The 142767-nt window shown below is 45.8% G+C and overlaps 5 protein-coding genes and 2 pseudogenes across 16 annotated transcripts; 2 read left to right on the top strand and 5 right to left on the bottom strand.

Annotated features, from left to right (window-relative positions):
* The first annotated feature begins 33933 nt into the window (after positions 1–33933).
* Positions 33934–39351, top strand: PCSK1N (proprotein convertase subtilisin/kexin type 1 inhibitor). 2 transcript variants are annotated; one of them, XM_055122875.1, is made up of 3 exons: positions 33934–34176; positions 38151–38626; positions 38981–39351. In XM_055122875.1, exons 1-3 carry the CDS (start codon positions 34069–34071, stop codon positions 39174–39176), a joined length of 780 nt encoding a protein of 259 aa, XP_054978850.1. In that variant the 5' UTR covers positions 33934–34068; the 3' UTR covers positions 39177–39351. The 2 variants fall into 2 exon arrangements, with proteins under 2 accessions (XP_054978850.1, XP_004612926.1); XM_004612869.2 differs by having other exon boundaries at positions 33935–34182.
* An 893-nt stretch (positions 39352–40244) lies between these two features.
* Positions 40245–45581, bottom strand: ERAS (ES cell expressed Ras). The gene is made up of 3 exons (XM_004612923.2): positions 45551–45581; positions 42846–42901; positions 40245–41096 (listed from the first exon to the last, which is right to left on the bottom strand). Exon 3 carries the CDS (start codon positions 41050–41052, stop codon positions 40339–40341), a length of 714 nt encoding a protein of 237 aa, XP_004612980.1. The 5' UTR covers positions 41053–41096; positions 42846–42901; positions 45551–45581; the 3' UTR covers positions 40245–40338.
* HDAC6 (histone deacetylase 6) lies at positions 45572–74262 on the bottom strand. Of its 11 annotated transcripts, none has more exons than XM_055122805.1 (29): positions 73829–73975; positions 73026–73154; positions 72813–72941; positions 72600–72688; positions 68591–68675; positions 68454–68494; positions 68161–68257; positions 67907–68004; positions 66102–66206; positions 65910–65978; positions 61943–62069; positions 61789–61854; positions 61633–61692; positions 61465–61554; positions 60887–60993; positions 60727–60794; positions 60196–60373; positions 59980–60108; positions 59712–59880; positions 59444–59577; positions 58758–58826; positions 58458–58650; positions 51287–51436; positions 47485–47659; positions 46941–47359; positions 46741–46860; positions 46458–46604; positions 46226–46354; positions 45573–45979 (listed from the first exon to the last, which is right to left on the bottom strand). In XM_055122805.1, the coding sequence occupies exons 1-29, from the start codon at positions 73922–73924 to the stop codon at positions 45911–45913; spliced, it is 3537 nt and encodes a 1178-aa protein (XP_054978780.1). In that variant the 5' UTR covers positions 73925–73975; the 3' UTR covers positions 45573–45910. The 11 variants fall into 11 exon arrangements, 10 of the variants coding, with proteins under 10 accessions (XP_054978783.1, XP_054978780.1, XP_054978781.1 ...); XM_055122806.1 differs by lacking the exon at positions 73829–73975 and adding an exon at positions 73734–73792; XM_004612924.2 differs by lacking the exon at positions 73829–73975 and adding an exon at positions 73640–73765.
* On the bottom strand, positions 66464–66604 carry LOC129400297 (U2 spliceosomal RNA; annotated as a pseudogene).
* Positions 74263–81086: 6824 nt separating the features above from the next.
* Positions 81087–88008, bottom strand: GATA1 (GATA binding protein 1). The gene is made up of 6 exons (XM_004612870.2): positions 87941–88008; positions 84141–84379; positions 83093–83470; positions 82834–82979; positions 82079–82204; positions 81087–81510 (listed from the first exon to the last, which is right to left on the bottom strand). The coding sequence occupies exons 2-6, from the start codon at positions 84358–84360 to the stop codon at positions 81133–81135; spliced, it is 1248 nt and encodes a 415-aa protein (XP_004612927.1). The 5' UTR covers positions 84361–84379; positions 87941–88008; the 3' UTR covers positions 81087–81132.
* A 13660-nt stretch (positions 88009–101668) lies between these two features.
* Positions 101669–134285, bottom strand: GLOD5 (glyoxalase domain containing 5). Its single transcript, XM_004612925.1, has 6 exons — positions 134226–134285; positions 119612–119764; positions 117984–118025; positions 109689–109826; positions 104728–104883; positions 101669–101797 (listed from the first exon to the last, which is right to left on the bottom strand). Exons 1-6 carry the CDS (start codon positions 134283–134285, stop codon positions 101669–101671), a joined length of 678 nt encoding a protein of 225 aa, XP_004612982.1.
* Positions 104374–104654, top strand: LOC129399583 (60S ribosomal protein L37a-like; annotated as a pseudogene).
* Positions 134286–142767: the final 8482 nt, after the last annotated feature.

Raw genomic sequence — 142767 nt, 5'->3', positions numbered from 1 at the left:
GCTCGGTCACGTGCAAGGCAAACACTCTACCCGCTGTGCTATCACTCCAGCCCCTGCCTGTTGTGTCTGGAGACTGAAGTTGTTCATTATTCAGTGCTGAAGATGTCTAAGAGTTCAGAGAGGAGTTTTCTTCCTTTCTAGCTTACACCTCTGGGAAGGGTCCAAAGCACCACTGACTCCCAGACACACCTTCAAGGGAGGATCAGTAGAATTTTTCAGCCTTGGAATTACCTTGATCCTTGGTAAAACCACAAAAAGCTCTCCTACTCCTCAGGCAGGCAGAGCCAATTCTGGAAACCTGAAAACTGTGTTCTCCACCCCTAACAACCGAGTCTAGGGCAGGGCTAGGAGTTTATCTACTTGGGAGCCTGAGAGATCGTATAGAGGTTAGGGCACTTGCCTTGCATGCTGGCAACTCTGCTTCAATCTCTGTATGTTCTCCCAGCATTACTAGGATTGATCCCTGAGCACAAAGCAAGGAGTAAGTCCTGAAGGATGACACAAAAGTACTTAAAGAAAAGAAGTTTGAATAAAGGGTCTGAGATAGTGCCTATGGTAAGGTGCTTGTCTTGCAGAATCCCATATGGTTCAATTCCTGGCATCCAATATAATCCCCTGAGCACCCCCAGGAGTAATTCCTGAGTGTCCTGAGTGCAGAGTCAAGAGTAACCCCTGAGAATTGCTGTTATGTGGTCCAAAAACCAACAAAAAGTGTAGGATTACATAGCCTCAGGTAGTTTAGGGTTATTGTGTTACTCCTGCTACAGTGCTCCCATTCCTCTGTGTTTATTTGTAGCTTCTTTCTTAGTGTTCTGTTGACTTGTAAATATTGTTTTTCTCTTCTCCTTGAGTCCTTTGCATAGTTTATTCAGAGCCATGTTCTTTTTGTATGGACACAGGAAGACTTGGCAAATACTATGCTTTTGTAACCTGAGACTCATTTGACTCTACATGATATTTTCCTCCTGGGCATCTGTTCTCTCGACCTAAGCCTCAGCTTCCCTTACTTCCTAGCACCCCCAAAAGCAGGGTCCTGACGAGGGATGAGACGGACCCAGGACAAGCAGTGAGTTGTGTGCTACCCTGGCATCGAGATGGGCCTGGCCAAAGTGCCTAATGCTTAACTATAAGTTAAGAGCTTGGTCATGGACAAATGCTGTCATGATCCAAACAGTGATAACTAGATTAGGACCCTGCTAGGGTTAGGAATGATTAATCTGCCCTGAGTGCTGTAGTCTGAGCCTGTGGCAAGATGTTGCCAGGAGAGCTGCCTTGCAAGCCTCAATGTATCTCTTGCTATGTCCATGCAAAAATAACTAGTATTAAGATGTTAATAATTGTTTGGACTGAGGAAAGGAGAAAAACACCTTAAGAGTCAGGAAGGGCTTTGAAATGCCCAGCCCTCAGGAAGGGATTTCTTATGATGATTTTGCTACCTGGCTGTGTGTAGCCTAGGGGCAAGGGGGAGAGAGAAAAAGGGAGGAGAGAGACAAGAGTATCCAGAGAAGGCTGCAATAGATCCAGAGAGAGGATGGAGCTATCTGAAGGAGTGCGGGAGATGAGAAAGATGGAAGATTGAATAAACAGTAACTAATCAGAAACCAGCTTGGTCCTCGTTCTTCCCTCGCCGGTCCTTGGCCAATAGCCATCCCGATCCAGCCCATACACAGTGGTTCCAGAGCACCAAACGTGGGCGGTGAGACAGAGCTGTCCAGAGAGCCCGCGAGCGCACACGCCCCTCGGCGTGCCTTAGGTTTTTGAAAAAAAAAAGTTGTTTTTTTTTTTAATTTATCACTGTGAGATGCAGTTACAACACTTTCATATTTGACTTTTGGTCATACAATGATCAAACACCCATCCCTTCACCAGTGCACATTTTCCACCACCAAAGTCCCCAGTATCTCCCCACCCCCATCCCCACCCTTCCCTTGCCTGTGTGGTAGATAATTTCCACAATACTCTCTCTATACTTAGATTACATTCAGTATTTTAACACCAGTCCCACCATTATTATTTGGAACTTTCCCATCACCACTCAAACCTGCCAAAAAGGCAATGCTAGACAATTTATTTTGTATTGCTTGTTATGAATAGCATATAATTTCACGTGGCTGCTCTCACAGCTGTGTGCTCCTGAAATTCTAAAATTTTAATAATTAGGTTCTGGAGAGATCTCTGCAGCGAGCTGCTAATTTCCGAGATTCTTTTGTGTGTCTCTCAATCTTGGCTGTTAACGAGCTTAAGTAGTAGCTGAAAGCAGTTCATGGGCATCATCTCAGAAACCCATCAGGGCAGGGGGACGAGAGGGACCTGATCCTCCCCATCCCTTGAGGCCCGGCGTTTGCTGTTACTGCTCCCAGATACCTGTACTTTTCATTGGGTTTTGGAAGATGGCGGCCGCCAGGATTCCTAGGGGTCAAGCAGAGGGACAGCACTTGCTCCCATCTGGAGTAGCCTGGTAAAATCGACCTATAACAAAGTCCGGAGACATCTCTGTAGTGAGCTGCTAGGTTCCAAGATAGTTTTGTGTGTCTCTGTATCCCAGCCATTAAGGGGCTTAAATAGTTGGTGGGCATCGTTCATCAAAAAAAAGTTTTAACAAAAAGAAACTAGGTATGGAAGCTGCCATTAGAATCTGTGTGACCAGGGGGCTGGAGAAATAGCACAGCGGGTAGGGCGTTTGCCTTGCACGTATCCGACCCAGGTTCAATTCCCAGCATCCCATATGGTCCCCTGAGCACTGCCAGGAGGTAATTCCTGAGTGCAGAGCCAGGAGTAACCCCTGTGCAGTGCCAGGTGTGACCCAAAAAGAAAAAAAAAAATCTGTGTGGCCAGATACAGAAAGTTTTCCACAAATTTTCCTTTCACTTTTATGGGGTGCAGGACAAAAAATACTGTTTGTCGGGGCTGAAGCTATAGTACAGCGGGTAGAGTGTTTGCCTTGCACGCAGCCGACCTGGGTTCGATTCCCAGCATCCCATATGGTCCCCTGAGCACCGCCAGTGGTAATTCCTGAGTGCAGAGCCAGGAGTAACCCCTGTGCATTGCTGGGTGTGACCCAAAAAGCAAAAAGAAAAAAATACTGTTCGTTGTGTGGTGGGCTAAAATTCACCACCTGGTTTACTTATTTGTTTACTTATTTTGTTTCCGGTGGTGTTCAGGGCTAACTCCTGGTTCACACTCCAGGATCACTCCTGGCAGGTCTCAGGGGACAATATAGGGTGCCGGAAATTGAATCATATGGGATTCTGGGGATAAAACCTGAGTCAGTCACATGCAAGGCAAGCATCCTACCTGCTGTATGATCACTCAACCCCCTAGGTCACAGCTAAGAATCCACATTTCTGTGGACACTTTCTCAGTGAGTGACCAGAAATCAGAAAAGACAATCAGCCTGCAAAGGAAAAACTGAATACTCCCTCCAGCTTCTAGAGGCTCCATTAGAAACTATTTTATTTGGCCCAAGTACAGATGAATAGATCAAGAATTTGTGTAATGTACACATACCTTTTTTAGGGAAGTGAAAATATTCAGCACTCTGTACAATGATAGACATATGTTCATTACACATTTGTTCAATCTCACAGGATGTATACTGCCAGGAGTGAACTTTAAGTAAACTATGAATTTTGGACGTATTATGGCTTGTCAATAAATTGAACTGTTAAAAAATATATGACTATAAAAATATATATGACTATAATGCAAGATATAGTGAAGGCTGTCACTCTCCACACTCTCAGGCTGAGCCTCACCCATGAGTAAACCTATCCCTGTACTGTGCATCCATGACATCTCATACCTCACACCACTCATACTCCAAGAATAGCACACCACATTTGATGGGGTTTAAAGTAGAAGGCAACCAATATTAGAGGGAAATATAATTCTACAGATATCTAGATCGATTGATCGATAGATCAATACATCGATAGAACCATAGATAGATAAGCATACAAGGCTCAACCTTTAACAACATATTAGCAATCTCTTATAGAAGGGCTTAATGGCCTCTGGGTGAACTACAACAATTTTCACACACTCCTCTTAGGAAAGTTTTCTTCCTTAGGAAAAAGGAAAGCATTTTCAGTGGTGTATTCATATCAAACATCATCATCATCATCATCATCATCATCATCATCATCATCATCTCGTTGGTCGTCAAATTTCTCCTCTCAGTAATGTCTCCATTCATCCTAGCCCTGAGATTTTAGAAGCCTCTCTTTACTCGTTCTTCCCAACGATGCCGCATTGGAGGCTGTTTCAGGGTCAGGGGAAAGAGCCCCAGCATTGTTACTGGTTTTGGCATACGAATACACCATGGGGAGTTTGCGAGGCTCTCCCATGTAGGCGGGAAACTCTCGGTAGCTTGCCAAGTTCTCCCAGAGGGAAAAGTAGGTTATAAGATGTCACCCAGCCGCAAAGTGGCCACGTGCTTCCAGGAGCTTGGTTTTTAGTCTCTGGATGTTGGCTGTTGGTGGGATTACACAGCACCTGGGGCAGTCCCTGGGTGTGACCGCCTAGCTACTGAAAAATGCGAAATCTGGGTGGAAGAGGCCCAGTCCCGATCTGAGCAGCCTTGGAGGTCTCATTCCCGGGTCCCACACACCTGGGTTCATCTGCCAGTACCTTCATGCATGAGGCTTGTCCGAACATGTGGAGAGAGGCCTTGAGCATGGCTATGTCTAGGCTCTGGAGGTCTTCGGCCATGGGAGCTCTGCTCGGGACAGGGAGGGAAGCTGGAGCCCACCCCCTTCGAGGAACCTCGGGGAAGACAGCCAGGCACGCAGGCATATCAAACAATACAAATTAAATTATTCCAATTATTTTGGGGCGGGTCTCCACGCTAGGCTGTTTTCACCTGGGCACCCCAGAAAGGGACGAGTGAGAACCCTCCCTGCCCCAAGGGACCCAACCCCAGCAGCTGACCTCCACTACCCAACTGCCGCCATGCTCCAGTCCGTTTTCTGGACCGTGCTTCCGATTCTCAGCCATGTGACACATTATAAGACACTTCCTACCCATTTTCCAAAATTACCACACCATATTTGATAGAGTTCAGACATACCTCTCGGAGAGCCTGGCAAGCTACCTATAGTGTCCTGCCTGCACAGGCAGAGCCTGGCAAGCTACCCATGGCATATTCGATATGCCCAAAACAGTAACAATAGGTCTCATTCCCCTGACTATGAAAGAACCTCCAATCATTGGGAAAGACGAGTAAGGAGAGGTTGCTAAAATCTCAGGGCTGGTAGGAATAGAGACATTACTGGTGCCCGCTCAAGTAAATAGACAAACAATGGGATGACAGTGATACGGTGATTTGGGGGCAGGGGTTGGGGTTCAGTATGGAAACATCCAAAATATGGTGGTGGGAAGGTGTAATGGTGATGGGATTGGTGTTCGAATATTAAATTTAATCAAATATTGTGAACTACTTTACAAAAATTAAATTAAATTAAATTAAAATTACAAGTAGGAAGTCTGTGCGTGTGTGAAAACAAGGTGGTATGTGAGAACTTTGTGAATTTTCTTAACGTTACTATGAGCCTAAAACTGCTCAAATTTTTTCAATGTTTTTCACAGCTTTATTGAGACATAATCTACCACTGTAAAAGTTTCCTGTTGGAAGTTCAATATTTTTAGTAGTTTGTAATGTTGAATAGAGGTCAACACAATCTACAAAAATATAATTTGTATAATAGACTTTTAGACAAATGGAATAGAACTGAGAGTCTAAAGAAAGATACTCAAGTATATGGAGAGTCAATCTTTGATAAAGGAGCAAAAAGTATGGAGTGGAGCAGGGAAAGACTCTTTAAGAAAGTGTATTGGGAGGCTGGAGAAACAGTACAGCAGGTAGGCATTTTCCTTGTATGTGGTCCTGGTGTGTTCAATCTGCAGCATTGCATATAGTCCTCTAAGCATGGCCAGGAGTAATTCCTGAGTACAGAGCCAGGAGTAACCCCTGAGCATCGCCAGGTATAGCCCAAAACCCAATAATAAAGTGCATTGGAAAAACTGGTCAGTCACCTGCATAAAAATACACTTGGATCTCTTTCTAAAACCGTGCACAAAGTCAAATCAAAATGGACATGGAGGGTATCATGGTAAATGAAAATTAGTCAGAAAGAGTGGGACAGACATAGAATGCACTCATTTGTGGAACATTACATATCATTATATGAGACTAACACCTAAGGACAGTAGAGATAAGGGCCAGGAGGATTGCTCCACAGTTTGGAAGCCAGCCTCATGTGTTGGGGAAAAAGGCAGTAAAGTTAAGGCAGTTGGAATGGAGAAGGGACCACTAAGTAAATAATGGTTGGAGGAATCGCTCAGGATGGGAGATGTGTGCTGAAATTACACTGAGAGACAAACATGATGGCCTCTTAGTATCTGTATTACAAACCATAACGCCCAAAAGTAGAGAGAGAGTAAGAAGAAATGTACCTACCACAGGGGCCGGGGGTGAAATGGGGTGGGGGTGGTGGGAGGGATACTAGGAACATTGGTGATGGAAAATGTGTACTGGTGGAGGGATGGATGCTCGATCATTGTATGACTAAAACTTATCATGAAAGTTTGTAACTGTATATCACAGGGATTCAATAAAAGATAAATACAAAAATAAAAAATAAAAGTCTCGGGGAAAAATGGATTAAAAGACTTGACATCAGACTGGAATCCATCAATTGCATTGAGAAAAACATTGGCAGAACCCTTCATAAAATTAAATTTAGAGACATCTTCAATGATTCAATTATATTGGCAAAGCAAATGATAGCAAAGAGAAACAAATGGAACGACATCAAGTGAAGAAGAATTTGCATGGCAAAAGAAATGATGACCAGAATAAAATGATACCTTGTAATATAACATTGGGTTGTCCTTTCTCCCTTGAGACAGGGAGCTTAAGTTTATCAGGTTACACCCATTACAGTGCTCCCGAGTCACTCCCATTTCTTTGCTTATCTGTAACCTCTTCTTTGTGCTCTCTTCCCCAACCGGTCTATCACCTTTCCCCCTAATTAGACTCTGATAACTTGTAAGGTTAGATCCTTCTAAGGACACTTGACTTGTATTCATAAGTGAAATATTGCCTTTCTCCTCTCCTTATGTCTTTTGCATAGTTTACTTTAAAGCAATGTCCTTTTGTATAGACACAGGAATACAGTTAATATTATGCTTTTGCAACTTGGAAATAATTGACTCCGAATAATATTCACTCCTGGGCATCTCTTTTCTCGACTTAAGCCTCTGTTTCCCTTAGTTCCTAGCACCCCAAAAGCAGGGTCCCAACGAGGGACTGAATGTACCCAGGGCAAGCTATGAGCTACCCTGGCATTGAAATGGGCCAGGCCAAAGTGTCCCAATACTTAAGTATAAGTTAATAGTATGGTCATGGAAAAATTCTGTCATGATCCAAAAAGTAATGATGAGATTAGGACCCTGCTAGGGTTAGGAAAGACTAATCTGGCCTGAGCACTGTAGTCTGAGATCTATAGCAAGATGGCCCCAGGAGAGCAATCCTATAAGCTTAATGTATCTCTTACCATGTCCATACAAAATGATTAATATTATGAATGTATGTTTTTTGGACTATGGAGAGGAGAAACACCCATAGATGGAATTTCACTCTTGGGTGGGTCATCTTCCTGAATGAGAATCTGTCCTAGAAGAAGCTTCCCTGAGGGAAGAACTTTTCGTCTGTTGATTGTATTTCCACACCTACGTGTAATTATTACCCTAAGCCCTAATGCTTTGGGATTTAACTAAGGCTGTAAGAGTGGGATGGGGGAGACAGAAGCAGGAAGGAGAAGTATGAAGGAGCAGGAACCAAGAGGAGGATGAGGGGGATCAGGAAAGGGGGATCCGGAGGAGGAAGAGAATGGAGATGGGAATGGAATAAACTACGACTGACACCCAACCAATCTGACCCTCGTTCCCAATAAACTGCGACTGACACCAACCAGACAGACCTTCATTCCCTCCTTCGCCCGCCCATTGCCATCGCCGCCCTAGGGTAGGGAAAGTGGTCTGAGACCAGTAAATGCAGGTGGTGAGAGAGAGAGAGCCACAGTGGTACTTTTGTAATCTTTTTTTTCTTTATGAATCACACCCGGCAATGCACAGGGATTACTCCTGGCTCATGCACTCAGGAATTATTCCTGGCAGTGCTCACGGATGGTGGAAATTGAACCTGGGTTGGCCGCATGCAAGGTAAATGCCCTACCTGCTGTGCTATCACTCCAGCCCCTGTAATTTATTTTTTGAATATACAATACCCCTCAGACCAGGGGAAAATATTTGCTCAACACTCAACTGACAAAGGGTTAACATACAAGACATATAAGGCACTGGTAGAATTTTACAATTAAAAAAAACCAATAACCCCATCAAAAATGAGGGGAAGAAATAACATACAAGATATGTAGGCACTGGTATAATTTTACAAAAAAAAAACCAATAACCCCATCAAAAATGGGGGGAAGAGATGAACTTCTTCAAAAAAGAGATACAGAAGACCAAAGGCATAAATAAAGTGCTCAGCCTCACTTAATATCAAGGAAATGTAAATCAAAACAGCAATGAGATATCACCTCACACCAGTGAGTCTGTCACACATCATAAAGAACAAGAACAACTGATGTTCGTGGGACTCATGTCTCCATAAGTCTCCATATATCTTCATATGTCTCCGAGGAACCCTCATTCACTGCTGATGGTACTGTCAATTGGCCCTTCCTTTTTGTCTTGGTTTGTTTTGGAGCCATACCCAGCAATGCTTAGGGGTTGGCTGCATGCAAGGCAAGTATACAACTCAGTGTACTCTCCAGCCCTGTGTCCACCCTTTTTAGAAAACAATGTGGACACTTATCAAAAATCTAGGAATTGAACTTCCCTATTGTAGGATAACATTGGTTTGTCCTTTCTCCCTTACTGCGAGGAGTTTAGGTTTATTTACACCCATCACAGTGCTCCAAAGACACTTCCATTCTTCTGTGTTTAACTTCTCCTCTGTGTTCTGCTTCCCCTTTCTGTTAACTAATTATATCCCCAAATCAGGTCCTGTGACTTGTAAGGTCCTTCTAACAACTCTGGACTTTATATTTGTAAGTGAAATATTGCTGCTCTCTTTCCCTTATGTCCTTCATATAGTTTACTTTAGAGCAATGTTCTTTTTGTATACACACAGGAAGACAGTTAATGCTATGCTTTTGTAACTTGGGAGTTAATTGACTCCAAATAACATTTACTCCAGCGAATCTGTCATATTTACTCAACTGAAACCTTAGTTGCTCTTAGCTCTCACCACCCCAAAAGGAGGGTACTGACAAAGGGATTTGTATGGACCCAGGGAAAGCTGTAGGCATCAAAATAGGACATGCCAAGCGCCATAAAACTTATAAATTAAGAGCACAGTCATGGACAAATTCTGTCATGACCCAAATAGAAATGAATGGACAAGGACCCTGCTAGGTTTAGGAAGGACTAATCTGGCCTGAGGATTGTAGTCTGGGATCTCTGGTGAGATGTTCCCAGGAGAGCCACACTTTAAGCTTAATATATCTCTTACTATATCCATACAAAACAACTAGAAAGATTATAAAGAAGTAAATTTAAGGTGACTGTTTAAATTGTTATGGACTAGGAAAGGAGAAATAAGCTCTTAAATGAAATTCTGCCTTGAGCGGATCTCCTAGCAGGATGAGATCTTTGTCTTAGAAGAGCTTCCTCAGGGACACACACACACACACAAATCATGGAACCAAGCGGCTTGCTGCAGAGATGCCTCCAGGTTTTGCAATAGGCCACTTTTGCCAGGCCACTCCAGACGGGAGCAGGTTCCGTCCCTCTGCCTGCCCTCTAAGAATCCTGGCAGCTGCCATCTTCTAGAACTCAATGAAAGCTCTAGGTACATGGTGGCAGTGATGGGAAACACCAGGCATCATGGGACAGGGGAGGAGCTGGCCCTTCTCCTTCCCCTCGCCCCAATTGGACCCTGAGATGATACTCACAAACTGCACTGGCTACTTAAGCTCCCACACGGCCATGATCCAAAGACACATACACGAATCTTGGAACTAAGCAGCTCCCTGCAAGGCTCTCCGGACCCTAATTATTAAAATTCTGGAATTCCTATTATATTTTATCCATAACAAGCAACACAAAACAAATTGTCTAGCACTGCCTTTTAAACAGGTTTGAGTGGTGGTGGAACTGGTGTCAAAATATTGAATATAACCAAAGTAGAGAGAGTATTGTGCAAATTGTCTGCCACACAGGTGGGGGAAGGGGTGGGGTGGGGAGGGGTGATACTGGAGATTTTGGTGGTGGAAAATGTGCAGTGGTGAAAGTGTTTGATGATTGTATGATTGAAACTCAAACATGAAAGCTTTGTTACTGTATCTCAGGGTGAATCAATAAAAAGCGGGGAAAAAGAGCTTCCTTGGAAGGAAGGGCTTTACTTATGTTGATTGTGCTATCTCATGCTGTGTATTTGCTACCCCGAACTCCGGGGCATTGGGTCCATAACTAAGGCTGCAAGACTGGGGACAGGGAGACTATCATGGGGGGAAGTAGGAAACGGGAATGAGGGGCAGTGTGAGACTGGAATGGGACGTGCAGCGAGACTGGAATTAGTGCCTGGGGAGAATGGAATAAACAGCAGGACAGAGATTGGAATGAACAGTGACTGATTATCAACCAGCTTGGTGAACATGTTCCTTTCTTCATGCGTTTGTTGGTTGCAGCAGCAGCCTGGGGTGGGGAAGCAGCTCATGGCGACCAAACACACGGGCAGGAGAGTGCCCACACATTTTTTGAGAACACACACCCTATGATGCATACAGCAATTCCACTTCTTGGCATTGTTGTACACAGAGCGGGGAAGGAGCAACTCCATCATGCCTGGTTCCTGCTTCCCGTTTTGTTTTACTTAAACCTTTTTGTTTTTCTTAAAACCCCCGCTTCTCCCCCCAGCCATCTGTGAGGGAAGGTCATTTGGACTGAAAACTTGGCCTTGGCAAATAGTTTCAAAACCGCTGTTCATTGTCTATAGAAGCCACCCAGATACAAGCAGGGTGGGTTGCTGCCAGAATGTTCTAAAAACATGTCTAGATTACCTATCTGTAACTGCTTGTTTGTACTATTTGAAAGTATGTTTTCTTGTGAATCATGAAACTTACATTTTTACTCATGCTTTTGTTAAAATTCATACATGTGGGTTAGGATGTAAGCAGATGTAAGCACTAACTATAAAATTTGCGGCTTTTCCCTTGTTCGGGGTCTTGCTTGGGCCTGCGTGCCTAGAAGCTTGACCCCAGCTAGCTGGCTAATAAACTCCGCTTTTTTATTACATTACTGGCTGAGCTGTTTGTGTGGATTCGGAGGGGGAAATTATCGATACCAGAACCTAACAGCATTTACCCCAACTGCCCAAAAACTCTTTAGAAAAGACATTTGCACACCTATGTTCCTTGCAACACTATTCACAATAGGGCAAGGCTGAAACAGCCCCAGTACCCAAGGTGAAATGACTAGATAAAGAAACTGTGGTAGAACTATTCAATGGCATATTCCTTATTTATATAATTATAAAGTGAAACCACACAGTTGGAGACTATCTGGACAGATCTGGAGAGTATCATGCTAAGTTAGTCAGATGGAGAGAAAAACAGAATTCACCTCCCTCATATGTGGTATATGAAGTCACATGTTAAAGAAACAATAAATACTCAAAAGCAAAGGAAACTGAGAACTGGTCTTTAATTGAAGCATATCTCTGGAAGAGGGATGAGTGTGAAAAGGGGGGAGACATTGGAACATGGTGGAAGGAAGCTGATGGAAAGTGTAGTGTTAGAAATTTTTTTGCATGAAACCCTACCATTATCAATACTCTTAACCACAGTGTCTAAAGTAAAATTTTAAAAAGAAAAACTTGTGATATATACACACAATGGAATACTGTGCAGCTCTAATAAAAAAGTACAAAATCATGCAATTTGCCACAAAATGGGTGGAACTGGAAGATATCATGCTGGGTGAAGTCAGTCGATAGAAAGGTATAGATAAAGGAGGCTCTCATTTGTGGGACTTAAAAGACACTGTGCAAAGTAGCAATAAAGGGACAAAAGCAACAGGAAGGGAGAACAAATAATTGAGATGTTGATGGGGAAGGGGTTGAGAGGGAGGGAACCATGTGGTCCTTAGGGGTTGGAGGGCAGGTATTAGAATTATGTATGTGAAACTGGTCATAAACAGTATTGTAAACCACAGAAGAATAGAATCTATTCTATTTGGAACCTGAAGACTGGCCCCATGCCTGAGGCCACATCCAAGGAAACCAAGCTGGTTTGAATTTCCGCTAAAGCTAAGCAGAAGCTGTTGCCCAGAGAACAGGTGGGGCATGCACTTAACACTTAGCTTTTTTTTTCTTTTTGGGTCACACCCATCAATGCACAGGGGTGACTCCTGGCTTTGCACCCATGAATTACTCCTGGCAGTTTCTGGGGGGGTGGGGGATGATATGGAATGTTGGGAATCGAACCACGGTTGGCTATGTGTAAGCCAAACTCCCTACCCGCTGTACTATCACTCCAGCCCTAACACTTAACTTTTTGATGTTCTCTCTCTTATCAGAGCAAATACCCAAGCCAGTACCTTCTTTTGAAATACATATCCTGTATTTCTTTATTTGCTGGTAAACCTAGAAGCAAAATGGATCACCTGAAAAAGGCAAAAAATTCTAGTAAGCAATCTTTCTCCAAGGACAGAGACCCACATAACCATTTCCTTTGCACTAGTGAAGAAGGCAACATTTGTTATTTTCTTTGCAACAGCAACACCTGGAGTTATTATGTTTTGTACTAGAATAGATACCTATGCTGTGCTAAGGACTTCCTATATGACTTACTCCTGGCCATCCTGTTATCTTTTTCAGCCTGCTATCTTCTTGGTGGTATTTTTCCCTGAACATAGAGCCAGGAGTAAGCCCTCAGTACCACCAAACAACAAAAACAATAATGATGATGATGATAAATAAATAATTTATTTAACAACCAATTAAATAAATTAGACTATCTGGAGGCCCTCCCCTTCTTTTCCACCTAACAGGTTACAAAAACAAAAGACTAGATAGTATCAGTTTGAAGCAGGCTGGAATATCAGGGTGAGGGGGGCCCTGTCAATGAGTTCTTGGGAAGTAGTAAAACCAAAACGTGATTGGAAAAAGCTACTTTGTCATTAGTCCTAAATTAGCTAAAAGCCTGTGGCTGGCTACTGAGGTCTGTTTGATAACTCCCTCCAGCACAGACCCAGAGAAGGCTGGGCACCCCCTCTGGAGAGAAGCTATACCAGGAACAAAGTGTTCTGATAAGGACATGCAGTTCCAAGCACTTCCCCTTGACAACAACCATAGAAACAGACTCATCTAGGTAAAGAAGCACCACATGGGGACAATTGGGGAGAAAACCTATAAAATCAACTCTGCAAAGGCTAGCAGGGTGCCTCCCCATTCTGGAAAGAGGGAGTGGCTCATCTCTCCATCTGAGAAGTCCAGAGAACCTTGTGTTATTCTTTCTCCCTCTCCCTCACTCACTCCCTCTCCCTCACTGTCTTCTCTCCCCACCTCCCCTCATAAGCTCTATATAAAGCTATTTTTCTCCACTATTCATCTCCTCCTGAAAATATTTTCTGGTAGGGAAGGTGATGAACCTGGAAAGGCTGGGATTTATGGGGGCTTGAGAGATAGTATAGTGGGTAGGGTGTTTGTCTTTCATGTGACTAACCTGGATTCCATCCTCGACACCTCATATGGTCCCCTGAGTACCCCCAAGAGTGATCTGAGCACAGAGCCAGGAGGAAGCCCTGAGCATTGACCAATGTGGCTCTCGTCTCAGTGCATGTCTGGCATGCATGAGGCCATGAGTTTGAATTTTGTATCCTCATACACACCGTAGCAGTGCCTGGTGTGACCTTAATGGCCCCCAGCACCCAAGGCCCAAGCATCAAGTCCCACTGGGCCTAAACACAGAAATTATAGGACTGTAATTCACATTGAGTATCTCCAGGAATGTCCCTGAGCTCTGCTGTTGAAAACCCCCACCCCACGCCCCAGAAAGTTCTCATCACAAGAAAAAATGCTGCAATTTTATATGGTGGCCAGTGTTAAATTTGGCTTACTATAGTGATCATTCTATTGTATACAAATGAGTCTTTTGGATGCACAGATGAAATAAATATAATATTATATGTCAAATAGACATCTATAAAGAAATTCTAGATGGGACCCAAGAAACAGTACAGCAGATAGAGCTCTTGCCTTGCACCTGGCTGACCTGTGTTCTATCTCCAGTAGCGCATTTGGACCCTCAAAACCCACCAGGAATGATCCTTGAGCACAGAGTCAGGAGTAAGCCCTGAGGACCACCAGGTATGGCCCAAAACACAAAACAAAACAAAACAAAAAACACAAAGAAACCCTTGCAGCAGTAATAAATGACCCATCACCGAGTCACTGTATCACTGTCATCCTGTTGTTTATCCATTTTCTCGAGTAGGCACCAGTAACGTCTCCATTCATCCTAGCCCTGAGATTTTAGCAGTCTCTCTTTAATCGTCCTTCCCAATGGTGCCACGTTGGAGGTTCTTTCAGGGTCAAGGGAATGAAACCCATCACTGTTACTGTTTTCGGCATATTGAATATGCCACGGGGAGCTTGCCAAGCTCTGCCATGTGGGTAGGATACTCTCGATAGCTTGCCAGGTTCTCCGAGAGGGAGAACTAGACCATAAGAAGTTCCACGTCTCCGAATGCAGCTGTGCACTTCTGGGAGCTTTGTTTTATAGTCTCTGGATCTTGGCCACTGATGGGATTACACCGTACTGATGGCAGTTTGTGGGTGTGACTGCCTAGATACTGGAAAAAGGGGGATCTGGGAGGAGGAGGCACAGTCTCAATCCAAGCAGGTTTGGAGATCTCAGCCCTGGGTCCTACATATGACCCATAAAAGTTCTTAAACAATAAATATTAACCAACAAGCCAACATTCCATGTAAGCAAGCATTAGTGACACTATTTTATTTTCTCCACATGTGTCTATATAATGTCATTTACCCAGGCATGTTCTCATCCACTGTTACGTATAATCCTATTTTTTCCTTTCTTTATAAGGGGAGGGGTGATGGGCCATGCCCCACAGTGCTCAGTGCTTCTTCTTCTTCTTTTGTTTTTTTAGGCCTTATTCTTGACAGGGGTTGGGGACCATATGTGGTGCTGGGAACTGAACTCTAGTCGACTACATGCAAGGTAGGCACTTTATCCACTGTACAGTCTATTTCTCTGGCCCCATGATATGTGTAATGTTAAACCAGGTTCAGTTATGGATAGATGGGAGAAAACAAGCACCAAGCTCTCTAGAGCCTGATTTTCAGGTTTATTTTAAATTTTATTTTAATTTGGGGACCACACCCAAAATGAGTGGTGTTCTGTACTCAGATAACCATGTGGTGCCCAGGACCGAGTCTAGGCTTATATAATGTGTAAGCTCAACATGTCAAGCTCTTTCTGTTACCTAGATCATAGCTTTTGGTTTGTTTATTTTGTTTTGTAGCTATATTGTAGCTGTGGTGCTCAGAGATTACTCCTGTCTCTTGCTCAAGAATCAGCTCTGGAGGGCTTGGAGGGACGCTATATGTGCTGTGGATCGAACCAGGATTAGCCACCTACAAGGCTACTGCCCTACACTGTGTTCTGGCTCTCCAGCCCTGAGCTAGCTTTTCCCCCTCGTCAAAAATTTATCCACTGTACTATTTCTCCCACCCGTAACTCAGTGTTTTCCAAAGACCAGACCCCACCCCAATGATGTATTAAATTACTAATGGTCACAAAACTGAACCATTTCACTCCCCTTGACCCCATTTTACTCCTACTATTCCAACCACCTTCTACCACCTCTTGCCTCAACCTGACAAGTGAGATGAATTTTCAAGGGTCTTTTCCCATTGCTAGCACCTAAATAAACATGCTTTTTTCTGACACTGAATCTTGTTTTTTTTTTCATCTTGGTTTTCAAGTGACGAGCACCTCACTTTGATTTGATAACATCACCAGTTGTTAAATTTGTGTTTATTAGATCATGGCTGTGATGAAGACATCACAACATGGAGAGCCAAAGTATGAGTATAAAAGATGGAGTGGGGAGATAGAACCGGGTTTTTTGGCCTGTTTTTGCCTTGAGTGAAGCCAACTCCAGTTCATCCCTGATACTTCATATGGTCTTCCAAGCACTGCCATGAGTTATTCATGAAAACAGGAATAGCTGCTAACCAGGGCCAAACAGAAGGGAGGTGTTAAGGGTTAGGGTTTGTGTTAGATGGGCTGGGGAGAGTTAAAGGAGCAGGGCTCAGCTATGGCTGGAATGACGTCAAAATGCAGGAAAACGTCTCTGAGTGTGTCTTGTGATGATTTCTAAGCAAGGAGAACAAAGAAATAGCAAGTAGAAAAATCCTGACAGTCACTCACAGCAGCTAGGATGCCTTGTCATTTTGTGGTTTGGGCAATGTTTTTGTTCTTTTGTGCCCAGCTTGGATGACAGCAGTATGGTTTCTGTCTTGATCCTTGAAAGTTACAGAATACCTGTCTGTTTTGTTTTGTTTAGAAGGGAATACTCAGCAGTGCTCAGGGCTTACTCTTGGCTCTGTACTCAGGGATCACCCTGGAGGGGCTCGGGGGACCATATTTGGTGCTGAGGCTTGAACCTGGGTTGACCATGTGCAAAGCAAATGCCTTACTCTCTATACTATGGCTCAGGTTTACAGAATGTTTTTCTCTGCTGTTGGCATTGTACAGATTTGTTCACCTTTCATGTGTCTAACTGAGTGAGAAGAGCTCACATGTATCCAGGAGGTTATTTTCTCTTTTTTAATGTTTGTTTTTATTTTTTGGTTTTGGGGTCATACCCGGTGGTGTTCAGGGCTTACTTCTGGCTCTGCTCTCAAGGATCACTCCTGGTGGTGCTCAGAGAACTATAGGGGGTGCTGAGAATAGAACAGAGGTTGACCACATGCAAAGTAAGGGATTTACCTGTTGTATATTGCTCCAGCCCCCCACAAAATTATTTTCTTTTACAGATGACTGAAAACTCCCCAAACATCATCATCTAGGATATCAGAAAAGTTGTGATTTTTCCCAAGAGAAAAACAGAGTCTATGGGTGTGTGCCAGGTTAACCCTTCTTAACACCAAGGCCTTAGCAAGAGCATCAGACAAATCCTGGATTTTAGGAATGTATTTCTCTTTTTCAGTATTTTTCCTCAAGGTGAGTGCTGTGAAGACCTTGCAGAGGTGAGATGGATTTCCCCACATTCCAAATTTAGTTCAGTTGTTGTACACATATCAATGGGTTATGACTCTCTTAAGTCTATTATTCACATAATGAGGCTTTCTAGAGATAGTAAGATTGACTACTAAGCTTATCTGAAAGTGTTGAATAGTGAAAAGAGATTGGTTTGGGATTTTAGTGTGGTAAGTAGGTGGGGATACCCCTCTCACCAACCCCTCAGTTGAGGAATTCTACATAGTGACAAGACTTTAAGTGATAAATTTCTGCCAGAGCCAGAAAGCTTCTAGCCTTGTTACAACTTTTCTAAATATTAGGGAGAAAGGTAAGAACAAGTGGGGCAAGCTTAAAGCTGTTATTCATTAAACAAAGCAGGAAAAAATGAATTAGACTATTACAATCAAGTGAAGTCAGGCCACACAACATGAACCTATGGTCTGATATGTTAAGATACTGCTGATCTGGAGAATATAATAGTGCATTTGCAATTCCAGCAACTAATGAATGGAAGAGAGCAGTATTGATGGGAACACCGGAACACTTAAGAATATTAAGAATTCAATTAAGAATTAAAATGCGTGGATGATGCAACAAAATTTAGAAGAGTTCAGGTTGCATTCTGTTACCAAGGGAGAGATCCCAGTCAAAAACACAAGATTAATGGATATGGTTTATTTCAATATATATAAATTTGACTTACATAAAATAATCTTCCAACATCAAAAGATAATTTATGTACAGACACCAAAGCAATGGCTCAACTTATCGCCATTAGGTGGTCAACATCTAAGAAAACTGCTACGTTTTTGTAGGTATTGCTACATTAATGTAGGTATCATTAAAAATTTGGTCATTGTGGGCCAGAAAGATAGTAGAGTGGGTAAATCTCCTGCCTTTGTAATTGGAAGACTTCAATAAAGTGAAATCCAAGAGATAAACTTAGACATTTTCCTTTTTGAGAAATCAATATCAGTCTAGCATAAATAAATTATTATGGGGACCAGAGAGATAGTACATCAGATAAGGCATTTGCCATGTGTGAACCTAGGTTTGATCCCTGATACCACTTGTGTTCCCTTGTTCCCTGCCAGGAGTGGCCCTTGAGCACAGAGCCAAGAATAAATCCTAAGGACCACATAAGTCCATAAGTCCTAGGTATGGCCCATAAAATAATAACTTAATAAATAAGTTATTATTATTAGCAAATGTTTTTTCAAGACAAATTTTGAGATCATTTTATGAATTTTAGACAAATGCAAAAAGCAAGAACAACTTATGGACCAGCAAGTGTTTAATCATAACACTGATAATAAGGAAAACATATTGAAAATAAATGAGACATATTGTGGCTGGAGAGATAGTACAGGGGTTAAGGTGCTTGCTTGCACACAGATGACCCTGCTTTATCCCCAACACCACTTTTAATCCTCCAAGTAATTCCAGAAGTGGTCCCTGAGCACAGAACTAGGAGTAAGATCTGAGCACTGCCAGGTATGACCCAACTCTCTCCCACAAAGTTAACATATTGAGTATGAAATATATGATGTAAAATTAAAACAAAGTTGTGAACAGTACAAAAATTAGATATGACAGAGATTTCATAGCAACTGGAAGAAGATAAATTATCTCAAATGCAGATAATACAATTACACCCAGCTAAATCTTCAGGTTGTAAAAAAATAAGAGAATGTGGACTCAATATAATTTTATTACCCAGAAGAGAAAAGGTTATGATGTATAGGACAACATCAATACCATATCACCTCAAAGGTTCAAATAGAATCAGTGGTGCTTGATTGTGTTATGCATGAAATCCTTTCATTAACAATATCAAACCACATTACCTCAATTAAAATATTGTTAAAAATCCGAATGCCCTAGAACGGATGACTGGTTGAGGAAACTTTGGTACATCTATACAATGGAATACTATGCAGCTGTTAGAAAAAAGGAGGTCACAAATTTTTTATTTAAGTGGATCGGCATGAAAAGTTTCATGCTGAGTGAAATGAGTCAGAAAGAGAGAGACAGACATAGAAAGATTGCACTCATCTATGACATATAGAATAACAGAGTGGGAGACTAACACCCAAGAATTGTAGAAACAACTACCAGGAGGTTGACTCCATGGCTAGGAGGCTGGCCTCACATTCTGGGGAAAGGGCAACTCAGAGAAGGGATCACCAATTATAATGTAGTCGAAGGCCATGTGGGAGAAGGGAGTTGCGGGCTGAATGAGGGCTAGAGACTGAGCACAGTGGCCACTCAACACCTTTATTGCAAACCACAATAGCTAATTAGAGGGAGAGAACAGAAGGGAATGCCCTGCCACAGTGACAGGGTGGGGTGGGGGGAGATGGGATTGGGGAGGATGGGAGGGATGCTGGGTTTACTGGTGGTGGAGTATGGGCACTGGTGAAGGGATGGGTTCCCGAACTTTGTATGGGGGAAGCATAAGCACAGATGTGTATAAATCCGTAACTGTACCCTCATGGTGATTCATTAATTAAAAATAAATAAATTTATTTAAAAAATATTGTTAAAAATAAAATAAAATTTTACAAACATTCATTCAAAGAGACATGTCTACACCACTATTTATTGCAGTACTAGTACTATAGCTAAGATATCGAATCAATCTAGGTGTACAACTACAGATGAATGGATTATGAAGATGTGGTATATATACTTAATGGAACACTATGTTGCCATAAGGAATGATGGAATCATGCAATTCACTGAAACTTGAATGGAACTGGAACAGATCATCTTGACTGAAGTAAGCCAAAAGAAGAACAAACACAGGATGCAAATACCACTTATCTGTGGTGTTTAGAATTAGAGAAAGGAATGCAAGGTATTAATGCGGGGAATAACTCGATAACCCTTGACCCCAAAATATACGAAAGAGTTTAAAGGGGGGGAATTGAGGCGATAGCATGAAGACGTGAACAGAAAGTAATAGGTGGGCAGGGCTTAAGGGCTTTGGGTACCTCAGTGGTGTAGAGGAGTGGTATAGCTATATAGCCAAACCACAGAGTCAACAACACTGAAAGCAAGATATCCAAACCATAACAACAAAACTTAAAAGATGCCAGTCAAGAAGTCAGGATGGTAGTGGAGGTGAGAGGGAGGGAATCTCAGGACACTTGTGGAGGGAAATTGACACTGGAGGTGGGATTGGTGTTGGAAAATAATATGCCTGAAACTCAACAATGAGTAACTTCGTAGACCACTGTATCTTAAGAAAACAATTAACGGGGCAAGAAAACAATTAACGGGGCTGGAGCGATAGCACAGCAGGTAGGGCGTTTGCCTTGCACGCGGCAGACCCGAGTCCAATTCCCAGCATCCTATATGGTCCTCTGAGCACCGCCAGGGGTAATTCCTGAGTGCAGAGCCAGGAGTGACGCCTGTGCATCGCCGGGTGTGACCCAAAAAAAGAAAACAATCAAAAAAATTAAAACTTATAAAATTAAAGTCTGTAGATCATACTTTGTTGGATAGATGACTAACACTAAAGGACAGTAATTAGTCATGGATACCAAGTAGAAATTATGTTTCATGATTTATAATCATTGAAGCTGGAGGGATAGTACAGTAGGTAGGGCACTTCCTTTGCATATAGCTGACCCAATTGTTATCTATAGCACCTCATTTTGTCCCTTGAGCACTGGCAGGATGATCACTGAGCACAGAGTCAGGAGTATGCCTTGAGCACAGTGTAGCCCAAACTCCCCCCCAAACGGTTATGTATGATTTACAGCCTTCATCACTTCTTACTTAACAAATTGGAATAGTATTATTCATGATGTTGTGGACTTTAGATTATATGTGATAGTAACACTTTGGTATAGTAGTATGTGCATACACAAAAGATGAATATAGAAATCAGAATACAAAGTGAGTGTATAAAGTTAATCAGTGTAATTAAGATTACTTTGCCAGGGAAAAATGGATGAAAATTAAAATAAGGCACAGAAGTATTACTCACCAATTGGCCTAAAACCTGGAAAACCAATATTAAGTCATTTCTTCTTTTCCTTTTGTTGGAGGGGGATTGGGTAACATCCAGGACTTATTCCTGCATAGCTCTGTGGCTCTTTGTTCAAAGATCATTCCTGGCAGTCTTGGGGAAGCATATGGGATGCTGGAGATCATCCATCGTGTGCAATGCAAATACCCTACAGCTGTACTATTGCTCAAGCTCTCAACATTAAACAATTTGTATGGATAGATACTACTGTGATAGAAAAACACAAGATACTAACCACTAAGATCTAAAAGTGATGAGAGGTGGGAAAGATAGTACAGCAAGCATGTAAGGCACTTGTCTTGTGTGCAATGGATCCAGATTCAATGTCCTGCATCCCATATGGTCCCCTGAGCACCCCCAGGACGAGTGCAGAACCAGGAATGACCCCTGAGCACTACTGGGTGGCCCAAAAACAAACAAAAAAAGATCTAAGAAGTTATGAGTAGACTGATAGAAAAATTATTACAAAGACTAAATAATGCAAATATACATATAAAAGATAACATAATATTTCAAAAACAAGCATGCATGCCTTCAAATAAGAAACTAAAAGAAGACACACTTTCTATCTTTTAGCAATTTTTATTTGTTTGTTTTTAGGCCACCTTCAGTGGTGCTCAGGGCTTACTCCTGACTGTGCTCAGGAGTCATTCCTGGTAGGGTTCAGGGAACCATATGGGGTGCTGGAGATGAAACCTGGGTTGGCCATGTGCAAGGCAAGTGCCCTATTGGCTGTATATTTGCTCCAGGCCCCGTTTGGCAATTTTCTAAAATTTTATTAAAGCACCAATATTTCGGAATTTATTCATAGTTGAGTTTTACAATACAATGTTGCAGCACCGATCCTATAACCAGTGTCAACTTCACTCCACCAGCTTTCCCAGTTTCCCTTTCATATCCCTACTCCAGCTTGCCCTCTTGACAAGGCACCTAAGTTCAGTTGTTAAAGTTTGGGTCTCTTAATTTCAGTGTTATTGGCTCTGTGTTTTGAATATTTGGCTCTACCATTCTGTAATATGACCTTTGTACCTGAATCCCCTGACCTGGCCCTCATTGCCTCTCGTCAGTCTCTTCTCCCCCTTCTCTCCACCCTTTCTTTCCTTTTCCTCCCTCTACTGTGGGGCCAACGTTGATCTTGGCCTCCCTGCTTAAAAACATTGCATTCCCTCATCCAGTTATTCTAAGTACTACATAAGAAAGCATTTGTCCCAATAGTATGTAAAATTCCGTAGATAAATTTAAATTCATTTAAAAAACTATTGGAATATAACTAAATGATGTCATCTGCTTCCAAACATGTGGGGTGACCTACAAGCATTTTCAATGTTTGTTGTAACTCTAGTAGTCCATGGCTTTCCTATATGCAAATAATGAGAGAAAAGAAAGTGACATGATAAAAACAATCCCGTTCACAATTGTGCCTCAAAGGATAAAATACCTCAAAATCAACTTAACTAAGGAGGTAAAGGACTTGTATAATGAAAACTACAAAACGCTACTTCAGAAAATAAAATAGGACACGAGGAAATGTAAAGATATCCCCTGCTCGTGGATTGGAAGAATTAATATTGTCAAAATGGCAGTACTCCCCAAAGCATTGTACAAATTCAATGTGATCCCTATAAGGATACCCTTGACATTCTTCAAAGAAATGGAGCAAGCACTCCTGAAATTCATATGGAACAATAAGCCCCCACGAATAGCTAAAGCAATTCTTGGGAAAAAGAAAATGGGAGGATGGGGTTGGAGCAATAGCACAGCGGGTAGGGCGTTTGCCTTGCACACGGCTGACCCGGGTTCGATTCCCAGCATCCCATATGGTCCCCTGAGCACCGCCAGGAGTAATTCCTGAGTGTACAGATAGGAGTAACCCCTGTGCATCGCCAGGTGTGACCCAAAAAGCAAAAAAAAAAAAAAGAAAGAAAGAAAATGGGAGGAATCAACCTCCCTAAATTCAAACTCTACTAAGAAGCGGTAGTAATTAAAAAAGCATGGTACTGGAACAAAGGCAGAGCCTCAGACCAATGGAACAGGGTTGAATATTCTGACACACGCCCCAAATATATGATCATCTAATCTTCGATAAGGGAGCAAGAAATGTAAAGTGGAGCAAGGAAAGCATGTTTAACAAATTCTTGTTAAAACTGGACAGGTAGGGGCTGGAGCGATAGCACAGCAGGTAGGGTGTTTGCCTTGCACACAGCCGACCCAGTTTCGATTCCCAGCATCCCATATGGCCCCTGAGTGCAGAGCCAGGAGTAACCCCTGTGCATCGCCAGGTGTAACCCAAAAGGAAAAAAAACTGGACAGCTATATGCAAAAAAAATGAACTCAGATCTCCACATATCACAATGTACAAAAGTCAGATCAAAATGGATTAAATACTGTAACTGTTTCAACATGATTATAGATGACTAACAAATTTCCTATGAAGAATTTTCTGGAATCACAGGAGGGATTATTATAAATAGGACTGAATTCATGTCAAAGTACTTTATCTTTTATTCATTTTTTAATTCTTTCGCATTTTGGGTCACAGGCGGTGATGCTCGGGGATTATTCCTGACTCTGTAATCAGGAATCACTCCTGGTGGTGCTTGGGGAACCATATGGGATACCAGGGATCGAACCCAGGTCAGACGTGTGCAAGGCAAATGCTTTGTACTATTACTATGTACTATTACTCCAGCCCCTGTCAAGCTACTTTAAAAGGACCTAAACAACCTATATTTGAAATAACTTGTATGGTTGATTTCATGGCAGTGTTCAAGAAAAGAGTGGAAATGAACAAGGAAAGATGAAAACAACTTAGAAAGGACACAATAAATGGTAGTAAACAACAAGAACTCAAAACAAGCTCATAACCATAAGTTCTGGGTTGAGAGGGACATAAAACAGAGGTGATCAACATCAGGGCTTATAACCCTGCTGACATAGAAAGGGCAAGAACACTGGAAAGCCACTACTGAACAGTTGCCTGGACTCCTCCCTGCTCCGAGCCCAGGGAGACTCTGAGAATTCTGACCTTTTTGGTACTCGCTGTCCTAGCCAGGGTGACCATTTTCACTCAGAGTGAATGACTCATACTTCTGTGTACTGATGTTCTGCTACTTCCCATCATCTCTTGGATGGTGACCATGGTTTTCAATCTAACAAAATGGATTATTAATAAAGCTACTCTTGTGGAAAGACACGGCCTAAGTGTTCATTAGGAACACTCAAGGCAGGACCTCAAAGGATTGGGGTCAGAAGAGCTCTAAGTGCTTGTGTGAGACTAACAGTTCAATGTTCAGCCAACCACACAGCGCTGCTGGGACCCAGTGGACCCACAAGGACCACATCCATAGGTGCTTGGAGGACCGTGTACCCAGGGATAAATCATAGAGCCTTGAGTATGCCAAACCTGCACTCCAGCCCTTTGAACTGTTTTTCAGGCCATGTAGTATTTCTCTTTTTGTGAAGGAATTATAACACTTTGCATAATGTCCACAAGGGACATCCAAGTTGTAGCAGTTTGCAGAATTTTCATGCTTTTGAGAGTGAATCATATCTGATTCCGTGTATATAATAGCCATATCCATTTAACTATGGAAAGGAGGCTGACAAGTAACAAATGTGTAAGTACAGATTGCCATAAAGGGAAGAAACAGACCAGAAAGACAATTGGGCCATTAAGGTGATTGCCTTGCACATGGCTGATCTGGATTCAGTCCCTGGCACCAGATAAAGACCTGTCAAGAATGATCCCTGAGCAAAGAGACCGGAGTAAGCCCTGAGCACCACTGGTGTGACCCCAAAGAAACAAAAAGAAAAAGAACCAAAAAGCAAAGGGTTGAAGAACTCAATAGACTGAATATATGTTCATCTTGTGGGAGGCCCGAGTTCCATGTCTGACCCCTCCCAGGAACACCAAGCACTGAGCACTGAACCTGGAGTAGCCCCTGAACACTGCTGAGTATAACCCCCAAACAAACAAAAATAAATAGCTGCCCTTTCCTTCAAATATATTATTCTAAAACATTGCGGGGAATGGGGCATTGGGGCTACACTCTGTGGTGTTCAAGCTCTTCACTCAAGGGTCACTCCTAATGGGACTCAAGGGACCCTATGGACCAACCTGAGTTGGCCACATGCAAGGCAAGCACCTTACCCACAGTACTATGTCTCCAGGCCAGTTCATTTGTTTCCTTACATCCCTGCAACCCTGTTTTGTTTTTTTCCACATCCAGCGTTGCTCAGGAATTACTCCTGGCTCTGCACTCTGGTATCACTCCTGACAGTCTTGGGGAACCATATTGTATGCCTGGTATTGATCTCCGTGTGTGAGCCAACTGCCCTAGCCACTGTAATATCTCTCTGGCGTCACCTCCCTTAGTTGCTGTCACTGTTGCAGTAAGCAGGGGTCACACAGGCTTGGTTTTCAGGCTCAATTGTGTGGTCGTGGTGCTTCCGAGGAGTCACACACTTTAGTTGCAGTGCTTACCTGCAACTGGTTGCCATTAGCCAGTGATCTCAGGTCTTTGTGACACCAAAGGCCCTAAACTTTTTGGGAGCCATTTTAGATTCATTGCAAAATTAAGAAGAAGATACTAACATGTCAGTCTCTATCCCCCCACTCATGGCTTCTACTTTTAAAAAAATTATTTATTTTATTGAGTCACCATGTGGAAAGTTACAAAGTTCTCAGGCTTATGTCTCAGTTATACAATGCTCGAACACCCGTCCCTTCACCAGTGCCCATATTCCACCACCAAAAACCGCAGTATACCCCCCACCCCCGCCTGCGTAGCTGATAAATTTCACTTCATTTTCTCTTTACCTTGATTACATTCCATATTTCAACACAAAACTCACTATTGTTGTTGGAGTTTCCCCCCAAAAAAAACAGCCCTACTGACAAGGAAGCATTTGATAATTAGTTTTCCATTGCTAAGAATGATGAGATATGAAGTCGCGTGGCCGTAATAGCGGCTGCACAGTTTAGCATTTCTGCATTTTAGTATTTTAGTAATTAAGTCCAGGGATATTTATGTTAGAAATTGCATCATTTCCCCTTCCTGGGGAAGCATGAGGCAATGGCTCAGTTCACAGTCTAGAGACATGGCTGCAAGGAGTTGCTGGGACCAAAAGTAGTCTAGCTGGCCTCTGGATTGTGGTCGATCAGCAGCAGAGCGTCCACACAAAAGTGTGGCCACTCGGGTCGAATCTCGGTGTTGCCCCCAGCCCAAGACTCCATGGCTTCTACTTTTGAAAAGTAATTTTTAAATTTTATTTTACAGAAGCCCCATGATATATTGGGGCCAGAGAGATAGTACAGTGGGTAGGGCACTTGCCTTCCATGTGGCCAACCAGGTTTCGATCCCTGACATCCCATTTGGTCCCCTGAGAACTGTCAGGAGTAATTCCTGAGTGCAGAGCCAGGGGAAATCCCTGACCACCACTGGGCGTGGCCCCCAAACCAAAATTAATTAATTAAAAATAAAGTTCCATGATTTACAAAGTTATTCATAGTTGAGTTTTAGACATACAGTGTTCCTGTGCTGATCCCACAACCTGTGTCAACTTCCCTCCACTAGTGTTTCCAGGTTCCCTCCACACCCCTTACCCACCCCCAGCCTGACCTCTTGATAGACACCTTTTCAAGTTTGGTTGTTAAAGTTTGGGTCTCATATTTCAGTGCTGTTGACTCTGGTTTGGACATTTAATTCTATTATTCCTTAACACCACCAATGTACCCGAATATTTATTTCATTATTATTATAGTCGGGTACGTGGTTATAACAATGTTCATGTTTCTGGCTTTTATGTATAGTTACTGCACCTTCTAAAGTACCCACAACCTTCCATTCTACCCTAATGTTACTTCTAATCTGCTTCTTCCTTCCCCCACCCCTTCCTTCCTACTCCATACTCTGTTTTGGAATTCAAAGCCAAGTGTTTGTCATTATTCAAATACTGGATATTCCCTTGTTTTGTTTCTCTCTATATCACAGATTAGTAAGAACAACTGGTATTTGACCTCTCTCTGATTTATTTTGCTTAACATTATATCCTCCATATCTATGCATGTTGTGGAAAATTGCCAGATTTCATCTCTTCTTACAGCTGCATAGTATTCCAGAATGATGGAAATACAGAAATCGAGCAAATCAAATACACCATTCATGGCTCTTACATCTCAGACCTTCATTTCTGTGAATGTGCCACTGAGTGTCTTCCCTTGGACTTGCTCTCCTTACTCGCCTCCATTTGAAGTCTTTGCCCTGGTACCTAACTCTCTGGTTGACTCTTAACTGGTGGGGGCAGGGCACACCCAGCTGTGCTCAGGGCTTACTCCTTGCAAGTGTGGTGCTTAGGATCAAACCATGGTCAGCAAAATGCAAAGCAGGAGCAGTTTAACCCCTGTAAACTTTCTGCAATCCCACCCACTCTTCATTGATTTTTTTCTTTTTTGGGTCATACCTAGCGATGCTCAGGGGTTACTCTTGGCTCTGAACTCAGTAATTACTCCTGGTGGTGCTTGAGGGACCGGCATATGAAATGCTGGGGATTGAACCCAGGTCATTCACGTGCAAGGCAAACACCCTACCTGCTGTACTATGACTCCAGCCCCTCTTCATTGATCTTTAGTTCTCCTCATATACACGTTTCCTTTCCAGAGGTGAATGTTCCCAGACTTTTTCCAGTAGGGGACTGTAGAATCCCCTACCACACCTGACTTAACAACTGTGTAGAAGAATCAGGTAAAATAATGTCCAGAATGTGTACTCTAGAAAAGACTCTGCCAACAGTGCTCAAAAGCGCCTTCACATTCCCTCGATGCCCTTCAATATGTGGCACCATTCAATTTTTCAAATGCTAGCATTGTAATGGCTGTAATATTTCATGGGGTTATTGAGCACTTTTCTATTTTTTTCTTTTACTTTGGGGGCCTCACTTAGTGGTGCTCAAAGTTTTGTGGTTATAGTTTAGATCTCATGTTTGAAGTGTTGAATCATGCTTTAGATATAAAATTCACTGATATAACCAAGCTCCTGACCCCTAATTCTCCATTATTTCCTTTTCTCATCTTCTTCTGTCCCCCCTCAATTTCTTTCCTTCTCTGACCTTTTCCTTCCTATACACTTCACCATTTCCCATTTCCCTTTCTGAACTTATAATATATCGCAGAATCTGGTAGATTGTCGTTCTTTCCTTTCCCTTTTCAGATCAATTTAACTATTTAAAAATCATTTTGGTAGATCAATATTTATTTAGCTGTCATAAGGTTCACCAAGTTGTTCATTGACTTATTTTTGTTTTGTTTGGGAGGCACATCTAAAAGTGCTTAGGGGCTACTCCAGACATGGTGCATAGTGCTTGGGGCCACTCCCTGTGGTGCTTAGGTAACCATGCAGTGCCGGAACCAAGGATAAAAATATTGAATAATCAATATCTTCAGACTAAGAGTTGGAAATAGAAAAGTTTATTGGAATGTAGAATACAAAGGAAAAGAAACTTCCCAGTTGGGGAGAAACAGTGTAAGACTAAGTTAAATGTGACTCAGTTTGTTGATTTTTATAGGAAAACTTGGTCTTTATGTCACTTATCATGTGACAAAAATGTTTACAGAAAACACAAGGATTATACAAGCTGGCTAGCTTCAGGTCTTTTGGATTATCTGTATGGCCATTCATTTTAGGTATTATCTCTTAGTCTTGTAAGCCTAAAGTCTGGGACAGTGTTTATGATCTTAGGAAATTGTTAACTTCCCTTGTATCAGAATGAGCCCAGGAATTCACAGAAGTCTTAAAAATCTAGGATGGGGGCAGAGGTATAGTACAGTGGGTACAGTGCTTGCCTTGCATATAGCCTATCCAGGTTCAATTCATGGCACTCTGTGGTCCCCCAGCACACCAGAATTGATCCTTGAGCACAGAGCCAGGAGTAAGCCCTCAGCACTGTCAGCTATGGCTCCCAAACAAAAAATGAATAAATAGAAATGTAGGATGGGGCCAGTCAAAAATGGGATGCTTATAGCAGCTGGCAAGGGGACACAGAAGCTTCATCTTTCACTTTGCATTTGTATTGGTCTTTTGAGTCATTTCCACAGTTCCATGTTCATGATTTTATTAAGTTTATTTGTGCATGTGACTTTCAAGTAGTGCTCACTCCTGGAAAATACCTGGTCATGCAGGTCACCAGGATACTGGGGTGCTGCTTGGGCCCTGCAATGCAGGAGACACCCAAGCTATATCCAGTTGTGCTCAGTGAGCCTACAGGGATATACCATGGATGCTTGTTCTGCCATTTGGTGACAGAAATGGATGCAGACACATGTAAAATATGTGCCCTAATCCCCTATCTCTCCTGGAATTCCAAATTCATTATTCGAAAATATTTCAGGACTGCAGAGATGGCTCAGTGGTAAAGGACATGACTCTTAGGTGTGAGGACCTGGATTTGATTTCTGAATCTACAAAAATAAATGTTTTTACTATACCCAATTGGTTGGATTTGGGCAGGTTGGGATTACACCCAGAAGTGCTCAGGGGTTACTCCTGGCTCTGCACTCAGGAATTACTTCTGGCGTTACTCAATTACTTCTAGCACTACTCAGGACTGTATAGGATGCTAGGGATAGAACCTTGGTTGGCTGCGTGCAATGCAAGCACCCTACTCAATGTACTATTGCTCTCATGCCCATTATATTCACTCAGTTGTACACCCATCATTATTATCTAATGCCAGAACATTTTCATTGCCTTACAAAGAAACTTAAGGTGTGTTCCCAGTCACTCTCGACTTCATCTCCTTCTCTTCCCAAACCCCTGACAAGTTGGAATCAACTTTGCAACTTTGTGGCTTGACCTCTTCTGGAGGTTCACATCAACGAAATTTCACAATCCAGGACTTTGGGTATGGGTCTCCTTTCTCCTGGCATCATTACTTGCAGATGTCTCCATATTGTAGTGTGTTTCCATCCTTTTTCTATGGATGAGTAGCCATCTATAAATATGAAATAGTCCTAATTTTGCCTATTTGTGAATGATAGAATCTTGGGTTCTTCCTACTTTTTCTTCTTACTTTTTAGCTTATTGGGGGGAAATGCTGCTTGTGGTCAGAAAGGGAGAGATACAGAATGATCTCTCTCTCTTTCTTAAAAATTTTTTTTAATTGTTGTAGTGAGTCTTGGAGGCGCTGAGGACCACATGGGATGCTGAGGACCAAATCTAGGTACGACGCATGCAAAGCAAATGCCCTACCTGCTGAATTACCACTCTGGCCTCAGAGCAACTCTGTATTATCCTGCAATTTTTCTGTATTATACACATATATGTATATGTGTGTAATCTTTAGCCTACTTCTCCCTCTGGGAGAAACTGGCAATCTTCTGAGAATTTCCTGCACACATGGGACAGCCTTGCAAACTTCCCATGGTGTATTCATATGCAAAATCCAGTAACAAGCTGGATCTCATTCCCCTGACCCTGAAGAGCCCCCAGTACAACATCATTAGGAGGGCTGAGTTGAGATAGACTTCTAAGATCCCAGGGAAAGGACAAAATGAGATGTTACTGAGCCCGCCCGAGAAATCGGTGATTAACGGGATTTTGTGATTTCATGATTCGTGAATTGTTGTAGTAGCAAGGTTACAATTGTGTTAAAAATTATAGGATTGCTAGACAAAGTTACTGCACACCACTTCACTGAAATGCCCATGACCGCCCCCTCCACCCTGTGTCAGTTCCATCTTATTTTCCTTCCCTCCCATCCATCCCTGAATTTTGTTGCATAATCATCCCACTTATATGAGGGACTTAAGGAGAAACAGCAAGGTGGCAACATAGAGCTAAACACAACACAATGGGAGAACTATATACACAATTCAGTTGGGGGGAGTTGAAAGGGAGGGGTCTTGGGATTCTTGGGGGAAGGAGGTGGATACACTGTTGACAGGGATGGTGTTGGAATCTTGTGCATGGGAAACCATCACTAACAGTATTGTAAATCATAGAACCTCAATCAATTAAAAACTCTTAAAAGAATACTAATGTAGGGGGTTCAGAGGAATAGTACAGCAAATAGGCATTTGTCTTGCATGCCACAGACCCGGGTTCGATCCCCAGAACTCCATATGGTCTACCGAACCTGCCAGGAGTATTTCCTGTATGCGGAGCCTAGAGCACTGCTGGATGTGGCCCCAAGACTAACAACAACAAGCGAAGACAAAGAGAAAAAAAGACAAAGAAAGAAATTTAAAATGCTGTTCTTAACAAAAGAGTGGCAGGATTGATATTGAAGCTACAGTGTTGCCTGATCCCCCCAGGAGTGATTCCTGAGTTCAGAGCCAGGAATAACTCCTAAGCATTGCCAGGGCTGGTGTCAAAGCCAAGTAAAAGTCACATTCCAACTAACTTTCTATTGGCTGTGTATCTTACCCCAAATTTCTCAGCTTAAATCAACATGCTTACAACATTCTCTCACTGATTCTGTGGGTCAGACATCAAGGTACATCTTAATTGGGTTCTTTGCTAAGAGTTACACAACACTGAACCAAAGGTGCTCATGAGCACTGCAGGATTGCCTGAGGTAGGATCCACTTCTAAACTCGTCCAGATTCCAAGAATTTGATTTCTTTCTTTTTTTTTTCTTTTTGGGTCACACCCGGTGATGCTCAGGGGTTACTCCTGGTTTTGCACTCAGGAATCATTCCTGGCAGTGCTTGGGAGACCATATGGGATGCTGGGAATCGAATCCGGGTCGGCTGCATGCAAGGAAAATGCCCTACTGCTGTGCTATCACCCCAGCCCAAGAATTCGATTTCTTGAAATTACAAGTTTGAAGACTTTCATTTCTTCGTGGCTGACAGCTAAAAGCCACCCTTAGTTCCTCCTAAAGGATGTTCTCTATTCCTTGCTAAGCAAGGCTCTGCCAAGTGGTTGACGATATGATCATTTCAACCTCATCTCATTTAGTTTGTAAGCACGGGGGAAGAGGCCACAACCCAGCAATACTGAAGGCTTATTCTTGGCTTTGTGCTTAGGGATCACTTCTGGAGGGGTTCAGAGGACCCTATGGGGTGCTGAGGATAAAAATTAGTTGACCACATGCAAACACCTTACCCTCTAACCTATCTCCACAGTTTCTCAACCTCATTTGAAGCATAATTACATATATTGAAGCAGCTACATATGATTACCTTTGGTCATATACTCTCTCTCTCTCTCTCTCTCTCTCTCTCACACACACACACACACACACACACACACTTTACTGAACGAAATGGGATAAGACCATGAGAAAACAAGAGTCTTGGAAGTCATTTTAAGGCAATGTCCATAACGCCATCCTCACATATATAATCTTGGGTTCCTATCTGGATTTCATTTTGAATTAACTCATAATACTAAAGAATATGAAGGCAGTGGAATCAGTGGATTCGGTTGACTTGCAACAGCATAAATGGATCTTTCTTTTCTTTCCTTCTTACATTATACTCTGTTGCCACACTTTGTTTTCATTCAAAAATGAAAATAGACTTTTTGTATCTGGTTGTAATAGTAGTACTCATTCACTAGGACATCTTTTTCTCAGGCATCAAAATTGTGTAAAGGAAAAGATGACAGACCAATAGCTCTCTCCCCCCACCCATAAATAACCACTAACATTCTCTTCAACATCCCCCTCTTCACACACACACAATATGGATATACCATATTTTGTTTCTTTTGACATTATCATTTTATGTGACTTAAAACCCTTCCTAGAGGAATGTCTTGGCAAACTAGTTATGGTAAAACCAGTGGGTGCAGACACTAAATAAAGACAAGCAGAGGAGGAAGGTTATAGAAATGAAGGGAAAAAGGCAGGATGGGGGGGGTGGTAAGGACAGATGGAGGCGGAAGACAGAGCTCTGGGTACATATGGACAGAGGAGAACACCAGGGAGATGAGAATTCCTGGCAAAGGCACACAGAGGATGGCAGGAGCTTTGATTGAGGTCTAACTGAATTCCACTCTTGTAGTTAGTTTGGGGCTCATAGCCAGCAGTTCTTGGGGGCTACTCCAGGCTCAGTGATTGGGGAATCACTGCCTTTGGGGGGGCAGTGATTTAGGGATCCTGCCCTTTAAGCCAGGTCCCCAGCCCTCTGATTGCCATTCTTCTTAAACTGCCAAAGCCATTCTGAGGGATTGTTAGGAGTCAGGCCTTTACACAACAGCTATAATAATGATCATCTAGTCTGCTATGGTCATATTATCTGGCTTGCACTCCTGACTGTTACGCCTTGTGTAACTGTTTATTCAACCAAGTTTAGTCTAATACATCTCCTCCCCAGTGAAGGAGACATTAGAACCACCCCCACCATGCTACTCCACTGAGTCCATTTTTCCTGCCCCCTCGTCAGCCAAGGCGACAGCAAAGTCTGTTGCCCCAGCAACTGCCCTCAGACTACCATGGCAACGGTCCTCGCCAGCTGCATCTTGCCCCTTGGGCATCTCCATGGTGACGTGCGCGATGCAGGGGCTGCCAGAAGGCCCAGTCTGCGCTTGCGTCTAGTGACAGGCGCGGGGGCTGGGTGGGCTGGAGGAGGCCGGGTTCTCAGGCGCGCGCAGCCGCAGAGCCCCACAGCCTGGCCCGTTAGCCGGGTTGCTGCGCATTTGCCAGCCAGTTCGCCCGTCCGTCCGGAGCCCGGCTCGCTGGGGCAGCATGGCGGGGTTGCTGCTGCTTCGCGAGCCGCGGGCCGGGGGCGTCGGCCTTTTGGTTGTGCTGCTGTTGGGTTTACTTCGACCACCCGCTGCGTTGTGCGTCCGGCCGGTAAAGGTGCTATGGTTGTCCCGGGCGGGCTGGGGTGTGGAGCGGGGCAGAGTGGGGAGGATGCTTCAGCACAGGTTCGGAGCTGGGCTGCTGTCCAGCGCCCTCCAGTGCTTTAGTTTCCTGGAAGTGTGAAGGCATCAAGCTAGGTAGGGGTGGGGTCGGGGAAGCAGCCGGTGCACCTGGGCTGGGCTGGGACTCGGAGCATGCTGGTGACGGGGTCTGAGGCTTTGCGCAACCAATATCGCCTGGCTCAGGGTACCCTGGGCGCGGGCCAGCTGGACTTGAGACTCGAGGCCACCCGGGAGCACTGGGACCAGTGCGCAGTAAAGAAGGGCGTGCGCACCGCACTCTGTGCTGGCGTGATGAGAGGACCGAGGCGTGAGTCCGCAGTGTCCTTGTGTGTGTGTCCTTTCATCTGAGTGCTTCTGTTGCTGCAGACGATGGGACCTCTCTGAATACGCGTGGGCCGTGTGTGTGTGTGTGTGTGTGTGTGCGCGCGCCCGCGCCCGAGGCTATGTGTGACTTGTCTCCATGACGCTATGTGTATGTATGTGCACGCGCGCGCGTGTGCATCCTCAACAGGGATGGTGTTACTTATGGGCGTGCCTTTGGCACCTCAATGTGTGTCTTATGTCATGGATGTGACTGGGGCAGGAGTGAGCGCTGCCCCCGGTGCCCATTGGGTTCTGATTGAACTGCATTCGGCGATTTTGCGTCAGGGTGTTGCTGCTTTCCCATGTGGCTTGTGGTGTTGTGGCGTCGTGGGGCAGAGGAGCCATGATGCCTCTGTGCTGCATTGTTTTTCAAAATGACTGCGTTGAATGGGGGAGGGAGATGGGTATGGGGAACTTCGGGAATGGTCGCATGCGTACGTGTGAATGGGAGAAATGTCCCCGCTTGGGGAGGTGACAATGCTTGACTGCTGCGTAGGTGACATCTCAAGAGCTGCCAGTCCTTTTGAGAACGGATGGTGCCACCGCGCCCAAGGAGCAAGTGCACCCCTGCACTTTCGAGCCATCTGAACGGAGGATGGCTGGGGTATCAACTGATGAAACTACTTTGATGGATGACGTCATCTAGTTCACATCCACATATAATGTAAAGAATAAGGATAAGGTAGCTGGAGTGATAGGACAGTGGGTAGGGCACTTGCCTTGCACGTGGGCCACGGGGGTTAGATTCCCCCAAGACCCTCTAGGAGTGATTCCTGAGTGCAAAAACCAGGAGTCAGCCCTGAGCACAATGGGGTGTGACCCCCAAATCAAATTAAAACAGGTAATAAGAAGAGGGCTCCGAAGATAGAATAGCTTGTAAGGCACTTGCCTTGCAAGGGGCTGACCCAGGTTCAAACCTGGGTCCCCCATCATTGTCAGCAGTATTCCCGAGCATAGAATCAGAAGTAACCCCTTACTATGGGGAATAGCCTCCAAATAAATGACGCCCATGTGTATCCACCACTCAGTATAGAAAATAGAACATGATCAATCACCAGTTAAATCCACGCATGTCCCTTGCCATGTCAGTCCTCTTTTGCTTATTATTGTTATTCTATATTTTCTGTTCATGAGTCCTTATTTTTGTTCTTCACTTAGCACATATGGATATATCACTAAATGTCAGGCGTTTGGCTCCCAATAGTCACTAGGGGTCACTAGGAAGTCGCTGGGATTTCTGAGAGTCTCAAACTGGTAAATTCTCCAAGCTCCTTTTTGGTAACTGACAGATTCATCTGTGGTTTATGTGTGGTTATCATTCATTCCCCTTTATTTCTTCATAAAACTGTATCCTCTGACTATGTCCGCAGGATCTGAGGAGAGCATGTTCTTTAATGCACTTCACAATATGTCACTAAGCTGTGGCCAGACTCTCTCTCTCTCCCTCCCTCCCTCCACCTTTATGTGACTAGAAATAGCAATTCTCATTTTGTAAGTGAGCTTGTGCCCAGTAGTATTCTCAAGCTATTTGGGGGAGGTAACACCCCAAGGAGCTGTTAATCACAGGACAGCCATATCTTTTACACATTGCCAGATTGTTCCTCAGAGTGATTTTGCCAACTGATTTTCTACCACCAACACATGACAGTTTCCATTTTCTTGAATCCATGTCAACACTGGGTGTATTATGCTGAACAGCAAATCTCACAATGGAGACATTACTGGTGCCCGCTTGAGCAAATCGGTGAACAATGGGATGACAGTGAGACAGTGCGACAGTGTGATCTCATTGCTATTTGACTTTTACTGGCAGGCCAGAGCAATAGTACAATGGATAGGGCACTAACCTTGCACAAGGCTGAGCCAGGCTTAATCCCTGGCATCACATATGGTCCCCTGAGCACTGCCAGGAGTAATTATTGAATGCAGAGCCAGGAGTAACCCCTGAGCATTGTTGGGTGTGGCCCCCAAAGAAAAACAAAACAAATCAATCTTACTAGCAAGGATATGTGTTTTTTTCATGTTTGAGTACTGGTTTAGTTTATACTTTGGGCAACAACTTAATCATTTAATGTTCATTTTTATCTTGCTTTAACTCTCATGTGTGTATGTGTTTTGTTCTTTGCTTACTGGATACTAATGCTTGACTATTGATATTGCAGGTAACTTCTTTTCATTCATTTCTGGTGTCCTGAGATTTAAAAAAAATCATTTTATTGTGGTTAGCTTTGTTTTTCCTTTCCATTGAGCCCCGTTTGGATTACCTGTCCTGGATGCTGTCTCTTCCCATGGACTAAATGTCAGTGTGTGGCTCCGTTTGAAATGCAATTGACTTCCCATCCTTCCTCCCCACCATTAAGTCTGTGCTTTAGGGCATATAACTAAATGTTCTGTTTTGAATGGTCATGGTTAGTCCCAGGATCTTTATTTTTGCTCATATTTTTTATATTCTTTATTTCTTTAAACCCAAAGGGAAAATGTTTTGAAACTTGATTTATTAATTTAGGCAATGGAGTGTGATTTGGGCCACAACAGGCAGTGCTGGGGGCTATTTCTGCCTCTGGGCTGGGATGGGGGCAGGGGAGAACCATGTGGCAGCACTGGAGCTGGAACCAGGGTCAGGTGGATGCAAGGCAAAGTGACTCTATACTAATTTAAATGGTTTCTAACTCTGAGAACTGAACATGAGTAATGGTTAATTCCCGTTACACATAGCATGATTAGCACACATGCTAAATCCTAAAATGAACGTGGTTATTTATTCCAACAAGCTTTCTATGAATACCAAATGACTGGAAACATCCTAAAGGTCTATCCATGGAAGAGCAGTTAATTAAACTCTACAGTACATCCCTACAAATAGGAGCTATGGGAGAAGGAGGAGGGCAAGGAGTAGAAAAGCAAGAATGCTTTCAGTGCTCTGAAGTAGAGATTCCCAAAAGCAAGGTCCAGAATGAAGTGCTGCGACTTTTGAAGTAAACTAATGGAACCTGCATCAAGCAGCCACGGATTCATATTGTGCATCCCACTAACATGAACCAATCTGTACCTGTAATGTCTGTCGAGCATCACCACACCTATAAACAAACCAACGTGGTCTTGGTGCTGGAGACCTAGCAGAGAAGGCATTCGTCTTGCATACAGCCCACCCTAGATCTGTCTCAGGCTCCGAATAGGGTCCCCAAAGCACAGCCTCCCTGCGGATGCCAGGAGGGATCTCCTGGTACAGAGCCAGGAGGAAGCCTTGAGCACCTCCAGGTGTGGCCCCAAAAACCAAAAAAGAAAGAGAAACGTGAACTCCAGCAGTTCTGGAGCAAGTTCTGAGGATCGCCAGAAAATCATGTGCGGGGGGGGGGGGGGCGCGGGGTGTGGGGGGTATCTTTCTGTTCCACTGTATCTCAGGCTAGTCGATGATCTTAGGACGTATTTATATTTGAGGGTCCACAGTGCCTTTGTTGGCATGGGGGATGCTTGGGGCCCACGGAGCCCCTAACCTACGGGATCCTAATGAAATCTTGTCCCCGCCATATCCTTCCCCAGGAGTCCCGCAACCTGGGCGCAGCCTCACCGCCCCAGGCCGAAGCAGGCGCTCCCCGCCGCTTCCGGCGGGCTGTGCTCCGCGGAGAGGCGGCGGGAGCTGTGCAGGAGCTGGCGCGGGCGCTGGCGCACCTGCTGGAGGCCGAGAGGCAGGAGCGGGCGCGGGCTGAAGCGCAGGAGGCCGAGGACCAGCAGGCCCGCATGCTGGCGCAGATGCTGCGCAGCTGGGGTGCGCCCCGCACCACCGATCCCGCTCTAGGTTTGGAGGACGACCCGGACGCGCCCGCCGCGCAGCTCGCCCGCGCCCTGCTCCGCGCCCGCCTGGACCCGGCAGCTTTTGCCGCTCAGCTGGCGCCCGCTCCGGGCCCCGCCGCCCCGCTCCGACCCCGGCCCCCAGTCTATGACGACGGACCCCCTGCGCCCCCCGAGGCTGATGAAGCGGGCGACGAAGCGCCCGATGTGGACCCAGAGTTACTGAGGTAGAGGGCAAGCGGGGGGGGGGGGAGGGGGGCTGGGGCCGTAGGGAGTCTTCATGTGTCATTGGTGTGAGGGATGTGGGTTGGGGAATAGCTGAAACAACCCCGGGTTTCAGAGTAGTGAGAAGAGTCCCTGTAGCCAGTGGGGCGGCGGGGAGGGTGGGGGAGGAGAGGCCAGGTGTGGATCTGTTTCCCAAAAGCAGTGAGCTGGGGACCCCAAGTGGGGAGGGAGTCAGAAGTGGCTAGGTGCCAAGAGGGGGTGGGGATGACTTTGGAGAGGGGTTCCCAACCCCAAAACTGGGCGTTGTCCTCAGATGCTTCCTCACCCCTGCTTTCCTTCTTTCCACCCTCCTGCAGGTATTTGTTGGGGCGGCTCCTCTCGGGAAGCCCAGATCAGGAATCTGCGGCTGCTCCACGCCGCCTCCGCCGCTCTGCTGACCCGGACATGGCCCCGGACGCGCCCCCCGAGGGCATGCTGGGGGCCTTGCTGCGTGTCAAACGCCTGGAGACTCCTGCTCAGCAGGGACCAGGCCGCCGCCTTTTGCCACCCTGAGCATGGCCTGAATCCGCAGTGCCCTCGGGCCCAGGCCCAGCGCCCCCTTCCCCATCTCTCCCCACCCTAGACTGCCCGCCATCACTTGGAGCGGAGCGCACGTTACCAGCACCCCCCTCCCGCCTGCCGCAGTCGCTGCCTTCCAGCCCCACAATAAAGAAGCAGTGAAGCAGCAGCTCTGGGCTTGCACGGCCTTTTCTTGTGGGCTGGGTGGTCACAGCAGCCCTTGGAGGAGCTCCATTGTGCGCTGGAGAGAGGGGGGGGGGCGGTCCTGGACCCTTTGTCCACAGCCTGGGTCCCACTCAGTGGTCTGGCCTCCAGTCTGAGGATACTCGCAGGACCCACTGTGGCTCTCTGAGTTCCAGTCCCCTAAAGCCCAAGGGATGGTCCAAAGGTGCAAAGCAGGAGCCTCTGGAGGGCTGAAGGTTCAGATCAGGGATCAGGATAACCCACATCAGTCTGGCCCAAGACCCCTGGAGCCAGAGGAACCAGAACCTGGGTCTTCCAAGTAGGAGGGTCGGGCTCCCTTTGCTCCTTGTTAGCTTGCTTTGGAACCTTTAACGACTTCATTGTAGAGTACGGGAGGCCTCTCTAAGCTCAAGCTCTACCCCAAGCCCTGAAAATATTTGGGGCTAGTGTGCTGTGCTAGCTGATTTCCCGACACAGCACGTTGTGGTTCAGGTGATTCCCATTCAAGTCTTCCCACCACCTGTCACTGTTTCCTCACCTGTGTTTCTTTACTCTCCAAGGAGCTCGAAGTGTCTCTGCATCCTTCAAGCCCTAAGCTGGGCTCATCAAGTCAGGCTCCCCTCACACCATTTCTTGAATGAAAGCACTCTCACAATTCAAGTTAACATTCTACCCAACCTTACTCCCTCCCACAGCACTTGGCTAGAGACGGCTTTGAAATCTGACACCATTTATTGAAAACTTGTGGCAAATATCTCCGTGTGACAAAAAAAGAACCCAACCCACACTGTGCTGAGGCAGCTGTGCCCCATTACCAAAATGCTTCACCCCATTTCCCAAAAGTATAGCCATCACCATCAATGCAAACCTCCCTGAGAATCCTACTGAGCCCCAGCAGACTAGTAGCACTTAGGGGTGAAGGTACCTGAAGCTAGGCTTGGGGGAGGAGGGCCTAGCTACTGGATGGGGAACATCAGGAGACAGAACAGCCACAGTGGCACTGAATCTTCTGGTGGTCTGACCTAGCCCCCCGACGCCCTTTGGCAGCCTCCTTCGCCATGGCCTCTTTGAACCTTTGGATCTCTTGGATGAGCAGCGCAAAGGCCTCTTCCACGCCCTGCCGTGTCTTGGCTGAGGTCTCCACAAAGGGGGCCCCCCAGCTCTTAGCAAGGGCCACCGCAGCAGCGTGAGCATCTCCTGTGTTGGTCACTAGATCACATTTGTTGCCCACAAGGACTAGGGGCTGGGTGTAGCGGGAACCCCAGGTGGCCCGCATCTGCTGCAGCTGGGTTAGGGATGAGGGGTCATCCAGGGCAAAAACACCCAGTACACCATCCCCAACATCCAGGCACTGGTTAAGCAGGGACTTGTGAGCAGCCTGCCCTGCCGTGTCCAGCACATTCAGAACGCAGCCCCCATCACCCAGAGTCATCTCTTTCCAATAGGAATCCTGGATGGTGGGGTCGTGGTCCTCCACAAAACACTGGTAGTTCAGTTGAATGGTTAGTGCACTCTTGCCCACACCACTCGCACCCACCACCACGGCCTTGTACTCAGGCAACCGCTTGCTAGTGTTCTCGGAGGATGATGGATCATCCTGGCTCGGGCTCTGACTCTCATCCTGGGCAGCAAGATTCCACGAGCCGGCACTCAGGTCAAACATGCTATCCATTTTGGAGAGAGGCATAATCCGAGCAGGCAGCTCAGGGAAGAGATGGCCACAAGCAGGCTCTACAAGTGTGAAGAAAAGAAAGAACAGGTGGAGGGAGGTAGGGGAAAAGAGACCACTGCGTGCAAGATGACAGCTGGGTGTCATTTAATCAACGGAGCCTGTGTGAATTGGCTTCTAATGGGCTAGATCTGTTATTGATGTTATTTGTGCTCTTTTCCTCAAGCCTCTACTTGAGAAACAGTGAAGACACCGAATTTCCCCCTTTTGGAGATTCTTGGGATTGAACTACGCAGAGCCTCCTATCATAGCAAGCACGTGCTCCCCAGTGAAATTCCATCCCCAGACCAAGGCAGAGACTAAAAGCACTTCATTGAGCTAGAAGTTAACCTAGTTCAAGCAAGCAAATTCAATTGCTTTTAGTCACTTCAGAGTTGTTTAACCATCATCATCATTTAAGAACAAAACATCAATACATTAACCTGCAAACACCCTCCACCAGCACCCTGCCACCCATTAGGGTCTCCCCCTTTCCAGAGGGAAGATGGGGGGATGTGCATTTTAATTTGGTCACCAGTAAACCCTTGCCAGTCACAGGACCTGGCATATAGGCTGACATCAGCCACATCCCTGCTTCTCAGGGAATTAGTATGCTAAAAGGTAAAAACAATAAAGCAGATAAATACGCAAATGATGGGGCCCCGGAGTGATAGTACAGCGGGGAGGGCGTTTGCGGTGCACGCGGCCGTCCCGGGTTCGATCCCTATATGGTCCCCCCAGGCACCGCCAGGAGTAATTCCTGAGTGCAAAGCCAGGAGTAACCCCTGAACATCGGTGGGTGTGACCCAAAAAGCAAAAAAAATACGCAAATGATGTAGCTGGGGAGCAACATTATCATTAGGAACTCGTTTTTATGATTTATTCACATACAGGTATTGAGAACCTACTGTTTGGCCAGAACTTACATGTCGGGGTGTGAGTGGTGTGGGGGAGAGGAAAACAGCACAGATCCCAAACCCCCACCCCACCCCCCAGCTTGAAATTCTTATTCTGATCCGGAAGACAGACAACAAGAAAGGTCAATTAGAAGAAAAAAGCATTTCAGCAATAGGTGAAAAGCATGCAGAAGGTGGTCAGGCATTTTTATTGTAATTTAATTTCCATTCATTAACTTGAGAATCCCTGGCTGGAAGGCATTGTGCTGGGTGGGGGGAGGGGGCTGGGGGACTGAACCAAATAAGACTAAAATCCCAGCCCCAGTGAGGATTAGATTCTCGAAGTGAGAAGTGACAATAAACAAGCAAGTAAATTATCATTCAGTTAGAAGAGGATGGGTACACAGCAGGTGCTCAATTAGTGCTAACTATTAATAGCAAATCACCATTAACTCAGTCAATATACATCCCAGTCTGAAGTTTAGTGTGTGGTCTCAGGAAGTGTTTCATAATAGATGCTACAGGTCTCCCAGGAAACCCCAGAGCAGAAGCTATTTGGAGGCAGAATGGTGGGGGGGTGTGGAGAGCAAAGATTTGAGGCCTCCATAGGGGGTTCAGGACCCGCCTGGCAAGACCCCAGGTGGGGATCCAGGTGTAGGGAACTTACAAAGTGGTTTGTGAAAGTGCGTAGCCTCCAAAGAACAACAAGAGAGCAGACAGAGCATGGGGGGGGGTGGAGCGGGAAGCGGAGAGGGGGATCCCGAAAACACTTCGGACAGATAGAATGTAGGAGAAGATCTAGCTGGGAGCATAAACCACAGGGAAGATGGAGAGGTGAGGCCAAAACAGGGAAGCCCACCATTGCTGGCAGCTCACCTGGAGAAGAGAGAAGTCGGATCCTGGTATACTCCGAAGATGGAATGGACAGACTTCTACTGCGAAATTAACAGGAGGGAGAGGGTCAGGTGCGACAAGGATCACAGGAGAAGCTATTTACTGAAAGCTTAGCATGTGTCCGCTAATGACTTGCCCACACTCAGTGCGTACCCTATGTCCCAGGGAGGTATGGCTTTAGAAGCACCAAAGCACGTTTAGTAACATGGGGCAGCAAGTGCAAGAGTAATGATGGCCCGAGGCCACAGGGCCCAGCAGCAATGAACAAAGCCCACCACCCTCCCCAGCCCACGGAAGACAGAACCTGGTCCTGTGATGCATATTGCCAGTGTGAGCCTTCGCTCTGAGACCTGGTAACATCTCCAGACCGTTCGGTGCTGGAGCTGGAGCCATAGCCTTAGCCGCAGCCGCAGCCGCTGGGACTGCAGGGTTGGGATTTACTCACTTTCAGTCCCAGGGGAATGAACTGAAGAGGGGCAGAGAGCTGGGGGTGAACAATAGGGGGTTCAGGTGGATCCCCTCCCCAATCGTGCCCCCTTCTCAGGGCTAGGTACAACAAGCTTACCAGGTCTTACTACCTGCAATTCAGTTAGGATAAGTTAAAAGTTCGGGGCAGAGAGGGATGAACCCCCATTTTCATCGGAAAACTGCCACCACCAGTTGTGCTGTCGGCACAATCCTGCTCAGTTCTTCCAGAGGGTTTGGAGGCAGGGGACAGGGACACCCCACTTCCAAACCTTCTTTCCCTAGCCTCTCTTCCCTCGGGGAGAGCAGCACCTGTACCCAGCGCTGTGTCTACAAAGCCAGGAGGGCTGAGAGGCGCTTCCTAACCCCTGAGAATGGGAGATAATAGGGGAAGGGGTCTCTTCATAAGTGACCTCGGTTGTAGCCCCCACCCTCAACTCTGTGGAAAGGCTTCCTGATCATCCGGGATGGGCAGCTGGACTTACCTCGGTCCTGGGAAAAGCTGAAATGCTTGGACTCGATCCTCCTCTGCAACTCTGACAGAGTGACCTGAGGGGATGCTCCCTCCCCGACCCCAAGGCAGGGAGGGGGGGGAGCCAGTGAGTACGCATGCGCAAAGGCCCCTCCCCCGGGACCCTAATGAGTGCAGGGGGTGGGGGTGGGGAAGTGGGGGGGGAATCTTGCCCCAGCCTACAAAAATGCCCCGTGGGCCTCAGCTCCACAAACTCTCCGGAAGCTCCCAGCCACCTTTATGTGTCTGGGTAGGGATTCACCTCACTCCCGGTTTGCAGTGGTAGGAAGTCAAGAGTTTGAAATGCAGAACTATTGGGAAATGTTTGGGGAAAGCCTCTGGAGGCCTGATGGGGGATGGGGGAATGGGGCTGGGGTGGTGGCAGGGGAGGAGCCTGTGTGGCTTCCTGCAGGTTTGAGAGAGGATTGTCCATTCCTGAACTGAGAGAGCGTGCCAGAGAGGGGTTCTTCTGTCAGTAATGAAAGATGTGATTGGAGTATGTGTCTACTTAAACCATCTCCTACAGCACTCATAGGTTGGCAAACAGAGATACTTATTGAAAGAGGTGATGATGGAGTTTACAGAGCCCCCTGCTCCTTCCCATTATTTCCTGCTTGGGTGTAGCTGGGCGTGGGAGCAGATCATTATGTCCACTGTATTCTCAGAAGAGGGCCTTGACATCTGGGTAATCTCAACCCAGACACCTTGGAGTTGCCCAAGCAATCTTCCTTAGGTGGGAGAATTATGGCCTCTACATCAGCCCTCAATTCCCTACCTCTGCTTAGTAGAAAGCGCCCCTTCTCCTAGGCAGTTACCCATACCATTAAATCCAGCCATTCAACCTCCCACCCACAGCCCCCACACAAACTAGCTACCCTCAGGCCTGGACTCTTCCTTGGAATTCTCTCACTTTCTCAGACCTGAGGATAGCTGGCACTGGCTATGATGTTACTGCTAAGGCAGGCACTCATTTTGTCAGAACTCCCACCATTTCCGCTCCTCAGGGATCAATTGAGTTGCTCACTCTACTTCCAGTTAATCAAGACACCAGATAGACAGGGGTTTGACCTCATAAAAATCGATGTCCTGGGGCCAGAGAGACAGCAGGCTACCGATTCAACCTGGGTTCAATCTCCAGTATAAGTAAGAGTGACCTATCAGGAGTGATCCTGATAGGATCAAGACCTATCAGGAGTGATCCCTGAGCACCCCATTTAGTGTGCTCCCCAAACAAAATCCATGTCCTCATTATCCCCTGGCCAAGGGTCTGGGGTTCTCCTCTCACTCGAGATTAAAAAGGTTTTCTTGGAGAGACATGTATAGTGGGTAGGGTGCTAGTCTTGCATGTGGCTGACCTGAAATCAACTTCCAGCACCCCATATGGTCCCCTGAGGCTGCCAGGAGTGATTCTTGAGTGAAGAGCCAAGAGTAAGCCCTGAGCACAGCTGGGAGCAGTCCCAAAGCCAAATATTTAAAAATATATATTTTTAAAAGTTGTGTAGAGCACTCATGTGGTAGGGCACATGTCTGCCATGTGCAAGGCCCTGAGTGAGATCCCTGCATAACAGGACCCCCAAGCACTGCTGGGGATGATTCTGGTATCCCCTGAGCACATCTGCTGTAAGCACCATTGTCTGAGCCAGGCTGAGCTCTGCTTGGGCACTGCCAGGTGTGCCCCCCAAATAATTTCTCCAGTTATTTTTAACAATACCTTCAACTTTATTATGGACACAGCAACTCCACACCAGGTGGTTGGTGACCCCACCTTTCAAAGTTTACATTATCATGTTATCAGCCTCTCTTAGGGTCACTAAGATGACTCGTGTTTCCTTCAGAACCAGAGAAGATAGTTATCTCTGAGTAGGCAGTGAGGTGAGGCAAGATCTTGAGATGATGGCCGCAGTCTTCTGAAGGGTTTCAACAAAAATCAATATTGGGCAATAGGGTGGGGATCATAACTCTTGGAGAGTTCAGAACAAAATAAAGTTATTAACAGCCTCATTGGGCATGTTATGTGATCTATCTAAGGCTGGTTTTTCATGAGCCTCAGAAGATGAACAAATTTCAGGACTTAATGTGAATGGGGCATGTTCACCCCAAACTTATTCTGGTGAGCGATGTTCTTCACCTCCATAAGATCCTGAAAAAGAGGCAAGAGAGAGGAGGTCAAAGAATGCAGACACCTTTACCTTGGTCTCGAAATGGCCCCCATGGGCATCTTCAGCTACCCTATCTTCTGGGCTACCCCCCGGCCCCCAGACACCGTATCAAATAATCCCAGGAGGCAGTCCTCTAGAAACGTCTCCATTCACCTATCATTGACTGCAGAACACAGAGGGGAGCTGCAGGGACCCTGTATACATTAGGAAGTAGGCCCTGGGTTTACCTGATGATGTACATAAAATTGACAGTTGTAGCACCAGACTGATAGATCAGCATAGCTAAGGACCAGTGGGTGTCCTGAGATTTCGTGGTGTTGCACCATATGGCCATTAACATAGCGGCCACAGTAGACCTAAGATTGGGGAGGGATCATTGTGTGGGGATCAGCAACCACCTGTGCTTTGGCCCAGGGTCAGGGGACACCCACTCCCACATCCCCTTCCTCCACAGCATACCTGGTAGCAAGATAAACAAACCCAGTTCTCCTGGTCTGTGCCACAATCCTGGCACGCCATAGTAACATCCAATCCTTCTTTTGGTACAGGGCAGACCAACTCCAAATGGGGACACCAGGTCATTGGTGTTATGGCATAAAATGAGACCTGGAGAGGATAGTAATGAGAAGTGAGGGACTCCCTTCTCCCTCCCATGGCCTTAATTCACATGCTCCTTCCTTGAGGCACCAAATGGGAAAGGGAGATACTGGAGATGTGGCTGCAGCAGATACCCCAAGCTAACCTGCTCAAGGTCCACTTGGTTTTCAAGCAACTGAAATACCAGAGAGTTATTCTCTTCCTGGCCACCAACAGCCCCTTCCACTGGACTCTCTTCTTCTATGGCCTTCATGTCAGGTATGGCCTGGACACAGAGGAGAAAGAGAAGTAGATGAATGACCCGAATCATGTTCCTCCTCAGGTCTGAGAAGGCTGGGACATTACCTGAGCTGCACTGGCTGGTCCCAAGGCCTTGAGGCGTCCAGCTGGCATATCGGGTGATGTAACTTCTTGCTCAAAAGAAGGTGGTAATGTACTGACAGTACATGAAGCGGAAGGGCTCTTGTCCAGTGTGGCTTGTGCCACAGCTCTGTCCGAAGTGGTGTCATCCCAGGAAGTATCCTGTTCAGCTACCTCTGAGGACTTGTTCTGAGATCCCACCATTAAGGATGTATTGATGTTTGATTTATTCATACTCGAAGTGGCCTCTTCTGCAGATGATGCCAAAGTACATTCACCCGTACTGGCATCTAGAGCACTTGCTCCAGGAATGTCTATTTCTTCTTCTAGGAACCCAGAATGATAAGAGTGGGGTGCTTCCTGATGGTATCTCTTAGGACAAAATCTTTTGATATCACCCCTTCCTGGAATCACAAAAGAGAGAGATTCTGGTGTGTGGGTACTCTTCACTCTCTTACTTCTAAATCCCTGCCCTCCCAAGTCCCCACTGCGAACCATCCCCATCACCCAATTTCCCAGGTCCACTCACTTGTAACGCGCAAACTACGCCAGTATCTACGATGAACCTGGATCGTCTCAGAGATGGAGGCTAGGGCATTTGCTTTTAGAGGGCGATCTAAAGCCAGCAGTGGTGGTGGGTCGCCCAGGAGGGTGCGGGTACAGGCTGCCATAGATTCTGAGATGGATGTCAGGTTATAGCCGCCCTTGGTTAAGGAAAAGAGAGAAAGGTATAAGGGATGTGAGACAAAAGAGATCCATACCTGTGTTGCAGCTTGTCTTGCATGTGGCTGACCTAGTTTCAATCCCTGCCACCTAATATGATCCCATGAGCATTGTCAGGAGTGATCCCTGAGTGTACAACCAGGAGTAAACTCTGAATACTGCCAGGTATGGCCCACCCACTGTAGGATAACATAGCCTTAGGTAGTTTAGGTTTATTGGGTTACTCCCATTACAGTGCTCCCATTCCTCTTTGTTTATTTGTATCTTCTTTCTTAGTGTCCTGTTGACTTGTAAATAATGTTTTTCTCTTCTCCTTGAGTCCTTTGCATACTTTACTCAGAGCCATGTCCTTTTTGTATGGACACAGGAAGACTTAGCAAATGCTATGCTTTTGTAACCTGGGAGTCATTTGACTCTACATGATATTTTCCTCCTGGGCATTTGTTCTCTCGACCTAAGCCTCAGCTGCCCTTACTTCCTAGCACCCCCAAAAGCAAGGTCCCAACCAGGGACGAGACGGACCCAGGGCAAGCGGTGAGTTGTGTGCTACCCTGGCATCGAGATGGGCCTGGCCAAGGTGCCTAATGCTTAACTATAAGTTAAGAGCTTGATCATGGACAAATGTTGTCATGATCCAAACAGTGATAACTAGATTTGGACCCTGCTAGGGAGGAATGATTAATCTGGCCTGAGTGCTATGGTCTGAGCCTGTGGCAAGATGTTGTCAGGAGAGCTGCCTTGCAAACCTCAATGTATCTCTTGCTTTGTCCATACAAAAATGACTAGTATTAAGATGTTAATAAGTGTTTGGACTAAGGAAAAGAAAAAACACCTTAAGAGTCAGGAAGGGCTTTGGAATGCCCTGCCCTCAGGAAGGGCTTTCTTATGTTGATTTTGCTACCTGGCTGGGTGTAGCCTAGAGGGAAGGTGGGAGAGACAAGTAGGAGGAGAGAGAGAAGGGAGAGAGGCTGGAGCAGGGTAGGCAGGATGCAGTTACTTACAATAAAAGAGGAGAAACCACATCTGTAAGATGAGCGGCATTCACTAGAAGTGGGTGTTGGGGAGCGAAATATCATGTAAAACACATGAGAATAGTCCCTGCAGTGACAATACCATTGCTGACCCTGATATAAGCTGTCATTTAGTGCTGGCAGTGTGGTAGACTGTCCTAAGCATGTCAGGCCATGAGCTCTCCACCATGTATGCTCAGTCTATACAGAACCCTGTCTTCATGATATGTGGCTCCACTGGCTGTACCTACCCAGATAACCTTGCTACGACCTGATAAAGGCACAAAATTGGACTTTATGTCTACACAAACCTCTGTCCTGACTTGGCACAGGAATCCCCCTTTCCTTTCACTCAATAGACACCAGTCTCTGCTTTTTTCATCTTAGTATCATTTGGGATTAGGGGCTGTATCCCACAGTGCTCAGGGGTTACTCCCAGCTCTGTGCTGAGTCTCATTCCTGACAGTGCTCAGAGGATCAGGTGGTGCTAGGGATTTAACCAGAGTTCAGCCACATTTGAGGCATCTTACACCCAGTCCCCACTCTCTTTCTCCATCTCTCTCCCTCCCTCTCTCTCTCTCCAGCCCATAATCTCTGTTCTTTATGAAAGTAAACTGAATCTCAGAGCAGTAAGATGACTTGTTAGCCATCAGAGCAGCTGGTAAGAGACAATGCCAGGATTGGAACCTGAGTTATTTGATGTCACAGTCCATGTTCTTCACCCTGGGGCCATTTTGTTGTTCTTAGCTCTGAAGGCCATTACAGTCTCACCCAGCAGTGCTTAGGGACCACCAAGGCCATTCTTGGCAGAACTGGGTGGGACATGCGGTGCCAAGTACTGAACTATAGGGCTCCCATATACAAGGCAGTACTCAACTATTTAAGTCACATCCCCAGCCTACTCTGAGGCCTGGGGAATTTTACCGGCCCACTAATCTCCATGACTTTTTTTTGGTGGGGGGGAGCACATCTGGCAGTGTTCAGGGCATATTCTTGGCTCTGAGATTAAGGATCACTCCTTGTGATCTCCAGAGGAGACAATATGGGTTTCCAGGGATCAAACCCGGGTCATTCTCATTCAAGGCAAGCATCCTTTCCACTGTACTACGGGTCTGGCCCCTACACTCGCTGACACCTTAGCCTCATCTGAAAGGAAAAGCAAGTTTGCTGAGGGCTCAGCTAGTGCATGAACACTGCACAGTCATCTGAGGCTATAGTGTTGAAACAGCAAGGACAAAAGGCCAGGCACCTTGCCAGAATAAGTCAGCTCCTGCTGATAGATGAGGAAACTAAGGCATGGGGATGGGAGTACTGAGTAAGTCATCACAATTTAGTGATTGATGTTAACTCAGAAACTTCTTACAGGCAGTTCAAGTTGGGGGGAGGAGTATGGGGGGGTAAGAACTGACTCCAGAGCCAGGCTACCTGGATCCCGGTTCTGGCTTGGTCATTATTAAATATGTGACCCTTGGTCTAGTCAACATCACATGTCTGGACCTAAGTTTCCCTGGTGCCGAAAAACCATGAGGCCAGCAGAACCTACATCCCAAAGCCACTTTCATTTATTCATAAAGAAATGAATGTATTTGCTGCTACATAGATGGCTTTGGAGAGTATCATGCTGAATGAATTCGGTCAAAAGGAGATGGACAGACACAGAATGACCTTTTAATAGGCAGGATATAAAGAAACAGAGTAGGGGTGACTAAAGATATAATGCAGAGGGTATGGAACTTGCTTTGCATGTGGCCAACCTGAGTTGGACTCCCGGCACCCCATATGGTCCTCTTAGTCCCACCAGGAATGAACCCTGAGAGCACAGCACCAGGATTAAGTCCTGAATAAGTCAAGCATGATCCAAAAACACCCCCCCTCCAAAATACCCCCTCAAAATTAAACATGGTAGCACTGTAGCACTGTCACACTGTCGTCCCGCTGTTCATGGATTTGCTCGAGCGGGCACCAGTAACGTCTCTATTGTGAGACTTGTTGTCATTGTTTTTGGCATATCGAATATGCCACATGTAGCTTGCCAGGCTCTGTCTTGTGGGCAGGATACTCTCAGTAGCTTGCTGAGGGACAGAGGAATCGAACCGGGGTCAGCCATGTGCAAGGCAAACGCCCTACCTGCTGTGCTATCACTCCAGTCCAAAGAAACAAGGTGGGGATTAACAAATACACAAAGGCAATAGAAACTGAGAATTGGTCTTCAGTAGGAAAGTGCCCCAGGAGAGGGGTGTGGGAATTAGGATGAGGGGAGATGCTGAGACTGTAGTGGAGGGAAGTGGACCCTCTGGAGGAGGGTGTGGGGAGGGTGTGGTGAGGGACTGTGCTATTCATGAAATCCTATCATGAACAGATTGTACCTAAAATAAAAATCTGTGAAGAGAGAGAAATAAATAACAAGCCTAAGGTGCCAAGTAGTGTTGTGGGAACAGAAAGCACTTGGAGTTGTTAATGCCCTGATTAGGATTAATGCCCAGAGTAGGGACCTTCAAAGGAAATTGTCTAAATGTCACTGCCAGCTGGCAGAAAGGGCAGGACTCCCAAGTCTCCTCAAGACCTCCCCCTGTGAGAAGAGGGATAAGGGTGCATTACCTCTAGCACGATGATAATTCGACCACCAGCAAGGCCCATCAGCAGGTGGGTGAGATGGGCATAGCCCTCAGGTGTCACAAGGCAGCCTCCAAGGGGGTCACCCCGGGCAGCGTCAAAACCAGCAGATACAAGGATGAGCTCTGGGTTAAACTGAGACAAAGAGAGGAGAGGTGGTGGGTGTGAGTCTGCCCACAGTTGGGGAGAAGATGATGACAACTCTGAGACATAGAGACAAGGACATGGAGGAGGCGTAAAACCAAGCAGATGGGGGTTAGTTGGACCTGGAACCTGCAGACACACCCAGAATCCTGAAAACAGGAAAGGTATGATAGAATCATAAGACAGGATGACTTAGAGAAAGGAAAGGAGACAGATGGACAGAGAGCCTATGACAAACAAACTTTAGAGATAGAAATCAGACACGAAAGTACACGTACACATGCATAAACACATACCAGAAAGACACAAATTAGTAACAAGGCAGGAGTGAAATGGAGAGAGGTAAGACAGAGTCATGAGATACACAGAATCAGCAAGAAATGGTGACAGAAGCACAGACAGGCAGATCATGCCTTACACACAACTGGGGTGACACCAGGAGGGAACCATACCCTCTCCCCAAGTCAAACCTGGGCAACACTCATGTCATACATGGTGTTTGACAGACACACTGCTGGGAAGACACAACTATGTCAAACACAGAAGAGGACAGAGTATGTTCCACACATGAAAAATGGACACAAACATACCACACATACACACACACACACACATGATCACCCCACCCCCACTCCGGAACATATCCAACTGTTTCCTCCCATAGGGGACAGTCACTGATATACACCCCTACACACTCTCCACCATAGATAACCTTTCTCTGTCACACACACAATTTTACACTGTCGCACACACACCACAAACACACAAACACATGTACTAAAAAGGGGCTGATAGGGAACACGGCAAAGGAGTGAGATGGAAAGACCTAAGACAGAGTCGTGAGAAGCAAGAGACCCAGAAAGTGATGGTGAAAAAGACATGGACACTGGGGCTGGAGCGATAGCACAGCAGGTAGGGCATTTGCCTTGCATGCGGCCGACCTGGGTTTGATTCCCAGCATCCCATAAGGTCCCCCAGGCACCGCCAGGAGTGATTCCTGAGTGCAGAGCTAGGAGTAACGCCTGAACATCACCGGGTGTGACCCCGCAAAAGAGCAAAAAAAAATTTAAAAAAAAGACATGGACAACAAATCAAGCCTCAGACACACAACTGGTGAGCCTAGGAGGCACCCACAACTCCTTTCTGAGACAAACCCAGTGACACCAAGATACAGTATTTGACAGACAAGTGAGCGGGTGAAACAAATACTTATGACACAGAAAAGGACAAAGAATTACACGCAAGGTAGGCCATCACACATAGCCACAGGGTTCCCCCTTGCCCAGAAACATATCCAGTAGTTTCCTCCTAGAGGGGACAGTCACTCAAAGACAATCCTACACACAGTCAGCTACAGATACCTCTCTTTGTCACACACAAAATTTTGCACTTCCTTTCTCTCTCTCTCTCTCACACACACACACAAGAAACACATGGAGGAGAAACATAGCAAAGGAGTTAGAAAGAGAGCTAATGCAGAGACTTGGCAAGAGATGGTGACAAAGACATGAACAAACACATCAAGCTCCTGGGGTCACAACTGGGGTGTGACCAGGAGGTGTCCACATCTCTTTCCTGAGTGAAACCCAGGCAATACACATGCAAGAGACAGATTTTGACAGACATGGTAACAGGGAACGCAGCTGCTTCCAACAGTGGGAGGATAGATCATGTGCTACACAAGGAAGACAGTCACACACAGCCACAAATACACACACATGGCCCCTCCCCAGCATATGCAACAACTTCCTCCCAGAGGAAAAAAAAATCTGACATTGAAAATCATCCCTACACAAACTCAGTCATAGAGTCCCTCTCTCTGTCACACACACAATTTTACAGTCTCATACATACATACATACATACATGCACACACACGAACATGCGGATGTAACACACAGCAAAGAGTGAGGGAGAGCAGAAATAGAGTTGTGAAAGGTGGGAACTCAGCAAGAAACAGTGAAGAAACATGGACAGACATCACAACCTTGTACACACAACTGGAATTACACCAGGAGGCGCCCACAACCCTGTACCTCATCAATCCTGGGCAACACATGGGAGAAATATGGATATTGACAAATACGGTGCCTGGGAAAAACACCTGCTTTCAACACAGAAAAGCAAAGATGACTACTGCACAAGGAAGACAGTCACACACGCTCACAACACACTGCACCTCCCCAACATACATAACAGTTTCTTCCCAGAGGTGAAAGTCTGCCACCCATATAGTCATAGAGTCTTTCTCTCTTTCACACACAATTTTACACTATCACAAATACACACACACTATATAATGAGGATGCAGAAAACAGAAAAGGAGTTAGAGAGAGAGAGAGAGCAAAGACACAGTCATAACAAGTGGAAACTCAGTAAGAAACTGTAGGATAACATAGCCTCAGGTAGTTTAGGTTTATTGGGTTACTCCCATTACAGTGCTCCTATTCCTCTTTGTTTATTTGTAGCTTCTTTCTTAGTGTTCTGTTGACTTGCAAATAATGTTTTTCTCTTCTCCTTGAGTCCTTTGCATAGTTTATTCAGAGCCATGTCCTTTTTGTATGGACACAGGAAGACTTAGCAAATGCCATGCTTTTGTAACCTGGGAGTCATTTGACTCTACATGATATTTTCCTCCTGGGCATTTGTTCTCTCGACCTAAGCCTCAGCTGCCCTTACTTCCTAGCACCCCCAAAAGCAGGGTCCCAACCAGGGATGAGACGGACCCAGGGCAAGCGGTGAGTTGTGTGCTACCCTGGCATCGAGATGGGCCTAGCCAAAGTGCCAAATGCTTAACTATAAGTTAAGGGCTTGATCATGGACAAATATTGTCATGATCCAAACAGTGATAACTAGATTTGGACCCTGTTAGGGTTAGGAGTGATTAATCTGGCCTGAGTGCTGTGGTCTGAGCCTGTGGCAAGATGTTGTCAGGAGAGCTGCCTTGCAAACCTCAATGTATCTCTTGCTATGTCCATCAAAAATAACTAGTATTAAGATGTTAATGAATGTTTGGAATGGGGAGAGGAGGAAAAAACCCTTAAGAGGTATTTTGCCTACTGGCAGTCAGGAAGGGCTTTGGAATGCCCCTAGGTTGTGTTCCCATTAAACATGAGAGCCCTCAGGAAGTGCTTTATTATGTTGATTTTGCTACCTGGTGGTGTGTAAACTAGGGGCCAGGGCAAGAGAGGAAAAATGGGAGGAGAGAGATGGAGAGAGGCTGCAGTAGATCCAGAGAGAGAGGCCCAAGCTGGGAGTGCGGGAGATGAGAAAGATGGAAGATTGAATAAACGGTAACTAATCAGCAACCAGCTTGGTCCTCGTTCTTCCTTCGCCTGTCCTTGACCACCGGCCATCCTGATCCAGTCCACACACTGGTTCCAGAGCACCTAACTCGGGTGGTGAGCCAGAGCCGCCCGGAGAGCCCGCGAGTGCACGCGCCCCTTAGCCTGCCTTAATTTTTTTACAAGAAACAGTGAAGACACATGGACAGACGGATAAACATTGCACACACAACTGTGGTGATACCAGGCGCACCCACACAACATCCCTGAGACAAACCTAGGAAACACACATGCAAGACCAAACTTTACAACATATGATCAGGGAACACACCTGTTTCTAACACAGAGGAGGAGAGAGCACGTGGCACACATAAAAAACAGTCACAAAGTCACACACAATACTGCTTCCCAACATATGCAACAGTTTCCTCCAGGTAGTGAAAGCCTAAGACACTCAAAGCCACCATTATAAACATTCATAGAGTTCCTCTCTGTCACAATCACAATTTTACAGTCATACATACATAAACTCAGCAGAAAACAGGAAAAAACATGGATAGATCAATAAATCATACACACACACAGCAGGGGTGACACCGGGAGGTACCAACACATCCTCCTGCGTCAAATTGAATAACATACACGTGAGACACTGACATTAACAGATCCAGTGTCTGGGGAATACACCTGCTTCTGACAGAAGAAAAGACAGCATGTGGCACACATAAAAGATGGTCACACACAGCGACACATACACACACACAAGGTCCCTCTCCAAAAAAAGCAACAGTTTCTTCCAGAGGTGACAGTCTGTGACAATCACAGCCACTCCTACATACAGTGAGTCATAAGGTCCCTCTCTCTTTCAAAAACACCATTTTATATTCACACATACAAACACACACACAGACACACACAAGACAACGGGCAGATATGACATACAGCAAAGGAGTGAGGGAGAAAGCAAAGAAAGAATTATTAGAATCATAAACTCAGCAGGAAACAGTAAAAAACATGGATAGATCAATAAATCTTACACACACACGGCTGAAGTGACACCGGGAGGTACCCACACATCCTCCTGCGTCAAATTGAGTAACATACATGTGAGACACTGACATTAACAGATCCAGTGTCTGGGGAATACAACTGCTTCTGACAGAAGAAAAGACAGCATGTGGCACACATAAATGATGGTCACACACAGCGACACATACACACACACGTTCCCTCTCCAAAATAAGCAACAGTTTCTTCCAGAGGTGACAGTCTGTGACAATCACAGCCACTCCTACATACACTCAGTCATAAAGTCCCTCTCTCTTTCATAAACACCATTTTATATTCACACATACAAACACACACACAGACACACACAAGACAACGGGCAGATATGACATACAGCAAAGGTGGAGGGAGAAAGCAAAGAAATATTATTAGAATCATAAACTCAGCAGGAAACAGTAAAAAACATGGATGGATCAATAAATCTTACACACACACGGCTGGAGTGACACCGGGAGGTACCCACACATCCTGCTGTGTCAAATTCAATAACATACATGTGAGACACTGACATTAACAGATCCAGTGTCTGGGGAATACACCTGCTTCTGACAGAAGAAAAGACAGCATGTGGCACACATAAAAGACGGTCACACACAGTGACACATACACACACACAAGGTCCCTCTCCAAAATAAGCAACAGTTTCTTCCAGAGGTGACAGTCTGTGACAATCACAGCCACTCCTACATACAGTGAGTCATAAAGTCCCTCTCTCTTTCATAAACACCATTTTATATTCACACATACAAACACACACACAGACACACACAAGACAACGGGCAGATATGACATACAGCAAAGGAGTGAGGGAGAAAGCAAAGAAAGGATTATTGGAATCATAAACTCAGCAGGAAACAGTAAAAAATATGGATAGATCAATAAATCTTACACACACACAGCTGGAGTGACACCGGGAGGTACCCACACATCCTCCTGCGTCAAATTGAGTAACATACATGTAAGACACTGACATTAACAGATCCAGTGTCTGGGGAATACACCTGCTTCTGACAGAAGAAAAGACAGCATGTGGCACACATAAAAGATGGTCACACACAGCGACACATATACACACACACAAGGTCCTTCTCCAAAATAAACAACAGTTTCTTCCAGAGGTGACAGTCTGTGACAATCACAACCACTCCTACATACACTCAGTCATAAAGTCCCTCTCTCTTTCATAAACACCATTTTATATTCACACACACACACACACACACACACACATGAATCCTAGGGTGTTGGGGAACAAGGCAAAGTAGTGAGACAGAGAGAGCAAAGAAAGAATCATGAAATGCAGAGCTTCAGCAAGATACCCAATGTACCATGACAGAGATATGGACAGAAAGATCAAAACTTCCACACACAACTCGGGTGACACCAGTAGAGACCCACACCCCATCCTGAGTCAAACTGGGAGACACACACTCAAGACACGGACTTTGACAGACACCATCCCTGGAAAACTCACCTGCTTCCAACACAGAAGAGCACAGATCACTGCCACACAGGAAAAACATATATACAGTCACACATATATACACACCTATGGTCTCCCCAACATATCCAAGTGTCCTCCCAGAGGAGACATGCACTCACAACCACCCCTAAACACACTTAGCCATAGAGTCCCTCTATCTGTCATACATATAATTTGACACTGTCATACATACAAACTCATACATATAAACACTAGTGCGGATGAGGAACATGGCAAAGACGTGAGATAGAGAGTTCAGTGAAGTGGGATGTGGAGACTCAGCAGGAGACGGTGTCCAAAGACATGGCCAGACAGATCAAGCCTTGTACACACAACTGGAGTGATACCACTAGGCACCCTGACCCCTTCCCTGAGTTAAACCTGGGCAATAGCCACGCGATACATGGTATTCGACAGATATGGTGGCGGGTGGAGGTAGACCTGCTTCTAACACAGAAAAAGGACTGAATAATGTCACACAAGGAATATGGTCACACATAGCCACACAGAAACATAGTACCCCCATCATATTCAACAATTTCATCCCAGAGGGGACTGTTACAGCCACTCAGTCATAGATCACCTCTCTCTGTCACACATACAATCTTACACTTTCTCTTTCTCTCTCTCACACACACATGTCACATATACATGGACACACACACAGTCCCTTTACAAGGCACAGGCACATGGACTTAGCCATGAGAACAACTGTGTGCACACAGATGGCATGAAGACAGCACCCACACACTCCTGTTTCAGCCCGAGGTCTGGATAATACCACTATTGCCCTAGACACACACTTTATAAGAAACACAGACACAAGATAAAGTCACATGCCACTTCTACCTGCTGAAAGTCAACCACTAGATGACAGAACAAGAAATGCAGTGACCCATAATACCCAGTCATCATGAAGAAATGAGTGCCACACACTCAAACCTGCCCACCTTGGCCAGAGATGTTGGTGACAAGGAGCTACAGAGAAAGGGGACATACTGGGTATGTACACAGGTCCACACAAAGGCCACAGTCTTACACAGCCACCATGCAAAGACATGGACCAGCCATAAGAGCCTGTCACCCAATAGGAACCCCCCACCTCCCAGGGTTGCTTGCCAGCAATATCATACTCATTGCTTCCCCCCATAGCTGTATCACCTAGCCCAAGTCATACCTCATAGGCAACAGGAAGCACTAAGCGATGCCAAGCAGCCAGGTATTCAGTATCACCCATGCGGGGTCCATTCCATGCTACGTTGATATTGTAGCCTGCACCATCACCTCGTCCCACTTTGCTGCTGCTGCCTTCATCCCCCACGGGAAAGAATGTTCCATGATCATAGCGATGTAAAGAGATGTACAACACACTGTGGGCCATGGAAGGGATGGGAAAAGGAGGGCATCAGCTGGTGAATGGCTGCCTTGACCTAGGGGCATCATCCCAGCCAACCTTATACCAGCCCCGGCTCCTCACCTGGAATCGTCCTCGAATGTGTGCTGGGTTCCATTACCATGATGAACATCCCAGTCTATGATCAATATCCTGGGGAAGGAACAGCACCTCAGGCCCCATAACACTTGCCCCCATCCCAAGAACCAGCACAAATTAGGCCACTGAGGTCTGTTTGGGGGCTTACTCCTTCCCCCACCTTGCTCAGGAATCACTCCTGGGGGGATGAGGGACCATATGGGGTACCAGGGATTGAACCTGTGATGGCCATGTGCAAGGCAAGTACCTGTACTATCTCTCTAGCCCAGTGAGGGGCTGGGTTAGAGGGGGTGGCATGACCCTAGGTTCTAGGGGCAAGTGCCCTGGAGGTTCTGAGTAAGAAGGAAAATCAGAGTCCAGCTTCTGGAACCCTATACCCCAGGGCTCAAGCAAGTACTCAAGGCAGACCCCGGGCCTGGGCCTATGTGGCTAGAGCAGTACCTGGCTTTTTGTTAATGTACTGCCGGCCTAGGACCCAAAATGCTGGGGATAGATCCCTGAAGCCTCTTTTATCAGCACTTGGGAGCCACAACCCTCCAGGGATTGGAGCTGGGGAAGCCCTGAGAGGTCAGATGCTAGGGTTTTTCCTGAAGAGGTCCCAGAGGCTGCACCAACAAGGTGCATGAGGAAGAGGAGGAAGTGGGATGGGGGGGCACACAAAGAACCCTCACCGTAGCACTTTCCTACTGAAAGCCTGGGCATGTCGAGCAGCAATTGAAACCGTGTTGAAAAAACAAAAACCGCATGCAGTGTTCATCTCGGCGTGGTGGCCTGGTGGGCGGACCACAGCAATTCCATTCAAGACCTGGGGAGAAAACAGAGAAGACTGAACCACACCATCTCCTCACCCCCACCCCCGATTTCCTCTGGCTTCCCTCCTATGACTCCATTGGCGGCACCCCTTCAACCATGCCTCCCACTGGCAGCTGCCTTCCTCACCTCTCCAGAGAGAACGGCCTCCACCATACGGCAAGTGGAACCTGCAGCCAGTTGCGCACATGAGAAGGTACTGGGACAGATGTAGATAGAATCAAAGCTGATGCTTTCCCGGTGAAGCTCTCGGCCTTTCATCTTCTCCGTGGCCCGTAGACGACTCAGGTACTCCACACTGAGGGCACAAAATGGGCAGCCGTCCCTTAGGGGCTCTTCCCCCCTCCCCAGCATACCCATCCCCAGCCCAGGCTTGTGGGGGGGAGGTGGGTCCCACCTGTGACATCTGAGTAGCTCATAATCTGTGGCCGGACGTGCAGCCAGGAGATGGCAGCGCTTTACCAGGCCCAGCTCTTCTAGGCGACACATTATGCGCGAGATGCGCTCAGGTCTTTCTGGGTGGTGGCTGGCAGTGGCAAATAGAGACAGAACTGAGCACCACAGGAGGAGGCAGAGAGCAGCCCTGCCCACCACCACACGGTGCCCCCCTTACCTGTCCCAGATGTTATAATGTTGCATCATCCGCTGATCTGAGATGAGCCCTGTCCTGGCCTGTAGCGTGGGCCATGACAGGACTGGAGCACTGGGAGACTCTAGCGATGTGGCCTTTTCCTTTTCTTTGTTGTTCTCCGGGCTCTCCCTTTCCACTGGGTCCCCTTTCAGGGACTCAGCTGAAAGGGAAGACCACATTCACCCACTCTGCCTCTCTGGATCCCCAAGAAATATTCTGAGTCTCAGAAAAATTGACCCAGATAGAAAAATCTGGGGGTGAGAGACAGAAAGTTTGTCTGCTAACCTATCAAGCTGGCTCAGGACAGCTAGACTGAGGTCCAGAATGTGGAATTCAACCGCAATCCCATTGGTCCAGCCTCACCAGGGCCCCCTCCCCCACTGAGGTCATAAAGGGCCCCTTTGCCACAGGCCCTTTCTGCCCCCACTGAACTCAGTAAAACCCTCCTAGCCTGGCCCTTTCCAGCCCAGCCCGGCCTGATGTCACAAAGGTCCCACCACTGCTACCTCCTACCTGACAGTGCAAGGATCTCCCAGAAGGGCTCTAGGGCTTCCAGAGCACAGAATAGGGATGCCTGGGCACTATAAGGAAAGAGAGGAGACCCGTAACCCTTCTGTCCCTGGAAGGGCTGTGAGGGTCCCTACCCCAATACCAGTTCTTCGCTGCAACTTACCTTGGGCACGGGGCCCCAGGGGAGTCCAGCATGGGACACGGGTCTCCCAGAAGGGTGTGGAGAGAGGCAGTAACACCCTCGGCCAGAGAACACAGGTTGTAGCCACCCTGGGAAACAGAGAGGGAAGAAGTCAGGGAGGCGGCAGGGGCCACCAGGGGAATAATGGTCCCCAGGTACTGCCCAAATGCCAAGAAGTGAGTCCAGAAGGTATGCAGGTTTTTGTTTGCTAGCTGGTTTCATTTGGAGGTCACATCCAATGGCACTCAAGGCTTCCTCCTGGTCCTGAGCTCAAGGGTGACTCCTAGAGGGGTGCCTTTCACTGAGGGCATGGTGCAGTAACTGCTGCACTTATAATCTTTGATTTGGGGTGAAGGGGATATGGGGTTGGAGGCCTCACACATCTGAAGATGTTCTGGGTATAGTTCCTATCTAGGTCCTTGGGGGAGCTGCTCCTGAGTACTGAATCCTACATACACAGCCCTTGCTGAAAGTGATGGGATGGTGACATGGTCAGCCTGGTGAGCTGTTTTTCTACCTTATAGGACCTGAAAGCCAAGAGGAAAAAGGAAATCACCCACCTCCAGACAAAGGATCAGCTTGCCATCCGCCAAGCCCATGAGCAGGTGCGTAAGCTGGGCAAACCCTGCGGGAGTGGTGGACATCTCACCCTGTGGGGATGTGGATACTCAGAGGGGCTCCTGGCTGTCCCCTTACACCCACCAGCCACCGCAGGGATCCTGCCTCACCTTAGGGTCCCCTTGGAGTGCATCAAATCCAGTAGCTACAAGTACCAGCTGGGGCTGGAACTGAGAGGGGAAACAGACTCCATAAGACCACCTGCCTTCATGTTCCAGCTCTCAACCTCATCCCTGTCCCTCACCCAGTACCCCAGACCCCAGAACCTCGAGTGCCACGGGCAGAAGGATGCGCAGGAAAATGGCAATGTAGTCAGCATCTCGCATTCCCTCCTGCAGAGAGGCATGATGAGGACATACTGCCATACAGGCAGGGAGCATTCTCTTGGGGAGAGGGGCAAAGCCATCTGCACACACCTACCTGGTTCCAAGGCACATTTATGGTATATCCCTGACCTGGGCCAACTCCTGTTGGAGACCAGTTTGAGGCTTTAAGATGGGGACAGACCTGATTCTGTTCGTAGTGGTGGATGGAGATACACAGGACACTGGGAATAGAGGCAGAGGAGGTGGGAGGAGTTAAAGCAAAGCAATTCCCCAGATACCCCAACCCACAACTACCATGGTTGACTTACTCATTTTCTCATTAGTGCCCCAATCGTTCTTGACTACATTCATTCATGCATTCATTCATTCATTCATTCATCCATTCATCCATTCTTCCATTTATTTCTCCAATACCACAGTCACACATTGATTGGACTCTCCAACCCAAACTTCCCCACCAACACCACGGCCCACCTAAGAGCCCATTCAGTTTCATCTCTGAGACCCTGAGTTCATTTCCAGGAGTGGTCCAGCTGACCCTCCACCCCCATCCAGCATGGATGGATGTGGCTCCTATGAGAACAAATATAAACAAAACAAAAGCCAGACCATGAAAAAACACAACGGTGTCAGTTCTGATAGAAAGCCCAACAGAGGACCACAGGAGGGCTTCATTACTGCTGGGGTAACAAAATGAATCTCTCAGCCAACCTGTATTCAACTACTTCCCACCTTGTTCTGGAAAATCTTAAAGCATTTCTTTCTTTTTCTTTTAGGAAAGGGCAACATAAAAAATAAAGGAAATGATCCTTAAGACTGTAATAGTCACAGCTAAATAAATGTTCTGAAATTGAACACAATATGTCTAAGAGGATTCTTGGAATTGAGGAATAAAACCTTAATGTAAAGTCTGGTCTTGAGTAGATGTTGGGGTGATTGTTTGACTTTGGACTAATAGCTAATATCCATTTTATTGGGTGTTGGGCCACAACAGCAGTACTCATGTCTTACTCCAAGCTCTGTGCTCAGGGATCAGTCCTGATGCAGCTTGGGGTACCATTTGGGGTTCTGGGGATTGAACCTGGAGTGGCTGGACCTTAGCAGGCACCTTACACACTGTACTATCTCTCTGCCCATTACTATCAATTCTGAATTGAATTTTTAGTAAGTTAAATATCAGAAGAAGGGAAATAACAAGGGAACACATGAAGGCTAACATCCTTTTTATTCCTAAGAAAGGAAGAAAGATATGAAGAAAGCTAAACTTCAAGATAGATAACAGAGTTGTCAAACAGGAGAAAACTCAGCCAAGGAAAGCAAGTTGATTTAGCAAATCAAAGGATATTTTAAAAATGAAATGTGGGGGCTGGAGAGATAGGGAAGAATGCAAAGCACTTGCTTTATAGTTACCTGGGTTCAATCCCCGCTACCACATATGGCCTCCCATAACCCCCTGAGGAGTAAGCCCTATGTATTGCTGAGTATTGGGCACACACACACATAAACAGGAAATGAAGGAAGGGGAGTTGGAACATTATATGACTGACACCCAATCATGAACAACTTTGTAACTATGTGTTTCACAGTGAATCCATTAATAAATTTTTTTTAAACACAACCCATTTTTTACTTAATATTAGCACTCAAACATAAACTAAAACATTTGAGATTAGGGTAATGAATACAGAGAATTGGAGAAACTATGCTCATGAATATATAAAGAAACAGGAAGGTTATTAGCTAGAATTGAAAAAAATTTGCATGTACATGCTAAGAAAGTGAATATAGCTGCATTGATACAAAACCATGAGATTTAGAAACAGATACATTACAAGGAATAGAGACAGATATTTCATAATGACAAAGTTTAATTTGCTAAAAGAAATAGCATGCATAAATATATATTATGGGAACCTATGGGATATCTCAGTGACATAAAGCAGCAGCCTATCTGCACAAATCTTCGAGTTGAGTCCCTGATATCACCAGCAGGGTCAAATAGCTCCTCTGCTGATACCTTTTGACCCAGCAATACCACTGCTGGGAATATATCCCAGAGAAGCAAAAAAGTATAGTCGAAATGACATCTGCACTTATATGTTCATCGCAGCACTGTTTACAATAGCCAGAATCTGGAAAAAACCTGAGTGCCCTAGAACAGATGACTGGTTGAAGAAACTTTGGTACATCTATACAATGAAATACTATGCAGCTGTTAGAAAAAATGAGGTCATGAAGTTTGCATATTAATAAATTTTTTAAAGAACAGGAAAAAATGAAGTATGGGGGAGGGGGAAGTGACTCAGTAGTTAGAGGGCTGTCCTTGCAGGCCAGAGGCCACCAAAAAGCAAAAGTAGATGAGGCCACCTCTCATCAATGACAGCCTCTGAATCAAGACGCTAAATTGCACTCAGCCACCACAGTAACATTTAGTGATGAGAAAGTGTAGCTGACCTCTGATATGTGCTATACAGTACCACAAGCACTCATACCCCCACACACAAAATAACAATCCTACCATAGTCAAGCTTTGCCCAGTGGGAGCCCCAGGTTCAATCTTGGACACCACTTGGTCCCCTGAGCACCACTAGGAGCACCCCCAAGCACTAAGCTGGGAGTAGTGTCCCAAATAAAGGAAAAATCACTCTGCCCCAAATAAAGAATATTTCCCTGCCCCAAATAAAAAAAATCTGATCCAGGATCAGATTTGACATAAAGCCTGGTTTGTGTTTTTAACAGTTTGGTGATTTTTGTTTGTTTTGGGGTCTTACCCAACAATGCTCAGGGATCAGTCTTGGCAGGCTGATGATCACCAGAATTGTATGTGGTGCTGGGGATTGAATGTGGGTCAGTCTTATGCAAGGCAAATGCTCTACCCACTATACTACAGCTCCGTCCCCCCGCCCTGTTCTTTTATCAGTAAGGTAGCAAGGGGTATAAAACTTTAAACTTGGAATTTCCAAGAGAATTAAGGGAAATTCATGTCACTAGATGACAGGGGACATTAAGCTAGCAGCACCACAGTTGGAAAGATAGTACAGGGGTTAAGGAGCTCGCCCTGCATGCAGTCAACTCCTGGTTCAATGACCGACACCATATATGGTCCCTCGAACACAGCTAAGAGTGAACCTTGAACATTGCTAGTTGTGGCCCAAACTCCTCCCCACCCACCACCCCCTGCCAAATGGAAAAAGCAAGTTGCCAATGTATATGTAGAGAGAGCTTAAGTGATAGTACAGCAGGCAGGGCATTTGTCTTGTACTCAGCCAACCTGGGTTCAACCCCATGGCATCCCACATGATCCCCCGAGCACCATCAAGAGTAATTCCTGAGCACAGACTCAGGAGTAACCCCTGAGCATCACTGGGTGTGGTCCAAAGACAAAAAGCAAAGTACACGTAGAGAGAACTGGCATACCATTAGATGGTGTCTTCATGATAATCATAAGAATAATTAACATTTATACATGTATGGGGAAAATTCTGTAAAGCTACTTGTAATGGTTCCCTATTAATTTTTACATAAATACTTTGCTGTACTATAACCACCAGGAGAAATACAGGAGTTCTTCAAGGTTCACTTGGCTCTAGGATAATTGTTGAATAAGCATCCCAGATATCCGTGGGCTGACAGACCATAGCTTTCACTTTACTGGGTCATGCCTTCATCTGGCAGCCTTCACTTATAAAAGAGCCATATGCAGGGGCCAGAAATATAGTACAGTGGGTAGGGCACTTGAGTTGCACGAGGCTGACCTGGATTCGATTCCCAGTACCCTATATGGTCTCCTAAGCCCCGCCAGGAATGATCCCTGAGCACAGCTGGTTTCACCCCAAAATGAAACAAAAGAGCCCTATGCTGCAAGTCAGTGGCTCCTGCCAGAGTGAAATGGCAAGAGAGAACAATGGAGAGGGAGAATATAGCCTCAGAGAACAGTAAAGGTATAGGTCCCAAGCATGAGGGGCTTCTCAAACCTCCTGGATCCCTGCTGCTTTGCTGCTTAAGCTTGGAGGGTGGGGGTGGCTGGGAATTAAGTGACTAGGGTGGCAGAGGGAGCATACCTGGGGTCCTCATCAAAGATGAGCTGGGTGCCCTGACCATGGTGTACATTCCAATCCACGATAAGGATCCTGTGAGCAGAAGAGAGAGGGTGTATGTAATCTCGATCAAAGGGTCTGAGGGGGAAGAGCACATATTGAATATTCGCTCCTGCATCATCCCTATCACACGCGCTCTGCAGCTCTGCTGCTGACCTCTGGAGGTTATGTCTCTGCTGTGCATAGCGGGCAGCCACGGCTATGTGGTTGAACATGCAACACTCATCCATACGACTGTGCTGGGGACGGTTTCCAGGAGGCCTGGGCAAGACAGAGAAGACAACTGGGGATCAGCAAGTCCTCTTTTGCCAAGGACTCTCCCCTACTCTCTCATCCTGGACTACCAACTCTCCCCAACCCCTACCAAACCAGTGCCAATTACTACAAATCTTTCAGGAATATTCCTGGCCCATCTTTCCTAGAGTTCCTCCTGCAAGTCCTCAGTTAAATGATCAAAATCCACCATCACACCATGTCATTCTCCTGGGGACTCAGTCAAATAAATAAATAAATAAATAAATAAATATACACACATTTATATATGTATATATAAATTATATATGTGTGTGTCTGTGTGTGCACATACATATGAAATTATTTTTTAAGTGAAGCATGGTAAGTTTTTACACTTGATCTTAGCCAAAAGGCCGAGAAGCAATAGGTATGGCAAGTTTTTATTTAATAAACTTATTTGGAGGGGCCGGAGAAATAGTACAGAGAGTAAGGCGCTTGCCTTTCATATGGCTGACCCAGATTTAATCTCCGTCATCCCATGTGGTCCCCTGAGCACTGCCAGGAGTTACTCCTGAGAGCAGAGCTGGGTGTAAGCTCTGAGCACAGCCAGATGTGGCCCAAAGGACAAAAACGTAAAAACCTTTTTTGGAAAAATGTGAGTGGGAGAGAAGGAAAGCAAATATATGTTCAAGAGAGAACACGAGTTTGCAAGAGCAAGCGAGCAAGCAGAGACATAAAAAGATAATGTGTTCAGGGGAAAACATGGACTTAAAGGACATATAAGAGACACAGTGGGGCTGGAGCAGTGGGTAGGGTGCTTGCCTTACACACAGCTGATCTAGGTTCAATCCCCAGCATTCCTTATGGTCCCCTGAACACTTAGGAATGATTCCTGAGTACAGAGTCAGGAATAACCCCTGAGCATTGCTGGGTGTGGCCCCAAAACAAAACCAAACAAACAAAGACATAGAGGCAAGCAAGCAAGATACATGCCCACTAGAGAACATGGGCCTGAGAGAGCACGCCACAGTCTACAGTTTAAAGGGGAGGCGAAACAACATGTCTGCAAATGGACACTGAAGTCCGCTGTGGCATTTTCTGCAAATCAGCCACTGACTGGGGAGAATCAAGTTTCCAGTTTACCTTGCTGTGCACCTCCGTGATAGTGTGCTTCGTGGGTCTAAGTGCTACACAGAGAGCTGGCTCAGATGCGTAAGTGGGAAACGCCTGGGACAGGAGAGGGCATTCTGGATGCTAGTAACACTTGTGGTTACAGGAGGAGTGGAGAAAGGCTGCTTCACCTGCATTTCATCCATTCTGGTATGCCAATGGCAGAACGCTCCGCCATGATCTGATATGCATCAACCAAGGGGGAAAAAAGGCGGCTGTTGACTGCATTCTTAGATGCCACTATTTGCATGATGCCTCTGGATTGCACAGTATTACAAATACCAAGTCTAGGCCTCTCAGAATCCACAAAAGATTGGCATTTAGTTTGTGACTGACTGGGTACCAACTATTCTGGGGAAGATACATGGGTCATTAGTTAAGCCAACTCCCTCCAAAAGAGGAAGCTGGGATCTGATGAGGGGAGTGGAAACATTTTCTTGTACCCCCTTTGCATCTTTTGAAATCTTGACCAATGACTATACTACCCACAGATTTACATCATACATCTGAGGGAAAAGGGATTCAAATGCAAACCATGAAACACTGCTCGGTCCTACCTGATGATGGCCATGCCATTCCGGATCTCCTCTTCCAATATGGCATCTACCAGTGTGAGGATTGAGCCCGTGGCCAGGCAGGCACAGACATATGGATTCTGCAGAGATAGCCAGGAGCCATACAGGTAGAGTGGGAGAGAACACACATCTCCACTCAGTTGCTCTCCTCCCCACACAGCCCCACCCCCAGGCCCTGCAAGGATGGAGAAGCCCAGAATTTCCACCACCTGCTGCCCTCACAGTTCTCTCCATACCGGATGTAGATAAACTGAGTCATAGCCTTCTGCTATGGCACGAAGCTCCGCCTCATTCGTGTTTTGGGTTGTCTCTATCAGATCAACATATTCTTGGCTGAAGACATAGATGGAGAGTAAGATTCAGGACCTACCTCCTTCCTTGACCTCCATCAGGTCACTGTGGCAGCACTGGGATTCTGAGAGTCCCAGAGGTTCTGGAGCCTAGGCCATTCCTACTCAAAGCCTCCAGTCTAATCCGGTTGGCCCAGAACTACCTCCTCCGCATCACTACAAGGCTTCCCAGCCCTCACCTGTGAACCAGCACCAGCTCCTCCTTCTCGGCAAAGCGGGCCTAGAGAGACATGTGGAGTAAAAGATAAATGCTCTGGCAGAGCTCAGACCCTGATAGCTGCAACCTTCCATCTGTGGTATCTGCTGGGCAGCTCACCTTGAAAGACACACAGCGGTCCAGGAGGCCTCTCTGGATCAGCTGCTCCCTGATGACACGGAGACGCTCCAGGTTTTCCAGGACGCTGTAACAGATAGTCATCACACAGATATTGATGGGGACACAGGTAAGGATGAGAGCTGTTCCTGCTTCATCAGGAGGAGGAGGTGCTGCTGCCAAAACCCCCTACCTGGCCACTGCACTCAGTTCCTATCTGGCCTCCCTGCATCTACTCTCATGACCACATCAGTCCTTTATTCACACAGCAGCCAGGCACTTGTGAAAACTCAAATTAGACTCTACTTAAAATCTCTCACTTGGTGCGTGGGGGAGAGCAATAGTACAGTGGGTAGGGCTCATGCCTTGCACACAGGAAATGTGAGTTCGATCCTGGTAACCCATATAGTCCACTGAGCCCACCAGGAGTGACTCCTGAGTAAGAGGAGAGTCAGAAATAAGCCCTGCGCACTGCTGGATATGGACCCCAAACAGAAACCTTTCGTACGGGCCAGAGAGACAGTAGAGCAGGTAAGTCACTTGTCATGCATGTGACCAATCCAGGTTCAATCCAAAGCATACCATGTGCCCCCCACCCAAACACTGTCAGGAAAAATCCCTGAGGATAAGCCCTTGAGCGTGTCCTGAGCACAACTGGATGTTGCCCCAAAATAAAAAACAACAACAAAAAAACTTGTTGTAAGGGCCAGCAATATTACAGCAAGTAGGGCATGTGGCCAAAAGAGACTTAAACCCTGCCTCTCATGTGGCCCCATGAGTACAGCCAGAAGTGATCCCTGAATACAGAGTCAGAAGTGGGCCCTGAGCACTAATAGATGTAGCCCCAACACAACAAGAATTTTAAAAAATCTCATTTAGAGCCTGGAAAGATAGTACAGTGGATAAGGCACTTGCCTTGCATGTAGAGTGACTTGGGTTTGATCCCCAGCACCACATAAGGTCCCCCCTGAGCACAGAGCAAGGAGTAAGGCCTGAGTATTGCTGGGCAAGGCTCCAAAACAAAAATAAAAACCTCTTGTGGTGCTTTGCATGAATAAGACCTAGATTTAATCTCCAATACTTCAAAAAAAACAACACACACATATACAGGAAACCTCTGATAGCTCCCATATAACTCAAAGCAAAAGCCAGTTAAGTCCTCTCTATGCCCCATAAAGCACTCAACAATTGAACTCTATCAGCTTTCTCCTTCACTCTTGCTGCTTCTTCTACTCTGTTCTCCCAGTTCCTCAATCAAACCAAAATTTCTTCATTCAATCAGCTCTTCTCTCTTTTTCGAACTCACTTCTCTCAGATATCTCCAAAGCTCACCCCTTTACCTCCTTTAGATCTCCGCTCAAATATCAGGCAGCTTTCTCTGAACACATGATGTGAACTGGAAGAGTTGTGCCAGACAGATAGTACAGAGATTAAAGTGCTTGCCTAGCATGTGGCTGAGCCACAACAATGGTTCAAATCCTGACACCATATATGTACCCACCAGCACCACCAAGTGCGGTCCACGAGAACAGAACCAGCAGTGACCCCTGAGCATAGAGCCAGGTATGAGCCCTGGGTACTGCCAGGAGTAGCCCAAACGTCCAAAATAAATAAAAGTAAAACGGAAGAGTTGGGTGCCAACAAGATAACAGTACAGGAGTTTAGATACTTGGTTTGCATGTGGGCAATACCGGTTCAATTCCTGGCATCAGTTAGATGCCTGGCACCAGTTTGATCCCTGGCACTGCATATATTTTCTGAAGCATTGCTGGAAGTGGTTCCTGAGCATGAGTAAGCCCTGAGCACAGCCAGGTGAGTCCCAAACTCCCCCTCAAAATAATTAAAACAGGGGCTGGAGCGATAGCACAGCGGGTAGGGCATTTGCCTTGCACGCGGCCAACCCGGGTTCGATTCCCAGCATCCCATATGGTTTCCTGAGCACCGCCAGGGGTGATTCCTGAGTGCAGAGCCAGGAGTAACCCCTGTGCATTACCAGGTATGACCCAAAAAGAAAAAAAATTAAAACAAAAAAAATAAATTAAGTGGAAGAGTTACCTCCCTTGCACTTCTCCCATTCTCCATTCTGATCTAGCACACTGTGTTTTTGTTTCTATATGGCCTATCTTCCCTTTCTAAAATGTACTTTCCATTATCCACTAAGTCAAGGGCTGAGTTTGTTTTTCAGGAACTGGTGCTTCTCCAGTTTCTCAGTAGAGGGTAGATAATCTGTTCAATAAATACATTTGTGGGGGCCAACGTTATAGCTCAGTGGTATAGCATTTGCCTAGCATGGGTGAGGCCATGGGTTCCATCCCTAGCACTCAAAGTAAATGAGGTCTTTGGGGTTTGGAGGGATATTACAGTAGGTAGGGTACTAGCCTTGCATGTGGCCAATCTAGGTTCGACCCCTGGGATTCCACATGGTCCTCCGAGCACCGTCAGGAATAATTCCTCAGTGTAGAGGCAGAAGTAAGCCCTGATAATCGCCAATTATGACCCCAAATTCTTTTAAAATGAAGTGGTATGGGAGAAGGCAGTTGGGATAGAGAAGGGACCACTATGGCAATGATAGTTGGAAATGATCATTCTGGATAAGAACTGCAATTAGGTAAAGGACCAAACATGATAACCTCTGAGTACCTGTATTGCAAACCATAATGACCAAAAGGAGAGAGAAGAGAAGAGCAGAGCAGAGCAGAGACTGCCATAGAGGCAGGCTGGAGTTAGTGGGGTGGCAGGAGGGATACTGGGGACATTGGTGGTGGAAAATGTACACTGGTGCAGGGATGGATGATGGTACATTGTATGCCTGAAAACTGATCATGGGCAGATTTGTAACTGTGTTTCTAATGGTGACTCAATTAAAACTTTTTAAAAATGAGGTCTTGTGCCTTCATGAATCTTATGTTCAAACAGGGGAATGTAAGTACATTGGTAAACAAGTTTTTACCAATATACTTAATACTGGCAAGCAAGTATAACACCACGAAGGGCTAGGAAAATCTTGGGGCTGGGGCCAGGGGAGTAGCCAGGACAAGCTCTCTCTAGGAAAGTCTCCTTAAGATGCGAATGTGAACCAGGAGAGGAGAACAGGTAAATGAATCTCTGGTAAAAGGCAAAGAGAGGAAAGGCCTATGGAGAGAGTACCTGCACAGGGGAAGAAGAGCAAGGGGAGGGGAGTGTAGGAACTGAAGTGAAAATGAGGGGGCAGACTGGCTGATAGGGTTTCCACAGTGCAGCTCAGTGGAAACTTCAAGGTCCCAAGGAAGCATCTGGGCTTTACCTGGAGGGCACTGGCCTGGCCCTGATGAGGCATGGAAATGATAATTCTGGATAAGAATTGCTCAGAAAGAAGACATGGTAATATGTGCATAGTGGGGGATACTATAGGGGATACTGGGAGGTGCAGGCAGGAAGGGTGAGGGTGGGAGTATGAGACAGTTGGAAAGGCAACTGCGAACCTACATGTGTGATGGTGGTGGTGGGAAAGAGGTGAGATACATCTGGAACAGAAGGCTGAGAAGATTCCCTGGTGTGTGGCAACTCTTGTGAAATGGGGACTGACTGGAAGAGAAAGAATTCTTCCTTTTCACTACAAGCATCCCTTACCTCCTTACTCAAGGAGGCCTTCAGAGACCCCTGGCTGCTGGCCAAGGTACTCAACTGAATGATCTGGAGCACCTCTTCTGCAGTCTGCCTTCACTGAACATGTCCTAATGCTACCGTGTGTTTAATGATCTCTCCGACCCACCTATCAGCTCCTAAAACATCAACAGTCTTATGGGGCATCTCCAAGTCCTGACTCAAGAGGCACTCAACCAACAGTTCTAAGTTAACATTATCTCAACCAACGTTGATTGGCTGCATAAAAATCCTGTCAAGCCTGCATTCTTCTATGTAAATCACCGCATCAAGATTTTTCCTATTCACACCTTTGAACAGGTTCTGACTGGGTTTGTGTGGTTTGGCGGGAGGGTGGCCTAGAAGAGCTGGTGGCGGTTGAATTCATTACCTGTCATCCCAGAGGCGGTGGAATTCATCGGTTTGTTCATCAAACACCAAGCCTGTGCCAGTAAGCACCCTGCTCTCAAGGTTCAGATCCTGGGGGCAGAGGAGGGGAAAAAGAAGACAAATCCACTTAGGGCCCATCTCAGAAGGAAAAAAACAATTTCCCAGGATGCAGAACCTTAGACAAAGTAAGAGACTGGGACCAGGCCCAACTCACCAGCCCTTGCAGCCCAGAGATGATATCCTGCTCGGTGGATAGGCTGAGCTTTCTCATTCTGCCTTTCTTCTTCACCTCTGCTAGATTGGGGCTGGAGTGCCGTGTAGAACCTTTCTTTACACCTCGCTTCTGCAAAACAGAGAGAGGGATCAGAGTACAGGGCACGGTTGGCTGCTGGCCCTTCCCCTCGTCAAAGCGGGTCTGGGATCTCACCGAGGTTGAGGTGCCAGCGGATTCCTGCGGGGGCGAGTGAGGGTGGTGTCGACCCCGCCGATGCCTGGTAGCAGAGGAATCCGGACCAGTGGAGGTCATGATCGGGGAGACTTCGCGCCTGACGCGGCCCTGGGGGGTGAGGTGGAGGTGACAGTGACGGCGCCCGAGAGCCCTGGGGACCCCAACATTCCCAGCCCCTTCCCAGGCCCCGCCCCCTCATCTCCGGCCCTAAGCTCTCCCATTTCCCCACCGCCTTCTAAACCCCGCCTCTCTCTAGGCCCGCCCCCAGCGCCAGGCTATTTTCTTGGCCCCGCCCATCACGCTAAGCCCGTCCCATCGTGCTAGGCCCCGCCCCCTCTGCGGGATTCGTTAGCCTGCCGCAATCTTGCCTTTTCACCGAGCTGTTAAGCCTCAGGGTCAGTCCTTTGAGCTAATCACCGCCCCTTCCCAGACCTTTGCGCCTCTCTTAGACCCCATCCCCTCACAAACAGCCCTCTACAGCAGCCACTAATCTCCGAGGAAAAATCAATCACCCTTTTACAACCCCCAACCCCCGACTCCACCCCCTTATCAGGTTGGGCCCGCAACCTTTGCGCTGGGATCGGGTTCCGCACCTAAGGTCTCTGCAAGCTCTTCGGAAAACTGCTCCTATTCCTCCCAGGCCCCACCCCCTGTCTAGATCGTACCCCTAAGGTGTCACCAACCCACTTCAATCAGTTCGGGAACCGCCTCCCGCCACCTCCCATCTATTGCCATTCCGCCCCCTGCCAGGGACTTCGACCAATCCATTCGGCCTTACGCACCGGGTGCAGCCCTTTCCTCAAACTCCGCCCCTGTTTCGGGCCGCCAACCTCCTGGCGACCTGTATGGCCGCGGTTGCCAGAGCGCTTCTGTTCCATTGGGTAGGATCTCTACACAAACCCACCCATATCCCGCCCACAGAGTTGAGACCGTGCTTGAGGGCCGCGCCCCTCGCTCGGGCTCCACCTCCCTCTCCTCAAGAAAGACAAGTTTGCGCGCAGGCGGGCGGGAGCGCTGGGGCCTCTACTGATGACGTCAGGCGTGTCGCGTGCAGCGCGCTGTCCGGGCCGTCGCGCGCAGGGACTTGAGCGTGCCCCTGCCGTGGGCGCCGCCGCCGGGTGCCGAGCTGCTACGGCCGCCGGCCCTCTGTCCCTGTACGATCCCCTTCAGAGACGTCCCAAACCCGCGTACACCGGGCCGTGCGCCGCTGAAGAGAGCAAACTACATCGCCGCGCAGTTGGGAAGGGGCGACTTCCGCCCTCCCCGCAGCTTCCTGCGCTGCGCACCATGATGACGTAGCGCGGGCGGGCTTGGGGTGGCGCGCGCGCCCGAAGCCGGCTGTGGCTGCGGGGCGGCCCAAATAAAGTAGAATGTGTGTGTCGATCATGCGGATGCGCGGCGATTAGAGTAACTAGTGACTAAGCGGGGACGCAGGAAGGCTTTGCGATTGTGAGCTACGCCCCAAAAGTGGATGGTGAAGGCGGGAGGTTTAGGGGTGACTCATGATTGGAGTGGAGGGCCTTGTTTTTAGCCACAATTTTCTAGTTCCCATTACGGCTGCTCGCGAGAAGGAAATTGAGGTTAGGAGACTCACCCATGTGACCGGGGGCAAGCTACTGAACGTCAGCGCGTCAGTTTCCCTCATCTGGAAAGTTGTCACCGTTGTTCTCCGAGGCCAGAATGAGCTCTTAACGGGGACTTGAACTGGGACCGCAGCTCTCCGGGCTGGCCCGCCCCCATAAGCTCCCAAGCTGTAATACAAAGTGGGTGCCTAGGGATCAGGCGGTGTTTCCCCTTTGCACCCCCACTCCAACTCCCTTCCACCTCTTAAGTCTAAAATGTCAAAATAGCAGCTTCGCTGGAGGTCGGTTTGTCCTCCTAATCTCCCTCTCTCATTCTTCACCATTTCCTACCGGGCTGTAGGCTGGGGTGGGAGAGATAAGAAGTCTGGGCTTCAGTGTCGTCGCTGCCTAACAGATTGACAGCTCCACTGCCCATTACTCGAGGCTTTGACCTTCTGGAAAGCTCCAGATCCAGTTTGCCCTATCCGTCCTCTCTTGACCCATCCGCACATTCTCTTATCCCCCAATGGAAGAGGGTTACCAGACCTAACCCCCTTCAAACTCCAAAAAGGTGTTACACATACAGCAAAGAAAATATATGCATGCAATTATATGCACTGAGGAACTTTTGGGGGTTGTGATACTTTTTAAATTAAGTAATAGAGTCAGGCCCACTCAAGGCTCCCTGCATTATACTTTTATTTTTATGCCGGAAGCTTGGCTACCCTCTGTTGGGGGGAATGAAACCAGCATTCTTGTAGGCAAAGCAGGCCTCCAGCCCTTTGAACATCTCCGTAGTCCCAAAAACCCTTGTTCTGGGCCTTTAGAAGAGTGGGGTTTTTTTTTTATTTTTTTTGCTTTTTTGAGCCACACCCAGCGATGCTTAGGGGTACCCCTAGTTCTGCACTTAGGAATTACTCCTGGTGTTGCTTGGAGGACTATATGGGATGCCAGGGATCAAACCCGGGTCGGCCATGTACAAGGCAAATGCCCTACCCTCTGTACTCTCTCCGCCCCGAAGAGTGTTTTTTAGACTGTAGGATGTTGGCAGGCTTTCTAGAAAGGGACAGATAGTAAATATTTTAGGCTTTGAAGGCCACATAAGATACCTGAGGCAATCCCTCCTCTCCTTTCTTTTCTTTCTTTTCCCCTTTCTTTTCTTTCAAGTAAAAAAGTTAAAAATGAGCCAGAGTGATGGGCTTGCCTTGCAAATGTTCAATCCCTGCTTGAACCCCTGCACCACATAGGGTTCCTTGAGCATTGCCAGGAGTGATCTCTGAGTTCACAGCCAGGAGTATACCCTGAGCACCATTGAGTGTGACACACACACACACAAAAAAAAACAGTGAGGGATGGAGAGCTACTTCAGTAGTTAAGGTACTTGCCTTACACATGCTTGGTCCTGATTTAATCTGCAGTGCTGCATAGGTTCCCTGAGCACAGAGGACAGGAGGAAGCCCTGAGCACTGCCAGCTGTGACCCAATAGAAAAAAAAAAAACTCACAATAAAATAGTGGTTTTCAGCCTTTTAACCTGGATAGGTAAAAACACTGTACTGCAATTAATATAGGAGCACAAATGTCTTTTTCTGGATAGAGTCTTTGGGCCCTTCGCCGATGCCAAGAAGTCGAATTGCTGTTCCCTCATGTGTAATATAAAGAAACATGATAAGGAAATAACAAATGTCCAAAGGCAACAGAAACTGAGAAGTGGTCTTCAGCAGGAAGCTTAGGTGGGGGATACTGGCACAATGGTGGAGGAAAGCTGATGCTCTGGTGGAGAGTGTGATGCTGGAATGTTTTATGCAAGAAACCATGCCATTAACAGTATTATAAACCTTGGCGCCTGGGGAAAAAACCACTGGTCTGTTTCAGTGCCAGCTCCAAGAGTCTATAGAACCCCCCAGAACTGTTCTCTCTGCTGTAGTAACTCTTGAAATGTGGCTAGTCCAATTTAAAATGTACTGTGACCCATCTCACGGAGTGAAGAAAAAATAGCTTGCATTTGTATATTGATGACACTGAAATAGATATAAATCAATTTCTATCGATTTCAGTATAATCAATATAAATATTGGGAATATAATGGATAAGCACAAATCTTTTCTTGAATGGATATCCCATATTTTTGGTTTGGGGGCCATTCCTGGAAATGCTCAGACTTGCTCCTGGCCCTGTACTCAGGAATTACTCCTGGTGGTGCTCTGGAGACCATGTGGGATGCCGGGAATCACATGCAAGGCAAACACTCTTCAGCCCTCTTTGCCCCCTGTCCCGCGACTTCTTTTTTCAAAAATTTATTTTATTTTATTACCCCTCCTTTTTATTGAATTGTTGTTAAGATATTCAGTTACAAAGTTGTTCATGATTGTGTTTCAGTCATACAATATTTCAACACCCAACCCTTTACCAATGTATATTTTGCACCTTCAGTGTCCTCAGTTTCCCTTCTGCTATCCCCTCAGTCTGCCTCTATGGCAGATACTTATTTTCTCTTTCTCTCACTCCCTCCATCCCTTCCTCTCTCTCTGTCTCTCTCTCACACACAACACTCCATCTCTCTCCCCTTTTAGGTATTGTGGTTTGCAATACAGGTACTGAAAAGTTATCACGTATATTACTTTACCTCTGTTAAGCACTCAGTTCTTATACAGAGTGATAATTTCCAACTATCATCCCATGTCTTCTCAATGCAGCTACTTGATAACTTAGAACTATACATGATATTCCCATTGTATTTCCATTGGACAGCAATGCTATAAAAATTTTCTTTAGAGAATCAAAAGGGGGGGGCAAAGAGATAGTACAGCCTTGCATATGAACAACTTGGGGTCTATTCCCCAAACCTGACAGGGTCCCCAGGCCTTTGCCAAGAGAGGTCCCTGAATGCAGAGCACAGAGTAAGTCCTGGGCATGGCCAGGTGTGGCCCCAAAACAAAAAAATGTCTTGACAGCGATGGGGGAGGTGTCTCTTTAAAGTAAAACTACTGTCTCCTGCGTGGGGTCTGGAGAAGAATATTTGGGGGTGGGTTTAAGCCACATCTTGCAAATGCTTAGGGCTTAGTCCTGGCTCTGTGCTCAGGGATCACTCCCAGCAGGTTTAATGGATGCTATGTTTCGCTGGAAAATTCTCTGACAAGCATCCTTACTGCTATACTATCTCTCCAGCCTTCTCAGACACCATTTTTGTTTATTTGGAAGCCACACCAGTGATGCTTGGGGTTACTCCTGGCTCTACAGTCAGGAATTACTCCGGTGGTGCTCTGGAAATTGTATGTGATGCTGGGAATTGATCCAGTTTGGCCACATGCAAGGGCAAGCACTCTATCTATCTTGACACATCTCAGCACTATCTCAATGAAAGAAACAATGTAAATATTATCAGTATTAAAATCTGGCCAGGGAATGAGTTTACCAATAAGGCAGTTTTATAAGATAGTTGGAAGTTATTTATAAGAAAATATGCAGTGAGAGAAGGGCTGAAGGAATTTTTTTTCAGACAAATGTAAATGAGGTTTTTTTCACGAGGCCAAAAATGGGGTTTTCCTAAAGAAGAAAACAGAAAATCACAATATCTTTAGGCCAGGTATTTATATGTGGGATCCCCACTAGATTCCTGGAGACAGACCACATAGGGCACCCCATTAGGAATTAAACTAGGGACTCGGATAGGTGTCAGGTGTATAGGTTTGGATAGGTGTCATGCTGCTTAAGATAGAGTGGTAGGGGTTAATTGAGGCAGTACAGTAGGTAGGGCACTTGCTTTGCATGTGGACGATCCAGGTTCAATCCCTAGCACCACATAGGTTCCCCAAGTACTTCCAGGAGAGATCACTGAGCACAGAGGCAGGAATAATTCTTGAGCACCACTGGGCGCTCCCCCCAATAAAACCCAGAAGGAGGATTGTTTAGTGGTTAGAACAATGTGGTTCATTCCTTGGGTACTTTTCAGGAGTAAAATGTTGCCACTGATTTTAATCAGGTTTTTTATTTAATTTTATTAATATCTTATTATTTATGAGGGGGCACACCTGGCAGTGTCCAGGGCTTACTCCTGACTCTGTGCTCAGACACCACTGATGGCAGGAACCCTAAGCCGTGTACTATCTCTGTGGCTGCTCCTGGCTTACTCCTGGCTCTGTGCTCAAGGATCACTCCTTGTAGTGTCTGGGGGACCCTAGGAGATGACAGGAGTGAAACCACGGTCAGCCATATGCCAGGCAAGCACCCACCCACTTTTCTGTCTCTGTTGCCCTTTCCCATCTGGGGGAGAACAATATCCCTGCTGACCATGGAAGCAAGTCCCCAATGCTGTTGCTCTAGGGAAATGCCTTGGAGAACACCCAGTGATGTATGGACAGGACTTACTTGGAATGAGAGGCTGAACCCTCCCATCCTGACTTCACTGCTTAAACTCTGCATGGTCAAGACAGCTTCCTCAAAGAAGCTTCCGATTACTGAAAGAAGTCTGAGGCTGAGGCTATATTCACAGTCAAGGACACACAATGTTCTTGATTGGTTATCCTACGGCCTGGCTGTGTAACACACTCTGCCTTCTGGGTATCTTACATGGCAGTCCAACCATAGCAAAATCATCCAATGTCATAGCTCTCCCAACATTTCTCCTTTTTTCCAGTTCTTGGGACACACCCAGCAATGCTCATGGGTTACTTCCACCTCTGCACTCAGGAATTACTCCTGGTAGATTTAGGGGATCATATGAGATGTCAGGGATTGAACCTGGATCAGCCACATGCAAGACAAGAGCCTTACCTACAGTTGATCTTTCCAGTCCTTCATAGCTTATTCATTCTGGAGCTACAGCAGCTGACACAGCTCAGCTGTGGCTTGACACACAGTGAATGTGCCAGAATGAAGGCATTGCTGCTAACCAGGGCTTTGAGGTAACTCAGGGATAGAGAACATGCCTGACATGTGATGCTCCAGGTTCAATCCCCACCACCTGCTGGCTAGTAGAGTGGTTAAATGACAGGCCTGGGCACCCCTATACCTCCAGATTTTTGGCCTCAGGTGGCTGAGTGTCTCATCTGCTTTGGCCTATGCTCCTGTGTCCAGGTTTGTTCAATGGAATAGCAGCTTTTATTTTGCAGGGAACCATCATCCAGGTAAGCAGATGTTTCAGGAAGAGAATTGGCACCAAGAATTCCCTACTCCAAGATCTAAATAACCCCCTCTAGAGACTATTTTGTCACTCTAATCTCCCCCCAGTCCTTCTCTACCATTTCCCAAAGGGTTACAGTCTGAGCTGGGCCAAGGGAGATAAGAGCTGAGTGACAGGAAGCCCACAGACTCCCCCACAGACCCACAATGGCCTTCTGACCTCCTTGATGGTTACCAAGTCAGCCTCCCCCTTCCTACCCTCCCCTTTCTTGTCCCAATATGTTTTGGGTCCCTTGGAAGTGGGTCCCTCACTTGGGCTGAAACGACATATGTTAATACCACTACAAACAAGTGAACATGGCTCCTATGGGCCCCTGCCCCATAAAACACTCATATGGACAGAGACTTGCACAGAAATACAGGACTTGACCTCCATTCCCACAAGGCCACTGATGCAAAGACCCCCTTGTGGTCAGAGCTCTCCCTGTGTACACTGACACTTGAATACAATCCTCATCCAACATTCCAAAAATGATTATTCATCTAATTATGTGCAGGGTCAGAGAGCTAGGACAGCAGATGGGGTGCTTACATTGCACCAACCAGGTTAAATCTCTGGTCTTGTGTCCCTTGGACACTTTCAGGAGCGATCCCTGAGCAAAGAGCCAGGAGGAAGCCATGGGTGCTGCTGTGTGTGGCCCCCAAACGAAAATCAAACAATGTGTACCCAGTACGGAAGTGTTAAGGCTACCTCAAAAATCACCCCTAAGAGGGCTTAAGAGCTAGTACAGGGGGTAAAGCACTTCTAAGCACCACCAAGGGTCCTCTGAGCCTCACCAAGACTGATGCCTGAGCACAGAGTCACAAATTAGCCCTGAGCACCACTGCATGTGGCCCAACCCCCCTTCTCCCAAAAGATAACCCTAAGGGGTGCCCAAGTTTCCAGGTACACACTGTTATATGCCCTTGCACTGTCTCTCCTGCCACCTCACACCTCCCAGGCACACGCTGTCCCATGCTGTGTGCTGACACACTCCATCGCTCCCATCTGCATGCTCTCACAACCACCAATTCACAGCCATGGTTACCATGGATATATCACAATCATAAAGCACCTTGTGCTATCTCCCATGGGCCCACAGAACCAGACCCTGTGGCTATCCTTAGTGTCATTGCAGAACCACAGGTGCAGAGCTGCTCCCCACTACCTGCTGGGCTTTCGACAATCTTCCAGAACTCACACATTGGAGGTCAGCCACGCAGCTCTGATTCCTGTGACTCTGTTTTATTTTACAAAAGCCTGAATGGTCCAGACCAGGGAGTGTCTGGGGCCTAGAGGGTTGGCTGGTACAGGCTACTTGAGGAGAGGGACACCACCCCTCGCCCCAAAGCATGCCTGTGCCCTCAGGAGCTGAGCGGTGCGACCACAGTGGTGGCAGTGGTGGTGGGTGGCACGGGGCCCGTGGGGAAAGAGCCTGTGGGGGAGCCCAACAGGGGTGCCGGGAAAGGCATAAGGTGGCTCACAGGCCCAGACAGTACCACAGGACCCAGGCCTTGGTAAAGATGAGCAGTACCGGATGGGCCCAATGTCAAGCCTGAGGCTACCTCCCCACAATTGCCACTCCCGTTGCCCCCAGCCACCACCATGAAGCCACTGGCTGCTCCTTCGGTGGTGGCAGCTGCGCCTCCTAGGCTCGAGCTCCGCTTCTTTTTCCCTTTGCCGGATGCCTTGCGGTTTCGTGTCTGAATACCATCCTTCCGCATGGTCAGGGGCCGGTTCACCTGCCAAAAGGGAGGCCAGAGGCTGCCAACTCCACACTTTTGCATCTGTGACCAGATGTTTGGCACCTACTTGTTTGGGAAGGGAGGGGTGTTCAAGGTCTAGGGGAGCAGAGGAGAGCCTGGAGTAGCTACTGTCCTAAAGAGTCTGAAAGCTCCAAACTTCTGGAGTTTAGGGCAGCTCTAGGGCAGAGGAGTGGAAGGGAAGTGGTAGCTGGAGGGAGGATGAAAGGGAGTGGAGATGGAGGAGGGAAGAATAAGGGGAGAAGGAGTGGAAGAGATGGAGGAGGGCAAAGCAGAGAAGAGGAGGAAAAGGAGGGAGAAGGAGGGAAGAGCGAGGAAGAAGGGAAGAAAGCCTAAGAGAGTGGCTGGAGATGCCCAAGTGATAGCAAAGCCACTTGCTTTGCGTGAGGCCCACCTGTTGTTTGATCCCCAACACCCCAGGAATGGTCCCTGAACACAGGAGTCAGGACTAAGTCCATGGTAAGCTCCTCCCCCAAATAGAGGTGGGCTGGATCGGAGGCAGGTGGACAAACAAGGTGAGGAGAGAGACTCTGAAGTGGTTTTGTACCTGATGGAGCTTGTAGTAGAGGCCGCAGGCATTGCACACAGGATCCCCACTGGCATTTCTCCGCCACAGCGTCGTGGTGGTTGTCTGGCAGTTGGTGCACTGGGTACCTGCCCGTTTGCTGACAATCTGGTGGGAGAGAGAGAGAATGTGAAAGGGTACCCAATATTAGGGCACAGGACCCCTGAAGGTAGGCTCAAGGGCATCCTGTGTGGAGACCAGGACAGGACCTGCCTTCTGGGTGAGAGGAGAAAACCCCTGTCTGGGGGATGGCCCCTGTCCAGCTCAACTTTGGCTGTCCAGGGGAATGACTTGGGGAGTTGAAATAAAAGGCCCCTGGAAGCCTCTCAGACCCATGCAGACAACACTGGGGTTTCAATGTGCCCCAGTGAAGCTGAGGATGGAAAGTGGGCAGCTAACTGGCATCCTGTGAAGAGAGGTGGGGCATAGGCCTTCCCTGTGCAAAGCTGCTTCCTGTGTGTGTGCTTGTTTATTTGGTTGGTTTTGGGCCACACACGGTAATGTTCAGGGCTTACTTCTGGCTCTGCACTCAGGAACTGCTCCTGGCTGTGCTTAGGAGAACATATGGGATGCTGGGGATTGAATTTGGGTCGGCCATGTGCAAGGCAAGCTTCCTAGTCACTATACTTTTGCTCCAGTCCCTTTGTGTTTGTTGTTGGGGGTCAATGGAATGTGGGCTCCTGGAGCTGGCAAGGAAGGCCATTTATGGGGGAGGGGAGACAGGCTTGGGATCTTACCAGGCGCTTCTTGGGTCGGATGAGGGGCCGGTTTTGCCCATTCATCTTGTGATAGAGGCCGCAGGCATTACACAGGTAGTGGCCTGTTCTGTCCCGCCGCCACAGTGGAGTGGCTGTTGCACCACAATTCACACACTCCCTGGCCTCTGGGGGTGGGGGGAAATAGAACATAATGGGGAACCATTGGCTTAGCTCACTTTTGCCTTGGACCCCACTACTGCCACCGCCTCAAGCACCCCTCCCTTTGTGGGAATCTTACCAAATGAGGTCAGGGGCAGGGTTCCACGAAGCTTGGGGGAAGAATAGGTTGCTGGATTGAGGGGACTCCCAGTGGGAGAAAAGAAGGTACTAGAAAAATCAGGGGCCCCATAGGCACTGCTAGGGACAGGGATAGATGAAGGCAGAGCAGGACCCAGGGTCAGGAGGTCTGGACTCAGCCGTTCTGTCTTTAGGGTCTCCAGGAAGCTGCTTCCTCCTTTCCCCTCGGGGTCTTCAGGGGCCTGGGGAGGAGAGTCCTCACGGGCAGGGCACACAGTTGAAGCCGGATAGAGTCCAGTCTTGCTGTAGGCCCAGCTGGCATAGGGCGAGGTCCCTGGGATCCCCTCCATACAATTGAGCAGTGGGTACACCTGAAAGACTGTTGAGAGAGGGGACAAGAGGAATGAGGAGAGAATAGTCTCAAACTAGGGTGCAATATTGTCCCACCACACAAACATGGTGGGCATGACTAATCTTTCCATGGCTGTCCAGAATAGCTAGAAATCCTGAACCCCATGGCTCACTCTGACAACTGCAGGAACATTTTTAGGTGGGGATGGGGGGTTTGGGCCACACCTAGCAGTACTCAGGGTTTACTTCTGATTCTATGCTCAGGGATCAGTCTTAGCAGGCTTGGGGGACCACAAGGGATGCTGGGGGGATCAAATATGGGCTGGTTGCCTGCAAGGCAAGTGCTGTACTTGCTGTGCTATCTTTCCAATCCCTTTAACTACTTCCAAATGGACTCTGAGGCCTGTGGGGATTGGGGTTGTCACGGATCACTTGACAACTAGGCTCACCACAGCCTACTTCCGGTGTTGCTTCCAGTATGGCTCCACCAACAGTGCCTGTCAAGTGCATCAACAGTTCCAGGTCTGGGCTCATGGATGCCAGTGCCCTTTCTTCTAGTTAAGGGAAAGTGATTGGCATAGCCCTGTGAAGGCTTCTGGCCATTTTCAAGATGGTCTCTTGGTAGGATGCTGCTCCAGGAAAGGCTTGCACGGAGGCCCCAGTAGCGTGGAGCTAAGAGAACTGTGTAAAGGGGTTACCTGAGGAATGTCTGTAGGCCTCAGCATCTCTGTAGTAGGCCAGAGCTGCTGCGGCTGCACTGGCGGTGCCTGAAGTCGTGGAGGAAGTAGATGCATCCAAGCCCTCTGGCCCAGAGGGAAAGAAGACCCCTGACTCTGGTGATGAGGGCACCAGGGAGGGATCCACAAACTGGGGCAGGGGCTCTGAGGACCCCAGGGACCCTAGGCCAGGGAACTCCATGGGGCCTCTGGGATTGGACCTGTAAGGACAAGAGGTCTCCTCAGATATGAAACGTTCTTCCATTCTTCCCCCAAGTCCAGACCCCTCTCCCTCTTCTGCATCTCTCTCCCTTCCAGCTCATGGTCTCTTTCTTGTCTTCTATTTCATGCTCTCTAACCTCCTCTCCACCCATTGTTATTTCCTCTCTTCCCCTCTACCTCTTCTTCCTCTTCCTCCCACTCTTCTCCGCATCTCCTTCTCTCCCTCTTTCCCTCACTTCCTGAACATCTCCCATTCAACATCCCTTCTTTCTCCCCCTTTCTACTTCTGACTTATCTCCTCTCTTTCCTCTTCCTTTCCCTTACTTTTCTTTCCCCACCTCCTCTTCCTCTCCCCTTCATCCTTCTCCTTTCTCCCTTCTCATTACTTCCCTTCTCCTCTCCTCCCTCCTTCTCTCTACTTTCTTGTCTTCTCTTCTGTTCTGTTTTATCCTCTTCTTTTTTTCCCTCTCCTGTCCCCTCCTCTTCTCTCTCTTCTCTCCTCTTCTTCCCTCTCTTCTCCCCTTCCTCCCTTCCCCGGCCCTCCTCTCCTCTATTCTCTTCTCTCTTCTCTTTCCTCTCTTCTCTTCTCTCCCTCCTCTCTTCTCTTATCTCTTCTCCTCTCCCACCCCCTCTCTCCTCTCTTCTATTTCTTCTCTTCCATCACCTCTCTTCTCATATTTTACCTTCTTCTTTCCTCTTCTATCTGCTTCAGTTCCCCCCTCCTCTCTCCTTCCTCCTCTGCTCATTTCTCAGCAACCTTCTCTCCCTCTCCCCTTTATACATCACCTCAACTCCTCTTTTCTCCCTCAATTCCCCCTCGTCTCTTCCAATTCCCTTTTTCTTTATCCTCTGCTTTTCTACCCATCTCTCTCTTCATTCTCTCTTTCCCCTTTGCCTCCACTTCATTTTCTTCCCCTGCCCCTTTATCCCCACCTCCTCTAGAAAAGTCTGGATGGAGGGTAGACTGGAGTACAGAACCAGGGTCCTTTTGTAAACCCCTGAGACCTTAGGGTTCACCCTCCTGTGCTCCCCAACTTCATCTCTATCTGTTTCATCTTCCCTTCTGACTTTCTCAGAAACCCCATGGTTTCCGGCTTGACTCCTCCCCCACCCCGTTGTTTGCAGAGGGCTCTGTAAGTTCCTCCCTGCTCCATGGGGGGGTCAGTACCCCTACTTCTTATCTCTGCCATCCCCACCCAACTTTTGAAATCACCCCCAGGCCTCTAGCTTCCTCCAGGAGGGGGCCAGGTGGGAGGTGCTCACTCTCCCCATACCCTCTCCCCTGTGGAGGGCTACCAGAGTTCTGCTTTCTCATTCATCAGTCCCCACGCTCCCCAGCCTCAGTTTCCCTAGCCCCTAATTACCAGAGAAAGAGAAGGTAGCAGGGACAGGTAAGGCCTGTGAAATATATAGTGACAGGGTTTCTGCCCTATTCAAATCTGCCCTTCTCTGAGTGAATCCCTGTCTCCTTATAGCTCTTTCCCTGACACTGTTTCTCAGTCTGGTTCCCTAGTGCTTGCCCAGACTCCTTTGATGCCAAGCTATACCTTATCTTCTGTCTGTCTGTCTGTCTATCTCACTTTCTCCACAAACACACACAGCCTTATTTCCACGTCTCTTTCCCTGTCCCCATATTCCTGGTCATACTTTGTTGAGCCCACCCCAGCTGATAAGCCTGGAAAACTGTCCTTGCACCTAACTTCCTTGTGAGTTGTACCCCCTGCACTCTGTGGTGTGCAATGACAGTAGAAGGCCAGCATCTGTAACCGAACTGACCACCAGGCAAAGAGGCTAGGGCCAGGCCTTGGAAGGGACTAAGAAGGAGATGAGCTAGTCCACTCCAGGAGCACACCCCTATCATGTCCAGGCCCCAGGATCCCGACTGTCCCTCCCTGAGGAGGGGGTTCTCCTCCTCCTACTTAGCCCCCTCTTCCCTCTCTACCTCCCCAATGCTTTCATTGCACCCCATCTCTCTTTCTCCTCTTCTCCGTTCCAGTCTCTCTTATTCAGAGGTTCTTTCTGTTTCTCTTCCCTCTCATCATGCTACCTTCTCATGCTCAATGGTATCTCCTTCCCTTCTCTCGTCTCCCGTGTCTTACTCTTTTAGTCTCTGTCACCTCTGTTCCTTTATCCCCACCTCCCTTCACACTCCCCATCATCTCCCTCTGACATCACAGCTCCCCCCATTTCTGCACCTTGAATCTTGGTGGGTTGAGCTCTCCCCCTCCCCAGTTATCACTCTCTGGACCGAGATAAAGTTTATCTCAAGACTGGGGTATAGGAAAGCTTCTTATCAGCTGCCCCAGTAGAGTAAGTGCTACCTCAACGGTGGCAGACAGCAGCCAGACCCTCAACAATCCCTCACCAAGCCCCTCAGCCCAGGTAATACCCCAATCCCAGTCCTTAAGTGTGTGTGTGTGTGTGTGTGTGTGCGCGCGTGTGTGTGAGAGTGTGTGCGTGGGGGTGGGGGTCCTGAGGAAGCAAAGGGAACAAAGATGGGGGTTGAGCAGATGATTTTAGCAAGGATTTGAGTGTCAGTGATGTCTTTAAAGAGTCAAGGAAGGTTTGGGGTGTTGCTCTGGAGTTGCGGGAAACAGGGCCAGGGTTGAAGGAGCAGTGACAATATTGGACGCTCATTACTAGGGACCAGACATAGGATGGGAAAAGAAAGACCATGTTGGGAAATCAAAGGTGAAGACCAAGAGAAAGTTGAAATGTTGGAGATGTTTGAGGAGTCAGAAATGGCTTCTGAGGGTTTGAGGGGAAGTTTGTGAGTCTCACAGAGTTTTGCTGGTGCAGAGATGGAGTTTCAGAGTGAAAGATGGGTTTAGGCAAGTCGGAAAGGTTGCTGGTGATGAGAGAGCAGGTGCCACAGAGGATTTGAGTAACTGAGAAGGAACTGTAGTAGAGGAAAGTTGGGGTAGCCGAGAGGAAAGATGGGAGGACAGAGAAATGAGAAGCTGAGATGTGGCTAGAAAACACAGGCAGGCAGGGGTCAATTGAGATCTGGGTGCTCTGCAGGACAAAGACATTTTGGTAGACTGTTTGGGAGTCTAAACAGAGAAATCACAGGGAATAAATGTGGGGTTTGAGATGGGGTGAGAGGAAGGAGTTTCTGTTTGGTAGGACAGAATCAGGTTCTGGAGTCTAAGAGAACTTAGGACTGATACAAAGATGTTGGGAGCAGAAATACGTGGAAGGGCAAAGTTAGCTGTAGGGAAAGTTACGGTGACTGGAAATCAGCTTGGGCCAGAAATAGGATTAGGGGGAATGAAGGCATGGCTTAAGGGGCATAGATGGGGAGACATAGTTAAATGATCTGAGTAAAGACATCCTGTAAGAAGTGGATAGGAGTGGAGGTGGGATTTGAGAAATAGATTTGAGGTAAAGATAGTGTTAGAAAGACCGAGGTGGTCTGGGGGAGCTATGAAGGGATTCAGAGTGGTAGACACTTTGGGGACCAGTGGCGAATTGGAGCAGGCTGGGGAAGCAGCCTTCAGGTAAGGGGCAGCAGGCCCAGGGTTTGCCTTCCTTGGGGGGTCTTGGGGGCTGAGACTGACCTGAGCTGGTTGGGTGCAGAGTGTTCGGCCGCTTTGGGGATGTGACGAGCTCAGTGTGCTCCCCAGGGTGTCCTGGCTGGCCTTGGTCTTTGAGGCTCCCTCCCCTCTCCCTCGTCCCTCCACCCCAGGGAGTGGCTGATGCCCCAGTGGGTGGGGCGATCCAGGGGAGGGGGAGGCCCCCTGCTGCTGGGGCACCCTGTGGCCAGTGGGGGCCTTTCTCTGCCTCATTTGCCCACCAATGGGTCCTTGAACCCTGCTCCACTGGAGCTACCGCAGAATTCTCTGCCCGGCTGAACAGAATGAGTGGCCAAGCTCCGATATGAAGAGCAGAGAAGGCCTCCTAAACCCTGAAGGTGGCCAGTATGGGGCCTCACAGGGGCCTGTGCCTTCTGGCTGCAGGGAGGGGAAGAGAGTGACTGTACCCATTTTGCAGGCAAAATGAATGAGATTGAGAGGCCTTCTTTTGTGGTATTTGAGCCAGAGCCTATGGATTGAAGGGAAGTAAATAGTTTCTTTAGGAAAGAGGAAAGAGAAAGAGGAGAGCCCCAGGACATCAAGGGAAAAAAGGACACAGATGTACTCTAAGTTGGAATGTATGGGCAAGTCCAGAATGTAGCGCACCCATGGGAGATCTTGCCAACCCAGGCCCTCTGCCAGCCCAGCCCAGGGGACAGGCCAGGACTGGCAAGAGGCAAGGGCACACTCACTCAGCACCCCACTGGGGCTTACGCCAGCTCTGGCCTGCCCTGGGGCAGCAGATAAGTCTTATCAGATGGAGGCGACAGTGGCTGTTGGCTCCGCGGTAACAGGCTGTGTTGGGATGGGGGGCAGGGCAGGGGGGCACCCTGGGACAGCAGCCTGAACTTCTTGCCCGCCATGCTTCTGGGAAGGCGGGAAACCTGGACTTGGCTACTCTGCTAGACCTTGAGAAGTTGTGAGGAAGCGAAGGAGATGTGAAAGGAGAGAGACCGGGATGGAAGGACATGGCAATGAGAAGAGACTGTGAGCGGCAGAGCAGGGGAGATGTCGAGGAGGGGGAGGAGAGAGAGATTGAGAGAGAATGACAGTTGGAAGAAGGCCAAGGGAGGACATAGAAAGAAAGGATAGACGGCACATGAGACATGCACTCAGAGCCAGACAAAGGGAAAGACAGACCAGACAGGGAAGTCAAGAGAGCAAGAGACAGATCTGGGATGAAGTCCTTAAGATAAATCCTGAAAAATGATGCCCAAGGATGCAGAGAGAGAAACTAAAAAAAATAACAAAAGGTGACAAAGATGAAGTGGGGGAGGCAGGGACAGGGGACAAGGACAGTGCCTTGAGTCAAAGAAAGACCCTGAGGACTCAGGGGCCTGAATGGGGGAGAGGCCCAGGCATGTGGTACAATGGAGGGAAGGACAGGGAATGTGGGTGGCATGGTCTAGGTGGTCTGGAGCTCCCCTCTACATGGGTTGAGAGGGTCCCCGCAGTTGCTGCAACTCTGCACCTCAGTCCTCATATTCCTTCCCAGTCTTACCAAATAACAGAGACAAAGTGAGACAGACCTGGGTCTGGCCTGGCCTGAGAACTACATGTGCACCCAGTAGGTACCCACTTTGGGTACCCAAAGGGCAGACCATAAGAGTACACAGTCCCAGTACTCTTGCCAATCCATTCTACAGATGTGAAGACTGAGACTTACCAATTGCCAAAGGTCAGGAGGAAGCCCTGAGCCAGTAAGTTTTGTTCATGTTTACCCTCTTCCCACCCCCACTCTGAGCCTCAGTGTCGAGAGAAATTGGAAATTTTGCAGGGTATCTTGGAGGTTGAAGGAGGAACAAGAACAAGGCCACCACTTTGAATGTTTTAAGCTCTTGCTGGATGCCATGGCCTTCGCTGAGCCTTGTCAGGAAAAGATTGCTCTGATTTAAGTGGCAAGAGTTTCAGGACATCTTCTCTGGAACTGATGGGTGGCCTTGGATAAATTGATCATTAATAATTTAAAAAATAAAATAAATAGGGACCAGAGATATAGGACAGCAGGCACGATGTTGCCTTGCATGTGGCCAAGCCAAGTTTGATACCCAGCATCCTATATGGTTCCTTGAGCCCTGTCAGGAGTCATCCCTGAGGGAAGAGCCAGCAGTAAGCCTCAAGCACTGCCAGGTATGGTCACCCAAAAATTAAAATAAAAATAAATAATTCGGACTCACTCAAATATAGAATCTCAATAAACATTTGTCTTGTTTTTATACTGAGTATCTACTAAATATAAGGATGAATTGTTGAATGTTTCACCTGAACAAATGGATTTTGAATATTACTACTTACTTATTTATAGGCTGAGACCAATGCTCATGAATTTTAATCTAAGGTACCAGCTCTGAATAATCTCCTATTATTTCTAAAGTTGATAGTAATTCAAAGACTCGTGTTACTAGTAGCACTGACACAAATTGAAGGCCATTATTATTTTTTGGTCAGGAGGGTGCTGTACCTGGTGTTGCTCAGGGTTTACTCCTGGCTCTGTCCTCAGAGATCACTCCTGACAGTCTCAGAAGACCATATGGAATGCCTAGGATCAAATGCCCTACCCACTGTACTATCTCTGTGGCCCCAAGGCTATTATTATTAGTACTTGTTCTCAATTGAATAGTCACCCTACAAACAGCAATAACATGAATGCAAACTCAGACACGAACGCTCTTTCTGGCACTAATGGAACGGCAGCATAGTCAGCCCAGCAAGCTCAGGTCCCTGGCCAAGGGCTGGCCAGACCCATTGTTCCACATGTGTGTGGAGGTGGGCTTGGTGGTGTGAGTAGAAGCCCAGTCTTGGAGTGACCCAGAGCAAGGAGGATGGTCACCCATGGTCCTGGGTCTGTGTTTCAGTAGTGACTCTGATTTCCTGCATTCTTCCTGGGCAAGTCAACTCAACCCATTTCTTTGCCTGAAAAATGGGTCCAATGGTTAGCACCCACGCGGAATTTCATCACTCTTCATAGGGCCTGCCCAGCACACCCTAAATGAGATCGGTGCCCTTCTTCATCATCCTGATGATCAGGAGCAGCATTGGCAATGTGGATGAGGAAAAGAAGTCCCCTCCCACCAATCAAACCCTGAGCCAGTTGGGAAGAGCAGGTAAGACATGTGGATGTGTGTCTTATGGGGCAGTGAACCGGGTGCTTTCCTTGCTCGAGACCTACTTAGGTTCAGTGCCCCACACCCCATAGGGTCCCTCCAAGTCCACCAGGAGTGGTGCCTGAGTGTGGAGCCAGGAGTAAGCCCTGAGCATAGCCAGGTGTGGACCAAAAGACCAAAAACCAAACAAAGAAATAAGACGTGTGTTTCAGGCCACTGTTTGACTCTTGGATACACAGCCCATGTCTTTCTGCCTGAGTTGGGAAAGGGTGCTAAAGGGAAGCCAAGGGTGGGGAATGGGGACCTCTGAATCCTGCATTCATCAAGAGCCCGAAACTCTGAAGCTCTCGGGTCCCGACCTCAACCCATTCCCTCCCCCATCCGCATGGAAGGGGCGCGGGCGCACATGTCTGCGGCGACAGTTCAGCCAGCAGAAACGCAGCTGGGTGTGGGCAGATAAGGGAATCGGCAAGGCCAGGCCAGCTTTTTGGGGGGAACCAATGAAGGCGGGGGTTGGGGTGGGGGTGGCATGTCCAGCCAAGTGTCCTCTCTGTCAGGCTTCCATGTGAAACTCTTTCCAGAAACCTTCTGGATGAGCTCCCTCTCTCCTGGCATCTTTTGAGGTTCTGGATTACATGTCATTTGCCTCTTTCAGACTTGGAGGCCTCCAGGCAGGAAAGAGCTCCCCCCCCTTCTTTGTTCTACAACCCGGAGAGAAACAGCAAGAATGTCAACGCAAAATCCCAAAGACCTGGAAATATTGTCTTTGAACCATTGTGTGTATGAAAATATAAAGATAACTAAGCTTTTGTAAAACATTGTTTTGCCTTATTTATGTTTTATTTTTGTTTTTTGGGTCACGCCACGTGGTGCTCAGTGTTTACTCCTGGCTCTGTGCTCAGAAATCACTCCTGGTGGGCTCTGGGGACCATATGGGATGCCAGGGATTGGATCCAGGTCGACCATATGGAAGGCAAGGGTCTTACCCACTTTACTCTCCAACCCGATTTTTTCTTATTTTTCTGAGTCTTTTATAAAGAAACAATATATTTCAGGGGCCCGGAGATGACTACCAAGGGCTAAATAAATAAGCTTTGTATGTGGGAGGCAAGGTTTTTTCCCTGGCACCACAAGAAAGAACCCAGTGTGCTCTTTCTCTTGAGCACTGCAGAAAATTACCCCTGGCACAGACACAGGAGAAGCCTCTCCCTCCACACACACAGCACTACTAGGTTCGGCGCAAAAGCCAAACAAAAAAAATGTGATATTAAAGATACAGTTGTAATTTTTGTAGCCCTTCCATTTCCCTCATTCCTTCTATGACCTAGAACTTGCTCACCTTCTTTATTCCATGACTTTATTAGTAGATGTCCACAAACAATCTATATTACTTGAATTTGGGGGCCTGTTCTTGAACTTTATCCCAATGAAACCACACAGTATGTCCTTCTTCATACAGCACAATATGGTATCCATCCAGCTTTCTCCCTAATTCAGTAGTTTATTGATTGCTTTTTTTTCATCTTTTGGTTTTGGGGCCACACCTTGTCTCTGGCTCTATAATCAAGAGTCACCCCTGGTGGGCTCAGGAGACCCTACATGATACCACAGATCAAACCAGGGTTAACCACGTGCAAAGCAAGTGCCTTAAGCCCAGTACAGTCTCTCTGGCCCTGATTAATGAACACTTTTTGGCTATCATGAATAGTTGTGCTATAAACATTCATGTAAAATTTTTTCTGTGGGCCTAACTTTTTGTTTCACTTAGACATATATCTAAGAAGAGAATTGCAGGGTGCTATGATGAAACTAGATTTAATTTTTTGTGGGGGATGTGGGGTGGGTCACACCCAATGGCTCTCAGGTACTATTCCTGGCTCTGTGCCTAATGGTTGTTCCTGGAAGTGTTCAGGGGATGTTGTGGTGCTAGGGATTGAACCTGGGTTGGTCATAAGCAAGGCAAGTGCCTTATCCCCTGTACCATCTCGCTGATTCTACATCTAACTTTTTGAGGACCCATGAAGTCTGATACAACTTCACAGAAGTTGTATCAGAGTTCCCATCTATCCCTACCCTTTCCAACACCTAATATTGAATTGCTGTTTTATTCTATCATCCTAGTGGGACTAATGGGGCATCTCCTTTTTCGGATTTGATTTGCATTTCCTTAATGACTAAGAAGGTTATGCATCTTTTCATGTATTACTGTCCATTTGTATATCTTCTTTAGAGAAATATCCATTCGAATCCTTGGCTCATTATTTCTTGAACTGTCTTTATTGTTGGGTAAAAAGTGTTCTTCCAGGGCTAGAGCGATAACACAGCAAGTAGGGCATTTGCCTTGCACGCGGCCGACCCGGGTTCAATTCCCAGCATCACATATGGTCCCCTGAGCACCGCCAGGAGTAATTCCTGAGTGCAAAGCCAGGAGTAATCCCTGTGCCTCGCCGGGTGTGACCCAAAAAGCAAAAACAACAACAACAAAAAGAGTTCTTCTAGATTCTGGATACCAGACTTATAGATATGTGATTTGCTATCATTTTATTTGTGGGTTGTCTTTTCTTTGTTTGGAAAGGGAGCCCTTTGAAGTACAGAAACTGCTCCTTTTTTCCACTTCCTTTGCCTTCCATTTAGTTATGGTGCTCACACATGTAGCTTCAGTCGCTGGAGATTACATCCTTTTTGTTACTGTACCAGGGATGATAAATGGCAGTGCAGCTTGGATTACATTCAGCATATGGAATGGTGCTAGGGATTGAATTTTTGGTCTTGTGCCTTCAAGGTATATGCTCTTCTACTGAACTATTCCTGGGTTCCCCAAACATTTCATTTCAATGAATTACACTTTCTCTATTGTCTTTTAGTTGCTTAGTTATTAGGAGTCATATTTAAGAAACCATTGCTAAATCCAAGAGCATGAAGATATATGCCTATGTTCCCTTATAAAAGTTTTATAGTGGAACTGGAGAGACAGTATAGCATTGGGCTCATGCCTTGCACATGACAGACCGGGTTCTTTCTTCAGCACCTTATGCAGTCACCCAAAGTCCCACCAGGAGTGACCTTTGAGTACAGAGCCAGAAATAAGCTCTGAGCACTGCAGGGTGTGGTCCCCCAACCAAAAACAAATTAAAAATAAGTTTTATAGTTTTAGCTATATTTAGCTATCTTACATTTATGTCTTTGATTCACCTTGGGTTCATTTTTGGTATGATGTGAAATAGGTGTTCCATTTTGGTTTTGAATATTTTGTTTGTTTGGGTTTGCTTTTTGTTTGTTTGGGAGGCCACAGCTAGGAGTGCTCAGAGTTTACTCCTGGTCCTGTACACAGGGAGCACTCCTGTTGGGGCTAAGGGAACTATATGGTGTGCTAGGTCTAGAATTCGGGTTGGCCACATGAAAGGCACACACCTTATGCACTGTACTCTCTTTTCCTTTCCCTATTTTCATTTGTTTGTTTTGGGAGCCACACCCAGCAGTGCTCAGGGCTTACTCCTGTCTGCATTGAAAGATCACTCCTGGCAGGGCTCGGGGGACCCATAAGGGTTACCAAAGATTGAACCTGGGTTAGCCATGTGCAAGGCAAGCACCCGCCCATGGTTCTATCTCGACAGCCTCCATATGTCTTTTTTATTAATTTGTTTGTTTGTTTTAGGACCACAATGGTCTGTACTCGGGGCGTAGTCATGGTTATGTGCTCAGGGATCACTCCTGGAGGTGCTTGGGGGAATATTTAGGGTGCCAGAATCAAACTGGGAGCAGCTGTGTACAAGACAAGTGTCTAAACTCTTGTATTATATATCTTTCTCTTGGTCTTAATTTCTTTCAACGTTTTAAAAATAATTTTTCAGTCTTGAAATTTAATGCAAGCTTTGGTTATTGTTTGTCAAGTTTATTACTATTTGAATCTATTTTCTTTCCTTTTTGTTTTGAGGCAAAACCCAGCGGTGCTTGGGACTTTCTTTGACTCTGTGCTCTGGGGTAACTCCTGGTGTTAAGAGGACCCTATGTTTGCTAGGGTCAAAGGTGCTAAGGGGTGCTTGGGAGATCCTATGTGTTGCTGGGCTCAAACTTGGTTCAGCTGCATTCAAAAAATGCCTTATTCCTGTGCTATCTCTATGGCTCCATTTTTGTTTGTTTGCTTATGGGACACACCTGGCCCTATGACAGGAAGTGACTTCTAATGGTGCTTGGGGGACCATATGGTGTTGGGGATAAAGCTAGGGACCTTCTGAATGTGCTTAGCATATTCAAAATTTTACTCATTTTTATAATATATTGTTAAGAAAATGTCATTGTTATTTAGTGTTGTTAAGAAAATGTATTTATGTTTTTGACATTTATAGTGTAAAGTTACCTCACTCTGCCACAAAAGTGCCCAAGACCATCCTACCCATGGTCCTATGTTACCTTCCATCCACCTACTCCCATGCACTGACCAACCTGGAGTTCTCTCTTTGTATTCCGGTATTTTATTCTTTCAGATACTAGATACTATTGTAAATGAAATTTCTTTCTTTAAAAAGTTTTAAAAGTGCCCAAACTCCAAAAACATTTTGGGGTTACATTTGGTTATGCTCACAGGTCTTCTGTCTCTGAACTCCTGGCTCTGCACTCAGAAATTACTCTTAGTGGTGCTTGGGAGACCATATGGGATGTTGGAGATTGAACCTGGGTGGGCCATCTGCAAGGCAAGCGCCCTACCCTCAGTACTAGCAATTTAGCCCCTGAAATTGCTTTCTTAATTGCATTTTTGGATTGTCCATTGTTAGTGTATAAAATATGATTTAATTTTTGAATGATCTTGTACCCTGGTAGTGCTGAAAAATAGAGAGAGAGAGAGAGAGAGAGAGAGAGAGTAGTTTGTTGTTGGTTTCTTAAGATTGACTGTGTGAGGGATGGCAAGATAGTAGAGGGGTTAAAGCACTTGTCTTTCATACCATTGACTCCAGTTCAATCCCCGGCACTGTATGTGGTCCCCTGAGTGACCCCTGTGCACAAAACCAGAGAAAGCCCTTAAACACCATGAGATGTGGTCCCAACTGCCCTCTCTACACATACACAAGAAAAGGTTGGCTGTGTGGAAGATCATGTCATCTGCAAACAGCTCATTCTACTTCTTTTCTTCAACATTGAATTTCTTTTCCTTGTCTAATTATCTTGGCTAGAGTCTCTGATGCAATGTTGACTGGTAGCAATGAGTGGAGACATCCTTGTCTTGGTCTTGCTCTTTGTGGTAAAGTTTTCAGTACTTTACCAGTAAATATGAAGCGAGGTATTATATAGATGCCCTTTATCAGCTTAAGGAAGTTCTTCTATTCCAGTTTATGAATGATTTTTTAATTATGAAAGAGCATTGAATTTTTTCAAAATATTTTCCTGAATCTATAAAGAAAATGTATGACTTTTGCCCTAAACTTTTATTTCGTATTTTATTTTTGTATGTTCAACCAGTCTTGCATTCATGAGATAAATCCCCCTTAAGATGGTGTATAATACTTTATTTTTTTAAATTTTTGCAAGGGAGGGGGCTGGAGTGATAGCACAGCGGGTAGGGCGTTTGCCTTGCACGCGACCGACCCAGGTTCGAATCCCGGCATCCCATATGGTCCCCTGAGCACCGCCAGGGGTGATTCCTGAGTGCAGAGCCAGTAGTAACCCCTGTGCATCGTGGGTGTGACCCAAAAAGCAAAAAAAAATTTTTTTTTTGCAAGGGTATGGGAAGTACTCACAGGGCAATTCTGGGAATGCATATAGTACCAAGGATTAACACTTGCTATTTACACCATGTCCTTGGCCCTAATCCTTTTATATGTGGCTTAATGTTATTTACTAGTTTTTGGTAATTTTTTGTATCTAGTGGCCAGACAAGACAGTGCAGGGATTAAGGTACTTGCATTGCATGCTATTGACCCAGATTCCATCTCCAGCAGCACATATGGTCACTTCATCACTGGAGTGATCCCTGATCACAAAGCCACAAGTAAACCCGAGCCGTAGCAGGTATGGTCCAAGAAAGGAAAGAAAGAAGAAAAGGAATAAAGGAAGAAAGGGAAAAAGAAATTGAGAGAAAAAAGAAAGAAAGAAAGAAAGAAAGAAAGAAAGAAAGAAAGAAAGAAAGAAAGAAAGAAAGAAAGAAAGAAAGAAAGAAAGAAAGAAAGAAAGAAAGAAAGAAAGAAACATAGGAAGAAAGAAAGATAGATAGGAAGAAAGAAAGATAGATAGGAAGAAAGAAAGATAGATAGGAAGAAATAAAGAAAGATAGGAAGAAGGAAAGATTGATTTTTTATACATCTCTATGAGGTATTGGGATGTTGTTGCTGTTGTTGTTGTTGTTTTGGGCCACACCTGGCAGTGCTCAGAACTTACTCCTGGCTTTTTGCTCAGGGAACATTCCTGGAGGTGCTCAGAGGATCCTATAATGTGCCGGGGATTAAATTCCTATTGGCCACGTTCAAGGCAAGCTATCTATACAACCCCTGAAAAATTATTCTGTAGCTTTCTCTTTTTCCTATGTCTTTGACTGATTTTCATAGCAGATTAATTATGCCTTTTAATTTTTTAAAAATCTCTGCTTTTAAAATCAATTCCCTTCTATCATTGAGAGGCATTCATGGAATGACAATTTGAACATGCATCTCTTGGTGGGTATTTGGGGCTATTTTTAGGGTTTTTTCTATAACAGGAAATCTTCAATTTACAAACATATTCTCTCTATACACACATTTGAAAAACTTCCTCCAGAGGCAGGACTATCAGTCCATCTCCCTGTCCATTCACTACTCATCCATCTCCTCACTTGTCTGCTTCTTTAGTCATACTTCCATTGGCTGCCGCCTGCCTCTCTTTTTTTCTTCCCTTACACCCTCTCTTCCTTCCTGACTCCTTTTCCTTCTTTACACAAATAATCTACCTTTTGGAATATAATTATGGGCACAGGAAAAGTGCTTTTATTTTTATCATCTCCTTGCTTGGAGTTTGGGAGCTACACCCAGCAATGCTCAGTGCTTACTCCTTGCTTTACACTCAAGGATCATTCCTGGTGGGGCTTTAGGGAACTTAAGGTGTGCTAGGGATCAAACCAGTTTGTTGCATGCAAGGCAAATACCTTAATCCTTATATTATCTCTCCAGCCCAAGACAAGTCCTTTTTTTTTTTTTGCTTTTTGGGTCACACCTGCGATGCTCAGGGGTTACTCCTGGCTTTGCACTCAGGAATTACTCCTGGCGGTGCTTGGGGGACCATATGGGATGCCGGGGATCCAACCCGGGTCGGCCGCGTGCAAGGCAAATGCCCTACCCGCTGTGCTATCGCTCTGGCCCCCCAAGACAAGTTCTTTTAAAAATAATTCGTAGTGACATGGATGGAGCTAGAGGGTATCATGCTGAATTAAATCAATAAGAAGGAAAAGGATAGATACATAATGATCTGTCCCATGTGTGGAACTTAAAAATACACAGCAAGGTAGCAACAAAGGTCTAAAGGTAACATAACAGGGGAACTGATCCACACAATTGAGTTGGCCAGGGGGGCGTTGAGAGGGACAGTTGGTAGGGTCCTTGGAGAGGGGAAGGGATACACTCGTGATGGATGTTGAAATTAGGTGACTGAGAAAACATTATTAACAGTATTGTAAACCACAGTAAAAAATTAAATAAAGTAATATAAACCATTTTAAAAAGCATAAAAATAAAACAAGCAGGAAATCTTCTAGAAAACTTGACCAAACCTTTCACTTATAGAAGCTCATATCCTCTTTCCCAAGCATTTTTGGGAATTCCTGGTGGTTTACTCATAGGGCATGGCTGAGAGGCTGCATAGAGTGGATACTGCAGACTAAAGGCTCTCTTATCATCAGAGCTTCTCAGAAAGGCTCCATCGTCCATCACACACTCTTGTTAGGACACCATACTCTTCCCCTCTTGTGTCTAGTTCAAGACTTGTGACTCCTTTGGTTCCAAAACTCTAATTTACTAGGCTCTGACCTCTTCCCTAGTTGAAATTTTCTATCTGGGTCAACTCATCCAGCATGTCTCCAAAATACCTGCAGAAACAATGTACTTTGATCACTTGCCTTGTCAGCTCCAGTGACCCCCTCCCCCGCTACTCCTCTGCTTCTATCTGTCCACAGTAGTTTCCTCAGGAGTGTCTGTCTGATCTTGGCCTTCTTCCACTCAGGACCCTCCTCTTCCATGACTTACTTACAGGGCAAGCCAGAGTCCCCTCCACAGTCTGTACCTGCTGCCTCTCCCATTTTCATCCACTGCATGCCACACATCAGCCTCATTGGTATGGTTTGCCTCTGCCTGATGAGCTTTCCCACCAGATTCCAGTACAACTCTTCCCTTCCTCTCTTCAGGTCTGTGCTCCATGGTCTCCTCTGTGTGGCTTTTTCTTTCTTTTTAAAAAAAAAATTATTAGTGAATCACCGTGAGGTACAGTAGTTACAAACTTACGAACTTTTTAAAAAAAATTATTGAGGGGCTGGAGTGATAGCACAGCGGGTAGGGCGTTTGCCTTGCACGCGGCGGCCGACCCGGGTTCGAATCCCAGCATCCCATATGGTCCCCTGAGCACCGCCAGGAGTAATTCCTGAGTGTAGAACCAGGAGTGACCTCTGTGCATCGCCGGGTGTGACCCAAAAAGCAAAAAAAAAAAATTATTGAATCACTGTGAGATAGTTACAAGCGTTCATGTTTAGGTTACAATCACACAATGATCAAACACCCATCCCTCCACCAGTGCACATTCTCCCCCACCAATATCCCCAGTATACCCCCCTTTCCCACCCTCCCCCTGCATCCATGGCAGGCAATATTCCCCATACTCTCTACTTTTGGGCATTATGGCTCGCAACACAGACACTGAGAGGTCATTATGTTTGGTCCATTATCTACTTTCGGCACGCATCTCCCATCCAGACTGATTCCTCCAGCCATCATTTTCTTAGTGATCCCTTCTCTATTCCATCTGCCTTCTCCCCTCTGCTCATGAAGCAGTCTTACAGCTATGGGGCAATCCTCCTGGCCCTTGTATCTACTGTCCTTGGGTGTCAGCCTCATGTGATGTTATTCTATACTCCACAAATGAGTGCAGTCCTTCTATGTCTGTCCCTCTCTTTCTGACTCATTTCACTTAGCATGATACTCTCCATGAGAAGAAATGAACAGAAGTTTCCTCAAAAAAGAAATACAGATGGCCAAAAGTCACATGAAAAAATGCTCCACATCGCTAGTCATCAGGGAGATGCAAATCAAAACTTACGAACTTTTGTGTTTGTATTTCAGTCATACAATGATCGTTTACCCATCCCTCCACCAGTGCTCATTCTCCTCCACCAATACTCCCTGTATTCCTCCCACCACCCCCACCCCATCCCCCACCATCCCACCCCGCTTCTGCAGCAGAGCATTCCCTTTTGGTCTCTCTCTTTTGGATGTTGTAGTTTGCAATAAGGAAGGTATGTGGCCATTGTGCCGTCATGTTCGGCTTATAGTCTAGTTTCAGCACACATCTTTCAACCCGAATGGGTCCTCCCAACATCCTTTACTTGGTGTTCCCTTCTCTAACTGAGCTGTCTTTTCCCCCAGCATGTGAGGCCGGTTTCCAAAGCGAGGAGCAGACCTCCTGGTCCTCATTTCTACTCTTGGGTGTTAGTCTCTCATTCACTTACTTTATATTCCACGGATAAGTGTGATCTTTCTATGTCTGCCTCACTCTTTCTGACTTATTTCACGTAACATGATACTTTCCATGTTGATTCTGTGTGACTTTTTCTGACTTCCTCATTTCTCTCCATCTCTCCCTCTCTTTCTCTCTCTCACAGACACACAAACACACACAGGGATAGAAAGAGGGGAACTGCCCCAATCATTTTTATCTGCATCCTCTCATCTACTTCATAGCTTCCTTAATTGTATTTATTTTCTATCTATCCTACTAGAATGGCAGGTTCCCAAACATACATATGTTTATTTCTTCTGTTCAACACTGTCTTTCCAATGCCTAGAAGAGGACGAAAGACACAGGAGATGCTCACTATATGTTTCTTAGTTAGCTGAGTGAATGATACAATGGTAGCAGAATAGAGATTGGTCTTTGTCCTGTCTGCTCTGTCAGGAGTTGACAAAGCCAGGCCTACCAGATCCAAAGAGCAGAAATGCCATGTACCCTGTAGGTGAAATCAGCTAAGGTGTGCCAAGCAAAGGCAGTGTTATCTTGGCTGGCCCTAAAAGCTTCTATAAGAACCAGAAAGAGCTTGGGGTTCAGTGAAACTGCATTTGGTCCACAAAAATGTGAAACCCTGGTGCCTGACTCCCAAAGCTCTCTGAGACCTCACACTGTGGTCTCAAAAGCAGATATAAAGTGCAGAGTCAATAATAATAAAGAATGTACTCTTGGTAACCCAGTAATTTATTTTTGGGGCAGCTGGAATAGTGGATGTGGAGATGTCTGAGGGAGAATCAAACACTTTTAGGTGCCCCCACAAGAATGTGTGAAATGCCTACTTAAGTGCCCAGTTCTCAGAGGCCTCTGGTTCTGGGTTAGGGTTTGCAGAAGAGAAGAAAAAGGGTGACATCCCAGGGTACAGAATGGAGGGGCACCAGCTTCAGTCACAGGATATATAGTTGGACACCTCAATCAAATTTCCATCTGGGTCCCGGAAGTAGATGGACATAATGGGCCCTTTTGTCCCTGTTCTAGGGACAGGGCCCTCCTCAATGGGGACATCACAAGCCTGAAGGGGAAAGAGAAAACAGAGATTATTCATCATAGGCTGTGGAGGAGCCTGTAACTAAATTCCTAGAAGATACTGTGTAGCTCTTTTTTTCTCAAATACATGAATTGATTTTATTATCTAGCAGATGCTTAGAAACAAAATTATGTGCTCCTCAAGCCACCATTTGTGATTGACATGGTTCTGTTCTTTGCAGCATTCAGTGGGTAGGGCTTGCTTTATTTTAAAGAGTTTTGTTGTAAACATGCAACAGCTGCTATTCCATTTTCTATGAAAATTTCACTTAAGTATAGCACCCTCCCCCATGTCTTTTGGATCTCATCTACCATTTTCCTCTCCTTGCTAGAGAAAACAGCTTAAACTGGGGCTGGGGAGATAGTACAGTGGATAAGGCACTTGACTTGCATGTAGAATAGACCAAGGTTCTATCCCCAGCACCACAAACATTCCCCTGAGCCCCTGTCAGTGATAAGCCCTGAGCACAGAGCCAAGAGTAAACCCTAAAAACAACCAGGTGTGGCTCCAAAACTAAAACAATAAAACAAATCAGAACCAAGATGAGTGTGAAGGATGATATATGAAATGACTATGACTCATTTGGGGTTTTTTTGTTTGTTTTGGCTTTTGGGTCACATCCACTGATGCTCAGGGCTTACTCCTGGCAATGCTGGGGGACCATGTGCAGTGCTGGAGATCAATCCCAGGTCAGTTACATGCAAGGCAATCTCTTTTTCCTGTGTACTATCTCTGTGGACTTAAATGTCTTCTATTTGGGAAGAGAAAACATCTAAGAAGTCTATAACTGTCGCATAATCACACACTTGTAACTAAGACAAACTTTGGCCTTAGGCAAAAAAAACAATTACTCAGGGCTGGAGCAATAGCACAGCGGGTAGGGCGTTTGCCTTGCACGCGGCCGACCTGGGTTTGATTCCCAGCGTTCCATATGGTCCCCTGAGCACCGTCAGGAGTGACTCCTGAGTGCAGAGCCAGGAGGTAACCCCTGTGCATTGCCGGGTGTGACCCAAAAAACAAAAAAAAAACAATTACTCAATACCCTTGTTTCCACATCTGTAACATGGGCATGATACTTAGTCCTTAGGGCTATCTAGAAAGAGGAAGAGCTAAAATTCAAATCCAAACAGTCTGGACCAAAGTCTTAACTCTTTTTTTTGTTTTGTTTTGTTTTGTTTCGTTTTGTTTTGTTTGGGGGCCATACCTGGTGATGCTCAGGGTTTATCCCTGGCTCTACACTCAGGAGAGTGCCCTCTAGAGCTTGGGGACCCATAAGGGGTGCCTGGGATCCAACCCAGGTCATTGGCATGCAAGGCAAGTGCTCTACCCATTATACTATCACTCCAATCCCCAAAGTGTGAACTTTTAACTCCATTGTTTTACTTTCTCTACTTCCGATCAAACCTTTTTTGATGCTGGGTAAGGAAGGAATCCAGGATATTTATAGAGAATATATTCTTGGCCTCAGCCTATTTCCCACAGGGACAACTGATGCATCTTCACTTGAAATCGTTTGAAGTCTTACAAGCACACCAACTAGAAGCCAATCAGAAATGATTTCCTCTTCAATGTTCCATCAGTCTTCAGGATTATACCAAGAAGAATATCTCTGGTGCATGCTAAGAAACTAGTGGTTAGGAGCTCCTTAATCACGTGACAACTCTTCCTTTGTAATGTCAGGCCCAGAGAGTTCAGCAAACGGAAGTGGGTAGAATCTGATGACAATGCGATACTTTTATAGCTGTTTGTTATTACAGTTATCTTCTCTTTGTGCCAAGATAGAATGGGACTTTCACTTGGTTGAATACCACATAAATGTATTTATGTAAAAAATAATTCAGGTATACATTTTTGTACAAGGATGATGTAAGATTTCCTTTATTTTTTTTTAATTTGGAGAGCACTGTGGCCACACCCAGCAGTGCTCAAGGATTATTCCTGGCTCTGTACTCAGAGCAACCTCTGGCTATGCTTGAGGGACCACATGCAGCATTGGAAATTCAAACCCAGCCAGCCCTATGCAAAGAAATCATCTTAACCCCTTTTACAATCTCTCTGTAACTAAACTTTATTTTTAAATACGTTGGTTTAAGTGTGAGCGATGTGATACACTGGTAAGATGCATGACTCCTCATCTGTGTAAGGCCCTGTGTTTGGTGTCCAGTGCCATGAAAAGCAAATATATTTGCTTACATGAAAAATGATATCAGGGCTGGAGTAATAATGCAGTGGGTGAGGTCTTGCATGTGGCCAATCTGACCTTGATCCTGGCATAACATATTGTCCCCTAACACCAGGAATGATCCCTGAGCCCAGAGCTAGGAGTAAGCCCTGAGTACAGCCAGGTGTGCCCCTAAGTCCCCCACCAAATAAAAAGAAAAATGATACCAGAAAATATCCTGAGTCACAACTGTGTACAGGCAATATCGGGATGTGACAAAACGAGCTCTATGAAGCTTGAGGAAGACATCCATGCACCATGCTTTGTTTTCCCTCTCTGTAGCAGCTTCCTTAAAAGAACATCATAGGCGTCTCTGTGTCCTGAGCTGTTTGAAGACAGGATGGCTAAATATATCTCCAAGAAGGTGGGGATTGTGAGTAAATATGGGACTAATTACAGTGCCTCCTTCCAGAAGATGGCGAAAAAAATTGAAATCAACCAGCATGCCAAGGACATGTGCTCTTTCTGCAGCAAGTCCAAGATGAAGAGACAGGTCATAGGCATCTAACACTGTGGTTCCTGCATGAAACCATGGTGAGGGCTGCCTGGACATACAATATCACTTCTACTGTCACAGTCAAATTTGCCACCAGAAGACTGAAAGAATTGAAAAACCACTAGATCTAGCATCTGAAACATTGCTAGCCTCTAATAAATGTATTTATTTGTGTAAAAAAAACAGCATGGAACTCACCTGGAGATGCTGGATCACTTTCTCCAAAGGTACATCTGTGATCAAACAGATATCTAAGGAGCCAGGAATTGGATTAGCTGCTTTGGGTTCAAATTCCTTTCCCACCTCATGGAGATTAAATTTCTGGTCTCCAAAACATAATGCTTTCCGATCTCCCTATTTGGGAAAAGAAAATAAACTAAAATGGAACCTCCAAGATGAGTGGCAGGCAAAAAAGCACCTCCCCCATGCCCCCACACAAGTTTTTTTAAATGCAGGCAAGGGCTGGAAAGATAGCACAACAGGTAAGAGGCTTGCCTTGCATTCAATTAACCTGGATTCAATTCTGGTCCCTTGATATCATAAGGAGTGATTCTTGAGCACAGACCTAGAAGTAAGCCCTGACCAGCACCTGGTGCTGCCCCCAAACCAAAACAAACAAATAAAAATGTAGATAAATGTTTTTCATGAAAAATAGTACTGCTTCACCCCATCTTGTTTCATTCACTACAAGCAATTGCTTTCAATATCCATATGTGTCTATTTCTGGAAGTTATTATTATTTGTTATTTTGGCCACACCCAAAAACTCCTAGTAGGACTTGGAGGATCTTATGTGGTGATAAGGATCAAACCTGGGGTGGGCAAGGCAAGCACTGTACTATGTGGCCCCGTATTTCTAAAAGTTATTATCATATCACCAAATAATATGTTTATGCCATGGGTGCAGAGACAACAATGTGCCTGCCTACTAAATCTTTTTCCCATTTTTCTTCTGAACTCCACCCTATTTCAAAGGGGTCAATTGTGTGCACAGCTTTAAAAACCCACATTTCCTATCATTCCTTGCTCAGAGGCGCTATGTAAGATGTCTGGCAGGACAATGAACTGGATGTAAGTACAGGTTGTAGGTTGTGAACTGAGTTTCTGAGAACATCCCTGCCTCACTGGGCTGGTGCTTTTTGCCCATTCACTTCCTCCTTTGTGCCAGCCATGACCAGAATTTTGACTTCCGGATGGTTATTCAATGAGAGAAAGAAAACTATCATATTTTCATATTTAATTCACTGATGGTTGAGTTTTCCTTTCTGTATCTATTTTCCTAACTGATGCACCAAATATTTCTTGATTAGACCACTGGAAACGTATTTTCCATACTCTTCCTTCTATGCTAAATGAAACTTCAGCTCATCTACATCACTGCCCCTCTCTATAGAATTCCATAAGCATTTAAAATGTCTTTTTGGTTCCTTTACAATTCTTGAATAACCTACTTGCATCTTGATGCTTGGATAGATTAAATTCAGTTTTTCATCACCTGTAATGCCCTCTTCATCTGTATCCTCCCTTTCCTGTGCCTCTCAAGTTTGATCAATTTTGCATTTCTTTCTTTATATAATCGTAGTTGATACCATATCCCCACATCCATCCCACCCTCCCCCCCTCCTGCCCCCCTGTCCCTGCCCCCACTGACCCCCTGTTGCTCTGGGGCTATTACTGCTCAGGAGAGCATATGCATGAACCAGGCTTGAACCATTTCTACATAAGAAAATGACTATTCCGCTTGACTGGTGATTTGGTTGAGTATAGAATTCAAAGCTGCAGGTTATTGTCCCATAGCCATTAAAAGACTATTTTTAAAAAGAGGCTATTGTCCCATAGCTTTTTAAAGGTCTTTTAAAAGACTTCAGTTGTCTTCCTGAATCTGGAGTTGCTGATAAGAAGTGATGTTAATCTGTTTTTCCTTCTTTTGTAAATGATAAATATACCCTCTGTTCCCGTAGCAGTTTTGGGTGTTTTCTGTATAGTACACAGAAATTTCACGTGTGTGTCCAATGTATCAGATGTATCCAATGTATCCAAATACAGGGGGTTAAGCTTTGGTATTACTTAACATTGGTTCATGTCAGGGCCTTCTCTCACTTGATTTATGTATTTATTTATTCCTTTTATCTTCACTCTATTTCTATCTGCAGTCTTAGGCATCCATTATAATGTGTTTGGTTTGTATCTTCTGGTTTTCATCAGTTATCATGAAAAGTACTTTATTGTTTTATGCATGAATGTCAAACAGATACACTAATATGTAGATTCTGGGCTTTTTTGTTCCTTTTTGAAAGCACAGGGTATTTTTTGTGAAAGGTTAAATCAGTAATACAATAGGCTTTAGACCTTCTAATGGAGGGTATTCTCTGATTCTGTTTTGCATTTTCTCTCCCCTGGCTATTTTTTAGCATTTGCCTGCCTAGCTGTGTATGTATTCAAGATGCTATTATTCTATTTAAATGCTGCATAATTCTATTTATGCCCAGTGCTCTTTGTAAGTGTTTCTTTTCACGTTTACCCTATTTAGAAACTTTATGGATCTTTTCTGGTTAAGGCCTGCTCCAAATCTCTGCATTTCTCACTGTGGTGTGGGGGTAAAGTTGCTCCAAATTCTGTAAATTCAAATTCCATCCGCAGAACCCTGTTTCCCACCTGATATTTCTCTTTCTTGATCCTTTCTTTTTCCTGCTCCAAACAGGATTTACAAGCAAGGTGGGGGAGGTTTTGTGTCCTTTTCTTTTTTCTTTGGGGCTTAAGAATGCTTTGTTCCACAGCACCTTGATTAATAGTTTGATTGAATATATATTCAGTGTTTAAAATTTTTTCCCTCAAAGGAGTCCCTAATGAACTCTGCCCTCACTCTTACCCTTGCTTGCTTTGCATCCACCCCCCACATAAACACATGTACGTTGTAACCACATATAGTTCCCCCACTCCCAGCATGGTCAGGGGTCATTCCTGAGCACAGAGCCAGGAATAGTCCCTAAGAAGCTCTGGGTATGGTCATGAAGCCACAAAAAAAAAATTCCCTTTAGAATCATGAAGATGTTTTATTGTCTTCTGGCCGCTCATGTGAGACTTAGGAAATCTGATATCCATGTATGCCTTTTTCCTTGCAATTGAATTATTACTTTTTCCTTTGGGGTGTGTGTGGGGATTCCCCAGACAGTGCCCAGGGAGCCTAAGGGACACTTAAGCAATACTTGGCTAAGCCAATAGGACTATTCCTTGGGCTAAATGATTAGGTGCTACTCAGGCTCAGTCATTGGGGGTGAGAGTGGAAGCTCCAGGATTACACCTGATGGTACTGAGGGATACGAAATACCGGAACCAAAGTTAGGGTTTTGCACATGCAAAGCATACACCCCTGGTCCCTGAGCTATCTCCCTTGCATCCTGAGTTAGTTTCTTTTCTTAAGCCTCTCTGAAGGTTGTTCTTAACTTGGGTTTTGGGGCCACACTGGACCATGCTCAAGGCTTCCTCTGATTCTGTACTCAGTGATCATGCTTGATATGACTCAGAAGACCCTATGCAATGCTGAGGATTAAACCTGGTCAGTCATGTGAAAGGCAAGCACTTTACTCCCAGTACTAACTCTACAACCCTCTCTGAAAATTCTTTTTCGCTTGTTTGCTTTTTTGGTCATGGAGGTGCTTGGGGAACCATATGGGATGCCCGGGATTGAACCCATGTTGTCCATGTGCCAGGCAAGCACATTACCTATTGTATTTTCTCTCTGGACCCTGTCTGGAAATTCTTATGATCTTTGTTTTCACTCTGATCTTTTATAATTTCACTGTCACTGTATCATTGTCATCCAGTTGTTCATCAATTTACTTGAGCGAGCACCAGTAACGTCTCCATTCGTCCCAGCCCTGAGAGATTTTAGCAGCCTCTCCTTACTCGTTTTTCCCAACGATTAGAGAGGCTCTTTTCAGAGTCATGGAGTGAGACCTGATATTGTTACTGTATTTGGCATATTGAATACACCACAGGGAGCTTGTTAGGCTCTTCCGTAAATGCCATGAATATCTTTAGATATTTTCTTTTTAATACAAATTATTTAAATTTATTAAAAATCATTATTTTTCATTGTAGGGACCATGATTTACCATACTGTTAATAATATGCTTCCAGACGCAGAATATTCCAATGTCACACCCTCTACCAGATTGTCTCCACCCATAACCTAACCTCCACCTCACCTCCCTACACCCCTTGTTCCCCATGACGGTAAATTCAGTTCTAAGACCAGTTCTCAGGTTGTTTCCTTTGGCCATTTGTTGTTCCCTTGGTGTGTTTATTTACATCCCATGTATGATCCTTATTTGTCTGTGTACTTGAAATTAAGTCAGTTCTGGCATATAATTGTAATGACAAATAAGAAGCTATATGTAATGAGAATTATGAAGCTAATGAAAATTAAGAAAATGTAATGGGGACTGGGAAACTGAAACTGATGCCCTAAGTTAAACAAGAGAAGGGAGGAAGAAGGATTCGTTTTATGACCTCAATCAACTGAGTTACGGGTACACCAGCCCATCATATTTATGGGAGTGCACTGGGCCCAACAGATTTATGGGAGAGCACGGAAGATGGTACTTGAAGGGCGCACCAAAAATGTGCAAGATATACTGAAACTGATTGTTTTTCTTGTGAGCACCTGAAGGCTGTACCACGTGGAAACGATGCATTGATTATTTTTCTTTTGCTTATTACCTCTGTATCCCTTGTTTCATTGATAAGAATGTATGTTGATTGTAGCCCGCATTTAGAGGATAAAGAGAGACCTTCTCAGCAAACGGGGCTCCATGTCTCCTTCTCTTCTGACTTGGGGTCCTTAGCAATGAGCCTCTAATAAACTCACTATCCTATTCTGGGTTGTCTCTCTCTGTTTATTCTCGACTTGCGCCAGAACAACATAATGAGGGTGAAATTCTCTGATATGATTTATGCAGTAATTTCCTCCCTTCCTTTTATTCTATTTCCTTTAGATGCCCCAATAATCAGAGTTTGAACTCTCTGCCAAGGACCTTTCCAACAACTCCTCACAGAATTTTCTGAATTGGTTTGTAATTTGGAGTGAAGTTATTTTTCAAAGTAGTCTCATTGAACTGTTCTGCAAATGCACTTTGTCTTGGGGTGGGTGATGGTTACCTTAAAAGTTATAACTTCCATGCCCAGTATCTTGGAATAAAACTTGATGGTTTCATTGATACTCTTCACAGTCATCACGATGTGGTCAAGACTATGGATAAGACATTGAGAAGGGTTCTTGGTGCTGTTCCTCCAGGACTGAAAAAAATGGGGGGAGGGAGGTAAGAAAAGATCACAATACCACTGGTTATTCATGAACTTCTGGCTTCTTCTCCTCACTTGCCTAATGAAGATACTCCCTCCTCATCCCCATTTCCTTGAAGGAAACTTAAAAATATAGTCTTTTAATTATAATTATTTTCTGGTCATTCCTGGTTAGGTTCAGGGCTTAGTCCTGGCTTTGTGCTCAAAGATCACTCCTGGAAGGGCTCAGGGGACTCTAGGCAGTCTCAGGAATTGAACTTGGGTCAGCAGCGTGCAGGACAAGTGCCTTAACTCTTGAACTATCTGGACCTTTAGTAAAGTCTTAATGCCCATGTGTAGATTCTCACAAGAGTTTGTATGTCTGTCATGATCACCCCCCACCGACTTTTTTGGCTTTTGGGCCACATCTAGCAGTACTCAGGGCTTACTCCTGGCTCTGTGTTCAGGGATTGCTTCTGGTGGGGCTCAGTGCACCTTTAGGGGTGCTGGGGATCAAACTTGAGTCAGCTGCATGCGAGGCAAGCACCCTGCTCACTGTACTATTTCTCCAGCCCCATCCACCTTGTTCCCTTTCAACATCCTTCCAGAGGGGAAGAAAATAAGGAGAGTGGAAACCAAACCCCAGCCCCTGCTGATTTGCCCCAAGCTGGAACTCATCTCTTTCACAAGAAATGGAACAACACTGAGGAGAACCAACCCAATGAGTACAAGTTGGGCCATTTAGCTTGGTCAGTGCCCTCTGAGACACTGCACAGCTATTATCATAGAGTACAGAAAAGGAAGGCACATTTCAGATGAAATCAAAGTGCCTAGCTGGGGAGATGGCTCGAAGGGCTGGAGCACCCGTGGGCCTCTGAGCTCCATGCTAGGAATAGTCTCTGAGGCCAAACAATAAGTTTCTGGGCATGTGTATTTACAGATCCACCTAGAGCAGAACAAAATACACTCTCCCTATCTTTCCACCCTTGCATCTTTCCTCCTTATCAACTTTCTCTTGACTTGTGTTCTTTAGTAAACTGTGTCCTTACACGATTATGAACTGCCTCTAGGATCTGGCACTGGAGGATACAGAATCTAGTGCTAAAAGTTTGCTGGGGGCTGGCAGAAATAGTTCAAAATATTGAGTCCATGCTTTGTTTGTGGGAGGTTCACACTTGATCTCGGAATCACCTGGTCCCAGACACAACCCTTGAGTAGAGTCAGAAGTAACCTTTGGACATTTCAGGGTGTGACCCTCAAAACAACAATGACAACAGTCTAGGTTCTGGAGCCAGATGGACATTTAATCTCTCTGCCTCTTGGTTTCTCCATCTTTATTTACTTTTAAATTTTGGGGGGGAGGTTGTTTTTATTTAGCCACAACCTGAAGTGCTCAAGGATTACTGTGGTACTCAGGAACTCTGCACTCAGGAATCACTTTTGGCGGCCTCAGCGGACCATGTGGGGTGCTGGGGATCAAACCCAGGTCAGCTACATGCAAGGCAAGCACCCTATCTGCTCTGGAACCTTGGATTCTACATCTTTAAAAGGACTTTTGTTGGTGGTGTTTTGGGTCACATCGAGCAGTACTCAGGGCTTAGTTGTGGCTGTGTACTCGCATCATTCCTAGGAGGGTTTGGGGGACTCTATGTAATTACTGGGGAGCACCTTAACCCCTATACATCTTCCAGGAGCCTAAAAAGATACCATTTTGTATGTATTGTATGGGATTTCTGTGGAGATTAGAAAAAATCTGTATGGGGGTTGGATGCAATTGGCAATGCTTAGGGCTTACTCCTGGCTCTGGGCATGGGGATCACTCCTGGAGGACTTGGGAGCCCCATATGGGGTTCCAGGGACCAAAACTTGGTCAGTAGCATACAAGGTAAGCACCTTACACCCTGTATCTTAATCACTCTGGCTCAAGAGCTGTATATTTAAAGGCTTAGGCCAGGGCCTGATACAATCCCAGAGCAAATGTTCTGAAAGCACTAATGATGATGATGTTGTCATGAAGACTAGCATAGGGACTGTGTTCAGAGATCCATCCCCACCATTCCCCTTAGACACCAAGTCCACTACTTTGCATTTATCACCTCAAAAGGAATTGTGTGTCCTTAAGCAGCATATCTCTAAGAAAAGCAGAGGGAGAATGTTGCAGGAAAGAACTCAGCACAAGGAACCAGACTGAATCAACCAGTGCCAAGGTAGATGCCAGTGTGGCCCTCCTCCCTGAAATTCTGCTTCATTTTAGTATGAAAAGTCATGCATAGGGGCGGAAACTTAACATACCAATGTGTCAAGGAGCCCATGAAGAAGCATGTGCTGTTCATCAAGACATTAAATTCTTACATGTCCTGAGGCCAGAGAGATAGTACTGTGGGTATGGTGCTTACCTTGCACACAGCCAAGTGGGGTTCCATCCCTGGCACTCCATATGGTCCTTCCAACCCAGCAGGAAACAATCCATAAGCACAGAGCTAGGAGTAAACCCTGAGCACTGCCAGTTGTGGTTCAAAACTTAAAGAATTTCCAGATTCCCTACTATGACCCCCCAATCTTTACAGTCTCACCCATTCCTCTTGTGTTCCAAGCTATTGTCTTTTTGCTTGGCCTTCGTAAAGACCATTAGTAGATCTTCTTCAGCCCCTGTGCTTCTGTACACTAATGTCTAGCCCTAGGATTAGAGCACAATCTTCATAAGGGTAGCTTCTGTTCTGTTTCCCATATTTCCCTAAACAACAAGTCCAGAAATTGGAGAACCAGTACCGCGGTCATGTATGCAGCAGACCTGGGTTCAATCCCTGGTATCCCATAGGGTCACAACGCCAGGTGATTCCTGAGTGCAGAAACAGGTGTGACCCACACCCCCCAAAGTCCAATAATATTTGTTCAAATTATGAATAGTGAAGAATTAAGCCCAGTGCCTAGCATAAATATTAACTTCTAGTCTATTCTATTAAAATTATTACATTATTGGGGGGCAGGGCGGCAAAAGGGAGGGTTACACCACACCTGGTGGTGCTCAAAAGCGACCCCTGACTATGTCCTCAGGGGTCCTTCCTGATAGTGCTTGGCGGACTATATGCAATGCCAGGGATCCAAACTGACTTGCAAGGCAAGCACTTTAAGCCCTGCACTATCCTTTTGGTCTGAAATCGTGACATTTTAAACTCTTGCTGTTATCCAGCTCCAACTTGCTTGCTTTTTCTGTTTCTTTTTTCTCCTCTTTCTTTCTTTTTTGGCTTTTGGACCCTACCCATTGGTGTTTTGGGGCTACTTCTGTCTCCGTGCTCAGGGGACCATCTGGTGCCAGATATCAAACTCAGAGCTCCCATATACAAAGTGTGCACTAGGTCATTGAGCCATCTCAGCAACTCTCAGCTCCAGCTTTCCAGTGTTTTAGTGATTTCTCTTACTTGCATCTCCTGAGAAACGTGCATGCAGTAGAATCAGGAGATGGCTGACATTTGATGTCTATTGAAAATAAGGTAGGGAGGCTGGACTGATAGGGTATTTGCCTTGCATGCAACTGACCTGGGTTCAATCCCCAGCACTCCATATAGTCCCCTGAGCCCAGCCAAGAAGGATCCCTGAGCACAGAGTAATTCTTGGGCACAGCCAGGTGTGCCGCCCCACAAAAGAAAGAAAGCAGAATATTTTTAAACTTTTATTAACCTTCCAGCATGTGTAGGATTTTTGAGAGAACCCCCTTTTAGTTTTTAATAGCAGCAAAGTATTTTTTCCTCTGAATTAAATTTTCTTTCTTCTTTTGTTTTTTGAGCCACGTCCAGTGGTGCTTGGGGATACTCATGCCTCAGTGCTCAGGGGACTATGTGATGCCAGGTATCAAACCCAGAGCTCCCAGATGGAAAATGTGCACTCAGCCATTGAGCTCTCTCAGGAGCTCTCTCAGGGAGTTACTCGGGGCTAACTCCTGGCTCTGCTCTCAGAGATTACTCCTGGTGGAGTTCGGGAGACCCTATGTGGTGCCAGGAAGCAAATTAGGGCCAGGCACATGTAAGGATCCAACTCTCTAAATTTCTTGAGAAGAAAGCAGAAAATCCTAATATTTTAATGTTCTGTTGAAAGAAGCAGCTTTTATTCTGGGCTTCCCATCAGAGCTCAGAGTGTTTGGAATTCACTTTTGGCCATACTATAGCTATGTGTGACATTTGGATCCAGATTCAGACTGGAAAATGGTGCTTCTGGGGGTCCAGTAGAGTCACCCAGTGGTGATGGGGTTGCAGAGTGGTCTCCAGGGCATGGGGAAGGAATTCACGATTCTGCAAATTGAACCCAGGACAGCATGGATGCCAGACATAGTAGCCATTTCCCCAGCCCAAAATATCAACTATTTTTTGGCAGAGCAGAGATCAAACCAGGACTTCCTGCATGCAAGACTGTGCTCCACTACTGATATACAGACCAGGCCTCTAAAAGAACCAACTTACTTGCAGTGCTCAGTGACTGCTCTCTGCTCTGTGCTAGATAGAGGTCACTCCCACTTGATGCTTGAGGGACCACATGGTGCTGGGAATTGAACCAGGGGCTCCTATACGCAAAACATGTGCTCAGACTGGTGATTTAACTGTCTCTTTTTGCACTTGCTAAGCCCGAGTCAGCTTTTAACACTGATTTTTCTTTCATCAGTATCTTCTCTTTTCTTCATAATTTCCTTCCTTATACTTTCTGTTTTATTTTTCAGATTTTTGAGTCGTATCCAGCAGTGCTCAGAAATTACTCGTGGCTCTGTACTCAGGGATCTCCCCTGGCAGTGCTCAGGGATCATAAGCAGGCACCTTATACACTGCACTATTATCTCTCTGATCCCCTCTCTACTTTCTTAGGGTTTAATTTGCTATTCTGATTCCAGTTTTTTTCCTTTTGTTTTGGGGGCCACATCCAGTGGTGCTCAGAGATTACTCCTGGCCCTGTGCTCAGGGATCACTCCTGGAGAGCTTGAGGGACCTTAGAGGGTACCAGGGATCAAATCCAGGTGGGCCATGTGCAAATCAAATGCCTTGCCCTGCTCTACTGCTGATCTTATTACCAGTTTCTTAAAATGAATGCTCAGAGTGACAGTACAGTAGGTGGGGCACTAACCTTGCACACTGGAGACCTAGGTTTGATTCTCAGCACTACACATGTTCCTCTGAGCCCCAACAGGAGTGATTCCTGGATGCAGAGCTAGGAGTAAACCCTGAGCACTGCCGGGTGTGCCCCCAAACCAAAAAAGACAGAGAGAAAGAAAGAAAAGAAAGAAAGAAAGAAAGAAAGAAAGAAAGAAAGAAAGAAAGAAAGAAAGAAAGAAAGAAAGAAAGAAAGAAAGAAAGAAAGAAAGAAAGAAAGAGAGAGAGAGAGAGAGAAAGAAAGAAAGAAAGAAAGAAAGAAAGAAAGAAAGAAAGAAAGAAAGAAAGAAAGAAAGAAAGAAAGAAAGAAAGAAAGAAAAGAAAGAAAGAAAGAAAGAAAGAAGAAAGGAAGGAAGGAAGGAAGGAAGGAAGGAAGGAAGGAAGGAAGGAAGGAAGGAAGAAAGAAAGAAAGAAAGAAAGAAAGAAAGAAAGAAAGAAAGAAAGAAAGAAAGAAAGAAAGAAACATAGGAAGAAAGAAAGAAAGAAAGAAAGAGAGAGAGAGAGAGAGAGACAGAGACAGAGAGACAGAGAGAGAGAGACAGAGAGAGAGGGAGGGAGTAGTAGGCCCTCAGCCCAGTGGGTATGATCACAAAACCAAAAGGAAGAAGCAAAAAGAGAGAACAAAAACCATGTTATGCCTTCCAATAATAAGATCTATATACATACAAGATACCCTTGTCTAAAAAAATGTTCCTGAAATACTAAGACCAAAAGAGAAGCCCAGAGCCATCTTCTCTCTCCCCAGGCCTCCTCCGGGGGCAGCCTCGGCTGCAGGCATTTCCGTGTCACTCTGCTGCCCTCTGCCTGTCTTTAAGGAAAGTAAGAGAAGGAAGAGAATTGGATGGCAGGAGCTCGCTCAGAGAAGCAGGTTCCCCCGTTTAGGTGTTGACACCTGGACCCCAAGTCCCTGGAAGAACCCCCATACCTGATTCTCAGAAGGACCGCTCCACATCCTGACTAATGGCCTCAAGGGCAGACAGCGCAGCAGGGCGGGCCAGGTAGCCTTGGCCAGGGACTTCCGCAAACTGTCTGGCTCAGTGCCTGGAGCTCAAGGGGCAAGAATGGGAGGGGTGAAGGAGAGTTGGTGACCAAAGTAGGTAGAGTTCACAGACTCTGGCATGAAAATCGGGGCCTAAATATCAAAATCTGAGGCATGTCTTAGCTAGCTATGCCAGCCCAGGATCCCCTGGACTTAGAGGTTTGAACAACAGCTGCTTCTTTATGGATGTGGAGAATTAAGGAGTTCCCATGGATGGCTTCTCCTCACAGACAGCTCTCCTCTGGGCTCCCAGGCCAATGCCCTTCTCATCTTCATCTTCTTGGGTTCAGGGGACACAGGATAATGGGAGAACAGGGGTCAGGGGAAAGTGGGACATTGCTATTCTATTTGGTAATCCATACCTGGGGCTTAAAGTTAGAAGCTCTTTTAAGTTAGACTGACTCCCATAATAGCTTATTATGGGTTCGTTTCCCAGCCAAGATCTCTCTCTCTCTCTCTCTCTCTCTCTCTCTCTCTCTCTCTCTCTCTCTCTCTCTCTCTCTCTCTCTCTTTTGATTTCCCCTCCACTCCCTTCCCTTCATCGTTGCTATGTTGACATATACCTGGCTCTGGTGCTCATATAGTTTTTCAGTGACAGAGCTTGCTGGGGGCTTGCACTCCTTTCATTGTGGTGTTTTGGGTTTGGACATCTTTTTTTGTAGTTTTTTGAGGGGAGCTATACCAGCGGTGCACAAAACTTACTAATGGTTCTGCACTCAGGATTACTCCTGGTGGTGCTTGGGAGACATTATGTGATGTCAGGGATCAAACCGGGGTTGGCTGTATGCAAGGCAAATGCCCTACCTATTGTACTATTGCTCCAGTCCTCTATATTAAGATAATTTTTAAGCTGAAGTCATTTGAGATTCATCAGAAATAGAAAAAAGGCCTTTCTGAGGTTTCCTTATCTGACTAAAAGCAGAAACTTCTGAGAAGTGAGACCACCACAAATCTCTGTATAGCCTATAAAACAGAGAACACTCATCTGCAGAGAACTTCATTACAAACTTATCTCTTTTTGTTGTTTTTGGGCCATACCTGGCTGTGTTCAGGCCTTACTCCTGGCTTTGTAGTCAGGGATCACTCCTGGTGGTGCTCTGAAGTTATATGGGGATCTGGGCATTGAGCTGGGGTTGGCCACATACAAGTTAAACACTTTACCCCTGTACTAGCTCTCTGGACCCTTCCATAAAAACCTGGAGATTCTCAGCAGTAACTTCTGGCTCTGCACTCAGGATTTACTCCTGGTGGTGATCAGGGAACCATAGGACCCTGGCAATTGGACCCGAGTCATCCATATTCCAGACAAGTGCCCTGCCTGCTGTACTATCTTTCCAGCTCTTTACAAATTTTCTTATCTCCCAGTTCTTCACCTAACAAAGTCTTTTCCCAAAAAAATCCTATTTGATATATCCATATTTGCTTTCTCTAGTAACCTTTCTCTCCCCTGCTTTCCTCCACTAAATTAAATATATACCTTTAACTCTTTAAGGAATTAGTTATTCATTTAGTGGATCCCTCATCTGCGTATGAAATAAGCCTTTATCGCCAGTTAATCTGTCTTCATCCATTTAATTTTTAGGCTCAAGTCACAAAACCTAAGAAGCTAGAGGAAAGAGTTTTTGTCCTTTTCTCCATTTAAGACCAATCTAGGCTGCTCTGCTGTAATCCTTCAAATCAAACGTTCCTGGTGGAGCTTGAGAGACTGACTGTAAAGTGGGTAAGGTGCTTGCGTAGCATGCAGCCAACCAGACTCAATTCCCTGATATCATCTAGGACCCCTCCCAAGTCCTATCAGGAGTGATGCCTGAGCACAGAGCCAGGAGTAAATCCTGAACACATCCAGGTGTGACCCACTGCCCATCCCCCTTCAAAAAAACCCTTCCTGGTAAGTATGAAATTAGGTTCAGAAGCACTCAGAATCATTGGTAGATACTGCACTTATGGTTCTCCAAATGTGACAAGGGTGTTACCCGACACTTCATTCACAACTTCCCTTACCTGCTCCAGGATTGCCCCCATAATGACTTTGGTCATTTCTGGCTAGAAGAGTCACACCCAAATTATACCTCAAATCCTGTTCACTGACGGGTCGGGAGGAATCTGCTCACTGGTAAATCTATCCCTCACTGTCTTCTCCATTGCTCTCAAGCCCATCTGCCCCATTTCCTGCACCGCAGCCTGGTACACTGGGCTTGGGATCTCAGAAAGCATGAATTCTTTTCCGATGTTTGCTGTCCCGGCTCTTCTGTGAACTGTTTCTTTAGGGTTCCACGTGACCCATTACTTTGAATCCTGTAGGTCTGTTTAAATAGCATTTTAAAAAGCCCACCAAAAAAAAAGGGCTGGAGTGATAGCACAGCGGGTAGGGCTTTTGCCTTGCATGCGGCCGACCCAGGTTCGATTCCCAACATCCCATATGGTCTCCTGAGCACCGCCGGGAGTAATTCCTGAGTGCAGAGCCAGAAGTAACCCCTGTGCATCGCCAGGTGTGACCCAAAAAGCAAAAGCAAAAAAAAAGCCCACCAACATAAGTAAGTGGGTTGATGGTTGCCTTCATTTATGCTATGCCTGGAGAGAGTGTCAAGATACATGGCAGCTGGAAGAGGCTTTAAACTTAGAAGACAAACACAACACAGGGCACTAGAAAGATAATACAAGAGGGTAGGGTGCTGACTTTGCGCGCAGCTGGCCCCAATTCCACCTCTGGCACTGCATAAAGTCCCCTGAGAACCACCAGGAGTGATCACTGAGCACAGAGCCCAAAGTGATCCCTGAGCAATACTAGATGAGGCCCCCAAACAATAGAAAGGGCCCAAAGTGATAGTATAGTGGGTGGGTGCTTGCCATGCACTTGGCTGACTGGTATTCCATCCATCCATAGCACCCTATATGGTACCTCTTGCACTGCCATGGCCAGGAGTGCTTCTGAGCCTAGGGCCAGGAGTAAGCCCTGAGCTCTTCTGGGTGTGGCCCAAAAGTCAACCAACCAAATGAACAAAAAAGACCCAAAAAACAAGACAATCTCTATTTCCACCTACCCTTCCCTTTGATTACAGCTGTGAAGACTGGAAGTCTCACTACCTTGGTAGATGGCCTTGCTTGGGGCACTAGCTGGGGATCACATTCTTCATTTGTGGTGAGGGCAGGGCTTACTTGCTTTCTTGTATTTGCAATGCGTCTGGGCTCCTACTTTAGTGTGTGTATTAACATAATACACACACTATTATGGGGGGCAATGCAGAGAACAGACTTATAGGACAGTGCTAGGAATCACCTCTGTGAAACTTGGAATTCACAGCTTCTTGCTAGCCAGGGCAGTGCTGGGTCACTGGGGCTCTCCCTGGATGCTACAACCCCCCACTCCCTGCCCCCCACACACCACTATTGTGACCATTGTGACAAATGCATTCTCAACCTCCATTTCTTAAGGCTGAAGAATGCTTTTGAAATGGAGAAATTCCGTGGAGATTAAGCTGCCTTCTCTTTTCCTGGAAAATATTCATTTGTTATGGCAGAAGAGGGAGCTTTTATTTTAATGACAGAGATTGGAGAAAGAGAGATTGAGAGATGATCAAAGCAGATCACATATTTTTCTTTGTATAACTTCTGAGGATAAAAACAGTTACAAACCGTTTCTTAAAATCTCCTTTCTCTGCTTGTGCTGCTCCGCAGGGGCCCAGGATGTTTGCATACTTGGGAGGATTATCAATTAGCTTCAGCTCACACTTGCAGGTGCAAAAGTTGAAGCCAAAAACCTTATTAGCATTTGTGTCCCTCCCCTTGAAAAATGCCCTCCAGCAGCGAAAATTGGGCACACAAAGGAGTTCCAGCAATGGAGGGGTGGGGGTGGGTGAGGGATCCTTAAGGCAGATGATTAAAACACCAAACTGTTTTATTTTATTTTTTATCGTAAAGACTCATTTATGGGATAGTTAAAAAAACAACCAAATTATTATTTATTTATTTATTTGAATCGCGTGAGGCATACAGGTACAAAGTTGTTAATAATTGTGTTTCAGTCATACAATGTTCAGACACTCAAGTCCCTTCATCAGTGCACATTTACCACCACCAATATCCCCAGTTTCCCTCCTGCCACCATCTTCCAGTCTCTCTCAATGACATACACTTCTCTTCTTCATTCTCTCTCTCTCTCACTCTCTCTCATGACACCAAATCGTTTAAAGTGGAGGGTCCTGCATTGGCTGCAAAATTGCTTAATTCTCGCCGGAACAATAGTACAGTGGATAGGGCACTTGTCTTACTTGTAATGGACCTGGTTTTAATACTTGGCACCCCATATGGTTCTCTGAGCACTGCCAGGAGTGATCCCTGAGTGCAGAGACAGGAGTAAGTCCTGAGCACCACTGGATCAGGTCCCCAAACCAAATAAGTAAATTTAAAAACAGGATTAGTGTCAGAGAGATAGTAAAGGGGTTGCTTGCCTTGCCCATGGCCAACTTCTGTTCGATTCCTGGCACCACACAGAACACTCATAGGCAATGCTAGAAGTGATCCCTGAGCACAGAGCTTGGAGTATGCCTCTGAGCACAGATTCATGAGGCCCCCAAACCAAAAAAGAAATAATAAATAATTCTAAAATCTATCCCCGAGACTAAAAAGCATTCATTCAAAAAGATATGCAAACCTGTGCTCATGACACATCCTAGTACTTTGCCAGGATATGGAAATAATCCACACATCCAACAGATCAATAGATCAAGAAGTGTGATCTATATACACAAAGGATTATTATGCAACCACAAGAAAAAAGGAAAGCTCTTTCGTTTGCAGCAACTTGGGTAGAATTGGTAGGTATCAGGCTGAGTGAAATAAACTAGAGAGAGAAGGACAAATACTGAATGATCTCACTCAGCCATGGTATATTGAGAAATAAATCAAGGGTATGGATAATTAATCAATTAATATTAATCAATTAATCAATCTATAATGTAAGCTTGGATACTGGGTCACAGACTTGAGAGTGCCAGTTTTGGGGGGAGGGGGCCTGTTCCAGTCATTAGGTTATCTGGATGTAATCTAGGAGCATAGGTGGGTCTGGAGACATAGGTGATGATTGGGGGTGTGGTAAAAGTAAGCCCCAAAACCATAACTGTCAATCAACAAATAATAGAGGAAGGGGTGGAAGGGAAGAAAGGTTTTACCAGAAGGATATTTTTTTAAAATCACTTAGATCTAAATTTTATTACTTAGAATGCAGTATAGATTGAAATTTTATTTTATTTATTTATTTATTTTAATTTCTTTTTTTTAATTCTTTTATTAATTCACCATGTGGAAAGTTACAAAGCGTTCAAGTTAAAGTCTCAGTTATACAATGCTCAAACACCCATCCAGAAGGATATTTTAAGAGGATGGTCATGGAATTTTAGTAGCTACATCAACATCAAAGATCTGAACTCTATTGTAATCCTATTATCTAAACTATAAAAAATTAAGGGACTGAAGCAATAGTACAACTTGTTTTGCATGCAGCCAAGCTAGGTTCAATCTCCAGGACCCCATATGGCCCCCTGAGCACCTCCAGAAGTGGTGCTGAGCATAGAGAACTGATGGATGTGGTCCAAAAGCAAGCATAAAGCCATAAAGGATTAGGCCTACAGTGATATTATATCAGGTAACATGCTTCCCTTAGACATGGTTGACCCAGGTTCCATCCCCGGCAGCCCTTATGATCTCCTGAGCCCTGCCAGAAATGATCCCTGAACAGAGCCAAGAGTAAGCCCGAACACAACCAGTTGCAGACCAAAGACCACTGAAGAAACAAAATGAAGACCCTGTAGTAGCACACCAGGTTGGATTGGAATGTAATGCAGAAGCCAACCAATCTCAACTAACAAAAAATTAACACAGAAGGCTTAACTTGCAACAACCGCTTATTAAACCTTCAGCAAGGACTTAATGTTCCCGAGGTCAGATACAACAATTTTTACAAAATTTCTTCTATGGAAATATTTCTGATCATTCTGTTAGACATTTATTTTTTATTAATTAGTGAGTCACCATGAGGGTACAGTAACAGATTTACACATTTTCATGATTGAGTTTCCCTCATACAATGTTCGAGCACCCCTTCCTCCACCAGTGTCCATTCTCCACCACCAGTGAACCCAGTATCCCTCCCACCTCCCAATCCCATCCCCCCTCCCCCCGCCCTCCCCCCACCCTCCCCCCGCCCTCCCGCCGCCTCTGTGGCAGGGCATTCCCTTTTGTTCTCTCTCTCTCCTTTTGGGTGTTGTGGTCCACAATAGGGGTATTGAGTGGCCATCATGTTCAATCTATAGTCTACTTTCAGCATGCATCTCCCCTCCCGAGCGGGTCCTCCAACCAGAGCTTACTTTATGTTCCCTTCTCTATCTGAACTGCCTTTTTCCCCCAGCATGTGAGACCAGCTTCCAAGCCATGGAGCCAACCTCCTGGTACTTATTTCTACTATTCTTGGGTGTTAGTCTCCTACTCTGTTATTTTATATTCCACAGATGAGCGCAATCTTTCTGTCTGTCTCTCTCTTTCTGAGTCATTTCGCTTAGCATGATACTTTCCATGTTGATCCATTTATATGCAAAATTCATTACTTCATCTTTTCTAACAGCTGCATAGTATTCCATTGTGTAGATGTACCAAAGTTTCTTTAACCAGTCATCTGTTTTTGGGCACTCGGGTTTTTTCCAGGTTCTGGCTATTGTAAACAGTGCTGCAATGAACATATAAGTGCAGATGTCATTTCGACTATACTTTTTTGCTTCTACGGGATATATTCCCAGAAGTGGTATTGCTGGGTCGAATGGGAGCTCAATTTCTAATTTTTTGAGCAGCGTCCATATTGTTTTCCAGAAGGGCTGAACAAGTCGGCATTCCCGCCAACAGTGTAGAAGGGTCCCTTTCTCCCCACATCCCCTCCAACAGCGGTTGCTTTTGTTCTTTTGGATGTGTGCCATTCTCTGTAGTGTGAGGTGGTATCTCATAGTTGTTTTGATCTGCATCTCCCTGATGATTAGTGATGCAGAGCATTTTTTCATGTGCCTTTTGAGAAATATGCTGGGAGCAATCACTCAACACTGTCAGATCCACAAACGCCACTGCGAAGTCTGTATCTAAAAAGAAAATTAAAATGGACTGCAGAGATAGTACAAAGATTAAGGCATTTGCCTTGCACGTGACCCATCTCAAGTTGGTCTCCAGCACCACAAATTTCCCTCGTCACTGCCAGGAGCAACCCTGAACACAGATTCAGGAGTTGTCCCCAAGCCTACTGTGTGTGGTCCAACCTCCGCCTGCTCCCCCTCCCGGAAAATATTAGCTTTGTACCAGAAGACTGGTCAGTGGCTAATGCAATTGCATTGCAAATGTGAGGCTGTGATTTCGACCCCTGCCTAGTGCCACCAGCATGCACCAAGTTCAATTCTCCAATCTCTAATGCTTGTGCCTGGTAGCTCTGCTATCTGCATTCCCTCATTCTGCAAAAGCTCTCTGGCTACACCTCAACCAGGTTTGATCCCTTCGCTTGCATAATGCTGAGTGTGAAAGCACATAACCTGATGAACAAACTGGGGAATACAACAACCCAGAATGTATATGACCCTTGCTTATCACATCAACTTTAACAGAGGGAAGGGAAGGGGAATAGTGTTTTATAAAATAAAGCACCAGAAACAAGAGAGATAATACAGCCATTGCCTTGTACTCAGCCTACCCAGGGTTGATCTCTGACATCACATAGGGTTCCTCAAATCCCAGCAGCATCTATGCTCTATAAACCCTGAGTACATCAAATAGTGGCTCAATTTCCCTCCCCCTGTTCCATACTAAACTAAGCTAAAAGCATTAGATCTGAGACTCTTCATTGAATTCTAAGCAGGTATCTTCTGGTCAAGGTGGCATAGGACAAAGAGAAGGGAAAGAGGACCTCTAATTTGTTACCATAGATCTGTGTTGCAAGCAAGTCTTCTTGAAATGGGAATTAGGAGCATGGTCTCTAAATAACTCATTCCAGGGACTGAACAGATATGAATAGGTCATAAGTCATGAAATGATAACAAGAACAGAACAGGTCTGACAAGGTTGTGTGAACAGGAACTGAGAAGCTGCAAGAATGTTAAGTAAAGTGACATTAAAACCTGTAACAGAACATAATGACCACAGAACCCTGCCCCCGACTCCACACTCCACCAGGACCAAATGTATAAAAACCTTGTGTGAGCTGTGCTCTAGGCTCAAGTCATGGCAATAGATAGGTGAAAGAGGCACGCAAATAAAACTGGGTGCCTCCTTACACTACTCAAATGCTGTCTGTTTCTTGGTCAGAATTCTGATGAGGCAGCAAAACAACAGAGTTGGCCTCTTGTGGCAGTGGTTTAGAGACAGATTGAAATAACAGAGCTCCACTTATGTGCAGATGACTAGATACCATTCCCTATGGATGAATCTTCCAGAGGAAGTGGGTCAGCATGGCTCCAATCTTGGTCGTCCAGCCTGGAATTGAGAGGTACAGGTAGAGAAACCAAAGCCTGTATCTAAGGGTCCACCTGTAATAGAGCTATACTTGGTTGGTCAAGAGCACAGTCATGGAACAGGCTCTGACCCAAAGGAAAAAATGCGAGAAACTATAGGTCTTTGGGAAAGACTAAAACCAACTGGTATGAAGCCTGTAGTTTGGGGAAGATGACAAGATATTAGAAAGAAAAGTCACTTTTCTCTAATCTTTTGCTCCGGAGCCCAGAGAAGCCATTAGAGCTCAATTTGAAGTAACAGAAAAAGAGTCTTTGGGGCTGGAGTGATAGCACAGAGGGTAGGGCGTTGGCCTTGCAAGCGGCCAACCCAGGTTCGATTCCCAGCATCCCATATGGTCCCCTGAGCACCGCCAGGGTAATTCCTGAGTGCAGAGCCAGGAGTAACCCCTGTGCATTGCCAGGTGTGACCCAAAAAGCAAAAAAAAAAGTCTGTGTGTTTTCTTACTGTGCTTATGCAAAATGACTGGCGACATTTATGTGAAGCAAATTTAGCTCATTGCTATAATTATTTACTAGATCACTAGTAAAGGAGGAGAGGAAACTGTCTCAATAATGATGTTTCAGCACACATCTCCCATCCCAACTGATTCCTCCAACCATCATTTTTTTAGTGATGACTTAGGGATCACTTCTCTATTCCATCTGCCTTCTCCCCTCTTCTCATGAAGCAGGCTTCCAGCTATGGGGCAATCCTCCTGGCCCTTGTATCTACTCTCCTTGGGTATCAGCCTCATGTGATGTTATTCTATACTCTGCAAATGAGTACAGTCCTTCTATGTCTGTCCCTCTATTTCTGACTCATTTCATTTAGGATGATAGTCTCCATGTCTACCCATTTATAAGCAAATTTCATGACTTCATCTCTCCTAACAGCTGCATAGTATTCCATTGTGTAGATGTTCCAATGTTTCTTTAACCAGTAATCTGTTCTAGGGCCCTTGGGTTGTTTACAGATTTTTGGCTATTGTGAACAGTGCTGCAATAAACAAATAGGTACAGATGTCATTTCTACTGTGCTTTTTTGCATCCTCGGGATATATTCCCAGAAGTGTTATTGCAGGGTCATATGGAGGCTCAATTTCTAATTTTTGAAGGACTGTCTATATTTTTTTCCAGAAAGGCTAGACCAGTCAGTATTCCCACCAACAGTGAAAGAGCGTCCCTATTTCCCCACATCCATACCAGCACTGGTTGCTTTTATTCTTTTAATGTGTGCCAGTCTCTGTGGTGTGAAACGATATCTCATTGTTGTTTTGATTTGCATCTCCCTGATGACTAGCGAAGTGGAGCATTTTTTCATGTGCCTTTTGGCCATTTGTATTTCTTTTTTTTTTTGAGGAAACTTCTGTTCATTTCTTCTCCCCATTTTTTGATGAAGTTGGAGGTTTTTTTCTTGTACAATTCTACTAGTATCTTGTATATCCTGGATATTAATCTCTTACCAGATGGGTATTGGTTAAATATTCTTTCCCATTCTGTGGGCTCTTTCTGTATTTTGTTCACTGTTTCTTTTGAAGTGCAGGAGCTTCTTAGTTTGATGTAGTCCCATTTGTTTATGTTTGCTTCCACTTGCATGGTCAGTGCTGCTTCATCCTTACAGATGTTTTTAGCTTCAATGTCATGAAGAGTTCTGCCTACATTTTCCTCTACCATACTTTATAGATTCATGTCTGATATTGAGGTCTTTTATCCACTTTGATCTGACTTTTGTGCCTGATATTAGACAGATGTCAGAGTTCATTTTTTTGCAAGTAGCTATCCAGTTATCCCAGCACCACTTGTTGAAGAGGCTTTCCTTGTTCCACTTCACATTTCTTGCTCCTTTGTCAAAGATTAAGTGGCCTTATATTCGGGGGTCTGTGACAGGATGTTCAACTCTGTTCCATTGGTCTGCAGATCTGTTTCTAGCCCAATACCATGCTGTTTTAATTACTACTTCTTTGTAGCAGAGTTTGATGTTAGGGAAGGTGATGCCACCCATCTTCTTTTTCCAAAGGATTGCTTTAGCTATTCGTGGGGGTTTATTGTTCCATATTAATTTCAGGAGTGTTTTGTCTATTTCTTTGAAAAAATATCATGAGTATCCTGATAGGAACCGCATTAAATCAACATTATTCATCATATCAATAAAAGAAATAATAAAAACCACATGATCATATCAAGAGATGCAGAGAAAGCATTTGACAAGATCCAGCACCCATTTATGATGAAAATTCTCCACAAAATGGGCATCGAAGGAACTTTCCTCAATATCGTCAAACCCATCTATCACAAGCCCATGGCAAGTATCATTCTCAATGGGGAAAAACTAAAAGTCTTCCCTCTAAGATCGGGCACAAGACAAAGTTGCCCTCTTTCACCACTCCTATTCAATATAGTACTGGAAGTCCTTGCCATAGCAGTTAGACAAGAAAAAGATATCAAGGGCATGCAGATAAGAAAGGAAGAGGTCAAGCTATCACTATTTGCAGACGATATGATACTATACTTAGAAAACCCTAAAGACTCTACAGAAAAGTTCTTAGAAGCAATAGGTCAATATAGTAAAGTGGCAGGCTACAAAATTAACACCCAAAAATCCATGGCTTTCTTATATACAAATAATGAATGAGAAGAAAGAGACATTAAAAAACAATCCCGTTCCCAATAGTACCTCAGAAAATTAAGTACCTTGGAATCAGCTTAACCAAAGAGGTAAAGGACCTATACAAGGAAGATTACAAAACACTACTTCAATAAATCAAAGAGGACACTAGGAAATGGAGACACATCCCCTGCTCATGGATAGGGAGAATTAACATTATCAAAATGGCAATACTGCCCAAAGCACTATACAAATTTAATGCGGTCCCTATCAGGACATGGTAGTCTTTGACCCCAAGTCAGGTGGACATTCGGGCCCGTATGCATTTGCTAGCCCTTTGGTTGTTCATTACCAGAAATATCGCACTGCTGGACCTAACTGCGTTTTTTTTATCTTTGGAGATTTATAGGTCTCTGAAATAAGGCCAATAAATGAGCTTGCATAGCTGAGCTGGAGGTGGTATGGCTCCCACATACCTAACTTTTGGCCATTTAATTTCTTGGTAATTTCAAGTTGTTGGGGTCCTGCCAAAGGCACAGTGCAATTTTGGGGTATCAAGAAGTATTAAGGCACCATCAGGCTGCTGATGCACTTGCCCCACAGGTACAAGTTGACCTGCTGGTGGCACTATACCCCTAGACCTTATTAATAATTAAAGCTTGATTTATATTAGACATGACTCTGCAAACCATGGTGTAATTGAGAACACTCTTGTAGAGTGGGACCCAGCCAGGGAGGTAATATGAGTGCTAACTATGGTCTGGTCACTTCCTTGATTCCAGACAAATATGCCACCCCATCTGATCTGTCAGACCGGGATCTATCAGATGATTGCAATTGCCATCGTCTGATGTTATTATTATTATTATTTTTGCTTTTTTGGTTCACACCCGGCGATGCACGAGGGTTAATCCTGGCTCTGCAGTCAGGAATTACCCCTGATGGTGCTCAGGGAACCATATGGGGTGCTGGGAATCAAACCCATTCGGCCACGTGCAAGGCAAATACTCCAGCCCCCTCTGGTGTCTTTCTGTGAATATGCAGTCCTGATTCCCGATCTTTCTGTCGTGAATCGGGGATGTTGTGGGTGTGCTCCAAAACCTAAACTACTGGCAGGTACACAGATCCCTTATAATTTACAACATTATTAACAGCTATATGCGCCACTGGTGCAATTTGGGGGGCTGTTGCAATGGGGTTTGGCCAGGTGACTCTTAATTAGCTAGCCTCCCAGGTAGATATAAACATGAACAAGACTGGTCAGACTGTGGAAGCAATTTGTGGTCCCCATGATTTATACCCAACTTCTGGGTCCCCTTTGTGTCATATTTGTATTTCTCAGAGCAGAGGAATGCCTAATTGATAGAGTGGGCTGCATCTCGTAGTCTGCATCTGGTAGTAACTACCCCTTCCATACGAGTTATGTTAGGCTTGTAGTTGAGTTCAGTGCAAAGCTTAAAGAATAGGGAATGAAGCAAGAATTAAGAGCACCTCTGAGTGACTCATTTCAGGGACTGAACAGGGATGAATTGGTGGTAAATTATGAAATCATGCCAAGAAAAGTATAAATCTGGCAAAAGTTGTGTGAACAGGAATAGAAAGCTAAAGCCTGGAAAAGAATGTAAGAATGTAATGACCATGGGATGCATTAACTCTAGGACCCCCCCACCCAACATACACAGTAACAAATGTATGAAAACCTTGTGTGGGTTTGATCCCTGGCATCCCATATGGTCCCCCAAGCACCGCCAGGAGTAATTCCTGAGTGCAGAACCAGGAGTAAACCCTAAGCATCTCTGGGTGTGACCCAAATAACTTTGTGTGAACTGTGCTGGAGACTGATCACTTATGGTGGTAGCCAGGACAGTCTGCATGTATAATAAACTGGGTCATTCCCTCATACTTCTTCAGTGCTGTCTGTTTCTTAGTCAGAAGTCTGTAACAGAGTTGACTGTCAAGATATTTCAACCAATAAGGCACTTTCTTTGCACACAGTCAATTCATGGCACCCCACATGGTTTTCTGAACACAGCCAGAAGTGATCCCTGAGCACAGAGACAGGAATAAGAACTGAAAATCACTCGCCCCAAGAACCAAAATAAAAGTTCTGTAACACCCTGAGCCTGAGGTTGTTGAAGACACAATGACAGGTGATTTCTCCAAAAGTCCTATGTCCTCTTCCCATTGCTGAGCTTTTGTAAAGTGGCTGGTCAGCCATAAATCCCCTTTCCCACCCTCCCTTGCACTCGGACATGGTGAGTTCATGGTACCAGTACTGGTCAAATTAGAATGGTGGGTGTCCTTAAGAAACAGTGGAGGGTGGGTGCGGATAGTACAATGGGTACTGCATCCACCTTGCACATGGCCAACCCGAGTTTGATCCCCAGCATCCCATATGGTCCCCTGAACCCCACCAGGTGTGAACCCTGGGCACGGGTCCAAGAGTAAGTCCTAAGCAGTGCTGGGTGTAACTCCCAAACAGAAAACAATAAAAGAAATAGTGGTGGGACAGCTCACTATGCCCTTTGGATACTGGGGCCCGGGCACTGCCCACAGAAGCTGGCCCTAGCTCCTGTGGGGCTTGTGAGAGCTATAGGCAAGGAGACAGAACCCCCAAGTGAAGCTTTACTGGCTGTAATAAAAATAATGAGTGGTTAAGTAAGATCACTAGGGGCCTGGTCTAAACTATTGATGTTCCCTGGAGGGGACCCAAAGATGAATTGGCTGTGGAGGAAGCATGCCCCAGAGTGGCAAGAGGAGGCTGAAAAAGACGAGTCGCCATCATGGGCCAACGAGGAACCCAAGGATAGTGGTCGTAAGACTGAGAAGTGAGAAGCTAAGGCCAGTATCTGAGAATAGGGCCCGCAAGATGACTATTCTTTTTGGTTTTTAATTGAATTACTGTGAGATACACAATTACAAAGTTGTTAGTGATCGGGTTTTAGTCATACAATGTCAGAACACCCATCCCTTCACCAGTATATATTTCCTTTCCCACCACCAATGTCCCCATTTTCAAAAACTTGCACCACAGTCCCTCACCACCCACATCCTGCCTCTATGGAAGACTTTCTCTCTCTTTTAAACATTATGGTTTGCAATAAAGGTACTTAAAGGTTGTCATATATATCCCTTTACCTCCTTGTCTAGAGTGATCATTTCCAACTATCACTGGAAACAGCTATTCTGACTAACACCCCACAGATCTGGCCTAGCCTGACATGGTCTGGCCTTCTGCAGCTGACATTAAGATTTTGAAATTGGATACCCACTCCTCAAAAAAAGGGAAATAGTGACAGGGGAAACTGGGGAGATTAGCTGAAAGATCTGGTTCATGTGCTTTACATGTATGAGGAAGGGAAGTAGTTTCTCCATTGCCTTGTGCTTACTCAGGAGCAGTGTGTCCCCAGCCACACCATAAAGCCCACCTATGAACCAGTATCACCCTATCAAATCTATGATGAGAACTTGGAACGAGTGGGTCACTGTGCCACTGCAGGGTCACAGTTACTGAAGGATAATGCCTTTTTGAAGCCACGGTGTAATGGTAGATCTGAAGCCTGCATCAAGTCAGGCTCTTTGGCTTAGCAGCTTGGGTAGGGAATGAGCCTTCCAGGAGAGCCAGGTGACCTGCCCCTGCTGGTCTCATGAAATGTCTCAAACAGCTGCTATCTTTCCCCCTTCAGAATGAGGCACTTTATTGGGCTTAACTTGCCTACCCTACCCCCGTGTCCACAACAGCACTAGCAAAAGCCCCAGAAGAGCCAACTCTGGGAGAGCAGCCAGATCTTTCCACCCAAGACCTGCTTAGGGGTCATTTAATGTTTCTACATAGAGGCTCACAGGAGGGGTTGGGCAAGCACTTGTTTCTACAAGAAAAATACCCACCAAGACATTTCAACCACATAAACCAGGCCCAAAGGAATATTGCAGGAGCATAGAGTGACTGCCTTGCAAACACATTGTCAAGCGTTCAAATCCCTGGGGTCCCACATGTGCTAGCTTAATCCTGGCAGTCCTGTTGTCTGTGACTCCTATCTGCACCATAACCAGGTGTGAATGAGTAGCACAAAGGGGATCCCCACGAGCACAGCAACTAAAAAGATGTGTGAGCTCCGTGGTCAGGAAGTGTTACTTCTGGTGAGCATATGTGTGAGCACTGCAGTGAATCCCTCCTCTGGTAAGCCAAACTTGACCTGCACACCTCCACTAAGACAGAGAACCCTATTGATCCTAAGTGCAGTGTTAACAGTGCACAGGCCTCAAAGAGCACTAAAGCATGAAAACACCCTGAGCTGATGTATGACACCTCTGGAGAGCACAGCTGAAATTATGAAGCAGTAAGCCAGGTAACTCCTGTCAGTATAAGAAGAACAACAAAAGGAATGGGGGAGACAGAATCAAAATATGTACATAAGGGACCGGAAAGATAGGTAGGGCACACGACTGATCCAGATTTGATGCTGAATACCACATATGGTTCCATGAGCAAGGCCAGGGAGTGATTGCTGACAGAGTCAGGAGTAAGCCCCAAATACAGCAGGATGTGGCCCTAATACAAAACAATTCAGAAGATGAAGACCAGGAACTAAGCAATGCAGCAAGTTTTGATCCCTGGCACCCTATGTGATACCCTGAGCCCCATCAGGAGTAACCCTGAATGCAGAGCCAGGAGTGTGCCCTGAGCACCCATGAGTGTGGCCCTCAAAAAACAAAAGTAAATAAGAGGCCTGAAAATAGTAGAGTGGTTAGGGCATATGAATGGCATATGCATGACATAGGTTTGATTCCTGGCATTACATGTTCCCCTGAGCAATGCCAGGTGGGGCTCTGGAGGGCTTCCAGCATTGCTAGGTGGACTGGGTATTCCCAGCACTGCAGTACATGAGCAACGTCATGTTCTCAGGCTCTTGTGCTATACTGAGGGCCTGGTTGGTGAGAATACCAAGTGGAGTCCCTGGGTCTCCTGAGCCCGGCTCAAAAAATAAATTAAAATCAGTAAATGAAAAAGCTTATAAATCACATATTATCACACCAATTATATACCACATGTATTCTATACCTGGCTTCCCAATAGATAGTTCAAACATGACATGAAGGAGCAAGTGTGCAGTGGCCACTTTTTTGTGAAGTGGCCAGAGATCTCTGTGGAGCCTCCAAATGTGAAATTGCCACAATTCACTCAGCTGCTGACTGAGACACACAGAGATCAGACAGATTTTTCAAGGTTTTATTCACACACCAAAACCCACTCATACAAGTGACTCAGCGCTGAGGGCAATCATACGAGTGAGTCAGTGCTAAGGGTTCGTAAATCTAAGACACTTGGAACTCTGAGAACTAGAGATTCGGTGCTGGGAGTTTGCAAGCCTAAGAGACTTAGAATTCTGATTGCCCTCCGGGAGAGGCTTCGTAAAATTTTTTTATTTATTTTTCTTTTTCAATTTAATTTTATTTTATGAAGCTGTTCACAATAATTTATTGCATTCAATATTCTAACACCAATCCCACACCATTATACCTTCCCGCCATCATATTTCCAAATTTTCCAACCCTCTCAAGCCTGCCCTCAAAGCAGGACCTAAATAATTAATTTTGTATTGCTTATTATGAATAATCCTCTAAAATTGATCCAAAAAGGCACCTTAGAGTAATGTGTGTGAAGGTTGTTGTATCTCACCCTGGAGCCATTAAGCCCTTATATAAGATATTACTAACATCTTGTTACAGGTGCATCTATATATAGGAAAGGAAAGAAGAAAGGAGAGAGTGATGGAGTGAAGGAAGGAGGGGGAGGGAGGGAAAGGAGAAGAAGTAAGGAAGGAAAAGAGAATGAAGGAAGTAAATAAGGAGGCAGGGAAGGACAAAAGGGGGGAGGAGGGAAAGAAGGAAAGGAAGAAGGAGGGAAGGAAGAAGGAATGGAAAGATGGTTGGAGGAGAGGAAAGAAGAGGGAAGGGAAGTATTAAGCCAAGAAAGGAAAGAAGGTGGGAGGGAAATAAGGAGAGAAAGAAGGATGGAGAAAAGAAAGAAAGGAAAGATAGAAGGAATAAAGGAAGCAAGGAGTGATTAAGGGAGGGATGAACTGAAGGAGAGAGAAAAGAGGAAAGAAAGGAAGGAAGGAAGGAAGGAAGGAAGGAAGGAAGGAAGGAAGGAAGGAAGGAAGGAAGGAAGGAAGGAAAGGAGGAAATAAAGAGGTAGTGAGGAAGAAAGGAGGGAGGGAGTAAAGAGTTGAAGGAGGAGGGGGAGGAAGAAAGGGACAGATGAAGGAAGGAATTGGGGAAAGAAGGAGAGAGAAAGGAAGGAGAGAAGGAGGCAGGGAAGAAAGGAGGCAGGAAATTAAGGAGGGAAAATGGAAGAAAAAGAACTGAGGCAAGGAAAGAAGAATGGAAAGCAGACATAGTAAGAGAGAAAGTGGAGGAAGGAAGAAAGGATGAAGGATGAAGAAAGGAAAGAAGGAATGAAGTAGTGAGAGGTAAAGAGAAAAAGAAGGAGGAATGGATGGAAACAGGAAAGGAAGGAAGGAAGGAAGGAAGGAAGGAAGGAAGGAAGGAAGGAAGGAAGGAAGGAAGGAAGGAAGGAAGGAAGGAAGGAAGGAAGGAAGGAAGGAAGGAAGGAAGGAAGGATGGAAGGGAGGGAGAGATAGAAAGAAGAAAGAAAGAAAGAAAGAAAGAAAGAAAGAAAGAAAGAAAGAAAGAAAGAAAGAAAGAAAGAAAGAAAGAAAGAAAGAAAGAAAGAAAGAAAGAAAGAAAGAAAGAGAGAAAGAGAGGAAGGAAGGAAGGAAGGAAGGAAGGAAGGAAGGAAGGAAGGAAGGAAGGAAGGAAGGAAGGAAGAAATGTAAGAGTTGGGAGTGAGGGAGGGAAGAAAAAAAGTAAAGAGTAATAGTGGTAGAGATGGAGGGAGGGAGGGAGGGTTGGAAAAGGAGAAGAAGGAAAGATGTGGGCTGGTGTTTATGACACAACTGGTTGACAAAAAAGGGCAGCATCCGTTTTCTGGTTCCTTGAGGTGGAGCGTCCAGGCTTCCAGAGGACCCTGGGAATGGCTTCGTGGGGCAAGGGAACCCAGAGTAATGTGGCAGTCAGTGCAGAAACCACAAGCCAGGTTTTGGGTTGGAGCTCCTGGCATACCAGCTTCACAAAAAAATAAAGGTCTGCATCTGTTTCCTTGGCTGCTAGTGGCTCAATCATGTTCCAGAGGTCTGTGGTTGGTGCTTAGTAGGTCCAGGAGATACAGAACAAGAACACAGATGGCGCAGAAATCTCGAGGCAGGATGCAGTCTGTTGCTCTTGCCACAGCTAAATAATGAAAAGGACACAATTCCATTTTGGTGGTCCTTGAGGGCATACCCAGGGTTCAAAAGTGTTCTTGGAGGGACTTCATGAGTCCAGGGGACCCAGAGCAGATGGCATAGTTAGTGCATGGTAGGATGCAGGCTGGTGCTCTTGACAAAAATGCATCATGAATAAGACCCATGTCTATTTTCTGAATTCTGGGGGTGCTTACAAGATGCGACAAGGCTGTGGTAGGGATTCGTGGTGTCCAGGGACCCTAAGAACAGGGTGGAAGTTAGCACAGAAACTGAGTGACAGGATACCAGCTGGTACCCTTGATAAATGTGTATGAAAAAAAAAATCACGCTTCAAATTTCTGGGCACTTAAGGACACAGCCAGGATTCCAGGGGGCTCTGGGAGGGACTTTGTGGGTCCAGAGACACAGAACATAGTGGCAGATGTGCAAAACCTCTGGAGTGGGATGCATGCTAGCATACACGATATACCTGGATAATGAATTGGGCTCCATGTCTGTTGTCTGGGTACTTGGGTGCGTGACCATGGTTCCAGAGTGCTCTGTGAGAGGTTTGTGGATCCAGTGGACCCAGAAGAAGGTGGCAAATGCTGCAGAAACCTCAGGTAAGTTGCTTTCCAGTGCTCTTGACACGAATGACATAAAAGGCCTACGTCCATTTTCTGAGTCCTTGAGAGCATACCTGGGTTCCAGAGGGCACTGGGCAGGTCATCGTGCATCCAGGGGACCAGAACAGGGTAGCAGACTGTGCAGAATCTGCAGGCAGGATGCAGGCTGGCGCTCTTAATAGACCCAGATGATGAAAAGAACTGCATCAGTTTCCTGGATCTTTGAGGGCACACCAAGCTTTCGACAAGGCTATGACTGGGGATTCATTGGTCCAGGGGACACAAAACAGGGTTTCAATCCGTGAAGAAACCAAGGGATACTATGCAGGCAGCTGGCGCACTTCATACAAGTGGATGATGAAAAAGGCCTGCTTCCTTTTCCTGGACCCTGTGTATGTACCCACTCATATTTGCAGAGGGCTCTGGACGGTCTTTGTGGGTCCAGGGGACACAAAGCAAGGTCACAGACTGTGCAGAAACCTTTGGTCAGGACGTGGACTGGTGCTCTCGACACACCTGGATGTCAAACAAAGCCTATGTCCAATATCTGTCTCCTTAGGGGCTCTTTCAGAGTCCTAGAGGGTTCTAGGAGGGGCTTTGTGGGTCCAGAGTGTGACAGATGACTCAGAAACCATGGAGCAACATGCAGGCTGGAGTCTTGAATCACCATGATGATGAAAATGAACAGTGTCCATTTTCTGCTTCCTTTGGGGCACACCCAAGTTTCCACAGGATTCTGAGAGATGCTTTATATGGCCCCTTTCTGAGAGAGGACAAAGAACTGACTGCCAGACAACTCAGAAACTGTGGGACAGTAGTTGGGTTGGTGCTTTTGAACCAGACCTCCATGAATGCACAGAAACCCCAGGTGAGAATTCAGGCTTTGGAAACTCCAGGATGATGAAAGAGGCCCGTGTCTGGTCTCTGGATCCTTGCGGTGCTCCTGATGTTGCAGAGGGCTCTAGGAGGAGCTTTATGAGACCAAGGCACCCAGAAAAGAGTCTAAGAAAGCTCAGAAACCTCGGGGTAGAATTCAAGCTGGTGATTCTGATATATTTGTATGATGAAAAGGGCCCATGAACATTCTCTTTTTTTATATTTGTATTGAATCATTGTGAGATAGACCCTTGCAAAACTGTTCATGATTAGGTTTCAGTCGTACAGTGTTCCAACACCCACCCCTCCACTGGTGTACATTTCCCAGCACCAGTGTCCCCAGTTTCCTGCCCATCACCCCCAGCCTTCCTCTATAACAGGCACTTCTCTTTCTCTCTCTCTCTTTGGTATTGTGGTTTGCAATACAGATACTGAAACTTTGTTGTGTATAACTCTTTATCTATTTATAACACTCAGTTCTTGGCCAGTGTGATCATTTTCAACTCTTATTGTCATACTGGTACCTTCTCTGTCTTACCTGCCTTACACCCCACACACACTTGTGGTAAATTTCAAACACTGACCAGTCCTCTTAGCCCTTGCTTTCCCTGGCCTTGGATATTAGTCATCTACTGTGTATATTTTTATATACCACAAATGAATGCAATCATTCTATATATGTCCCTCTCCTTTTGACTCATTTCACTCAACCTGATACTCTCTATGTCCATCTATTTATAGGCAAATTTCATGACTTCATTTTTTCCTAAACGCTGCATAGCATAGTATTCCATTGTGCAGATGTACCTTCTTTTTTTAAAAAAGTTTATTAGTGAATCACCGTGAGGTACAGTTACAGACTTACAAACTTTCGTGCTTGCATTTCAGTCATACAGTGGTCGAGGGCCCATCCCTCAACCAGTGCCCATTTTCCACCACCAATGGTCCCAGCATTCTTCCCACCACCCCCACCCTATCCTCCCCCCACCCCACCCCACCCCGCCTTTGTGGCAGGGCATTCCCTTTTTCTGGCTCGCTCACTCTCTCTCTCCTTTTGAGTGTTGTGGTTTGCAGTAGAGGTATTAAGTAGCCATCATGTTCAGTCTATAGTCTACTTTCAGCCTGCATCTCCAATCCCGAACAGGCCCTCCTAGCACCCTTTACTTGGTGGTCCCTTCTCTATCAAAGCTCTCTTTTCCCCCAGCTTGTGAGGATGGCTTCTAACTGTGGAGTAATCCTCCTGGTACTTATCTCTACTGTTCTTGGGTGTTAGTCTCCCATTCTGTTACTGTATATTCCATAAATGAGTGCAATCTTTCTATTTCTATCCCTCTCTTTCTGACTCATTTCACTTAACATGATACTTTCCATGTTGATCCCCCTACATGAAAATTTCATGACTTCATCTTTTCTAACAGCTGCATAGTATTCCATTTTACAGATGTACCAAAGTTTCTTTAACCAGTCATCTGTTCTCGGGCACTCGGGTTTTTTTCCAGATTCTGGTTATTGTAAACAGTACTGCAATGAACATATAAGTGAGACTGCACCCCTCCCACAGCCAGCGCTCACGGCAGCATGCTGGGCTACCCCCTGCAGGAAACGGAAAGCAGCTTCTGCTTAGAACAGGAAGACCCCCAACTAGGGCACCCGTCTGACTTCATCCGACCGTGCCCTTGGCCTCACGGCACCAGCTCCAGGAACACTTTGCCTTCCGAGGAGTTGCCTACATTTTCTTCCATGTACCTTATGGATTCAGATCTGAGTTGTGGTCTTTAAGACATTTTTATCTGACTTCTATGCATAGCATTAGAGGTCTGAGCTCAGTTTTTGTATGTAGCTGTCCAGTTTTGCCAGCACCACTTGCTCCACTTCACATTTCTTTCTCCCTTATCAAAGATTAAATGATAATAGATTTGAGGGTGTGTGTCAGGATATTCAACCCTATTCCATTGGTTTGCAGGTCTGTTTTTTACTCAATACTATGCTGTTTTTTGGTTTGTTTGTTTGTTTTTAGTATGCTGTTTTAATTACTACCGCTTTGTACCTCCTTAGTTAAGCTGATTCCAAGGTAATTGTTCTTCTGTGGCACGATTATGAATGGAGTATTTTTTAAAAATATCTCTTTCTTCTCTTTTTTTATTTGCATATAGGAAAGCCATGGACTTTGGGGTATTGATTTTGCAACCTGCCATTTTACCATAAAAATCTATTGTTTCTATAAGCTTCTTGGTAGACGCTTTAGGGTTCTTTATGTATAGTATCATGTCATCTGCAAATAGTGAAAGTTTGACTTCTTCTTTTCCTATCTGGATGCCCTTGTTATCTTTTTCTTCCCCTAATTGCTATGCCAAGTACTTACAGTATCACTCGTATCACTCGTCATCCCATTGATCTTCGATTTTCTCGAGCGGGCGCCAGTAACATCGCCATTTGTCCCTATCGCGTGCTAGTGCAGCCCAATGATATCTGCTTGCTCCAGGAACAGAAAGAGCTTCAAATCATTCATTCAGGGATTTGACGAAGAAATCTGACCATCTAGTTTGTGGGCGGCCATGCAGTCTTCTGACGTCCCGTGGAATCCAGTCGGTAACAACTCTAGTCCAGCAGTCGTCTCTGAATCACATTATATGACTGGCCCATCTGATTTTTGATGCCTTGGCAAACAAGACAGCGTCCCTGATTCTTGACCATTGACGGAGGTCAGAACTCTGGATTCCTTCTCTCACTTGAGTGAGATGTGATACTCCTAGCATAGCTCTTTCAATTCCTCTTTGGGATACCCGAATAGCGTTCTCATCCTGTTTGCGTAGGGCCCAGGTCTCCGAGGCGTATGTTAGTGCAGGAAGAACGGTGGAATCAAAAAGATCTGCCCCGAGTCGGAGGTTCTTCATCCTCTTAACCACTTCTTCTACGCTCTTGAAGGCATTCCACGCAGCTCTCTTCCACCTGCGCAGTTCTGGCACCAAGTCGTTCCTCATGTTGATTTCTCGACCCAGGTACACATAGCTGCTGCATTTGGAGATGTTTGTTCCATTGAGAGCAAATGGAGCTTCAGGGACCAGTTCGTTTTTCATGAGCATCGTCTTGTTGAGGTTCAGTTTAATCCGACCTTTCCACACTCGTGGTCGAAGTCGGCCAGCATTTGTGACAATTGGCTAATGTATGGTGTTATGAGAACGATGTCATCAGCGAAGCGGAGGTGGTGTAATTGCCGACCGTCTATCTTCACTCCCATTCCTTCCCATTCCAGTCGTCGCATGATGTTCTCAAGGGTGGCACTGAAGAATTTCAGTGAAATGGTATCACCTTGCTGCACCCCTCTCTTTACATCAGTGATCACTTCCTTGTAGAATGGTGAGATCTTGGTGGCGAATCCACAATACAGCTCGTGAAGGATTTTGATATATTGAGTTTGAATGCCCTGTTTGGCTAGGGCTTCAATGACCGTTTCAATCTCAACAGAATCAAAGGCCTTCTTTAAGTCGATGAATGTTAGACAGAGCAGCATCTTGAACTCTCGCGAAATTTCAATGAATTTGGTCACTGTGTGGATATGGTCTATCGTGCTGAATCCCCTTCAGAACCCAACTTGCTCGCATGGTTGTCCTTCATCTAGTGTTCTACCTATTCTATTCAGGATGATACGAGTGAACAAATTGTAGACAACAGACAGCAGGCAGATTGGGTGATAGTTGCCAATGTCGTGGATGTCTCCCTTCTTGTACAACAGAACAGTCCTACTGTCTTTCCACTGAGTTGGAACTTTGCATTCAGACAGGTAGCATGTAAAGAGCTGAGACAGTGTATTGACGAGTACTTGCGGCAGATTCTTCACGTGTTCAAGTCTGACCTTGTCTGGATCAGGTGCTGTACGCGTCTTTACCAAGGAAATGGCATGTCAGATTTCGGAAGGGAGGATGTTGGGAGTGACATATCCATCCTGCGGAATTTGGTATATGGGCAGGTGGACATGGTTGTCAAAGAGATCCGAGTAGAAGTCATGAATAGTCCTCTCCATTGCCTTTCTGGAAGACGTGATAATCCATCAGGACGTCAGAGGGCAGTCATCTTGGTCTTGTATTTGGCGAAAGGTAGACGAGCGTTGAGAATACTCTTCCCGGCTTCTGCCACATCAGCCAACACTGCTGCTTTTCTCTCTTTGAGGTCTTCCTTTATTGCATCTCTGCACAACTTTGAGAGCTTGGACGTTAGCTTGTGGTTGCCTGAGGCTCACGCCAAACCACGTTGACGAATGAGCTCGAGAGTTTCCGAAGACAGGCGTCTATTTGTGGATTTCTCACTCTCATTCTTTGCACAGTCATGGAGGTGCTGAACCAGTCGATAGTATTCCTCATCAATGTTGTCAATGACGGCATCTTTCCACGTTGCTGCAATAGTGCCAAAGAGCTCCCATTTGGTGGTCATTATGGAAGTTGCCTGCTTAGACTTAAATTTTGCAGACCTTTCTCCCCTCTCTGTGAAGTAGAATTTTGCATGAAGGAGGCGGTGGTCTGATCCCGTTTGGAATTTTGGGACAACAGCAACATCGGTCAGGCAAAACCTTCGATTGAATATGATGTGGTCAATTTTATTGTGGAACTGTCTACTGGGAGACTCCCATGTCCAACGATTAGATTTGGCCTTCTGGAACTGTGAGTTACCATGGATGGTCTTGGTCGACACGATGAATTCAGACAGTCTCTCACCCTGATCGTTCCATTCTTGGCCATGTGTCCCAATGTGGAGTTCTTCTGGCGACCTTCTTGGACCTATCTTGACATTAAAATCACCAACAATGATCTTGTAGAAGGTGTGGTCTTCTTTATAGAACTTCTCCAGTTCCACGTAGAACCTCTCAAAGAAGTGGCGACAGTGGGCAACCTTGTCTTGTGGCTGATCTTAAAGGGAAGGCTTTAAATTTTACCCAATTGAGAATAATGCTTGCTGTGGGCTTGTGGTAGATGGCTTTGAACTATACTGAAGAAAGTTCCTTCAACTCACATTTTGTTGATAGTTTTCATCATAAACAGGTGCTGGGTCTTGTCAAATGCTCTCTATGCATCTATTGATATGATCATATGGTGTTCATCTTTTCTTTTATTGATATGAATTATGTTGATTCGACTTGCAAATGTTAAACCATCCTTGCATCCCCAGGATGAATCCTACTTGGTCATAGTGTGTGATTTTTTTTCTGCTTTTTCGGTCACACCCGGCAATGCACAGGGGTTACTCCTGGTTCAATCACTCAGGAATTACTCCTGGCTGTGCTCAGGGACCATATGGGATGCTGGGACTCGAAGCCGGGTCAGCCAAGTGCAAGGCAAACGCCTACTCGCTGTGTTATTGCTCCAGCCCCTAAAATAAAAATTTTTAAGAAAAGAACTGTGTGCTTGATGTAGGTAAAGAAACTAAAATGATAACCTCTTAGTATCTGTATTGCAAAATATAGTGTCCAAAGGGGGAGGGGAGAGAGAGAGAGAGAGAGAGAGAGAGAGAGAGAGAGAGAGAGAAAGAGAGAGGAGAGAGAAGGAAAGTGCCTGCAATAGAAACAATAAAGGCTGGAGATCTGGAGAGGGGGTAGGAGAGAAACTGGGACTTGCTGTTGGGTGATGGAAGGATGGGTGTTGGGACATTGTATAACTGAAACCCAATCATGAACAGCCTTGTAACTGTGTATCTAATGGTGATTCCAAGAAAAAAGACTAAAAAATATTCTAACCAGAAGGACAAATACCACAGATAGAGATACAATACTAAAAGCAACAAAATCAAGAAAGGAAATTAAATGCAAATAAGCATCCCTTAGATTTTCAGCATGCCTATCCTATGAAACTCTCAGGGTCCAAGGTCAGTGGTGCAATATAGTTTATAAAAACTTAATGAAGCGAAAGCTTCACCATGAATACTTTGCATGGCTAGATTCTCATTTAGATTTGAAGGAATGATACATAACTTCATAGGTAAACAACAACTTAGGAACTTATAAACTGAAAACCAACTTTAAAAGCACTAAAGAGCTACCTTAAGGCAAGACAAACCACATAAACAGGACAAACTTCTACAAAAAGATGGCACAAAACTCCATAACAATATCTCTCAGTGCCAATAGGCTAAATGCAAGAATGAAGAGACACAGAGTGATATGATGGATTAAAAAATTGAACCCAACACTATGCTGCCTGCAAGAAATACATTTGCACAGTCAGAGAAAATAAACACTCAAAGTCAAAGGTTGGGAGAACAATTTTTCAGCAAATAACCATCTCATAAAGACTGGGGTGGCCATACTAGATAACATAGACTACAGCCTGAAAAAGGTTAGAAGGGACAGCGAAGGCCATTTATTAATAATCAAGTATTTATATGCGGAAGAAATTGCACTCCTAAACATATAAACACCAAATGAGGGGCCAGAAAACTACTTAAAACTACTGCTAATATACCCTAATGCCCCAAAGGGGAAAAAGGGACAGAGACAGAGGAAAAAGAGATAAAGAAAGAGGGAGAGAGAAAAGGAAAGGGTCTGCCATAGAGACAGGCTGGGAGGAGGGAAACTGGGGACATTGGTGATGGAAAATGTACAGTGGTGGAGGGATGGGTATTGGAACACTATGTGACTGAAAAACCTCACCATGATCAGCTTCATAACTCTGTATCTTACAGTGATTCGATAATAAATAAACCTCTACACCAACTTTAAAAATTAAACAACTGCTAATTGACTTCAAGGGGAAGATTGGTAGCAATACAATAGTATTTGGAGACTGCAACACAACCTTGTCACCTCTTGATAGATCAACAAGACAAATATTCAGCAAGATAATACTGGATTTGAAAGAAGAATTGGAAGATAGAGAATTAATACATATATAC

The sequence above is a fragment of the Sorex araneus genome, chromosome X (genome assembly GCF_027595985.1).
Source record: "Sorex araneus isolate mSorAra2 chromosome X, mSorAra2.pri, whole genome shotgun sequence".
Lineage (NCBI taxonomy): Eukaryota > Metazoa > Chordata > Mammalia > Eulipotyphla > Soricidae > Sorex > Sorex araneus.
Note: the sequence above shows the minus strand (reverse complement) of the source record. Positions and strands in the feature narration are given on the sequence as shown.

What these genes read in the sequence shown, in the direction of transcription:
- PCSK1N (XM_004612869.2), top strand. Translation starts at nt 34,069, where the DNA reads ATGGCGGGGTTGCTGCTGCTTCGCGAGCCGCGGGCCGGGGGCGTCGGC. An exon ending in TGTGCGTCCGGCCGGTAAAG is followed by an intron (nt 34,183 to 38,150) that starts GTGCTATGGTTG and finishes ATCCTTCCCCAG; the next exon opens with GAGTCCCGCAACCTGGGCGC. An exon ending in GTGGACCCAGAGTTACTGAG is followed by an intron (nt 38,627 to 38,980) that starts GTAGAGGGCAAG and finishes ACCCTCCTGCAG; the next exon opens with GTATTTGTTGGGGCGGCTCC.
- GLOD5 (XM_004612925.1), bottom strand. Translation starts at nt 134,285, where the DNA reads ATGATTGAGCCACTAGCAGCCAAGGAAACAGATGCAGACCTTTATTTT. An exon ending in TGGGGGCAATCCTGGAGCAG is followed by an intron (nt 109,827 to 117,983) that starts GTAAGGGAAGTT and finishes CATTTTTTTCAG; the next exon opens with TCCTGGAGGAACAGCACCAA. An exon ending in AAGTGATCCAGCATCTCCAG is followed by an intron (nt 101,798 to 104,727) that starts GTGAGTTCCATG and finishes TTTCCCCTTCAG; the next exon opens with GCTTGTGATGTCCCCATTGA.
- GATA1 (XM_004612870.2), bottom strand. Translation starts at nt 84,360, where the DNA reads ATGGAGTTCCCTGGCCTAGGGTCCCTGGGGTCCTCAGAGCCCCTGCCC. An exon ending in GGCCTACAGACATTCCTCAG is followed by an intron (nt 83,471 to 84,140) that starts GTAACCCCTTTA and finishes CTCTCTCAACAG; the next exon opens with TCTTTCAGGTGTACCCACTG. An exon ending in CCTGCCCCTGACCTCATTTG is followed by an intron (nt 82,980 to 83,092) that starts GTAAGATTCCCA and finishes CCCCACCCCCAG; the next exon opens with AGGCCAGGGAGTGTGTGAAT.
- HDAC6 (XM_055122805.1), bottom strand. Translation starts at nt 73,924, where the DNA reads ATGGAACAGAAGCGCTCTGGCAACCGCGGCCATACAGGTCGCCAGGAG. An exon ending in CCGCTGGCACCTCAACCTCG is followed by an intron (nt 72,942 to 73,025) that starts GTGAGATCCCAG and finishes TCTGTTTTGCAG; the next exon opens with AAGCGAGGTGTAAAGAAAGG. An exon ending in AGCTGATCCTTTGTCTGGAG is followed by an intron (nt 60,994 to 61,464) that starts GTGGGTGATTTC and finishes TCTGTTTCCCAG; the next exon opens with GGTGGCTACAACCTGTGTTC.
- ERAS (XM_004612923.2), bottom strand. Translation starts at nt 41,052, where the DNA reads ATGCCTCTCTCCAAAATGGATAGCATGTTTGACCTGAGTGCCGGCTCG.